Source organism: Lissotriton vulgaris, chromosome 10, assembly GCF_964263255.1.
Source record: "Lissotriton vulgaris chromosome 10, aLisVul1.2, whole genome shotgun sequence".
Lineage (NCBI taxonomy): Eukaryota > Metazoa > Chordata > Amphibia > Caudata > Salamandridae > Lissotriton > Lissotriton vulgaris.
Genome location: NC_141698.1, coordinates 310,937,168 through 311,081,346, shown reverse-complemented (window position 1 = coordinate 311,081,346; position 144,179 = coordinate 310,937,168).

Genomic DNA, 144,179 nt, shown 5'->3' with positions numbered 1-144,179 from the left:
TCACATGCCTTGCGCGTAATCGGCAGCCATTCTAAGCACCATGGCCTCCCTGCCCTCGCTGATAGCCAGCGCGTCTCTCACTCTCTCCTAACCTCACAGGCATCCCCCGCACGCTGACAATCCCCCTCGCTCTCACATGCCTTGGGTCATAAACCCCTCTTCAGCGCAGATCTGCCTCAGAATCCCATCCTGTTCCCAGCGCGACACCTCCCTTCATTCCTTTCATAGTCTCAGGCCCTTTGATGCAAACCTCCCTTTTCTGTGTGCCCGTCTGTCTTCCTTGTTCCCAAGCCACCACCTGGCCCTGCGGATACTGTTTATTACCCCGTACAGTAGGAAGCCTCCCCTCCCCATCAAAAGACCCTCGAGCCGATCAAAGCCCCCACCCTACGAGATCCGATCAAACTTCACACATTCCGTGAATCGGCGGAATGTCCTGCTGCGCGATAATCATCACCTGTTGCGACCGGGGTGGGGAATTCAACTGTAAATGTGTGTGGGAACGGGCCTGAAGGGGAGATTCCGAGGATGTTCTTTCAAATATCAAAGTGTTGCAAGAATGTGTTACGTGCAATAAAGATCATAAACCCGAGTATAAGAGGCCAGGCCTCAGAGATGTGACTAGAGCACCTCGTGACGATACTTGCTGTCCGAATTGATGTGTTCTCCTCCGGAGAGAATAAAACTTCGTTTCCTGCCTTTCAGTCTCCAGCGCCTGCTTCTTCATTGATTAATATCGGTGGGTCATAGAGGCGACATCGCCGGGCAACAAAAAGGGTCTTTGGTTACTGGTTGTCTTTGCACCCTTTTTTACAGTGGTGGATCATGGTCCATCTAAAGCTGAAGTGGACGCAGCTGTGGTCAGTCCAGTGGAGTCCGGTGGCATGGCTGAAGGCGATGTCCTTGCTGGATGAGAACACGGGGTCGAGTGTGTGTCCGGCGTAGTGGGTGGGGGTGGTCACCAGCTGCTTGAGACCGAGGTTGGCGAGGTTGTCCAGCAGGGTGGTGGTGTTGCGGTTGTTGTTGTTCTCCAGGTGGAAGTTGAGGTCCCCGAGGAGGATGTAGTCAGCGGAGGGGAGGGCGTGCGTGCTGATGAAGTCGGCGATGTCTTCGCAGAATTGTGTGCGTGGTCCCAGGGGTCTGTAGATGAGGGTGCCTCTGAGGGTGGTCTTGGTCTTGGGGTTGATGTGGATCTGGAAGTGCAGGTGTTCAGCGGCTGCGAGGTTGTCGTCGGTGTTGGTCGTGATGCGGATGGAGTTCCTGTGGACGATGGCGATGCCTCCTCCTGTTTGGTTGACGCGGTCCCTCCGGATGATCTTGTAGCCGTCCGGGATGGCGATGGCGATGTCGGGTGCTGAGGAGGTGTTCATCCAGGTTTCCGTGAGGAAGGCGACGTCTGGGGCTGTGGTGTCGAGCAGGTTCCAGAGCTCGACGGCGCGTCTGTGGACGGAGCGGGTGTTGATCAGGATGCACTTGAGGTGGTTGCTGCTGGAGTTCGGCTTGGTCGGTGCTGGTGTGCTGCAGGTCTGGATGCAGGTGAACTTGCAGGAGTGGCAGCAGAAGGGTCCGTGGGTGCGTCTCGGGGTGGCTCGATGGCAGCCCGGGATTCTACCGGCGTTGAGTGCGTAGAGTTCGGTGGCGTCGTAAGTCCGGCGGGTGGGCTGGTGTCTGCGGGAGCCAGGGGTCCTGGCACTGGGCGCGGTCCAGGCGCGGACGGGCGCAGACGGGCTTACCTTTGGCGCACCTTCGGCGCTCAATCGGCGCTCCCGCTGCGCGCGTCCGCTGCGCGGTCGCTCTGGGGGCGTCATAAGAAGGGAGCCGGGAGGGAGGGAGGGTTCGCTGGGAGGCGGGAGCGTGTGAGCCAATCGGCTGGTGGGGGAGCCAGGCAGGCAGCGGCGGGAAAACGAGTGCGGGCTTGGCGGGCGGCCCTGCGGCGGCTGGGGCGCTTGTTGTCGAGGCTGACGGCGTAGGCGAGCAGGCAGGCAGGCACAGCAGCAGGAGGCAGGTAAGGCTGGATGAGGAGACACGGGGAGCGTGGGGGCGACCAGGCCGGTGAAGGCGCAGTGGAAGCTCCCAGTCGAGTCGAGCCATGCATCATGCCTAGACGTGTTTAACTCTTCAAAATCGTTTTTTTCCGCAGAGTATCAAACTGTACCCGTGCCTCTATGTGCCTTGATTGGGCTGTCTGCGCTGTGTCTCGGCTGTGTCTCGGCCACCCTGGAGCTCAGGAAGAGTCGCAGTGCGGCAGCGCATGGCTATCCCCGGATGAGCAGTGGCAGCGTCAGCACATACGCTGTAGCTGCAGGCCTGGGCTGCTTGGAAGTTGTAGCTTCCTCGAGGCAGCCGGCCACCATTGCCGATATCGAGGTGGGAAAGCAACTGGACACTAAAGGTAGGAGATCTACTGCTGAGAGCCTGCTTTGTGGTTCTGGTGGTTTGGGTGACTATGTTGAGGACCCCTTAGTGGAAGGGGGTAGGGAGAAGCAAAGTAGTCAAAACAAGTGTACTGAGCAAAAAGGGGGTCAGCTCTTAGGGTGCGATTCAGCCTACCCAGGTCTCACTACTGTTACCTCTGAGCGCCCACAAAGGGGGTCACCCAAATGTAATTCGAAACGGGATAGCAAAAAAAAGGGGAGAAAACAAGAAAAGAGGGGCGATTGAATAGAGCCTAAAATTAAGATCACACCATCCTTGGGCTCCTTTTATAAAGTCCAGCCTTCAGTACTTGCTTTAAAAAGACCCCCGCAACTTGCATTAGTAGACTCAAACTTAAGTTCAAGTGTATCTGCAGTGACTAAGGCTAATATGGCTACTGATTCTACCATTGCTATGGAAAATGGTATGAAGAGTGGTATCATTTCAAGGCAGGAGAGCGAGGGTCTTGTAAATTCTGTTATATCTGGGCCCCCTGATGAATTATTATACCAAGGGGTAAATAATTCTACTGCCAATCTAGATACAGGTAGCATGGGCCATGTCATTTCTAGAGACCGCGTTGAAAATAGGCCAGACACCAGTTTCTTGAGCATTGCAAGCCCAGACATAAATGCAACAATCAGTGTAGCACCTAGTAGTAAAGACCTAGATACTCAGCTACGCGCACCTCTGGTCAACTCAATAGAGACAATGATGTCAAGTCAAGTCAAGTCATACAATTTGTATAGCGCACTACATACCCAGAGGGTTTCAAGGCGCTTAGGAAGGCGAGGAGGATTATTTGTCAAATATCCACGTTTTAAGCTGCTTTCTGAACGCTAGGTGGTTCTGGGTGAGGCGAAGGTAGGCGGGGAGTGAGTTCCATGTTTTAGCAGCCAGGTATGAAAAGGATCTGCCACCCATGGTGGTCTTGTTGATGCGAGGTACAGTGGCGAGGGCTTGGTTGGAAGAACGTAGTTGGCGGGAGGGGGTGTAGAAGGACAGTCGAGAGTTGAGGCAATCTGGTCCGATGTCGTAGAGTGATTTGTGTGCGTGGGTGAGCAGACGGAAAGTGATCCTCTTATTGACGGGTAGCCAGTGGAGGTCTTTAAGGTGACCAGAGATGTGTTCGTTGCATGGGATGTCTAATATGAGCCTGGCTGAGGCGTTTTGGATTCGTTGGAGTTTCTTTTGGAGTTTAGCGGTGGTACCTGCGTAGAGGGTGTTTCCGTAGTCCAGTCGGCTCGTGACCAGAGCGTGGGTGACTGTTTTCCTTGTTTCGGAGGGGATCCAGCGAAATGTTTTTCTGAGCATGCGAAGAATGTTGAAGCAGGAAGAGGATACGGCGTTGACTTGTCTGTTCATTGAGAGTGAAGAATCCAGGATGACGCCAAGGTTCCGTGCGTGGTCTGTCGGGATGGGTGCTTTTCCGAGGGCTTCCGGCCACCAGGAGTCGTCCCAAGCAGAGGGGGATGTGCCTAGGATGAGGACTTCTGTTTTGTCTGAGTTCAGTTTCAGACGGCTTTGTTTCATCCATTCGGCAACTTCTTTCATTCCTTCGTGTAGGTTAGTTTTGGCGGTGCTGGGGTCATTGGTGAGAGAAAGGATCAGTTGAGTGTCATCCGCGTAAGAGATGATGTTGAGGTTGTGTTGGCGTGCGATGGCCGCGAGGGGGCTCATGTATACGTTGAAGAGGGTGGGACTGAGTGAGGATCCTTGAGGTACGCCGCAGATGACTTCAGAGGTCTCGGACTTGAATGGAGGAAGGCGGACTCTCTGGGTTCTTCCGGTGAGGAACGAGGTGATCCATTCAAGTGCTTTTCCTTGGATTCCGATGTTATTGAGGCGTTGTAGAAGGGTGCTGTGGCAGACTGTATCGAATGCTGCAGAGAGGTCGAGGAGGATGAGGGCGACTGTGTCTCCATTGTCCAATAGAGTTTGAATGTCGTCTGTTGCTGCGATGAGGGCGGTCTCAGTGCTGTGTTTTGCTCGGAAGCCAGATTGTGAGGGGTCGAGGGATTTGTTGGCTTCGAGGAAGGCGGCGAGCTGGTTGTTGACGGCTTTCTCGATGACTTTGGCCGGGAATGGAAGAAGCGAGATGGGGCGGTAATTTTTGAGTTCGGTGGGGTCCGCTGTTGGTTTTTTCAGAAGGGCGGTGAGTTCAGCGTGTTTCCAGTCTTCTGGGAAGGTAGCGGAGTTGAAGGAGCAGTTGATGACGTCTCGGAGGTGCGGTGCTATGAAGGAGTCTGCTTTGTTGAAGATGTGGTGAGGGCATGGGTCTGTGGGGGATCCTGAGTGGATGGAATTCATCAGGCGGATGGTGTCTTCAGTGGAGATTGGGTTCCAGGCGTTAAGGGTGTTTACAGGGGAAAGATGGTCAGCGGATGTTAGGGTGGGTTGGTTTACGGGTTGGTTGTCAAAGCTGTTGTGGATGTCTGCAATCTTGTTGTGGAAAAAAGAGGCTAGGGAGTCGCAGAGGGTTTGAGAGGGGGTGATGTCGTTGGAGTTGGCTGAGGGATTGGAAAATTCCTTGACGATGTTGAAAAGTTCCTTGCTGTTGTGGGCGTTGTTGTCAAGTCGATCCTTGAATGCTGTTTTTTTGGCTTTTCGGATCAGTTGGTGGTGAGTGCGGGTGGCGCTTTTGAAGGCGTCCTTGGTGCTGGTGGTTGGGTCTTTTTTCCAGGCCTTTTCAAGGGAGCGGCAGAGTTTCTTGGACTTCTTGAGATCATCGTTGAACCATGAGGCTTTCTTGCTGCCAGGTTTGCTTTGACGTTTTTTCAGTGGAGCTAAGGTGTCGGCGGTGTTGGATAACCATAGGGTGAGGTTGGCGGCGGCTTCGTTGGCGTTAGAAGAGAGGGCTGGGGAGTTCCGAAGGAGCGATGCGGAGATTTGGTCCGTGGTGATTTTGTTCCAGTTTCTTTGCAGGGTAGGTTGGGAGTGGTTGATGGTTTTCGGCTTGTTGTAGGTGAAGTGAACGCAGCTGTGGTCGGTCCATATGAGATCCGTAGTGTGGCTGAAGGAGACATGATTACTGGAGGTGAAGATGGGGTCGAGTGTGTGACCTGCGATGTGGGTGGGGGAAGTGACTAGTTGTTTAAGTCCGAGGTTGGCGAGGTTGTCCAGGAGGGTGGCGGTGTTGCGGTCGTTGTTATTTTCAAGGTGAAAGTTGAGGTCTCCCAGCAGGATGTAATCTTTGGAGGGGAGCGCGTGTGGAGAGATGAAGTCCGTGATGTCTTCACTGAATTTTGCGCGGGGTCCTGGTGGCCTGTAGAGGAGGGTGCCTCTGAGTGTTGTTTTGGGGTCGATGTGGATCTGGAAGTGAAGGTGTTCGGAGTTGGCGAGGTTGGTGTCAGAGCTGGTTGAGATGCGGATAGATTTCTTATGGACGATAGCGATTCCTCCTCCTGTGTGGCTGGTACGGTCTTTGCGAGTGATCTTATATTCTTCAGGGATGGCAATGGTGATGTCTGGTGCGGAGGAAGCATTCATCCATGTTTCCGTAAGGAAGGCGACGTCTGGGGATATGGTGTCTAGTAGGTTCCATAGGTCAATGGCGTGCCTGTGCACCGATCGGGTGTTGAGAAGGATGCATTGTAGGTGGTTGGGGTCGGGAATCTGTGGAGTGGTCGTAGAGGAGATGTTGTCGGTGCAGCTGAATTTGCAGGAGTAGCAGGAGATAGGGCCATGGGTGTGTCCAGGAGCGGCTTTGACGCAGTTGGGGGCGCGATCCGGGTTGAGGGCTAGGAGGGTGGTGGCATCGTAGGTAATGCGGGAGGATTGGGCAGCGCGAGAGGCAGGGGGTCTGGCGCTGGGCGCGGTCCAGGCGCGGACGGGCGTAGACGGGCTTACCTTTGGCGCACCTTCGGCGCGGCCGGAGCGCGTGGACGCTGCGCGTGGGACCATTGGCCATAAGTGGATGGTGGAGGGGGCGGAGCGTGGGAGGGTCAGCTGGGAGGCGGGGTCTGGGAGGAGACACGGGGAAAATACAAACAATCTTAAATGGCCGCCCGGGGATAAAACGAAACTGGGGCACAGCCGGAATTACACTCACTCAATACAGATACTAAGTTCCCAAAAAGACGCTTCTGCCACAGTTACATCAGCCGCTATGAGCAGTGAAATATAATTAAACAATGCGAGGATAGACGATGGCAGGCGCTCAACCTTAAAGCGTTAATTAATACAAGCAGTGCGCACGCAAAACGATACCAATTGTTGTTCAATCAGCTATGCGCTGTGACAGGGCGGCAGGCAGCAGGTATCAGGGCAGACAATGCAGGCAGCGAGGAGGAGGCTTTCGATTTTGCGAGAGGAACGCTGTGGGAGCGACCGTAATGGAGGGAATCCAGACGGTCACGGGGAAAGAGAGGACGGGCGAGTGTAGTGGAACAGTGTGTGGGAGGGTCAGCTGGGAGGCGGGGTCTGGGAGGAGACACGGGGAAAATACAAACAATCTTAAATGGCCGCCCGGGGATAAAACGAAACTGGGGCACAGCCGGAATTACACTCACTCAATACAGATACTAAGTTCCCAAAAAGACGCTTCTGCCACAGTTACATCAGCCGCTATGAGCAGTGAAATATAATTAAACAATGCGAGGATAGACGATGGCAGGCGCTCAACCTTAAAGCGTTAATTAATACAAGCAGTGCGCACGCAAAACAATACCAATTGTTGTTCAATCAGCTATGCGCTGTGACAGGGCGGCAGGCAGCAGGTATCAGGGCAGACAATGCAGGCAGCGAGGAGGAGGCTTTCGATTTTGCGAGAGGAACGCTGTGGGAGCGACCGTAATGGAGGGAATCCAGACGGTCACAGGGAAAGAGAGGACGGGCGAGTGTAGTGGAACAGTGTGTGGGAGGGTCAGCTGGGAGGCGGGTCTGGGAGGAGACACGGGGAAAATACAAACAATCTTAAATGGCCGCCCGGGGATAAAACGAAACTGGGGCACAGCCGGAATTACACTCACTCAATACAGATACTAAGTTCCCAAAAAGACGCTTCTGCCACAGTTACATCAGCCGCTATGAGCAGTGAAATATAATTAAACAATGCGAGGATAGACGATGGCAGGCGCTCAACCTTAAAGCGTTAATTAATACAAGCAGTGCGCACGCAAAACGATACCAATTGTTGTTCAATCAGCTATGCGCTGTGACAGGGCGGCAGGCAGCAGGTATCAGGGCAGACAATGCAGGCAGCGAGGAGGAGGCTTTCGATTTTGCGAGAGGAACGGGTTCGTGAAATCTGAAGCAAACCAGAGTGAAATTTGCGGATTTTATGATACCCTGGAAAAGAAACTAGATACGCTAGCAGATAGGACAGAGATCCTGGAAGTCACAGTGGAAGAGATAAGAAAGGACCTTGTCAACAATAAAATGGAACTTCAAACACTGCATAAAGAGGAACAGGGGCTCCTGAAAAAAGTTGAGCAGTTGGAGAATAACTCCCAAAAAAATAATCTAAGAATACTTAACATTCCAGAAGGAAAAGAGAGGGAGGACCTAAAAACATATGTAGTAGCTCTCATAAAAGCAGCAGTTCAGGTGGGGGAGAGTGAGATGGAGCTTGCCAAAGACATTCAAAGAATACATATGGACCCTTTTAAAAGAGCGCCGGGAAGAACAAAGGCAAGGAAGATCCTGATTAGTTTCCATACTTATGCTCTTAAAAAAAAAATATTGATAGCTGCATTAAAACTTAAAACCCTAAAGGGTCCTGACTTTTCTTTTGAAATACGATCAGATCTATCACGAGCCACCCTAGATAGACAGAGGGAACTTGGGAGGTGCATGGATGATTTCAAGAAAGTGGGGGCAACAGTCAATCAATCAATCAATCAAGACATTTATAGAGCGCACTACTTACCCGTAGGGTCTCAAGGCGCTTAGGGGGGGGGGTGCCGTTACTGCTCGAACAGCCAGGTCTTGAGCTTCTTCCTGAAGGAGAGGTGGTCTTGGGTCAGGCGCAGGTCGGTCGGGAGGGAGTTCCAGGTCTTGGCGGCCAGGTAGGAGAAGGACCTTCCTCCTGTTGTCGCTCTCCGGATGCGGGGGACGGCGGCGAGGGCATGGCTGGCTGATCGGAGGTGGCGTTTGGGAGCGTAGAAGTTGATTCGGTTGTTGAGGTAGCTCGGGCCTTGATCGTGTAGGGCTTTGTGTGCGTGGGTGAGGAGACGGAAGGTGATTCTTTTGTTGACGGGGAGCCAATGCAGGTCTCTCAGGTGTCCGGAGATGTGGCTGTTTCGTGGGATGTCGAGGATGAGTCTGGCTGAGGCGTTCTGGATCCGCTGAAGTCTCTTCTGGAGCTTGGCGGTGGTTCCGGTGTAGAGGGCGTTGCCGTAGTCCAGTCGGCTGGTGACGAGGGCCTGGGTGACGGTCTTCCTGGTCTCCATGGGGATCCACCAGAAGATCTTCCGTAGCATGCGCAGGATGTTGAAACACGCCGAGGAGACGGCGTTGACTTGTCTGGTCATGGAGAGGGAGGAGTCCAGGATGAAGCCCAAGTTGCGTGCGTGGTTCGTCGGTTTGGGTGCGGTGCCCAGGGCGGGGGGCCACCAGGAGTCGTCCCAGGCGGTGGGCGTGGAGCCCAGGATGAGGACCTCCGTCTTGTCTGAGTTCAGTTTCAGGCGGCTGGTCGTCATCCCCTCGGCTACCTCCTTCATCCCTTCGTGCAGGTTGGCTCTGGCGGCGGCGGGGTCGTTGGTCAGGGAGAGGATCAGCTGGGTGTCGTCGGCGTAGGAGATTATGTTGAGGTTGTGTTGGCGTGCGATGGCCGCGAGGGGGCTCATGTAGACGTTGAAGAGGGTGGGGCTCAGCGAGGATCCTTGAGGGACGCCGCAGATGACTTCGGTGGCCTCTGACTTGTACGGCGGTAGGCGGACTCTCTGTGTTCTTCCGTCGAGGAAGGAGACGATCCATTCCAGTGCCTTCTCCTGGATTCCGACGTTGCTGAGGCGTTGCACAAGGGTGCGGTGGCAGACAGTGTCGAAGGCCGCGGAGAGGTCTAGGAGGATGAGGGCCGCTGTTTCTCCGTTGTCCATCAGGGCTCGGATGTCGTCGGTGGCGGCGATGAGGGCGGTCTCGGTGCTGTGGTTGGCTCGGAAGCCGGACTGCGAGGGGTCGAGGGATCCGTTCGACTCGAGGAAGGCGGCCAGCTGCTTGTTGACGGTCTTCTCGATGACTTTGGCTGGAAACGGGAGGAGCGAGATAGGGCGGTAGTTCTTGAGTTCGGTGGGGTCTGCTGTAGGTTTCTTGAGAAGAGCGCTGAGTTCGGCGTGCTTCCAGCTCTCGGGGAAGGTGGCGGTGTCGAAGGAGGTGTTGATAATGTCCCGCAGGTGGGGTGCGATGACAGCGTCGGCCTTGTTGAAGACGTGGTGAGGGCAGGGGTCGGTCGGAGATCCGGAGTGGACGGAGTTCATCATGCGGACGGTGTCTTCGGTGCTGATCGGAGTCCAGGCTCGGAGGGTGGTGGTGGGCGGTGTTGCTGTGGTTGTGGCGTGCGTTGGTTGGGTGCTGAAGCTGTTGTGTATGTCCGCGATCTTGTTGTGGAAGTAGGAGGCGAGGGAGTTGCAGAGGTCTTGCGAAGGGGTGATGTCGTTGTTTCCGGCGTTGGGGTTGGAGAGCTCTTTCACGATTTTGAAGAGTTCCTTGCAGTTGTGTGCGTTGTTGTCCAGCCGGTCCTTGAATGCAGTTTTCTTGGCGGCGCGGATGAGTTGGTGGTGCTTCCGGGTGGCGAGTTTGAGGGCGGTCATGTTGTCTGGTGTAGGTTCCTTTCTCCAGACTTTCTCGAGGGCTCGGCAGTTCTTCTTGGAGCTCTTGAGTTCGTCGGTGAACCATGGGGCTTTCTTGCTGCCGGGTCTGCTGGGCGGGGTCCTCAGGGGGGCGAGTTCGTCCGCGCAGTTGCTGATCCACTTCGAGAGGTTGTCGGCAGCCTGGCTGAGGTTCGCTGAGCTGGCAGGAGGGTGCTGGCTCAGGGAAGCGGCGAGTTGGTCGGCTGTGATCTTGTTCCAGCTTCTGCGGGCAACCTGTTGTTGGTGGTGGTGGATCGTCGTTCTTTTGAAGGTGAAGTGTACGCAACTGTGGTCCGTCCAGTGGAGTTCCGTGGCGTGGCGTGGCTGAAGGCGATGTCTTTGCTGGATGAGAAGACTGCGTCTTCTCATCTCAAGTTCCCAGCCTCCCTACGAGTTATGTTTAATAACAAAATGCATATGGTTAGGAGCATAAGAGAGGCAGATGACTTACTAGAAAGCATTAAGGGGGAAGTGGAGATGGAGGGAAAAGAGGAGGAGCTAGTTAAAAATTTTTTTTTAAAAAAATAATGTGATGAGTTCTTATGTTCTTAAGTACCTATATTGAATTTGTACTATAGGCACACATAAAGGACGCCATTTTCTTTCTTTTCTCTAATAAGAGTTAGGCACTTTCTTACACTTTATTACACTTATCAAAGATTTATTGAGACTTGGCGAGACGGGGGCCAATGGAGCAAAAGTCTAACTTGGACTAACACCATGCCCAAGAGGAAGAAGCAGGGGTGGGTTCTTCAGGGGAGTGTGGGGGAGGGAAGGGTGGGGAGCATATGGGAAAAAATTAAAATACAAAATCCTCAAACACCTCAGTATTAGTCCTTACATTTAGAATTACAATAGCAAAAATATGTAAATACAGATATTAACCTGGAATATTAATGGGTTACGGGTGAAGGGTCGAAGGGCCAGGCTACTTCAATACCTAAAAGACTCCCCTGTGCAAATATTGATCCTACAAGAAACACACTATTGAAAAAGGAATGTCTCGATATCTTTTAAAAATTAGGATGGGTACAACAAGTTTTCTGTACAGATCAGAGTGGGAATACCAGGGTAGAGGCCATAATAGTAAAAATATAGACAAAAGTTTTGGTAACACGAACAATAACAGACAGAGGGGCAGATGAAATATTGCAGAAGCCTAAAATTGATGATATATCATTGACGCTAGTAGGCTATTACGGCCCGAATCATGAGAATGGTGAACCATTGACAAACCTATCCTCTAATCTCTTGGATTTCGCTGGTCCGATAATTATGGGAGGTGATTTTAATGTAGTATTAGATTTAAAATTGGATAAATCAAGTAAAACTAGAACCATACCAACCCCAAATTCACGTGCACTTTTAAAAAACTTGATGACTCAACATACACTATGTGATCTTTTGAGAGAAAGATTAGGGACCTTACAGGGAATATCTTTCCATAATAAAAATATGGCAGAAGGTCAAGAATTGATTATTTCCTTGTTGATTGGGGTCTTAGAGAAGATATTTTAGACATCGAATATAAGGTGGCCCATCTATCAGATCACTCAGCGGTATTTTTAACTCTAAAAATCAGCAGTGAGTTTGATGAGATTAGGTGGACACTGGATCGAACCATACTAATAGACAACGAAGCAATGGAAAAGCTTAAAACTGACGTTAGAGATTTCATAAAGATTAATATAGGCTCGGCATCAAACGGAATAGTGTGGGACAGTTAAAGGCCTTTATTAGGGGCAAAATCTCCAGTATAACGAGCCATAGAAATAGGATATACAGAAGAGAAGTTTCACAACTAGAGGAAGAGATGAAAAACATAGAATTAAAAATAAAAAGATGTGAATTAGAGGAGAATAGAGAGATGCTTGAAATGCAGCTACTACTTAAGAAGAACAATTTATCAGAGATTCTCCAATTAAGAGTTCAAAAAAGATGGGAGATCAGCAAGCTGGCACATTTTGAGTATGGTGACGGAGCGTGAAAACTTTCAGCCTGGAAAGTCAAGACAGAACGGAACAGGAAAAGGATTAAGGAGATCAAAGAAGAACAGTCTGGAGTCAAACTAAGTAGGGAGACGGAGATAAGAGAGCCTTTTAAAGACTTCTTTAGTAACTTATACACAGAAGAAAAAGTGGATAGTGTAGAAACTGAGGTAGAGGATTGGCTTAACAAATCCATTAGGCCTATAGATAATAGTCAACAGAATATTCTAAATCAAGTAGTTAGTAAGGAGGAAGTAATTAAAGTAATCCAATCCAGTAAAGGGGGAAGAGCGGCAGGGCCAGATGGCATGCCAACAGAGATGTACAAGATCTTAGTTGATGAGATATCCCCACTCTTAACATCTGTGATAAATGAGATATTAGATCAGGGAATACAATTACCAAAATCTTGTAACGAGGCAACAATTACCATTATTTTAAGACCAGTTGAAAATCCTGTATCCTGTGAATCTTAGAGACCAATATCACTTTTAAACACAGATTATAACATTTTTAGTAAAATTCTATCTGATAGGTTAGCTAAAATTGCAGGCTATATAATACATGAAGACCAGAGAAGTTTCGTAAAATGGAGATACCTACATGAGCTCTCCTATGGGCTTTTCGGGGCTATAGATTTTACAACCTGCTCCAGTACACCGTTAGCTATAACAACATTGGACGCCTCCAAGGCATTCGACAAGGTCCAATGGTCTTACCTGTTCTCTGTATTAAAAAAGTATAATATGGGTGATAACTTTTGCCAGGCTATAAGGCTTATATACAAAGACCCAGTTGCAAGAGTATTGGTCAATGGCAGATTATCTTCTTCCTCAGGATCCTTAGAGGCACAAGACAGGGTTGCCCCATTTCCCCTCTTCTGTTTAATTTATATATGGAACCCTTGGCCTTCAGAATTTGACATTCAATTGACATTCCACCATTTTGTCAGGGTAACTGGGTTAAAAAAGTTGCATTATATGCGGATGACCTCATGGTATATTCTTCCAATCTAGATGCTGCTTTACCCATTATTTTTCATATAGCGACAGAATTTGGAAGAATATCGGGGTATTCTGTAAACGAACTCAAGACCGAAGCTATGATATGGAACCAAGTCAGTTGCAATCCATTAGTTAAAAAGGAGATACGATATCTCGGTCTTAGGATAATCCAGGACATTAATCAAATTGCTGAAACAAATTTAAGACGAGTGTTCGAAGAGATAGCTCAATTAATGAAAAATTGGATGCATCTCCCATTAACTATTCTAGGGAGAGTCAGTCTGGTAAAAATGAGTATTCTGCCAAAAATTACTTTTATATTTAATTCACTACCGTTACATTTTAATAAAGATACCATTCACAGTATCCGACAAGCAATCAATTCTTTTATTTGGGCTAACAAAGGAATTAGGATTTCTTGGAAGAAGCTACGTAGAAGAAGGGAGAAGGGGGGTCTATCATTACCCGACATACAGCTGTATGCGTGGGCCTTCCAATTAAAAAACTCTAGAGTGCTTATAAAGACCCCTGATGGATCCATAATAGGCTCAATGTTCTCAGCCATGCTAAAAGAGCAAAAAATAAAACCAGACAGCTTTCTTTTTAAAATTGGAGATGCTAAATTCTTCAAAAAGGTTAAATTGAAGGTACTGCACTCGATGGCATCAATGTGGTACCACATACGACGCTTGCTGAAATTATATTATTATTCTCATTTTGCTCCGATTTGGGATTCACCAGGGACCCGAGTGTGTTAATGATAAATTGGTATTACCAATCAGAGAAACCAATCTAAACATCTGGGGAGATCTGTCTACAGATGGACATTTGTTACCCTGGTACGATCTTAATAGTTTGATGATGGGCTCCCCCTCAAAATGTAAGTACCTTCAATTAAAAAGTTGGGCGCAAAGCAAGGCATCGTCATTGGGGATTAGCAACATCTTGGAAGACCAACTGATAAGCAAGCCACAGGGAAGTAAATAAGTATCGCTTTGGTATTGGCACCTTCAAGACAGCATGGATGGAGAATATACTTTGGCGGAGGAGCTGTGGGAAAAGTACTTGCCAGTTGCAGAATATCTGGCAAGTATCAAAGCGCACTCTTTACAATACAGTTAAACTCACTTTCTTAAGAAAGAACTACCTTTTCTCACTTCATAGGGCTTACATATCACCTGAGAAACTATCTAAGATGGGGAAAGGAAGCCGAACCAGTTGTGCGAAATGTGGGTTGGAAAAGGCAACAGATGTCCACATGTTCTGCCTATGTCCAGAAATCAGCGAGTTCTGGAGCAAAGTAGAAACAACTATGACAGGTATTTTGAGTCAGATAATAAAGGTAAACCTTTCTCTAGTTTTCTTTGGGGTGGACAATGAGCTAACAGGAATCCCTAGAGATTTGTTGTTTTACGCTGTATTACTGGCCAGAAGGTAAATTTGTCATAAATGGGTAAGCAACATAACCCCACAGCACTCGGATTGGTTGGAATCCCTTATGTATATGTCTAAAATGGATCTTTCAGAGAAGATGTCCAAAATGAAAGCTTTATGGAAACCATTAACTGCTTTGCTGGAAAGTCTATGAAGTAACGGTTGAGGTTATATTTGTGATATTAGTATTAGCTCACGTCCAGTGATTACACCGGCTAACACTCCAGCTCTGCTTCAGGGCCTCCATAGTCTTCTCGAAAAGTAAAGCAGTGCTGGTATAATACCGGGTGTGAGACAAAGCCCCAGAAAGGTTGGTGTTTATTGGAGTATGCCCGTTGGCGGTTGGTAACCCTCATAAACGATAAGGGCAGAACAAATTTACATTTTTCTCTTTTTCTGAGGTGAATGAGGACAAAATTAAGAAAAAAAACAGAGATAGCTGGTAGCATATTATGTTGAATATGGGGATTGATAAAAATAGTGTTCTTTTCTATCATGATCTGACCCTTAATTTGAGTACTTCTGTTACACATGTCCGGAATGGAGAATGCACTGAGCACCTTACACTTAACATAGGAGTCAGACCATGTTGCATTTTGGCCCCTTTTTACTTATTCTCTACTTGAACAAACTAGAGCAGATTCTTGTAGTTGGGGGCCGTGATTTCCATATATTAGTTGGCCACCCTGTTCCAGCACTTTTATATGCAGAAGATACTGTTTTGGCTTCTAGGACAGCGCAGGGTCTCCAAATTTTATTGGACCATTCAGTAATAACTAGGGAACAATGCAAGGCTCCATCAATGCTCGTTTGTGAGTGGGTGTGAGATTTGCTACCCCTTGGTGTAATTTCTAGTCACCACAGAACCTTTCAATCATGAGCATTCAGATCTGCTTCTCAAGTAGATTTTCTATTCGAGAAGCAGACAAATCAACTTTAAGAAATACCTTTTTGAGTATATATTCTTCTCAAATGTATGGTTCAGGTAGTTTATTTAGTGCTAAAAACATTTTTTTAACTTTTGTTTCCAACAAGAAGGAAATCCCGCAGGGACTCAAACCTCCTCTTCCTATCCAGAATTTTCCTCCCAGTGTTTTGCCCATCTCCTGGACAATCCTCATTTGGATTCTGATGTGAAAGGATCACTCTCTTTGTCTGCAATTCCTAATGAATATATACCATTGGATTTTAAGGACTTATTTCTGTGACATCACAACAAGTAAGTTAAAAAACATTTGCATAAAATAATCATTCAAGATTTTAATAGGGCGGCTGCTTCACCCGTGAGGGTCTCGAGGTGCTCTGGGGTCCTGCTGTGGGATCACACTGCCTGCTCCTATTGGTTATACATTCAGGTCTTGAGGTCCTTCCTGAACTGTTGGAGTGACAGTGATGCTCTGAGGTGCAGGAGGAGGGTGTTCCAGGTCTTGGCCGCTACTTGGGAAAGGAGAAGCCTCTGCTATTAGCTCAGCAGATTCACTGGACAGCTGCTAGGAGGGTGATCTGGTATGGAGCTCCATATCATATCCATAACCCTAACTCATTTGTTGAGGTACGCCAATCCTTCATTAGGTAGTACCTTGTAAGTATGGGTGAGCAGCTTGAACTGGCATCTCTTCACAACTGGTAGGCAATGGAGTTTCTACAGGTGAGGGAAGATGTGTATCTGTCTAGGGAGGTCGAGGATGAGTCTGACTGCTGTGTCCTGGATAGTCTGGAGTTTGTTCAGGAGTTGGGTGGTGAATCTTACATAGAGGGAGTTGCCGATGTTGAGTTTGCTTGTGACAAGAGCTTATGTGACTGTTTGCCTTTTTTAGGACGGGAGCCATCTGAAGACCTTCCTTACCATTTTGGGGGTGAGGAAGCGAGCGGAGGAAACAGACCTGACCTTCTTATTTCTGGATAGCTGGATGTCGAGGATGCTGCAGAGTTTGCAGGCATGAACAGTGGGCTTGGGATAGGGCCCAGCTCAGGCAGCAACAATTCATTGTTCCATAGTGTGCCCCTGCCTTTCCTGAAGATGAGAGCTTCCGTCTTGTCTGTGTTGAGTTTAAGACAATTGTTATTCATCCAGATGGCCATATCCTTCATGCTTCTTTGGAGGCTGTCTTTCATGGTCCTAGGGTTAGATGTCCGGGAGAGAATGAGTTGGGTGTAGGATATGATGTTGATCCTGCAGCTTCTGATGATGAGGTGGATAAGGGTGTGGTTAGCTAGAGGGAATGCACTAATATATATTTGTACCTTTTATTCCATTTTTAAATGTTATTGTGCTTGTGGTGGGTGGCCTGGATTTGCAGTAGAGGCCTATTTTCTTACAATAAATGTTTTAGTTTTTTTAATCAAATCTGTTTTTATTAATATTTGTAGAGTTACACTTTACATTACAAGCATCACTTATAAAAGCTCATTGGCTGAAGTAAGGCATTCATAAATGCATTAGCACATTGTCATATCATGTTACAAGTATTCAAGCTTTGTAATGAACAAGACAAAAGATGCTCACCCCGGGTTGTCTGAACTGTAGTTTGCCTGCCCTAATACAGACACCAAGGCTATCCATGAGAACAGGAGTGCTGACCTCTCAACGGGCCGTGTAGTTCAGAGCTGACCATCCATCTTGGGCTTGCAAACAAATGTTGTATGTATGAAACAAAAAACATTAACTGTGGCAGCAGAAACCTCATGTATATTCCGACTCTCTTTATTTCTCCCCCCCTTCTCTTACCCGGCCCGACCTTCAACCCCCTCTTTACTAGTGCGTGCTCTCCTCATCTGTGGCTGCGCTGGCGTGGTTGTCTTTGTCTCCTAGTGGAGCAGGAGTTAATCATATCAGACTATCATGGCAGGAGAACGGCCTGTGGCCTGCACCCACCATCATGTGAGCTACCCATCCCCTCCGTGCCACCAGTGCCTTCCTCCCTATCCGCCTATTGTAATGCACCAAGCATTCGTTCCCAGTGCGCCGCTATAGGTTCCTTCCAGAGCCCCATTGTTTCCTCCCTGCGTATGGCAGTCCACTCTGCCCTGGCCCATGCCTGAAATGAGGAATTCAATGCTGTGCACTTGGCGGGTCATGCGCTTTCCACCTCCTTGTGAGGAGGTGCTTTGCTACCACCAGCCCCAGGTCCAGAAAACGGGATGTCACCTTATCTTTGGGGGATCTCTTGAAATGGTGTAGGATGTACTCAGGCCAGTCAAAGGGTATGGTTCGATCTGTGCAAATCCGCAGCAGTTTGCAAATTGTTCGCCAGTAAGTGCCCAGCCAGGACAGCTCCACAGCATGTGTAGGAATCCCGCCCCTAACTCATTACACCTGGGGCAGAGCTCATCATCACAACAGAAGTACTTGTTAATCAATTCGGGCGTGAGGTAAGCCCTGTGGACAATAAAAAGCGGTATCTGGTGAAATCGCATGTTTCTGGGGATTCGTACAGGACTTTTAAGTACCTTTTCCCATTCCTTGTCTGTTAGTGGCCGCCCCAGGTCCAGCTCCTATTTGCCTCTAAGGGGATCCAAACTAATTGCCATGTGCTCCCGTAATGATGCCGCAAACCAGCGAACCAAGTGTCTGCCCCTCCCCATGACGTGGGGAGGGGCAGACACTGCATGGTTAAATGCTGCCTGGGCTCCATGGCTACATCTCCCCATCTGGCAGTCAGTGTCGCTATCAGTGAGCAGTGCATTAAGAACCCCCCAGGAGGAAGCCCCTCCTCTGTTACCAGTGTCTCATATGCTGTGTGCTCCCCTTTCCTATATAGATCACCGAGTGTATCGATGTCGGCCTTCTGCCACTCAGTGAGCATGGAGGACGTGAGCACCCCTCCACCACTAGGCGAGCCCTCTAGGGGTATAGCAGGCACATAAGGAACCGTGCTACGGGTAAGGCATAAGGCTCTCTGGTAGCACTTATATGCCACCACCAGGAGAAGCGGGGTTGGGCCCTTGGTCATAGTCATGAGGTGGAAAAGTTTGGTTATATGCTCTAGAGAGTATGGCGGCATTACCAAGGCTGTATAATCTCTACCTCTATCCACCAGCCAGCAAGCGACCCATTGTAGCTGCGCGGCTAGGTAGTAGTGTTCAAAACAAGGAGCAGCCAGGCCCCCCGGTCCGTTGGCAGGATTAGCTTTGCCAGCACCAGCTTATGCCTAGAGGTGCCCCAGATAATGTCCCACAGTATCTTATTGAGCATAGTAAAAAAGGAAGCCGGCATGAATAACGGTGAGTTGACAAAGTAGTACAGGAGGCGGGGAAACATGACCATTTTAGCAAGTGCTACTCTGCCCGTAGTTGTCAGCGGAAGCGTGTTCCAGAAGCGTATCTGCGACCTAAGCGCTGTACCCGCCCTCCCAAGATTCCCATCAAACAAGTCAGCTGCGTGACAATATATCTGTATCCCCAGGTACCTGAAGGTGTCCTCTTTCCATTGGACTCGTGTATCCCAGAGGAGGTATCCCGGGTCTCCTGTCCCTTCACTGAAAGCATAAAGGCAAGATTTACCCACATTCACTCGGAGCCCCGAGATGGCAGCAAATGTGGGCAGCAGCTGGGCCAGCTGCTCGGGTATGAGTCCAACATCCCTCACGAACACCAGCAGGTCGTCAGCATAGAGCGATACCTGATAGACTGAGTCTCCCATCGGGATACCATCACCAAGAGTCTTGTGTATAGCTACGGCCAGGGGCTCGGTTGATAGCGCGACACTAGTGAGGACAGAGGGCACCCCTGCTGGGTGCATCGGCCCACCGCCACAGCTTCTGAAATGTAAGGGCCCAATCGCACCCGGACTACGGGGTTCCTGTATAATAAGTCAACCATGTGGATGAATCGCATGTGCAACCCGTAGCACAGCAACACCGCCGATAAATAGCCCCATTCTAGGCAATCGAACACCTTCTCCAGATCTAATATTAGGCACCCTGCACTGGGCCACTCCCGCTTGGCCTTAGCTGTCACCCTGAATTATCTCCTGAGATTTAATGACGTAGATCGCTGGGGCAAACTAGTTCAGATCAGTGTGAATTAAGTGGGGGACCACCGGTGCCAGCCTTTCCGCTAGCTAGCACCTTAGCAAAGACCTTATAGTCCACGTTGAGCATTGCCAGGGCCGTGTGGTCTCTGTCCGGTTTAGGCAGGGAAACCAAGAACGCCTCCAGTATAGAGGGGGGCAGTGATCCTTCCCCCACCGCTGAAGTATATAACTTATGAAGTAATGGCGTCAGGGTTTCTCTATATGCTTTATAGTATTCGGCGGGCAAGCCGTCCGGCCCTGGAGTCTTCCCGGATGCCATGGACTGGATTGACTCCCCGACTTCCTCCAATGAGAGGGGTGCATTGAGCATCTCCTTCTGCTCCTCAGAGGACTTTGGCAGTTGGACAGTCCAAGAACTCCTCCAAAATGTGCCTGGGGTAAACGCCCTGGGCTCTGTATAGTTGCGCGTAGTGATCTGTTAGGGCGCAGTGGATTTCATGTTGTGTATAGACCATCCCTCCCCCTGCTGTATGGAGAGCTCCTATTAGGGCACCGTGGCCCTCTTGCTTTATCAACCAGGCCAGCAGTCGGCCTGCTCTGTCTGCCTTGGCATGCGTTCTGGCCGTGTGTGCTGCATAGTTGTGGCACCTCAACTTCTCCAAAAGCTCTGCGTGGCGAGTGCAAAGGTCCCTCAATTTGTGTGAGTGCCTGCCCCCTCCTTCACCTTCCTGCTCATAGTGAAAGGGCTCAGCCTCCAGGCACACCAGGGAGGCAGAGAGCTTCCTACGTATGTTCCATGTGGCCCCCATGCAGGGCCCCCGGGTGGCCACTTTGTGTGCATCCCATTCTACCATGGCATTGCTCACTGTCCCTTCATTGACATCAAAATACTCGAGGATGGCTGTGCCCAGATATGAGCGAAACTCTGAATCCTCCAGCGCAGTAGGCTGTAACCTCCACGTAGGGATAGGTGGGAGGCTTGCCTCCCAACTGATCTGAAACAACAGGGGATTGTGATCAGAGTGTGTTCTCCCCAAGTACTCCGATTGTGCAATAAGTGGGAGCAGGGACTGGGAGCCCACTATCTTATCCAACCAGATCATTGACTGCTGAATAGTAAGAATAAATTCTGTCATCTGGGTGCAGTGCGCACCACAGGTCCTGTAACGCCCAGTGGGAAAGCCAGTTCTTGAACGCCTGTGCATTGGACGCTACCGCTGCAGCTCGGAGCGGGGGGAAGGACCTGTCCAGGTTTACATCTAGTACCATGTTGAAATCCCCACCAAGCAGCCAAGGGAGCCCAACATAAGAATGGAGGACCTGGGTCAGCTGCGCTAGGAAGGATGGCTGATCTACGTTTGAGGCATATAGTGATCCTAATAATACCTCCTGACCATTCAGTTTTCCCCGCACTAGGGAATACCTGCCTCTCGGTCTATCTTTGTTTCCTCACATATAAAGGGAATGTCCGCCCTAAACCCAGATCAGGGTTCCACGCGCATGCGCTGAGAAGACCGTATGCTAGATTTGCCCTCTCCAGCACATGCAGAGTTTGTCAAGCTCTGTCTGGGTCATATGGGTCTTCTGCAGGAGGGCAATCCCTACAGTGTGCCATTGCAGGTAGGAAAAGACGGAGTAGCATTTCGACGGTGTGTGCATACCACGTATGTTCCAAGTCACGATGTTAGTGTGTGTCATGTGTCTGGGTAAGTCATCTCAGCGCGAGGCAAAGGGGTTGCTTCGGAGGGGCCGGAGTCGTGATCCAACAGGAGCTAATCAGTGTGCTGCAACTTAAACAGAATAACAACCACAAACAATGCAACTAGTGGGGATAATCCCCGAAAGGGCATACGTCCAAAACTCAAGTTAAAACACTTATGGTGAAGAGCTAGTCCACTGTAGTAGCTGGTGAGGGTGTGTAATGTCAGCAACTAGTCTGCACTATGCCCCTGTCTCAAGCCTCCCGTGCTCACAAGAGGTGCAAAATGAGCCATAGGCTGGTCAATCTCGCAGGGTCGGTGTGGGCCACAGCGTTATGAGCCTGCGACTGTAACATCTGTGCAGCGCATCCCGCCCCTGACTAGCAAGGCATCTCTCGGTCGTGCACATACATCACATTGAGTGACAAAAGCGCCGCTAGCGTATAGCACATTTCAACAGTGTGTGTGTGGACATATGAGAGAGTGTACAGTGTACATATGCGTGAAAGTCATGGAGGGATGCAGCATAGCACTGCTCAATCACATGATCTAGTCAGCCGTCTGAGGCGTCACCACTGGCAGGTTCAAATCTTCGGAGAACACGGTGGATGGGGATGACGATCCACTGGTTCCCGGGTCGCTGTGTGCGTCAGTCTCCATGCGGCTATTGTTGTTCATGGTACCAAGAGTCGCCACTGCCTCAAGAGCTTCCTGGCGTTCCAGTCTTATCTTCTCTGGACTGGGTGCAACTGGGCCATGTCTCAGTGAGCCTGGGGGTCTTGCTACTTTCCATTGCCCTGTCTCCTCCAGCCACTACCAAACGTCGGACAGGGCATCAAAGAAGCGGGTACCCTCCTTTGAGACCACTCTGAGGCGAGACGGGAACTACAGGGTGTAAAGCAACTCCAGCTCCCTTAGTTGACGCTTTACTGCCATGTAGGTGCCCCTCCGTCTCTGAACCGCTGCTGTATAGTCTGGGAAGAACATTACCTGACCGTTTCCTACAGTGAGGTCACCCAGTTTCCTGGTTTCGTGGAGCACCACATCTCTGTCCCGGTAATTAAGGAGTTTGAAGAGGAACGGACGAGGTCGAGCTCCCGGCCTGGCTTTCTGCGTTTGCACTCTGTGCGCCCTGTCCACCACAAACAGTGGCGGTAGCACCCCCCGGGGTAGGAGATCGTGCAACCAGTTCTCAACGTACTGCTCCGAGTTTCTGCCCTCCTCACCCTTCGGACGGCCACCACACGGACATTGTTGCACCGAGAGCGCCCTTCCGCATCCTCTATGCGGTCTTCGAGTGCGTCAACCACAGGTTGGACCTCCTGAAGTGCCTGACTTTGTAAGGCAACCGACTCCGCTAGCTTTAGATGATGGCGATGGAGAAGGGTGAAATCCGACGTGACTTGGTCAATCCATGTCTCAATTGACTCCTTCATTTGCTCCAGGGTGGTGCTGATCTGTTCCACCGCTGCTAGCACAGTGTCCATTTTGGCTACGAGGGCCGCCGCTTGGGGCTCCATGTTTCCACACTGGTGCCCCAATGAAGGGCCCAGACTGTCAGCCCTCAGCTGTCCATTTTGCGATTTGTCCCTCAGCTGGTCCATCACAAGTTGTTGCGTCGTTGGCATCCGCAGACAGTCGGTAATTCGGACGAGCGCGATCAACTACAGGCCACCCGAACCTAGGTCCCTTCCTGCTGTCAAAAGACAAATCTGCCATGTCGATCCTGTGGCAACGTTGTCAGCAAAGGGGGGCCCCCCCTGGGTAGTCGCCGTTGTTGTCAGGGGACCGGCCACGCTGTATTAGCTACGGGCCCTGGCGATTGTTTAGCTTGCAGTGCACCTTCCCCTTGCAGCACAGGAGTTATGCCTCTGTCGTCTGCACCAGACACCACACAGCTGCTCTCACCTCTCCGTCAAACGCAGCCCGGCCCCACTTGGAGCACGCGGCCGGCAATCGCAGTGATTCTGTGGGAGAGTGGGTACCGCCCACCTATGACACCTCTGACCGCTCAGGACTTCCCCTATGCTTGTTGCAACTCTCACGCTAGGGGCACACCACTCCAACTGCAGTCCTGTCCAAAATGGCGCTACCCTCAAAATGGCGACCAAGTCTCGGTGTTGCAGGCCACAGTCTCTCAGGCCTTTCCAGCGGGCTTTCCCCCGGCGCCTCTGGGCACTTCAGGCACAACAAATTCGTGCTTCCCCTGCACTGGAGGGCTGCACTTCAATTATCTCACCAGGCGGAGTGCGGCACATCACTTACTTGTCAGCCGGAGGATGCCACCGCCTGTATTGTGCTCTGTGGCGTGTAAGCCTTCACTTTGTGGGAATGTCCGCCGTTGCCATCCAAGATTGCCAGTCGGGCCTCTCAAAGCAGACTTTTCTGCACCACCCACCAACCACGCCAGCCCTCACAATCTCCAAAGCAGCACCAACTTCGGGGAATCACCCCCTTACACAGTCTCTCCGCACCGCATCACCACTTTGAGCCGTCTCAGGGCCTGGACCCGGGCCCTCCTTAAACTTGCTTGCGTTGTGGCCTCAGGCCGCAGGACTAGCTACTACCTCAAGGGACCCCAGGCTCACTTCCTCGACCCGCACCTCTTGTTGCACCCAGGTCACAACACCCCGCCAGCAGGCAGGCCACAGCTATCCCCCGGGTTGCAGATGGCCTCCTCTGTCCGTAGCTTCCGTGACAGGCTTTGCAGGCCGCAGACTTCGACGCCTCCCTCGGTGCCTCAGTGCCGTCACGAGCATTCCTTCCACCCCAGGCCTCGCTCCTCACCTTGGAATGCAAACGCTGCGGCAGGTAGGATGGGCCCACGGTTCTTATAAGGCCTTGGCACTTGGGTGATATCGGGCCCGGCCCTCAGCCCCCCGCTTGGATCTCGGGGGCAGCCGGCTCCTCCACAAGCACCAGGTGCACTCTCCCGGCTCAGGCCCCGCTGCACCACTCGCTGATGTTCTGCTGCTCGCCGGTTCCCGGACCTTTCAGCAGCATCCGTAGCAGTCTGCACAGGCCACAGACCAGGGCATCTCCACTGGTGTCTTGCTGCCTTCGCGCGTCTGCCTCCTACCCCGGGTCGTGCTCCTCCTTGCAGCACCCGATAGCAGCCGTGGGTAGCCGGGGACTGCGGGGTCTGCCAATCCTCCGCAATACACCACCCGGTCAGCCTTGTGAGGATGTCATGCACTGCCGGGACAGCACAGAGGTAGTTCTCACCAGGCCCGATTCACAGAACTAACTTAAGACAAAATCCTAAACGTACTACTTTTGGTATTCACAGAAGTTAGGATTTGGTCTTAAGTTTGTCTTAAGACAGACTTAAGACAAAATCCTAACTTAAGTCTGTCTTAAGTCTGTCTTAAGACAAACTTAAGACAAAATCCTAACTTCTGTGAATACCAAAAGTAGTAAGTTTAGGATTTTGTCTTAAGTTAGTTCTGTGAATCGGGCCCAGTGTCCTTAACTGTGTCCCAACATCGCCTCAGGCCCCACAGGCAGCCGTTGGGTACCGGAGCACTTTTCGCGCCTTCGTCTCTGGAGCCGCACTTCGTCAGCCGGACTGCAGCTCCCTCTCCTGAGCCTTCCGATCGGCAACCACGGGGCCCCACAGGCTCCCCACAGTGTCTCCACACCTTCCCTGCTTGGTACAATCACGGGAACCACCTCAAGAGGATAAACGACAGGAGAATTAGGGGTTGTATGTCGGAGCGTTAGCAGTTTGCGTCCGCCATGTTAGCTGGCTGACCACGCCCCCCAGTGTTTTAGCTTTTCAAAGGTAAAAAAATGGTTGCATAGTTAAGTACATTTTCTACTTTGTTTCATTTGTAATGTACATGAAACAACTGTTCCTGTAGTGTATGTTGTTTTAAAATATCTATGACTTAGACCAGTGATGGCATTAGTTTAAATGCAAAATTTATTTTAGGTGTTTTCTTCTGCAAAAAGTGTATTTGGTGGTAGATTACGTTGATGCTCTCTTGGGAGGAGGGAGGATGCATGTTGTTAGAAATTGTTTATAGATGACTACATTTTTGTTTTTGGCATTGCGTAATTAATGGTAGTGTTTTCTTCTTTGTTTACCATGCCTCCTTCGTTTGTTGGCAAAGTGGCCATTTTTTTTGGCTGGGCAGTGTGTGTTTGCCATAGGCCACCATTTTGTAAATGTTCTCCATGCCATGTGGTTAGCAGCCATTTTGTGTAGTCAGTGTCCATAGGTCTGCATTTTTGGCTGTCCATGCTTCCTTAGTTGTCACTGTATGAACTTGTGAGCGAGCTGCAGCCATTTTGAGTAGTAGGCAGTGTGCTTTTGCCATAGGCTTGCATGTTTTCTTTCTTGTCCATGCATTCTTGCTTGATGTTGTTTGAACATGTGGCCAGCGGCCACTTTGTGCACCCAGCTAATGTATTTTTGCAAGAGGCGTGCATGTGTTCTTTGTTGTCCATGCATACTTGCTTGTTGTTGTTTGAGCATGTAGCCGGCAGCCATTTTGTGTAGTCAGCCAATGTGCTTTTGCCCTAGGCCTACAAGTGTTCCTTATTTTCCATTCCTTCTTACTTGTTGTTGTTTGAACTTGTGTCCACCTGTCATTTTGTGTAACCAGCCGGCATACTTTTGCATAGGCCTACTTAGGTTCTTTCATTGACCATGTTTTCTTGCTTGCTGTCGTTTGCACAATGTGGCTGGAGGTCATTTTGTGTAACCAGCCAGTGTGTTAAATTATTTTTTCCAGTTTTCAAAACCATTTTCTAAGAACATTGATAGACGAAGGCTATGCCTTTTTGTTTTTTATTCATTTTCTTACTTATTCCCTGCTATAAAATAATGTGCTTGAGGATCAATGTAGTATGTATGTACATTGTTTACATAATATCATACAAATGTTTTCTATTTCCCCCTGCACCTCCTTGCCTCCCAAAGGATTTCTCATAGACCTAGTGAGACACCAGCAATTACTTTATTTTACATCATTTGATTTTTTCCTGCACCCCCTGCCTGTCATACGTCTTTTAGGCCATAGGTGCACACCATAATTTATTGTTTGAACGATGATTCACTTTTTCCCTGACCGCCTACATGAAATAAGTCTCGGTAAGGTGGTGCTGTGGTGGTGCAGGAATGGACTGTACAGTCAATGCTGTGCAGGAATGGGGTGCATGCACACAGGGGAAGTGCAACATGTGCCCCACTGCATGCACCCCTGTGCATAGGGCCAAGAAGGGGCCCTGTAGTGCTCCCTTTCTTTCCTCACCCCCAGCAGTTTCATGGAGTAAGAACCTCCATGATACTGCTGTATGTGAGGAAAGTCCTACTATTCAATTCAAAGAATCTTTATTCGGTGATTAAAAAACACCATAAAAGCACACTCATATATACATAGTAAAAAATCATTAAACATTTCAAGATTCTTTGTACAGTGAATTTACAACATAAATATAACAATATGGTCATATTTAATACTAAAAGAATTAGAATAAAACCATTTCAGTCTTCTCCTCTAGTAAGCCTTAAACGAAGTGCAACCTTAATAAAATTCATAATGCTACACAGTATTAAGGGTTCCGCAGCTTTCTGTAAAAATACTAGCGCCTCCCTAGCGTGGACCAAGTTAGCTTTTTTCAAGAGGTTTACAAGGTATCTGCGTCTGGGCATTGAGTAAAAGGGGCAGAGTAAAACAAAGTGAAGGGAGTCCTGCGGAGACCTGTTGTCGCAGCCGCAGGGCCCCTTCTCTTCTATTGATGTAGCAAATCCCGCTGGTGATGCCAACATAAATGGGAGTAGGTTCAATCTGAAACGGCACATCAAGAACCTATCTTGTGCATTATACATGAGGTACAAGTATGGCTCCATACCTTCCACACTCTTCACTAAGCAATGGGCCCTCACTGTCTTTTTGCACCCTTCAGCCTCATCTCTGCGTAGGTTTTTCCTCTCAAGAAAAATTCTCGCAACATGCAGTTTGTTCTGGGCTACAATGGTTGTAGGATGATCAAAAAGGTTCCCAAAGCCTAGCTCCTCGAGGCTTTTCTTCACATAAAGGAGCCAGGGGATGCGCATACACTTGTCCCTCTCTAGACAGTCCGATAAGATTTCTCTACTCAGTGCCGCATCAGGATTGACCCAAATTTTTAACCAAGCGATAATGGCCCTCAATTTTATCAGATCTTCTATATGTGGTCTCCCTAACTCCCTGTGGGCAATTAAACCAGCAGTACTTTGTGGTGCCCACAAGAGTGATTTCAAATATTTGTTTTCTTCTCGTTGGATACTAGTGGTATTGACAAAGCCCCATACTTCTGCCCCATAGATTACCTTAGAGCATGATACAGAGCTGTACAAGTTTAGCACCTGTTCCGGGGACCATCTCCCTAGCCTCCTGCCATAGCTAGCAATTGCCCCGTTAGATGCAATCATTTTACCACATCGTTCCTCCACCAAGGTATCAAACCGCAGGGCACCACCGAATGTTACACCAAGATAGGGAAACGTTTTAACCTCTTCCACGATGTGGCTCCCTATTGTGTATGTATATTTAGAGGTGGTTTTTTTCCCCGCCAGGAGCACATAAGATTTACTCAAATTAACAGAAAGGTCCAGGGCACCCATGAACTTGACAAATCCGTCAATCAAGATTTGCAAGCTCCTTGGTGTGCGTGCGATCAGTACCGCGTCATCTGCATAAAGCAGGACAGGAATATGACGCGACCCAACCCTTGGGCAGTCTGCCTTCAGACCTAACAAAAACTGCTCCAGATTATTAATGTAAAGGGAAAACAAAAAGGGAGCAAGAATGCAGCCTTGTCTAACTCCACTCATACAAGGAAAAGAGCTAGTCAGTCCCCCCTCCCTATTAAAACGGACCTTAGCGGTGGTATTGCTATGCAGTTCCCTCAATATATTAATTAGACCCCTCTCTATCCCCATACTAAGGATCATGCCCCACAATTTTTCCCTATTGACGTGATCGAATGCTGCAGCCAGGTCCATGAAACCCATGTAAATGGATTCATCACTAGCCATGGTATACTTGGCAGTCAGCATATAGAGGTTCAGGCACTGGTCGCTAGTGGACCTCCCTGCCCTGAATCCGTATTGAGTGTCCGAGAAGATGTTTTTTTCCTCGGTCCACTCGGACAGTCTGTTAAGGATTGCCCTCCCCAAAAGTTTTGCTGACACATCAATCAGGGAAATCGGGCGGTAGCACTTTGGGTCATCCCTGTTGCCCTTTTTGAAGATCGGCACAATTACTGCCGTTGACCAAGAAGGAGGCAGGCCATAAATAATAGCAGTATTAATAACCCTTGTCATTAGGGGGGCCCAGAGTTCAATGTTACTCAGGAACAAGTCTGGGGGGATTCCATCAGGCCCCGGAGCTTTATTTTTGGTCAGGCCCTCAATCCCTGCAGTGATCTCCTTAATGGAGAATTCTACCAATGAAGCCTCAGTTGGATTGGCCGGTAGCTCTACAGTAGAACCAGGCTCATGATTATACAGGCTCCTATAATGGGTGACCCACTGCTCTGGGAGAATGTTGGCCCCTAAATCCGGGGTATCTTTTTCCTGGAAAGTTGGATTATTAATTATTTTCCAGAAACCTGCTAGATCTTTTCTTTCCCCTGCTTCTCGTAAATCTGTCCATGCTTCCGCCTGCAAGGCGAGTTTCCTCCTCTTAATCTCCTTTTTATAGCTATCTCTACACTCCTTAACTTTATGGGGAACCCTTGGTTTAGTTTTAAGGCAGCTTTTCTGCTCCCTTAAAGCTTTGGAGCAGTCTTTATCGAACCATCGGGGATTCCCGTGATTCTTGAGTGGCGTACTGGTCTTTAGTAAACCATCGACCAGATTAGCAATCTGGTCGAAAGCTTCCATTATCCTTGATCCTTGGACTTCTATGTCCAGACAATCATTAATTGCGAGTTTACCTGCGTCCACCAGGCCCCTGTAAAACTTTTCCCCATCTATTTTAGCCCATTTTATTCTCCTGCCCTGGTCAGTTGCTCTCTCAGTAAAGGTGCATTGAACTCTATTACTTAGACCCACCCTGTACCACAGCTCCAAAACAAGAGGGTTATGGTCACTAAAACCGCTCCATTCAATCCCTGCACTGGTTGTCTTATTAATTAGTGACCTTGAAACCAGAATGTAATCTATGAAGGAGGAGCAACCTCTACCCTTGAATGTAGGTGGCAATATGCCATCCTCCTGCGTTCCTACCATGTTAATGGTGTGTTCAAGGTCATACTTAAGCCGTAACGTTCTAAAAGCTAAGCCTAACGGCGTGTGAGAAAAGTGCGGCCCCTTCTCTATGGGGCATCAGGACCAATCTGTATTTATTTGGACCAGTGCCGGGCACAAGTGGCAATTATAATCTCCCATCACCACCAACCCATATGACTGCCCCTTTTTTTGGCCTGTTATAACCTGGCCCAACCTATTGTCTAATTCAGTGACAAGGGGGGTGTTAAATCCCGCCGTCTCATTGTTGTAAAGATTTACTGCAACAAATCTAAGACCTTTCCCAGAGAACCTGACTGCCTGAATCCTGTGGGAGTTCCACTCAAGACAAGTAAAAGTTCCCGGAAGGGCCAGATCTATATAAATAGCTAACCCTCCCATGGCTCTCCCTGGCCTTGTTTTTTGGGCGGGAACAAAGAAACACTTGTACCCTTGCAAATGAAAATTATTCTCCTGGGCCCAGGTCTCCTGCAGGCAAATTACGTGGAATTTTCTGATATAGTCTAGCCACTCTTTGTTGTTAAATTTTCCAGCCAGGCCAGCTATATTCCATGAAATGATTTTTATTGCCTCACTCCCCTGACACCCTCCTCCCTGGGGCCCTCCTAGTGTTTCACACCCTTGATTTTCCCTTTCCAGTCCCTGTGTGTCTTCTATACATGCAATTTCTACAACCCTAGGTTCATCCAGCACATGCATCCGGCCACAACTTGATGGCATTTGCTTTGCCACATGGTTGTGCTTCTTCGGCTCATCATTCAGAACCCCTATACCCCCTGCTTCCTGTATACTGTTATCTGTATGTCAATCTACCCCCTCGAGACCATCCAGGCAATGAAACCGATTAAATGTGTGGAGAGGTGGCACTGGACGGTTAAATGATGGCCTGGGGTTGAACTCGTGATGAACACACCTCCGACCCACCCTTTCCCAATTGTCATGATCGGGTCGCTTGTACAGGGGCAGGGGTAGGAGGGAAGAAGAAGGCCACATGGAGTGTTTGAATTGTTGACACTTGAGATCTGTTCTTTCCCTGGCATATGTGAGGGACAGTTCCAGCATCCCTGAAGCACACCAATATGCAATCCCCTATGATGGATTTACGTGTTCTCCCCACCCAAGGCACCCTTCTAACCATTATAATTTCATTGCTTAAGTGTACTGGTAGGGGTCTATTCAGATTTAACCACTTAATCACCCTGCTTTTTAGGGCACAGAAATCCTCAGCTTCACCTACCTCTAGCGGTGGGACACCCGCCATGACTACTGTGAAGTCATTCGCCTCTGGTGGTAAATTAGGTCTACGTGGCCTGGGGGGAAGCTTCATTAGTGGAGTTAATGCATCCCTATGTATGGGTTGTGCTAGAGAAGCAGAGTTTACAGGGGGGATAGGTCCTATGGGGTTAGCTGGCTTATTTGGTGCAGGGTTATTCCTCTGAGTTTGCAATGGGGTGACCACAGTTGCAACCTGTGAGGGGGCGAGATGCGTAACACTTTTTGGGGGCTGTTTCGTATCTATTCGGGTGGCAGTGGGTTTAGGAGCCCTTTCATGAGAGTTGGCTGGGATTTTCATACTACTTAGTGTAGCCTCAAGAATGGTTAACCTAATTCCCATTTTTTTGATGCTTTCACTAATTGGTAGCAAAAGTGACCTGAGCAGGAATTCCACATTACCCAATGGGGTAACAGAGAGGGGGGCATTAATAATGTTGTTAGCAGTTTCTTTGGTCGAGGCGGGAACCACACCTTCCTGTGCAGCAGGTTTAGGATGTGAGACATCCACTGTTGTCACCGTCGGTATGGGAGGTTTAAGTACCTTCCCAAAGTCAGAATGGGTAATCTTGGGTTTCTTTTTTCCCTAAACACACCTCAACTTCCTCCTACGTTTATTTGGGGGGGGGGGCCCGAATACCTCTTGTGCTGCAGCTAATTTTGATTTAGCTTTCCTGGTCTTCGATGCTAGTGGAGGTTGAGAGATTAGGTCAATCGTCCCCCTGCTTGGGCTACTCACTGGAGTTGAACTCATAGGTAACACTGGGGGCGTTTGTGTAAGATCCCTAAGCAGGATCGGAACATCATCAGTTAAGGGTAGATCTTCACTGGGTGTGGGAGGATGTTCTCCTAATGGTCTACCTTTCAAGTTATCTATAGAGCGTCTCCGCTCAGCTCTGAGCCGGTTTAGTGTGCTCTCCTTATCCACATCTACCCCAGCCCGAGGAAAGTAGTTCTCTAGAGTCATGTTTTTTGCTCCTCCCTGCCTTATGGGGGTACTTTCCCTTGCCGGGGATGGCATGTTGTCTTAAGGTGTAATAATAACTGTGGGACAATTTGTCAGCTTGTTGCACTAAGGACTTAATGGCACACAACAAAACCAAGAGAGTCGGCCCAGCCCGGCCTCCTTCGGCCTCGGACGGCCACAGACGGTCCCGCCCTTGTCCCGGGCTTCTCCCGGCGCGCTCCCGCGCAGCGGTATCAAAGTGCAATAGTAAAGAGGAAGAGGTGGGGCAGGGGGCGGGGCAGTCAGGGAGAGCGACCCAGGTGTTGTGGGTTGACCTCGCGCAGGGACTTCTGGATGTTAGAGTCCCTGCGGGTCCGCTCGCAGCCCTGAGCTTGACTGTCTTTGCGCCCCAGTCCAAAATCCAGAGTCAGGAAACAAAGCCCCTCGATTCACAAGGCGCCTCACTCCACAGAACGAAGCGGGACCCGCGAAGCGGGTCCGGCGAGGAGCTAGCGCTGTAGGAGAAAATCCGGCTCCAGGGAAGAGACCACGGCAACAACTGGTCAATCAGGGAATTCCACGGCGTTTGAGGTCGGTGCTGCTTTCAATGCTGGGGCGGAGCAGTCAGGGAGAGCGACCCAGGTGTTGTGGGTTGACCTCGCGCAGGGACTCCTGGATGTTAGAGTCCCTGCGGGTCCGCTCGCAGCCCTGAGCTTGCCTGTCTTTGCGCCCCAGTCCAAAATCCAGAGTCAGGAAACAAAGCCCCTCGATTCACAAGGCGCCTCACTCCACAGAACGAAGCGGGACCCGCGAAGCGGGTCCGGCGAGGAGCTAGCGCTGTAGGAGAAAATCCGGCTCCAGGGAAGAGACCACGGCAACAACTGGTCAATCAGGGAATCCCACGGCGTTTCAGGTCGGTGCTGCTTTCAATGCTGGGGCGGGGGGCGGGGCAGTCAGGGAGAGCGACCCAGGTGTTGTGGGTTGACCTCGCACAGGGTCTCCTGGATGTTAGAGTCCCTGCGGGTCCGCTCGCAGCCCTGAGCTTGCCTGTCTTTGCGCCCCAGTCCAAAATCCAGAGTCAGGAAACAAAGCCCCTCGATTCACAAGGCGCCTCACTCCACAGAACGAAGCGGGACCCGCGAAGCGGGTCCGGCGAGGAGCTAGCGCTGTAGGAGAAAATCCGGCTCCAGGGAAGAGACCACGGCAATAACTGGTCAATCAGGGAATCCCGGTAAGGTGGTGCTGTGGTGGTGCAGGAATGGACTGTACAGTCAATGCTGTGCAGGAATGGGGTGCATGCACACAGGGGAAGTGCAACATGTGCCCCACTGCATGCACCCCTGTGCATAGGGCCAAGAAGGGGCCCTGTAGTGCTCCCTTTCTTTCCTCACCCCCAGCAGTTTCATGGAGTAAGAACCTCCATGATACTGCTGTATGTGAGGAAAGTCGTACTATGTTTGGGGGTGCTGCAGGGCACCACCAAGCAAATTTCGACCCTCAGACTGCCTAACCACTGGAAGGTATCAGTGCCATGGTGGTCCGACCGACCAAGTTGTAATCCAGTGGTCGGACTTCCACTGCAGGGGTGGCCGGACTGCCACTGTTGTGCCACCATGAGTTAGGCAGTCCTTGGAGCATCAAACTAATAATTGCGCCCTATGTCATTTTCACCTACACCCCCTGCCTGCCATAGGCGCACACCAGTATTAATATATTAAGAATTATTCCATTTTCCTCTGCATATCTTACCTGCAATAGATCTCTTAGGCCATAGTCAGACACCAGCATTCATTTTATAAGGATTATGTAATTTTCCCCTGTCTGCCATAGGTTCACACCAGAATTCGTTTCTTAAGTGTTATTCCATTTTCCCTTGCTTGTCATAAGTCTCTGAGGCTACTTGCACACCCCAGCATTACATTTTTAAGGATTATTCAATTTTTCCCTGTGCCTCCCTGCCTGCCACAGGTGCCTCACCTTAAAGGCACATAAAACAGGCATTTAAATTACGATGTTGTAATCCTAATTGAAACATCATGTTATGGTTTTGATAGGAATGGGCATACTATTGTTCATTATTTGGGATACCCTCACAAAATTATACTTTCTGTATGAAGATTCAAACTGCAAAAATGCCACGTTTCATAGAATGTTTTTCTTGTTTGTTTGCGTTTAGAGTGCCCAAGAGATCTACCCCAATACTGCCAGAGAGAAGTCAGGCACAAAGTGATACCACATTACAACTCAACACCTCAGACCTCCTCTGCTTCCTCTTGTGCAGCTAAGTGTCAACTGGCAGAGCTTGAAGATTACCCCAAAGAAAGGTGTTGCTGCCTAGAAAGTGGCCAGTGAGGAGGAGAAGAAGAAGCAGATTGACACCACTGGCCTGCCGCCCTCCACCTTTTTCACAAAACAAGGTGTAACTTCTAGACTGTCCTGTAGTGTACTTCCTATGTTCCCAATAGGCTCTGCGCATTGGAATAATATATCCTATAGATCAGATGTAGGACTGAGGTGGACTAGGTCTCTATCGAATATACTAGACTTAATTGTGTGTGCCAGCTAACTAAGAGGTCCCTCGAAACTTTCTCGAATTCTCAAGAAGGGATTAGTCTCTGACAACCGCATAAACATGACACCTTTGTTTCCCCAAGATAAAACGTATCTTTAGAGTCGTGGAAACAATAGATAGATATTTCACTCAGTCAATTGTGCATGCTTCGTTTCACTAGAGGTGCAGAGAAAGTAGAAAGACGGGCGTTTTCAATAAAAGGATTTATTGAACAGTATTCTTTCTCAAGCATAAGAAATTAACTGCTACAATCGTAAAACTGGTTGTAAATTTAATGCATACAGTAGAAATAGTACAATGAAATAATACTGTAAAAGCATTGTATGATTCCTAAACCATAGATAAATACATACATAAATAACAGAGGCTAAAAATACTCAACTGGTGCTTCTAAAATACACCTACCCCGGTGTACCTAATCTAAGCTTAGTACGAGGTAAGAAGTAAGTGAGGTGTAGCATTAATGTAGTATTCTTTTGCCAAGAATCTGCCCAAGATTTCTCTAAGGGTCTAATCAGCTCCGTACCTTAGTTTAGAATGAAGAAGGTTAGTCACGGGACTCGATTTCCCAACAACCCGCAAGGGTAGCTTGGAAACACTGGAGCTGGATTTCTCTCTCAGTCCGTCTGCTGGAGGGTCGGCTTCCTTCTGCACTTGCTGTAGCAGGGCACGCCAGGCAAGTAGATAGTCAAACTGCTCCAAACCACTGTGTGTTTGCTTGGGCGAGTGTGGGCATATTTATACCGTGAAGGTGCCGAGTTTGACGTACAGTTGAACATAATAACATCATCAAAGAGTCTCAGTTGTTTGAAAACTCCATGAGTTCTTGGACAAATCAATATTCAAGCAAGGGGAAGTCCCTAACTGCTGAAGCTGAGTATTTCAAGAAATCTTGTCGATTTTCGGAACTAGTGGAAGTAGCCCTGCCATATTTGGACTGCATGAGCTATGCCTAAATGTGGTTATGATTTCTATGCCTATATAAGGATATGGTGATTTATACCTATATAAGGGCATTAATCGGGAAATTTACAATAGGGTCCTAAAATAATACATAACAGTCCTATGGACAACAAGCTGGGAGTAGCACTTCCACATCAACAGCACAAATCCAGCCTAAGCCCATCTCTCTCAGTGAGGCAACCACTGCAATCAAAGCGATGAGCAGTGAGTCTGAACAGGATTTGTCTCAGTAAAGTACCCAATTGTTGCAGGAAACTGAGCAAAGTGGACAATAGGAGACACAGTCAGCAACAGTTCTTCCTGAAGTAGGAGCAGAACAGAAGGTTGAGCTTAGTAGAATGTGCCTTAGCACCTTCAGATTGTGGTTATTTTGAGTAAATAGTGTTTTTTGACAAGTGTTGCATTGAGTGTACACTGATCTTACCAGATTTTTAAAAAATACTCTGTGGTGCCTTTCTCATGAGATTTTCACTGTCTGCAAACCGTGTGATACAGAATAACTCCTCTTAAGTGTCACAAAACTGTTTACAGTACCTTCTTTTTGGTTCATTTCAACTTAATTTCTCAATATAGGTTTGTTCAGTGTCACGGGTTTGATAGAATTAAAAGCTGTCCATAGCAGGGCATTTATTTTTCAACTCGCACTAACATTTTTGACTTTCTGTAAACAATTGTATCAATTTTGAGCACTGAAGTCAATAAGTGTTTCTCATATATCTATGATCAATTTTTAATTTGATCTATGCTACCTGTACAGTGCATGCAATGTGATCAATGTTGCATATACTGGTTGATTTGAACATCCAAGTCAGTTGGTTGTGTGGAGGCAGTAGTAATGGGTCATTTTCTCCAGAGCTAATTTGTACTTACTTATCAGGCCTCTATTGTCATGATATTTTATGGAGCAATATGTGTAAAAGTGAAGTTTGGATGATGTCATCATTGATGTCATAAGTGATATAATCAATATTATCATTTGAGATTGTTATATTCCAAATAGGTACCCTATATAGGCGCAGGTAACACTGTAGCCTTTTACCTATATCCTTCCATATATTACATACATAACGGTTCATAGAGACTGACCTTTTACCTAACCCTGGGCTTAGGACTACGCTACGCTTGCAGAGCATGCATAGTTTGCGCTACTACGCGCTACGCGAATTGAACGTAGCACTGTGCAAAAACGCGTAGCTTAGGGTATAGGGTATTTTTTGCTTGCTTGCGGTCCTCAACGTCAAGTTGGCGACCGCGAGCGGGAAAAATCACCATCCCGGCGAGACTTTTTCTTCGTTCGCGATCAGCAACATCAAGTTGCCGAACGTGAGCATGGGAAATATACCTCCCGAGTCGTCGCGTATGCTCGCGAGCACCAGCAATGAGAAAATACCAGACCGAGTTGAGAAAGCTGCCGCTTGAGTACAAATATAATAGAGCGGTAAAAAATGACCGCTTGCACTGTGCAAGATGCCGTTTGCAATGATTGCACAGTGCAGGCAAGCATCCAGCACTGTGCAATCAGTGTGAACAGCATTTTTCCTACACCACTACGTAGTTCGCGTATGACCAGGGTTACTTTTACCTAGATACGACACTGCAGTTAGAACGCAGGATTTTTAAAACTCATACATTATGCACAAGGCTTCTTGAAAGCACAGCAGGAGTGACAGTAGGACGAACATCTCCTGTATAATATCTATGTATAAAGTTCAAGCCCGATGTCCTCCTTTACTCCAACACAGTAACACAGCAAGGGAGGACCCCGGGGGAGACCTGTGGGTATAGATACATCATGTCTTGCTTAGACAGGCAGAGGAGACCGTGAATTTCCGGCTGACACACTGACCCGAGACGCTGAGGTTCCTGCTTGCAAATACTCCAGCTCACAGTAGTCTAACATCCCTCTCTGGGTGTCAAACTCGAGACCAGGACGGGGTCCCTTATTCTCTCCTTATTCAGGTAATGGGATTGACTAGACCTTAGAGGGATTCTTGGCATAACACCTACACTGATGCTAGGTTAATTTAAGTGCATCTAGTTAGGGAGACATCGTAGGAGTATGCACTTTCTAATCATGTGTTTTGTGTACTTGTATATATTAATGATTACTGCAAAATGGTTCAACTGTACCATCCCTTTACTTTCGTAGTGCTGCTAATCATATATCTTTGCTACTTTCTAATGGTTGTTACAGCAAATCTATTTTACATTAGAATAGCAACTGTTCAGTAAATCCTTATTGAAACACCCGGACTGTTCATTCTGTGTATCTCTGAAACAAACTAAGTGAGCACGAGTGACTGAGCGTAAAGTAGTATATTGTTTCCTCCATCCTGAGGGATAAGGGTTGTCATGTTCTGAGGTTGCCAGAAACTATTCTTTCCCCGATAAGAGGAGATTCTAGTGATATTGTGAGCTAGCTAATACAAACAGGTTAACATATCCGGTGGGGGTGTTAGGAACCAGTCTACCACCAAACTCTCAGTTTATGTTATCCAAACCTGCAGATCCACAACATGGTGCTGCTAATGTTGGTTGGGTACCTATTAAACAGTAGAATCTGAGCAGTTCAGTCATTCTATTCTCAGAGACTCTTACTCACAAAACACCAGAGACGTCAGGAGTGGGGGCGCAAAAACTCCCCCACCTCTGATAGATGAAAAATCCTATTTATTAGCTGTTGGTTAATTAAGATTGAAGGACACAGTGCACCTAAAATTGTGCATTAAAACCTTATCTTAGTTCCCTTGAACAAACTTCTTCTTTACAAAAATGACTGAGACCGAGGATAACCCTGTAGTAAATCTACACCTCTCAGCTGGAGAAGAAGATGCAGACGCAATTCCGACTGCAGAAAAATTCAGACATACAGTCACCCTAAAACTGTTAGAAAATGGATTTTCAATCATGGGTGGCTTAGTAGTTTTCATGATTGAGGCACACAAATCTAACAAAACAGAGGTATTTTATTTGTGGGTCACATTCCAAGCCACAGATGCAAGAACACAGCCATTTCACTCTTACACAGACAGAGATGCACCAGCAGAATATTGTCCGTTCGAGGACATAGAGGTTCTGTTCATGTACCAGAAAGACTTATACTGGTTTAAAGGTGCCCTACCCCACATAAGAAGAAAAACAATTGAAACTGCGTATGCAGGATTAGGCAGAGACAGTTTGGGTGGGAAAGCACTAAAACCACAACTAATGGGCAGTTCTGAAAAGGACACTACCAAACAGACACCTACTTCTTCTAAAAATAAGTGGGACAATAAAAAACAACAAACATTTGAATTAAAGAGATCTCAATCTCACGGTGGATCTCCTCCACAGGAGCCCTCCGAAAAGAGGTATAACCTCAGGAGTTGTGATAATATTAGGAAACCTGACAGGTATCAGGATACTGATACACATTCCTCTCGTAACTTTCAGGGTTCATCGAAAAACTCTAAGAGGGAAGGACGGCAAGAAAGCCCAGAAGAGCGTACAAAGTCCAGACTCAAGCAGCACGCTCAAGAGTACAATTCCAAAAAAGAAGAGAAGCCGAAGCAAAAGCAAAAGCCACATTTCAAAAAGAAGAAGTAGGCTGCAAGTCTAAAGATCAGACATGCCCAGAATTCTAAGGACTCGACTACTGAACGGGGAATTGGCTCTGATGATGCTAGACAGTGTGGCAGAAGAAACAATAGCTCACCAGAATCTGATGGAATTTCAGGTGATAGCAGAATTGAATGATTATATCATGGTTGAAATACCTGATACTTGAGTTAGTGTCCCACATAAAGTATATGAAATAACGCTCCAGATGGAGGGGTACAAATCTAGAAAAGTTAGAGGTCTCTTTTGAGAGAACCATACATTTAGCTATGACATGTTGTTAGTTGAACGTGAGTTGCAGTCAGAATTCGTCATGGATTACCCTAAAGGAGAAACAGTAACTCTACCGGCATTCTCAGACCATATTTCCAGGCATTTGCAACACACATATGCACGGAAGTGGGTGGTAGCCCAAGCTCCAGCTTTATACAAGATCCATTTTGGATGGGATAAGGATTCAACCCACCACGTAATTCTTTTGAAAAATAGCCCAACTGCACAGAGGCAGAATCCAATAAAGCAAAAGCTAAAAAAAACAAGAAGTGAAACATGCATCTCTCAAAGGAACAATCTTTTGTGTCCTGTCTTGAAACCCGACAATTCATATCATCTAGTATTATATTACAGACATTTAAACAATTGCACTGAGATATTTGCTGTCCAGAATGCATATGGTGCCACATTAATGTATAAAATTGTGTCGAAAAAATACAAAACAACACTTGATATCCCAAATGGATTTTTTCTGCCAAAATATAGCACCTGAAAGCAGGTATTTAACAGCATTCTCAGTGCTAGGGGTTGTTTTCGGCCAGAGTAACTGAGTTACTTCAGAAATTAGATAAAGAGGCATTGTTCTCTGTGAATGATATTTATCTGATGGACGATGACCTAGATGAACACTTGAACAGAGCGAATACCATAATTTGGGGATTTGCTTCTGAGGGCTACAAATTTAACTTTAAGAAATCAAAAATTGCCCACCTCAGTGTTCTATTTTTAGGATATGAGCTTTCAAGTAAAGGAGATTCCTAAATTGTGGTTGAACATACATTTTGGATTACGCATAGAGAGGAAAACCTTCCTACCACTTAATTAAACCTGATTTCTCAGCAAGAAATTGGATACAGGAACACACAGATACACTATGTTCCTTACAAGCTAACATGATAGCTTCCAAACACTTAGATATGTATAAAAGTACGCAACCTGGTGATCTGTATAATTGCGGATTAATTTGGGTACACTTATATGACATATAATGAAGGTGAAACAGTACCAATTGCATACAAATCACATTTGTACACAAATGCTGAGATGCACTTCACATCTACTGAATAGATATGACAGTGGTACAGACTGCTCTAGTGAGAAAAATGGCACTGGCTCTGGGGAAACGAATAATAGTTGTGATTCCAGTTCCAGCCTTAAAGGCTGCAACAAAGGCGAGCGTTCCTAACACTAAAGTCTTACATCCAACATGGATACAATGGGCTAATTCTCTATCACTGCAAAAGATGTAGAATACAGGTACGACCCAAATTTAAAGACACAAGCATTCCTGCAATGCGAACAAGAATATCCTCTATCTAATAAAATAATGCCTCTGGATCAGTATGAATATATAATTTACACTGATGCATCTGCTGAACCAGCCATAGGAAGTAAGTAACAATATAGCACAGCATGTGCAATCGTTAAGTTTGCAGGCAGAATGGAAAGTTCCATCCAAGTTGCACTAAAACACAATCTCTAGGATGTGGTAAATAAAATTACCGGGACTATTTTTCTATACATTAAATGACAATAAGGATAGCTCAATAAATGAGAGGCAGAGTCCGTGGTATCTGAGTCATACGGGCTTTAATTAAGTGGCTCGAGTCACTGGACATCGGGTTCCATGACCACTAAGGTTCAGGAAGGGATATTCAACGTTTTATTAACATCACACATTATATATAGTAAAACTGAACAGTTGCATTGAATACAGTAGGCGTAACAAGTGAAAAAGAGAAAGATAAGAACACATGGGCGTAAAAGAAGGCGTGTACAGGGGCGTACACGGAGGTGTGTGCTGGAAGCGTCACAGCAGTGTCATAGGTGGGTGGATGCATAGAGAAATTCTACAGGGTCAGCAGAAACCTTTACCACATATGCGTGCGCAACTGAGCATGACGTGGTATTGACGTGTAACTGGGGAGAGCTGGGGGGCTTGACTTTAGCACTAGTAGAGGAGTCTGGTGTCTGGGATGTCAGAACGACCTGCACCTATAGCATATCTGGTATCTTGTGTTTGGAGGATGTATTGTCTGAAGTAAAAGGTCTCTCGGGCAGAGGCCGTACATCACTGGATGCTAGTGGGTGCATACGTGTCTTCGTGCAATGCGCGGGGCCATGGGCCTACTATGGCAACGGGTGCAGTAAATTACTTGTAAGGAGACAGGAAGGCCGGGCCCCTTGCTCTGCAGGCTGGAATATGTTTACCTATTTCACTAGCCTGGAATGTGTTTTTGCGGAGGCTGAGCAGATAACTGTAGGCAAAATACCGTCTTGACAGGCAGGCCAGGCCGAGCCGGGCACCGCTTCGCTGGGCAGGAAGTAAGATAGAGGTCAGGGATGCATACCTAAACTGCTGCTTTCAGAGACAGAAGAGGCTCAGAGCCTCAATTAAGGGCCTGGCTTGACTGAGCCAGAAAAACGTGGAAAAGGTGTGCTTTGCAATATTTAAAAGTGCACCATGTAAATGCATTGGAAACATAGGCCCTAATTCGGAAGAGGCATTATCATGGCGGGCACGGGAAGGAAATTACATGACATACATGGGGCACGGGTGCATGGATAGTGTGCGAGGGGGGGACACACTTAATACCTGAAAATTTCTATTTCCTCAAGGATATTGCATGGCACAGTTGGCAGAATTAAAAGCACTGATACTGGCACTTGTAAATTCAGATTGAGAATGAGACAGTGTGTAGTCATATCATGAATACTTGCAATACTGGGTTAAAAATGGGTTCAAAGACACAAACGGGGGCACAATTAAGCAAATAAATGCTATGGGAACAGTTAGTGGAGTTGAAATCCGACCTACCAAGGACTCGCGTGATACAGACACTGAGTCATCAGCGTGCCGGCGTTCACGTTGAAGGGAATTCATTGTCTGATGAAGACGCAAAGGGGGCTGTATGTACGGCTTCCGTAGCTGCAATCATTCATTCTAAAATGAGAATAGACAGTTAGATTAGGGTGGCTGTTATTGCTTCACCCAAAAACAGCGGTGTAGTACCAAAACGATTTCCACTCAAGTAGTCCTACAAGTTAGATGCCAATCACATTCCATTTGCTTAGATTCCTGGAGTGGGGAAAAGAGTAATTCCAAACATGGATCGTAGGTTAGGTTTAATTCTAGCACCACATAAAGGGATAGGTTCTGCTCATGCAGGAGTTATGGTGACTGTTTCCCTATTGAAACAATGCTATTGGTGGCCTGGTTTAACAAAGCAGACTAAAGACTAAGTCTTGAAATGTGACATCTTCCAGCAAATGAAAGGTTCTACCGTAACACGTCCAGTGCAGACATCATTGTTAATAGCTGAAAAACCACTAGTGTGTTTCTACCTATACCACTGAGGCCTCCTGCTTGAGATTCCTATGGGTGTGGCCCCAGTGCTCGGCTGACGCTCGAACTGTTATTAAAGATTTGCGAGTCTTCATAGGGACATACGCAATTGGCACATTACATTCTTACCAGGGCACTGTGCTTAGCTCTATGGCTTACAAGGAGGCCATGGGAGGTTTGGGTGTAGCATTGCAGTACTCATCTCCGCACCATCCCGAGGGAAATTTGGTAGTGGGCAGAAAAAACAACACTTAAGGCAATATTTAACAGCTAGAGTATTAGGCATGGGCAAAAGTCGGGTAAAACATCTTTATGGAGTCCAGGGGGCTCTCAATAATATGCCAAGAAGTTCTCTAGGGGGGCCCTCTATATGAGGTCCTATTTGGTACAAGAATTTTGGTACCTAATCTTGATTGTGAAGGTGCAGTGGCGGATGAAAAACCTTTTAACATCCATGATTTTTTGGCTGTTTCCCGGATCTAAATGAATCCAGGACACAACTAAGTAATGTCCACCTGAAGCAGACCGCCACTGGGAAAGTCAATTCAGTCACAGCAAAACCTGTATGGATCCTAAAAGTCAGGGATTTGGTCAGAGAGAAAATAGCGGACAAAAAAGAATTTGGGCCATCCTACAGAAAACCTGTACCGGTCCTAGCCATTGAAGGAACAAGAACCGCTCTTCTACCGCCACTTGCCGGAAAAAAGGAGAAAAGATTTGTCTCGATTGACCTAAACAAACCACACTATGTGGCCGTTATTAAGCAGTAGGCCAAGTGGACTCCAAAGTGGCAGACGCCATCCTCTCTCTACTATTCAAGAAGGTCAAACTGAATCACGTTCGAAGAGTCACCTATACGTAATGATGGACTATGCAATGATGCCATGGAACTCGTTCCTCTTGAACCTGAAGTTTGACTTAAAAATGAAACTCAAAATAACAACCAAGTTGCTATTAGACCAAATACAGATGTCTACGTCAACATGCCTCGACATGAGCAAAGTACAATTTCCAAACATTTTTTGATGATTGGGATTTTGAAACTGTTAATAACGTTGTCTGATTTAGAAAAATCTGCTGTATTTTCTAATAGTGAACTATTGGAGAGCGTAGCAGATTACGAATTGTCATACTTTTTTTGCATAAATCTGCTAATCCTAGACATGTGTTCAAATACCATCAGTGGGAACATTGTCCAACACCGCCAAAGAGCAGTTAAAAAAATTTTGCACAAAAGTTTCCATATTTTTCAGCGTTGAATACGTCTGACCCAGCCTCATATTATTATGAGGTTGCACCACCATCAGCACAGAAATATATCCTAGCAAACACCAGAGTTACTCTGCATCCTTTATTGCCCAGTTTTCTGAACAAGGTTACGACTTATTGAAAGACACCATAGACTTAAAATCGGTCTGGGGTACTAGAGAATGGCAAGTACTGGGAACATAATCTTAATTTAGAGCATGCCTTATCCCTCAACCGATCATGTTTTTGAATGAGACAGTGCAACAGACGTCTTGCCTTGAACTAGCCAAGAACAAAGGCTTGAACACACCTCAGCTGCAAACACCATCACTGACCGAGGGCAATGACACATTATAGAAGGGGTTACATTAGATGACATCATACAATGCAACAGGTAAGACCCAGATTGGAAGAAATGGTTGCTTTGGCCCACAGACACCAATAGCTGTCAATCTAGATTCTTGGGTAAAACCGAAGGGTTTAGTATCCATAGGCCAGATCCACGCTATGTACAGAGAGAACATCTGGGGTAGTGACATCATACAGAGTTGGGAAGTTGTGCCTAGATTGGCTAAAAACCTCAACACTCACAGAGGTGAAACAGCACTCATACTTACTCACACAAGACATGGATCCTAGGGAATTTTTACTAGGGCCCAGGAAGCCACATCAGAAACGTTTCATATATGCAGGCATTTACGCTGCCCGCAATGAAATTTGGAAAATATCCCAACAAGAGGCCACTGAGAGAATATGGGAAATAGACCGTATTAATTCAGAGAAATCTCTAGCAGTGGTAGACAATTGGTTAACAACATTGACCTCCAGGATATATTCCTTAGGCAACATTGTATCTTCTGCAATAGACATACTGGGGCGAGATCGGGCCATATTACAACACGATCAATCTCATTTACGTTCTATTATGTTATTGAGTTGGACGCTGCAATTTTTGTGTACAGGCTATGTGCCTTGGCATTTATGAACAGTACATCTCTGCTTTCTCAATACAACCTAACAGATAAACAGGTAGGAATGACACAAAAGGGAGGAAAATATACAATGCTGTGTATCGAAAAACTGGATAGATTACCATTTACAGTGGCAGAGTCACCGTCCACAGAATGGTTAATCCATGGTCACATAACTCTACCCGTCAGTACTTTTGAGTTTCAATATTGTCTTGAACAAAAGCAGGCAGGCAAATATGAAAAATGGGTAAGGAATACAAGGGTAATGAATACATTGCGAATTACCATGCAGATTTCGATGCGAGAGTGCGGATCGAAAAGTGTTTCTCAGTGGTACAAACTGTGAGAGCACTTTGAGTGGATCGCTCAAATGTCAGGATATTACGCTGCTCGTGGCTTGCAATGATTCTGTAGCTAACGTGTCCTGTCATCTGAGGGGTGCCCCAGCTGCCGTGATTACTCCAGCATTCGGCTACTTTTGAATTGGAGTTCCTTGATGCTGAACAGACAAGGCTGCTGCAGAATGCTCCTGGGCATTGCATATCTGGTAACCGTGAGTTCCAGTGTTACTTGTTGGATGTAAGTATTGTTTCCACTGACACATATAGTCAGGGAGGCACCATTTTGGCCTTCACTGAATGTTTCTTTAATACGGTTTGATACTCTAGGTAGAATGAAAGTCATGCTTTTACAAAAATCTGTGCCCTTAACCTCCGCTCAAGAGACTTTTGATCTCGAGATCGCAAGGTCTTCAGCTGAGATACTGGTGCTTATTGATACAAACTGCCCATTCCATTTTGTCTAAATGGTAAATCGTATCTTTAACATGTCTGATACGACTGCCATTGTCCACCTATTGAAGACCATACATTCTGGACTTCTTAGCACCTTTCAGACGGTACTTGGAGTTATAAAAAACTTCATACACTCCTTATTCGGAAGCATCTTTAGAGGAATTCTGCTAATCCTTCTTCTAATAGCAGGTAGCCTGAATGTCTTCTAACTGCTACACAATGGATGTTCCAGTCAACAAGGAGATGGAAAAAGTGCTCATGGAGCGAAAATACCATGACCGACATCTAGGCATGCCTCGCCTGAGGAAACTAAGTGCATCTTGATTCCTGTCATTTTTACTACTCTGGATGGACTGCATCTTACCTGTCCGCTGATGACTGTTTTGCAGAGAAGACTGCGTGTTAGACCTTAGTTTGACAATCCAATCATGTGCGCAACTGGAAGTTAATGCTCTACTGGACCCGATAACAGCCCATGTTCTGCAGTGTCCTCAGTGCATCCCAATGTTGTTGGCGGCATTCCTTGAGCCACCACAGGTTGCAACTGCACCTGTTGGTATGAACACAGGCTCCTCAACTGGCACCCAGGCTTTGGATGGTGCTCAGGTTGCTCCACACCAGCTGCGGACAGCGCGGAAGATCATCTGTGCTCAATTGACATACTGTGCGAGGTGTTACAGGGGCTGTCTACTGCGGAAGCAAGCAATGAAAATGTTGCGTCTACTAGCCAGGACACATAAAGAATTGACTCATTTTGGATTGTTGTGTGCTGAAAGAAATTCGCCCTTTTTTAATAACAAGCTCAATTTGGAACTCAGATCCAAATTTGACATTCCTTTTCATTTATTGCGCATAAATGGCTTTCTAAGGCTTATAGTGGTTTGGACTATAACAACGGAAACTTTTAGAGCTAAGGCCTGAAAAATGTTTCCTTTTACATTTTTGGATCTTTTTATAAATTTGAAGACGTTTTAAAAAATTTTAACTAAAAGAAATGTTTTTAACACCTTTGTGTGTACCAATGTCTTGTTAGAATGGTAGTACACTTATAGGTTACATATGTTGTCCACTCACAAGAGGAGTGGGTGTTATATTCCATATAGGTACCCTAGATAGTTGCAGTTAACACTGCAACCTTTCACCTATATCCTTCCCAACATTACATACATAACGGTTCATAGGGACTGACTTTTTACCTAAATACAAAACTGCAGTCAGAAGGTTGTTTTTTTCCTAGTTCCAAACTCATACATTATGCATGAGGCTTCTCGAAATCACAACAGGACTGACAGCAGGATGAACATCTCCTGTATATTATCGTTGTATAATGTTCAAGCCCCACATCGTCCTTTAGACCGACACAGTAACACAGCAAGGTAGGACCCCTGGGGAGACCTGTGGGTATATATTCATCATATCTTGCTTAGACAGACAGAGGAGACTGTGACTTCTCGGCTGACACACTGACCAGAGATGCTGAGGTTCCTGCATGCAGATACTCCAGCTTATAGTGGTCTAACATCCTTCGTGGGGTCTCCAACTCAAGACCAGGACAGGGTAGCATATTCTCCCCTTACTCAGGTAATGGGGTTGGCTAGACCTTAGAGAAATTCTTGCCATAACACCTACGCCGATGCTAGGTACATTTAGGTACATCTAGTTAGGGAGACATCGTAGGAGTATGTACTTTCTTATCATGTATTTTATGTACTTGTATATATTCATGATTAATGTAAAATGCTAGAACTGTACCGACCCTTTACTTTTGTAGTACTGCTAATCATATATCTCTGCTACTGTCTAATGGTTGTTACAGCAAATCTATTTTACACTAGAATAACAATGGTTCAATAAATCCTTATTGAAAGGCCCAGACAGTTTATTCTGTGTATCTCTGAGACAAACTAAGTGAGCACAAGTGACTGAGCGAAAAGTAGTATATTGTTTCCACGAGCCTGTGGGATCAGGGTTGTCGTGTTCTGAGGTTGCCAGAAACTATTTTCTCCCCGATCAGAGGAGATCCTAGTGGCACTGTGAGCTAACTGATACAAACTGATACAAACAGATTAACATATTCAGTGGGGGTGCTCGGAACCAGTCTGCCACCAAGCCCACAGTTTATGTTATCCGAACGTGCATATCTCGTATAGGATATATAGGAACTACACAACAAAATGTCATCAGTGGTGTCATAAATGATGTCACAGAACATGTCATTAGTGATGTTGTATGTAAGGTCATAAACAGCACACAGTGGGGGCACCAGTTATAGTTAGTGCTGCTAAATATAATTGCTGAAAATCTTTCATGTTGTCTCTACGAAATTAACCTAACTATAATGTTACTTTAACCTTAATTTTTTTAAGTACATTTCTAAGGTTATTTAAAAATCAAAACAGTATCTTGTTTTTACTCCTCACCATAACATAACTTTAACCTCTGATTTTGCAGTAAATTTCTAGGTTTTCTAAAAGTAAAGTCTTTATTTTCTTAAGTGTCTGTGAGGTAGAATCAATGAATACTATATCCTGTGTGTAGACATTATTCTGAAAGGAAGTTGCTTTTGTATTGTAACTTAACAGAAAAGGGGACGCACTTTGTAAATTGTTTCTAACAAATGATGTTTGAGTATAAAACAGATTAATACAACAAAATTTGTGTTGAGAATGTCTATCTCATCAGTTCTTTTTACTGTCATATTGAGACATGTTTCCATGAAGTTCCTTAATATTGTTATAACATACTTTTCAAATCCTTTGTTTTTTTTACATTAAGTTAGTGATACTTCAGAAAGAGAGTAATCGTGTGTAGCATTAAGTTTAATTGTATAATTCTTTTTTTTAAGTGTGTGATTACTCACTAGAGCTCTATTTATTGTTTTAATGAACTTTTCAGGGGTATTTTTCATACGTTAGGTTATTATTTAATATTAATCTGTAAAATGAGCATCATTAAAACATGGTTGGTTCCTATATATAAATATATTATATTAAGTACTGCAAATCTAGATACCACTTTTTATACCACTTAGGTGACAGATATTATCACCCCATACTACGTACTTTCTCTACGTTTATATCTACATAGACGGGTTTGTTGCAATAACTGTCTTGTTTTTCTCTTACAGGAGAATGTGGCGCAGTTTACTCCGCAACTCACACCCATGATAGAGATATGAGCACTGGAGCACACAACGTTCGCATGAACTCCAAGTCACTTCAGATTATGAGCACACTCAGGTACTAGACCTGCACTTTGAGGACCTTAAAATAACACCCTTGCAATTTCGCAGTGACCATGGGAAATCTTACACAATGGATTTTCCATTTTTGTATTTTCCATTCTATGTATACTGTTGTGATCACTGTGTACTATCATGTTGACAATTATTAGAAATACCTGTCTAAAAAGCATCAACTTGTGACCTATATAGCCATGCTGGTTTCCAAAACTAAGGTACTTTGAAACATCAGAGTCACGCTGGTATCTTACAACAATGTACTCTAAACATTCTATATATTAGCTACAACCCTGTAATTGAATTGCAGTACCTTATGTTTAAATCTATGCACAATCATAATTTTTTGCACTTAAATTTACGTTAAAATGTGACATCAACATGTGCTAAGAACCTTTACTTTTTTTCAATGTCTATGACAGACAAATTTTAATTGTGTCTTTAAAATGGCTGCATTGTGGAGACGTGGGTCATGTGACCAAGACCGTGGATGTGGTCGAAATGCGTTGTTTTTTCTGCCAGGAATAAACTTACCTGCCCTATCTATCGTGTGGGCTCTCATGATTTTCTGTTCCCTGGATCTCTGCTCTGCAATATAACATAGGTTTTAGGGACATTATAGATAGTTGGACATTTCACTCATATAAAACGATAGAAATTCTGCTGCTATAGTTAGTTGAGCTAACTATAACTCACGCCCCTGCAATGCACTTCTGATAACGAAACATATTACATCATTCATGACATGGTCAGTGACATCACGGATGAGATCACTTGTGACATCTCAAATGATATCACTGATGACAAAACTGATGACATCATACAGTGACTGTGTGTTTCTATAAAATGTAAATATGTTTTATGTATATATGCCAAAGTGTATTGAACAATGAATGTGTGTATAAAGAGTCAGGATGGATAATTAAGTAGGTGTTTGATTGACTGTATAACTGAGTGATTAATTATGTCTTACTTAATGCATGGGCTAGCGACTAATACAGACATTCACACAGTTTAGGTTGTCAGTGTGTGTGTAAGCAGTTGCATAGGTTGGTTAGCAACTAAATGAAGATCTATATGGGCTATTGATTGGTTGTCTGAGTATCTGTATGGGTGCCTGAGTGTTTGTGTGGATGAAGGTTGACTCTGTGTATAGATGTGTAAGTGGATAATTCACTGGGTATATGTGTTCAGGTCTGTATCTGTGAAGGGTTGTATGGCTGAGAGAGTGTGTGTTTGGGTGTGTTGGTGAGTAAATGGATGCCTCAGTGGTACATGTGTGAGTAACTGCATATGTGAAAGGCAGTATATGTGACTGTTGGACTGTATAAATGACTATATGTGAGAGTGACTGATTGTGAGAGTGCCTCTATGGATCAGTGTATGCTTGTATTAGTTATTGTATTAGAGTGTAAGTAAGTGTTAGTATATGTTTAAATAAGTGAGGTGGCATGTGCATAACTGTACAGGTGAGTACATGAAAGTGTGATTGAATATTTCCATTACTGACTAGGTGTGTGAATAACTCTATGAATGAGAGGCAGTGTCTGAGTGTCTGTATAGATATGTGACTGGATATGATAATGCTGAATTGATGGCTTACTATATATGAGTGACTGTATGGGTCAATGAATAGATTTGTGTGTAGACCTAGGAATTACTGAGTGGATATGTAATAACTGGTATTGGTGTGTTCATGGTTTCAAAAAACATACTCTGTATTTTAGAGTGGATGTATCAAGTTTTATATTAGGGTCTGATGAGGTGCATCAGATTTTCACATGGATGATGTCATCAGTGATGTCATTTGAGATGTCATCAGTGATGTCACTGACCATGTCAAGAATGATGCAATATGTGAAGTCATCAGCAGTGCATTGCAGGGGCGCGAGTTATAGTTAGCTCAACTAACTATAACAGTGGAAGTTCTATCGTTTTGTATGAGTGAAATGTCCAACTAACTATAACGCCCCTAAAACCTATGTTTTTTTCCTGTGAATTTCAAAGGTTTTTATAATGCTAATTCCTAACTATAAAGTCCCTAAAACCTATGTTTTTTCAGTGAATTTCAAAGGTTTTTTAAATGCTAATTTGTAACTATAACGTACCTGAAACCTATATTTTTTCAGTGAATTTCAAAGGTTTTTTAAATACTAATTTCTAATTATAATGTTCAGTAAACATATCTTTTTTCTGTGTTTTTTAATTATCATCCCATTCTCAACCTGGTGAAAACTGCAAATCTCACCACTCTTCCATCAATACCTTCCGCCAACAAAATCGCCACAAACGAGAGCCACTACTAACACTAATGATATGCAAAGTAGGCGTTCCCGTGCAAAAAAATCACAAAAACACCACTTCCCCATATTTTCAACAACCAGCCAAATCTGCAATGTGTTCCAAAAACCGGCGATAGGCAGACTTACCAGTAACAAATTAACATCAACCATTAACTAGTATAAGGAGGTTGACTATCTACTGCATGAATTAGACCCAACTCACAGCCACATCTAAATACCAACACATGATAGAGGTACTGATCATGCAGCTTCGACACCCAACAAGTCCACAACACCCAGCGCTACCACCACCAGAACAACCCTCCCCGGACCACCGCCCCCGCTACTACCACTGAGGCAGTGCAAAACAGGACAACAGACCTTCCCAAAATACCATGTTCCCTCAGCCACACAAAAGCTGAATGTTGGGAGATGTGGCAACCAAGTATGTGTGGAGGAGGCAAGTCACACATCAATAATAATGCACACAATGCCAAGTGTAATGCTGATGTGCTGCGCAGACCTCACTATGCAAAGCACAAACCTCTCCAGGTGGAGATATACTATTGTAGTGTAGTGCACAGTGGACACAACCATGTTACCTCAGGCACTGGGGATGTTATCGGTCATGTAGCTGTGTTGTCCCCCCCTGGAAGTGGAAGCAGAGTGGGCTGGTCCAACGTACCCCACTCCAGCGTAGGAGTATGAATAAATAGGCCAGGCCTTGGGCATGGTTCACTTGTTGGAAGACCAACGAGTTTGCAGAGCGGCGGCCCTCACCCTGGCACGTGGTTCCAGCAACACGTGGTGCCACTGAACCTGTACTACGCAGGCCGGTGGGGCCACCAACGTATGCACATGTCTATGGGCCCTTGCTCACCGCTACCTCTGACCGACACTGTGGAAGACCGTCGACACATGGTGCCACTAACCGTCTTCAACAAAAGCCGATCCCACATGTGTGACTGTGTCCTGAGTCATGAATAGCAGTGACCCCAAGTCTGTGAGTCAACCACAGCACCGGACTCCCTTCGATCATGGAGACATTTTGCCATATGGAAGGCTGGCGACACGTGCTGCCACTAACTCTGTTCAACACAAGCTGATCCCACATGTGTAACTGTGTCCTGAGTCTTGAATGGCAGCAGCCCCAACTTCTTTGCAGCGACCACAGCAACACACTCCCTTCGATCAGTGAGGGATATTTGAATATGCGACGGTGGTAATGCGTAGGGCCACTAACCCTCCTTAACAAAAGCCGATCTCACATGTGTAACTGTGTCCTGATTCCTGAATAGCAGCAACCCCAACTTCATGGCAGTGACCACAGCACCTCATTCCCTTCGATTAGTGATGAGTATTTATAGATCGAAGTCTGCCGACAAGTGGTGCCACTGAACCTGCACTACGCAAGCCGGTGGGGCCAACAACGTATGGTCTATGTTGTGGGGTCAGTGGGTCACTGGTCCCATCCTTGTATGCACACAATGGTTCCTCTGTGAGTTACAAAGGTTTCTGTAGATTGTTTCAAGCAGTGTTTGCAATCATCATTTTATTCATAATTTTCTTTTTTATAGGTTATTGACATTTTGCTTTGTTCATTATTGATTTGCATAATATGATACCATCCTTATATACATCCAATGCATTTCGGGGTTGTCATACACCCCTTCATCAGGGAAAGGACTCTGTAAACACAAAGTATAAAAATCACAAATAATGTAAAAACGGAACGTAAGTACAGTGTGCGCATGCACCATAGTGGGACCTAGATCGTGGGTAACTTTGGTAGCGGAGTGTTAAAAAGTGGGGGTAGTTTATAGAGTACACCGTTCTGTGACCCGTTTATTCCCGAGTGAGGCAAGCGTGGTGTGCAGGTTCAGCGCAAAAATGCTTACTTGTATCATTCAGAAAATTAGCGCATATTCCTGCAAAGGAAGACGTGAGGAAGCGTATTAGTTGTCCGTGAGCGGTATAGCGGGTTTAAGCAATGTTAATGAGGTTCCTAAGTGCAAACTAACCTTAGTGATTATGAGTAGGGTCCTCCTTTCTTAGACGCTGGTTCTGGCGGAACGCCATTGACCGCGTTTCGTTTCATTAGAGAGGCGTGGTCACGTGGGTTAGTAGGAAGGAGGTGGGAGTATTTCTGGCCAGTTAAAGAGACAGTGTAGTGCTATGGCGCATTCAGATGAGGTTAAAAACGCCGTGCATTCTGGGCCTGGTAGTTGTGTTACGTCGAGCGGGTGGGTTAGGTGGTGTGGTTTGAAAGGGGTAGGGCAGTGGGTTAAACGGGGGATGTGCAATGGCATACAAGAGGGCCGTGTGGTAGTACATAGGTGTGGTTCTTAGGTCAAATTAAATCTAGATCAATCAATGTACAATGTTACAGACTAAATAATGTTGAAGAAAAAACGTAATAAGAATCCTTAAATAGATCAGGAGTCACTGGCTCGGTCCGTGAGCAACTTTTACAGGTAACAAGAGAGTTCGATTCTTTCATTAAGCCCCAGTGGCTTCTGTGTGGAAAGTCTGTAGATCCAGAAATTTTCTCTTTGGAGTAGGAATTTGGTGTTGTCTCTACCCTCTTGTTTGGCAATGGTTTCCAGTATCATGAATTTTAACTGAGCGATGTTGTGTTTCTCTTCGTGGAAGTGTACTGCTAGTGCTGATTTGGTGCTTTTTAGACGAATATTGGATTTATGTTCTGTGAGCCTGGTTTTGATTTTGCGTTCTGTCTTTCCGATGTATAGTTTTCCACATGGGCATTTAAGGGCATAAATGACATTACTAGTGTCACATGTGGCGTTGACTTGGAGTTTGATCTTGTTACCTTTCATCGGGTGGTTGATCGTGTTGCCTCGAATAATGGAGTTACAGTTCCCACAATTGCAGCATGGTTTCGTCCCTGTATAGCTAGTTTGTTTTCTTGGTTTCTGTCGCACAAGTTCACCTAGGTTGCGTGATCTAGTATATGCAAATAGTGGAGGTTCCTGAAAAATCTGATTAAAGTCTGGTGGGCTAGATTTAATTTGACCTAAGAACCACACCTATGTACTACCACACGGCCCTCTTGTATGCCATTGCACATCCCCCGTTTAACCCACTGCCCTACCCCTTTCAAACCACACCACCTAACCCACCCGCTCGACGTAACACAACTACCAGGCCCAGAATGCACGGCGTTTTTAACCTCATCTGAATGCGCCATAGCACTACACTGTCTCTTTAACTGGCCAGAAATACTCCCACCTCCTTCCTACTAACCCACGTGACCACGCCTCTCTAATGAAACGAAACGCGGTCAATGGCGTTCCGCCAGAACCAGCGTCTAAGAAAGGAGGACCCTACTCATAATCACTAAGGTTAGTTTGCACTTAGGAACCTCATTAACATTGCTTAAACCCGCTATACCGCTCACAGACAACTAATACGCTTCCTCACGTCTTCCTTTGCAGGAATATGCGCTAATTTTCTGAATGATACAAGTAAGCATTTTTGCGCTGAACCTGCACACCACGCTTGCCTCACTCGGGAATAAACGGGTCACAGAACGGTGTACTCTATAAACTACCCCCACTTTTTAACACTCCGCTACCAAAGTTACCCACGATCTAGGTCCCACTATGGTGCATGCGCACACTGTACTTACGTTCCGTTTTTACATTATTTGTGATTTTTATACTTTGTGTTTACAGAGTCCTTTCCCTGATGAAGGGGTGTATGACATCCCCGAAATGCATTGGATGTATATAAGGATGGTATCATATTATGCAAATCAATAATGAACAAAGCAAAATGTCAATAACCTATAAAAAAGAAAATTATGAATAAAATGATGATTGCAAACACTGCTTGAAACAATCTACAGAAACCTTTGTAACTCACAGAGGAACCATTGTGTGCATACAAGGATGGGACCAGTGACCCACTGACCCCACAACATAGACTGTTATATTTGATGTCGAGGGACGCCTGACATCACTTGCATAGCACCTTAAAACTAAGGATTAATTTCTCACAAAAATCGCTGTGCGCCAGCCCTACCCACACTGCCAACAACGTATGCACATGGCTGTGGGCCCTTACTCATTGCTACCTCTGGCCTACACTATGGTCAGCCGGCCTCACAATTCAGACACATCCCATATTCCACATGACGCAGTCCATTAGGCAAGACACATTGCTCCCAGTACAACCCGTCCACATCACGCATCATCATAGCCTCATACAGTCTCAAGGCTTCTGGTACCACTAACCCTATTTAACACAAACCAATCCCACATGTGTAACTGTGTCCTGAGTCCTGACGGCAGTGAACCCAGCTTTGTGGCAGCGACCACAGCACCAGACTCGCTTCAGTCTTATTTGTTGTTCTTTTATTTAAATATTTTTTTTATATGTAAATCTATACATGACTAAGATTCTTCTTTGTCCAACTGCACAGGGATACTTCTGGGCCCAAGAAGGTTGTTGGGGGTATGTTGGTAATGTGGGAAGAGGGTATGTTACCTGCTAATGTGGGGAGAGGGAACGTTAAAGGGGTATCACTCACAGAAAGAGCTCCGATATGTTTTCACAAATGCCTCGAACAGATGCCAGCTGACAGACTGAATCATAAAATGTTTTTTCAATACCTATGTAGTGTGAGTTATGAACAGTTCAGACACAGGCTCACAGAGGGACAGCTGTGGCCCGTTCACTCGACTCCCAGACACAGTACTATGAGCCATCCACCTCATTGTGTCTATCCCTTCCCTGTTCCAAAGTACGCCGCGCCATGCCACGCTATGCCACACCGATTACGTTCCAACGTTGGCCCCACATAGCTACCTGTCGCAGGCATACTCACTGTTGGTGTGCAGATCAGTGGTCTAGTTCTCAACATCTCATGGCCACTCCCTGAGGAGAGGTTTGCACACACACCACACCCATCCAGCACATGCGGCACAGACTATGTGACCACGCAAATATATTAGATCAACAACGTCAAATCCTCTATTGCCGGTGCTGACTAGCTGGCGAACGCTCCACGGGTCTCAACCATAAAGCGTCCATGAAAATTTGCGTAGAAAATTAGTCGCACCCTCAGCTATATGGCCGTCAACTTTCTACCATCCCCTTGGTGTAGACTTTGTGTGTATAGGGTTAGTGCCACCCCAAACTCATGTGGCCATCAGGAGCCTACCACCACGTGGCACGAACTTGAGTTCCACAGGCTTAGCAGCGCCAAACCCTGAGGTGGTCTCTACCAGTGACGACACAGAATTCAGCGACATGTGTGAGATCTGCTGGGCCGTGGAGAAGCTGAAGTGGTCCCCACCATTCAGGACTCAGCGACATCTGTCAGATCCGCAAAGCAGCTGATGTGGTCTCCGTCATACAGGACTCAGCAACATCTGTAAGATCCGAGCAGAATCTGATGTGGTCTCCGCCATTTAAGACGCAGGACTCAGAAACACATCTGAGATCGGCGGGGTTCTGATGGACACGTCAAGACCGCCCACTGCTGCACACTCCGCTAGCACCAGGTAATTATTTGCTCATGGATGTGCAGAGCTGACAGTCTCTCTCTCTCTCTCTCTCTCTCTCTCTCTCTCTCTCTCTCTCTCTCTCTCTCTCTCTCTCTCTCTCTCTCTCTCTCTCTCTCTCTCCCTCACACTTCCCTCTCGTCTCTCTCTCTCTCACACTCTTCATTCCTTTCCTTCTATCTCTCTCTTCTCCCTTTCTCACTCCCTTTCTCTCCTCCCTCTCTTTTCTCTCTGGCTTGTTTTTCCTTTTCTGTTTCTCTCTCTTAGTCCTTTGATATGCGCATTACGTACGTCCTTATATTGTGCTTAATTTTACAGGCTCTGTCGTCGACATCCATGGTCCCCATAGGAGTCTTCTACCTTGTTGTTTTCTATTATATTTGTTACATTTTGTTTATTGTTTTATTTATATATATATATATTCACTGAAAAAACCATAGGTTATAGACCATATATAGTTAGGGATTAGCATTTAAAAAACCTTATTTTATTTGCACAAAACCATTGAAATTCCATATATAGTTAGTTGCACTAACTATATATCGCGGACCCGCAATCCACTGCTAATGATGTCACATATTACATCATTCATGACATGGTCAGTGACATCACTGATGACATCACTGATGACATCTCAAATGACATCACTGATGACATCACTGATGACATCTCAAATGACATCACTGATGACATCACTGACATCTCATTTGACATTACTGATTACATCACTGATGATATCATTTATGTGATAATACATCTTCAGACTCTAATATAACCTTTGATACACTCAGTGTAAACAGGCACTCACAGACTGTCACACATCCATGGAGTTACTCACACACCTATTCAGTCATGCAAAGAATCAATCACATCTCCATTTCCTTAACTATACAGTTATACACACCTTACTTATTCAAACATATACTAACACATATTTACTCTCTTATACAATCCTTGATACAAGTTCACAATGATTCATACAGCCACTCTCACATTCACTGACTCTTATGTTCAGTTATTTATATATGTCAACTCTCACATGGAGTGTGCTTTACATATGTACTTACTTTGACATGTAGAACTGAGATATCCATTCACTCACCAATATACTCATGCACACAGTCAACTGTCCATACAGCTGTTTCTACATGCACTTTTGAACCCATACACCTAGGGAATCAACCGCTCACACATCTATGCACAGAGTTATACACCTCCCAGCCACCCACACACACACTCAGTCTCCCATACAAATACTTGGGCAACCATTCAATAACCCATATAGTTACTGATATAGCTACTGATTTAAACATGCAGCAGTTTACAGAAGAACATAAATATTGATTGCCAAATTAAGACACTTTAATCACTAACCCATGCACTCAGTGAGACACATTTAATCATTCTCTCATACAGTCAGTCATGCACCTACTAAATCCTTCATCCAGACACTTATACATCCACTCATTCTTCAATATGTAAGACATATTTTAACTTTACAGAAACATACAGTCACTGGGTGTTGTCATCAGTGATGTCATCAGTGATGTCATTTGAGATGTCATCAGTGATGTCATCAGTGATGTCACTGACCATGTCATGAATGATGTAATATGTGACATCATTAGCAGTGGATTGCGGGTCCGCGATATATAGTTAGTGCAACTAACTATATATGGAATTTCAATGGTTTTGTGCAAATAAAATAAGGTTTTTTAAATGCTAATCCCTAACTATATATGGTCTATAACCTATGGTTTTTTCAGTGAATTTTCAAGGTTTTGTAAATGCAAATTCCTAACTATATATGGTCTATAACCTATGGTTTTTTCTGTGAATTTCATTGGTTTTTTAAAAGCTAATATCTATAGCTGTAAAATATATTCTTTATTAAGTGACGTATCACGTAGCCCGTGAGACGCCTCATGATGCATCGCATAACGTGACGTATCGTCTCTGCAGCGCAAACCAAACCCAAAACGTAAGCGCGCCAGAACACGCTTAAAGATATATATATATTTTTTAACCTTAATTAGACAAAATCCACACGTGCACATATCACAAACGTTCAAAAAACACAATATGTCGGACTCCCGTTACGCTGCCGGTTAGCTGCCCGGTTAACGTACCAGGAAGCACCTTTACCGCGAAAATCGCAAATTTTTTTTTTTCACCCCCCAGGGAACTTTAATAGCCCCCTCATCAATCCTAGGGGTTCAGGAGGGGTCTGCCTTACCCCTTTCATTCATTTACACCTTTTTTTTTTCCACCTCTTGTCTCTCGATCCCACAGAGAGACAAGATGGCGGCCGCTCCAGACTGTTTACAATGATAACAGCCAATCAGCTTCTCCTCAGACTCCCGTTACACTGCCGATTAGCTTCCCGGTAGCTGCCCGGTTAGCTGCCCAGTTCGCGTACCAAGACGCGTCTCTACGGCGAAAAAATCGGATTTTTTTGTTTGTTTTTTTTTGGCCCCACGTGGTTTTATAATATCCCCCTCATAAATCCTAGGGGGTCAGAAGGGGTCTACCTTGCCCTCTTTCCTTCATTTCCCCCTTTGTTTTGGCCTCCTCTTGTCTCTCGATCCTACCGAGAGACAAGATGGCGGCCGCTCCGGACTGTTTACAATATTGACAGCCAATCAGCTACTCCTCAGACTCCCGTTACACTGCCGGTTAGCTTCCCGGTTAGCTGCCCGGTTAGCTGCCCGGTTCGCGTACCAAGACGCGTCTCTACGGCGAAAAAATCGGATTTTTTTTTTGGGTTACACTGCCGGTTAGCTTCCCGGTTAGCTGCCCGGTTCGCGAACCAAGACGCGTCTCTACGGCGAAAAAATCGGATTTTTTTTTTTTTTTGGGTTACACTGACGGTTAGCTTCCCGGTTAGCTGCCCGGTTAGCTGCCCGGTTCGCGAACCAAGACGCGTCTCTACGGCGAAAAAATCGGATTTTTTTTTTTTTTTTTTGGGCCCGGCGTGGCTCTATAATATCCCCCTCATCAATCCCAGGGGGTCAGGAGGGGTCTACCTTGCCCCCTTTCCTTCATTTCCCCCTTTGTTTTGGCCTCCTCTTGTCTCTCGATCCTACCGAGAGACAAGATGGCGGCCGCACCGGACTGTTTAGAATGTTGACAGACACCGGAGAGCCAATCAGCTTCGCTTTGCAAAGTTCCGATACGCGAAAAGTTCGCTAACCGGAGCGCTGCCCGGAGCGCTGTTACAGATATATATCTTGATTTAAACGTTAATTTCTCAAAATCCACTGAAGCACATATATTGAGACCTAGCAAAGGCACATCGGGCTAACAGTCCCTACAATTTTGCCAAGTTTCGTGGAAATCCATTCAGCCGTTCGGGCTAAAAGTGAGTCCAACCGCCCTATGGAAATTAACATGGGAAAAACGCGTTTTGGGACCCCCCTTTTTTCTCGGCCCCCCCTTGACGAACCCCCCCCAAATTTTCAGGAGCTGCTCAGAAACAAAATGTGCCATTTTCCTGAAAATTTCAGCCGATTCCGTCCACAAACGCCAAAGTTATTAGACATAGAATTTTCAAAAGTCCCATAGGAAAAAAATCCTAACTATATATACCTACTGGCTATCGCCAGTAGGTAATATATATATATATATATATATATATATATATATATATATTCACTGAAAAAACCATAGGTTTTAGGCCATATATAGTTAGGGATTAGCATTTACAAAACCTTAATTTACTCGCACAAAACCATTGAAATTTGCATATATAGTTAGATGCAATAACTATATATCGCGCACCCGCAATCCACTGCTGATGATGTCACATATTACATCATTCATGACATGGTCAGTGACATCACTGATGACATCACTGATGACAACTCAAAAGACATCACTGATGACAACTCAAATGACATCACTGACAACATCACTGATGACATCAATCATGTGATAATACGATCAACCTCTTCAGACTCTATTATAACCTTAGATACACTCAGAGTAATCAGACACTCACAGACTGTCACTCATCCATGGAGTTACTCACACACCTAGTCAGTCATGCACTGAATCAATCACACCTCCATTTCATCAACTATACAGTTATACACACCTTACTTATTCAAACATATACTAACACATATTTACTCTCTTATACAATTCCTGATACAAGTTTTCAATGATCCATTCAGCCACTCACACATTCACTGGCTCTTATACACAGTAATTTATATATGTGAACTCTCACATGTACTGTGTTTTATATATGTACTTACTTTGACATGTAGCACTGAGATATCCATTCACTCACCAATACACTCGTACACAGTCAACCACCCATACAGCTGTTTCCACATGCAGTTTTGAACCCATAGATCCAGTGAATCAACTGTTCACACATGTATGCACAGAGTCACACACCTCCCAGCCACCCCCACACACACTCACTCTCCCATACAAATACTTGGGCAACCAATCAATAACCCATATAGTTACTCATATAGCTACTGATCAACACATGCAGCAGTTCATAGAACAACAGATATAATGATGCACAAATTAAGACAGTTTAGTCACTAACCCATGCACTCAGTGAGACACATTTAATCACTCTCTCATACAGTCAGTCATGCACCTACTAAATCCTTCATCCAGACACTTATACATCCACTCATTCTTTAATATGTAAGACATATTTTAAATTTACAGAAACATACAGTCACTGGATGATGTCATCAGTGATGTCACTGACCATGTCATGAATGATGTAATATGTGACATCATCAGCAGTGGATTGCGGGTGCGCGATATATAGTTATTGCATCTAACTATATATGCGAATTTCAATGGTTTTGTGCAAGTAAATTAAGGTTTTGTAAATGCTAATCCCTAACTATATATGGCCTAAAACCTATGGTTTTTTCAGTGAATTTCAATGGTTTTTTAATATCAAATATCTATAGCTGTAACATATATTTTTATTCTAATTCACAAATATATATATATATATTTTTTTTTTAAGCAAAGGACCCAGATGCATTTACAGTTTATCACTAACAATGTTCCAGGCTAATGTATTTTCACGGGAAATTAACAACTGTCCTGCAAGTAAAATATTCCTATTTCGTGAAAAAGGGCGTTTCTTCGTCCCATGAGGGAGCCGTTGAGCAAAAGAGACTCGACCTGCTGTCTTAGTCGCTGATAGGCCTGGTTATCGGATTTTTATCGATCACTTTATGTTGCAACAGTGGAAAACAAAACAGCCCTTGCCCATTTATTTTTACAGCATTCCTGCGTATTATACCCTACCCCCAAACAGTATTTTGCCTGTTACCATAGTAGTAGTTTATGGAACACTTACGTCAGCACATAGGTTAAAAATGTCACCACAATATGTTGCTAATGAGTGAGCTTCAGCATTATACTTCAAATTATAAATATAATTTCTATTGATGACTGCTACCCCCACAAAAAAACATACGTATGCACTTTTTTAATTAACTTTTATTAAAACAATAACTGGAACTATAACTAAAATATAACACTACAATAAATAACTAGAACTATAAGTAACAAAACAATATAATAAACAACATATAATATGGAGTCCAAAATAAGTATTGTAGTTAATCTGCAAAACAAAAAGAAAATTAGTGTTTAAATTTAGATTGAAGTGACTAAATGAGATCAAACATCACAAGTCAAAGTAAAACTTGACAATATTTATATTTTTTTAAATCTTCGCAGTGTGCCTGAAACGCTTCCACTGGCATTGTACATGCAGACTTTGGTCCACCCTCTTTATCAATTTTTGCAGTTTGAGATATAACGTCCTACATGTGTTATTCATCTCCTACTTTCTCCTTTCAAATTCTCTTGTAAAGACCTTAACAACAAATAAAGGGAACATTTTCTGCATATTTTTAATAAAGCATATGACACAATGCATAGTAACACCGTATTTATTGAATGTTTTGAAATTAATTTTCACAAGTCTTAAAAAAGGTGAATGCAAGAAAAGTTACTTGCCGCATATGCAAGACTGCTTTCAAGAGGAGACCCCAATAAAAAGGACTTGTGTGGAACTGCAAGTATGCTGAAGCAGTTGCAGACTAAGAATCCGGTCAACTTTGCAAGGGAAGAGTTAAGGAGATTGAGGGCGGCTCCTTCTGCTTCATGAGAAGGCCCGAGTACCAGTGGAGCAACACCGTCAACCTCTAGAGCACAGCATAATATTTGTCCCCAATTTGAAACCCTTTAAGAGAAAAAGTAAGAAGGTTGGGAGCTTTGTATGCCATCCTAATATCTAATTATCCATAGTTATACAGAGATCCGCCCTGTATCAGACTCATATGTACAAGTGTATATTGTAGATTATCTGCCACCGAAAACCTCTCAAGTACCTATATCCGTTACTTTTTAACTTCGTTGAGTAGTCATATTGTGAGTATTTACCTTAAAGTTGTTAATTTTTTATTGATTATTGCTTTTTGAGATATTCCCTGTCTACAAACAGAGAAGAATAGGAATATTCTGTCTCCCTTTGCAGATAGTGAAGGATAGGTAATACCGACTTTTGTCCCCCGTTGTAATCCGTCATACCTGTTTTTCTCCCCACTGATTGATTGATTGGCTGGACATTTATTGTTCAAGGAATAGTTCTCTCGAGGTATTCTTTGTTTGTAAATAACGTGGAATACAAATATTCTGTCTAGTCTTTGCAAGTAGTGAAGGGTGGGTAATGCGGACCTTTGTCCCCCGTTGTAATCTGTCATACCCATCTTCTCCCCACTGATTGAGAAAGTAGTTCCACCCGGACCATTTATTAGAGATACATCATCTGGCTCAACCGGAGAGTACCCCTAATAAAGAAGACATATGTAAAAAATGAAGTAATCACTATATCCTGTTAAACAGAAACTTTAGCATGAAATACACTTGAAAAGAAAGGGAAAGAAATCAAACAAAATCAGTAGGCCACTGATGAGTTTTTGACTTCGCTAGAAATAAGAAACATGGAAGTGGTGAAAAAAGCCAAGCTTGACGTTACGGCAGCTACGAGGTAGCTAGGCTCCGCCACCCCCCCACTGCTCCAAGCATGTCTGTCCCACCGCCCACCATGCCCATTAACGGTAACATGAAATAGATACAAATCAGCAGATACCTACCCCCATTCCGGAAACTCCCGAAGTGCAACAGGGCCACGGTTACGCCCATCCGGAAGATGAGGCCTCGACACTTGCAGGGCGGGGCCCAGCTAACCGCCATCAGCCGTGGCGTGGATGGGCCGAAATGTACTGGTCTCCCGATTCCCTTCTTCTTCCGCCTTGCAGGACCTTCTTATCGCCTGGTCCGGACATCACGGATATCAATGCCAGGTGTCGGCATGGGGTGCGCTGGGAGGGAGAGGCGGCGCGAACGAGCCTCTCCCACCCCCCAAGGTGGGGGCCCCTCAGCTGCACCCCCAACGCTCCACTCACCCATCAAAAGGGTCGTCGCGTAAGGTGCACCAGGAGAGGAGCCGAGGACGACGGGAACTCTAGCTGCGACAACACTGGAGAGGAATGTCTTGCACATGCCACCGACCCTCCCCTCGTATCTCCTGGTCCGGCCCCGGCTTGGTATGAGCTCCCCGTTCGGTCCTGAAGCGGCGCCCTGCAGGCCACGGGGGGGGGATGTCTTGCCTCTGCCTCCGACCCCCCCCCTCTTATCGCCTAGTCCGGACATCACGGATATCAACGCCAGGTGTCGGCGTAGGGTGCGCTGGGAGGGAGAGGCGGCGCGAACGAGCTGCACCCCCAACGCTCCACTCACCCAACAAAAGGGTTCCTACACTCTTGCGATGCAGCGGCGCTGCACTCACCCGACAAAAGGTCTCGTCCAATATTGCGAGGCAATGATGCTCCGCTCACCCAGCGGGGGTCTCGTCCACTGTTGCGGTGCAACGGCGCTTTTGAGTTCAGCTAGAAAATGAGTCCTGCGTCCAGAAACGTTCTCCTCAACTTTGAAGATTCTATAAGAGCCACGGGGGCCCCCGACCCCCGATGGGGAATGACTGCCATGATCACCCACGGAACGACCACGACGTAGCGGCGGGACGTCGGCGAGCTCATGCCGGCGCCGGCCTCAGTCTTGAAATGACCAAAATCCTGCAAGACTACCAACTTGATCAGTTCCGGTGGGACACCAGTATGACCCGGTAGGAGAGATTGTTGCCTCCCACCCCACTTTGACTGATGGTTCATGTCGGCAGTCCCCTCTGCTATCCTTCAACGAAAACTTTCGGACTGCCGAAAGAGGTCCCGGTCCAAACACGAGTTGGTGGAGACATTTTGACTAAGCATGGGCGAATTTTGCGAATCTCGCGTTCGCGAATTTTGCGGATTTGCGAACTCGCAATCCGCAAAATCCGCGAATTCTCGCGAATTTGCGGATTTTTTTTTTTGTGTTTGCGCGGGTTTCTGCCAGTTCGCGAGGGTTTTGTACACTTTCGCAAATTGCGAACTTACCTGTCGGGTCGCAAGTTTCGCGAACTTGTTGTTTCTACGTGTCCAGCCTGTTTGGGACACTCTTCTTCATCACTGCCACTCTCTGTCACCACTGCCACTCTCTGACTACTCATGCCACCCTCTGGCCCACCCATGCCACCCTCTGTTTCATCACAGCACCCTCTGGTTGTCCAGTCAGTGTACATTATTGTGGCAACGCAAGCACACCTTCCCTGCCTCAAGTGACCTGAATTAATTTGGGGCTGATTAATGTGTCACAGAATTTTTTTTAGCTGGCACCTGCTTCCTTAGTGCTTCCTGATTAGTGATCTTTTGTACTTGCTAAGTGCTTTCATTGTTGCAAAATTAGTTACAACACCTGCCCTGCCCCAACTGACAATAATGAATTAGGGGCTGATTAATGGATTTGAACTTCCAGCCTGGCTCCTGCTTGTCTCCCTTAGCTGTAATTCAGGACCTTTGTGGCATATGTGTAACTATTCTGAGGTTCAGAGCAGGGTCACATAATAGTTGCAACTGGCAACTGAACTCTGGAGGGGCCCCTCAGGAAGCACTACAGGAAATGGCTACTAATGATGAGCCTGAACTTTTGAACCTGGTAAGTAGTTTCAGTTTTGCTAAAATCGTATTTCTGCTATTTTGCACTTATTCGCGGGGCGCGAAGTTGTACTGGGAAGCCGCGAACTCACGCGAACAGTGCGAGCAGTGCGAGCAAAATCCGCTGCTCGCGGATTTGCGGATTTTGCGGGAGATTCGCGAATCTCGCGGATTGCGAATTTACCGAAAATCCGCAAAATCCGCGAGCGAAACGGATTTTCCGCCCATGCTTAATTTTGACTATACTTGGACCTTCCTGACCTCTCCCAAAATGGCGCCGGTACAAATGAAACTCTCAACTCCTTGTTGTGCCCCGATTGCTCAGCTTTGATATCATGAGATATGTATGCAGTTTTTAGCACATGAATTGATAAGGGATAAGACTGATTACACGTTCGAACAATGAATTGATATTAAGTTCTAATGCATCATTGATTACTGTATTTATTATTGAAGGTTGGAATTGTCGACACTAATGGTACTTGCTCACAATGAATTATCGATATGATTTTGTTGCACTTGTCGCACTTTTTACTATGAAATCAACGACCACAGACTCTGTTATGTTTTCCACAAATAAATACCCCCCCCCCATTTACAGTTCCAGCCTGCTCCGTGGCCGGCCCACGGGGTTGTAGGCCCGTATTTGGGCACCAACATTTTTATTAAAGGTTTTTGAAAAAGCAAACGTAGTTGTAACGCGTAGATTGGTAAGTTTAGAAGAAATAGCCACTGTTTCTGGTTTTTTTTTTTTTTTTTTAAAAAGCAGGTGAAATCAAGCAGCTCAATTAGTTAAGGGTTAAAAAGTATAGTACGCAGAAACATTGAAAATATGAATGGTCCAGGTTTGTTGTATGTGTTTTTCATTTTTGTACAGCATAAAGCAATCGATAAAGATCCTGGTATTTACCCTCTACTTAATATGCTACCTGTATCAGGGAAGTTGTTTTAAATGCCCCTAAGCCACCCCGAAGGAATGTCACCTGGCCCCCCTAGTTCGAACAAAAACGACCCCGTACCACTAAAGGTTATCTCTCTTCCTCAAAAATGACAAAAATTACTTTCTAGGACGTTTTGGACATTGATGATTTTCATATGATCTATTTATTAAAGTAATACTCATCTCTCCGCATGAAATAAATTTTCAACATGCTACACAAGTCAATCTCATCTGCCCAAAGTTCTTTTGCAGATTTGGGACCGTTTCCCTTGCCTCTAAATCACTTATTGCTAAGTCATTGATGGATGTTTTTGCCGAAAGGGGATTATCCACCAAATCTCGAAGTTGTGCTTTAGAATAATTAAGAGGGTGCCACCTCTCCATGTGCCGATGCATGGTATGATTACCATAGCTATATTTTTTTTCGGTCCCTCTCGAGAGTTTTTTTTTTGCAGATGAGGCAGGTAACGAACCTGGCATTAACTTTCTTTTCATGAGAAGGAAAAGAAAAAAATTGCCAGATAAAATTCCCTTTCACATGGGACGTTCTTGGCATTTCTTTCAGAAACTTTTACATCACTGTGTCATTTCTTTGTCTATCCTGGTTAAAGCAATGTCATATAAATAGTTGTTTAAAAAGTTTTTTTTTAACGTGTTTACTTTGTTGGAGCGTTGTATATATTTATAAGTTATTAAAGTGTTAAAATCCTACTACTTTGTTGGAGTGCTATATATTTTTAATGTGACACATAATTGTGAAGACTTTGATGTACAAAAAGGCATCCCTGGAATCTTCCGCTTCAGGCTAGGTCCCACACACCCTTACAGTGAGAATCCCCTCCCCAATCACAATACAGGATCGTTATCAGATAGTAGGAACGCGTGTGGTGTGACGGATCTCATGAGGTGGCGACCTTGATCTACTGTAACTCCTTTGAACAGGGGTGATTCTTTACAGTTGGGGCCATAAACTACATCCGCAGGGCTAGGTGATAGCCTGGGACCGGCCTGGACAATCAGACACAGATGAAGAGGAGTGTCAGAGGGTGCGGTAGTGAATAGGGTGAAAGGGAGGTGTCGGGCGGGCACAGGGTGTGATACTCAGGGAAGAGCAGCGCAGATGGGGGGAAGTTTATGGCCCATGCATGAGAGAGAGAGCAGGGGTGACCAGTGCGTGGGGGAGATGCTTGCGAGGGTGGGGAGCCATGCTGAGGATCTGCGGCGTACAGAGAGTGGGTCTGGTCAAGGCATCTAAAATGGCTGCCGTGCACGACAAAAGTGTGGCATTGGAAAAAAAGCAAGATGGAGCACACAATGTTTATCAATACGGATTAATTTATAACAATTATTTTTAACAATATATTTACTCGCAGTGTCAAAATGGCGATCAACACTTCCTAATTTCCTTCGAATCGAACGTTAACAGAAGTCAAGCGGCAAAAAAAAAAAAAAAACGCTCACGCGCAACCGCTGGAAGACAAGTATCAACATATATATAAGCCTCTTCAACCACCCTCAGAAAACATAGGGGGTCAGGATACGTCTCCCATACCCCCTTATACCCAATACTCACATTGCTTTTCCTCCATCTAGTAATTTAATTAAATCGAAACGCAAAATGGCGAATTCACGTTTCGCTACCAGTTTGCGACCCGGTTCGCGAACCGAGAAGCGCTTCTACCGCGAAAAAGCAATTTTTTTTTATTTGCCCCACGGGACCCTTTAATAACCCCAACATCATTCCTAGGGGGTCAAGAGGGGTCTACCTTGCCCCCTTTCATTAAATTCCCCCTTCGTTTTTCTCCTCCTCTTGTCTCTCGATCCTACCGAGAGACAAGATGGCGGCCGCACCGGACTGTTTAGAATGTTGACAGACACCGGAGAGCCAATCAGCTTTGCTTTGCAAAGCTCCGTTATGCGAAAAGTACGCGATCTGGAGCGCTATCTGGGACGCTGTCACAGATATATCTGTTTTTTTAAACGTTAATTTCTCTAAATCTACTGGAGCACATATATTGAGACCCAGCAAAGGCACATCGGGCTAACAGTCCCTACAATTTTGCAAAGTTTCGTGTAAATCCATTCAGCCGTTCGAGCTAAAAGTGAGGCCAAAGGCCCTATGGAAAAATGAATGGGAAAAACGCGTTTTGGGACCCCCCTTTTTTCTCAGCCCCCCCTTGATTGAACCCCCCCAAATTTTCAGGGGCTGCTCAGAAACACAATGTGCCATTTTCCTGAAAATTTCAGCCGATTCCGTCCACAAACGCCAAAGTTATTAGACATAGAATTTTCAAAAGTTCCATAGAGAAAAAATCCTAACTATATATACCTACTGGCGACCGCCAGTAGGTAATATATATATATATATATATATATATATATATATATATATATATATATATATATATATATATATATATATATATTCACTGAAAAAACCATAGGTTATAGACCATATATAGTTAGGGATTAGCATTTACAAAACCTTATTTTACTCGCATAAAACCATTGAAATTTCATATATAGTTAGTTGCGCTAACTATATATCGCGCACCCGCAATCCACTGCTGATGATGTCACATATTACATCATTCATGACATGGTCAGTGACATCACTGATGACATCACTGATGACATCTCAAATGACATCACTGATGACATCACTGATTACAACATCCAGTGACGGTATGTTTCTGTAAAGTTAAAATATGTCTTACATATTGAAGAATGAGTGGATGTATAAGTGTCTGGATGAAGGATTTAGTAGGTGCACGACTGACTGTATGAGTGAGTGATTAAATGTGTCTCACTGAGTGCATGGGTTAGTGACTAAACTGTCTTAATTTGTGCATCATTATGTCTGTTGTTCTGTAAACTGTTGCATGTGTTGATAAGTAGCTATATGAGTAACTATATGGGTTATTGATTGGTTGCCCAAGTATTTGTATGGGAGACTGAGTGTGTGTGTGGGTGGCTGGGAGGTGTATGACTCTGTGCATTGATGTGTGAGCAGTTGATTCACTAGATGTATAGGTTCAAAAGTGCATGTGGAAACAGCTGTATGGGCGGTTGACTGTGTGCATGGGTGTATTGGTGAGTGAATGGATATCTCAGTGCAAAGTAAGTACATATGTAAAACACTTTACATGTGAGAGTTGACATATATAAATAACTGTGCATTAGAGCCAGTGAATTTGTGAGTGGCTGTATGGATCATTGTGAACTTGTATCAGGGATTGTATAAATGTGTGTTAGTATATGTTTGAATAAGTAAGGTGTGTATAACTGTATAGTTGAGGAAATGGAGGTGTGATTGATTCTTTGCATGACTGACTAGGTGTGTGAGTAACTCCATGGATGAGTGACAGTCTGTGAGTGTCTGTTTACACTGATTGTATCTAAGGTTATATTAGAGTCTGAACAGGTTCATCGTATTATCACATGAATGATATCATCAGTGATGTGATCAGTAATATCAAATGAGATGTCATCAGTGATGTCATTTGAGATGTCATCAGTGATGTCATCAGTGATGTCATTTGAGATGTCATCAGTGATGTCATCAGTGATGTCACTGACCATGTCATGAATGATGTAATATGTGACATCATCAGCAGTGGATTGCGGGTGCGCGATATATAGTTAGCGCAACTAACTATATATGAAATTTCAATGGTTTTATGCGAGTAAAATAAGGTTTTGTAAATGCTAATCCCTAACTATATATGGTCTATAACCTATGGTTTTTTCTGTGAATTTCATTGGTTTTTTAAAAGCTAACATCTGTAGCTGTAAAATGTATTCTTCTTTAAATCCCAAAATATATTTTAGATGTTTATTGATAATTTTTTTTTTAATATTTTTTTTCTTCGCTTCCGGTAAGCGAACCGGGAAGCTTTCCGTTAGCTCATCTTGATGCCGCGACCTAGTCCGCGAACCAGTAAACGTTTCGTTAGCGCAACTGTGACGCGTCGCGGTAGCGCAATGTATCATTGTCGCGTAATGCGTCTTATGACGCGCCGCGTTAGCGCTCCCGGAAGTGCTCCGGACCGCGAACCGGAAACGATCCAGGACGCGGCGCGCACCGCGTAACGTAAGCGGAACAGGTCATGTGACTTGTTTATCAAACTTTTCATTGGTTCATTTCCCTTTTGGTTTCCAAATGATGTATGACTAGGTCATGTGACCTAAAAATAACACTTTTCATTGGTTCAGAACTTTTGCTTTTCCCAAATCATGAAAACCCCTCCTTCTTTCCTCACTCTGACTTTCATCTTGGTGAGAGAAAGACCATTTTCCAGTAGTTCAGCAATGGCTTCTATCCTTGCTTCAGCTGGTGGACCCCCACCACCACCTCAACCTCCTCATGAGAAGAGAGGACCACCATCTCAATTCATCTCCAACAGAGAGGAGGAAGAGGAGGACCTAGAAGAAGAGGACACAGATGAACCACAGTTTATACAGGAGTTGCCCCGTGTTTCCCGAAGGAAAACAAGTTTCATATGGCAGTTTTTTTCAATCCCTTGAGGGGAGAAGAAGGTCAATGCGAAGTATGCCACCTGCCTCATTTGCAAATACAGATTATCTAGAGGCACTGATAAAAAGTATAGTATGGGCAACTATACTATGCATCGCCATATGGCCAGGTGGCATCCATTAAACTACAGCCGGGCAGAGTTAAGGGACCTGCAAGATAATCCCCCGACAACTCCTGTGGCCAGGTCAACGTCAACTATCTCTTTGACAGGAAGAGAGGCACAGGAAACTGTGCCAAACATACAGCAAAACTTCAAACACATGAAGTTTACCTGCATATATTGTGGTGCTCTGCTCTCATGTGGGAACATGAGCGTGAAATTAATCAACATTGCGTACGAAAACCACAATTGCCGTAACCCACCCAAACAGTAATTTTTTTTTTGCTCCTGTTGAGCCCTTTTCAATGCCTGTTTTTTGTTGTTTCCCCTCCATGAAAAACACAAAAAAAACATAAAACTGTTCTAAAAATACAAAAAAAACAAAAAATGTTCAGAAAAAAAAAAAATAAATAAAACAACAAAAACATTAAAAAAAAGTTCTTTTCAGAACTACCTCCCCTTTCAAATAAAATTGCTAGAATGTTTAGCACTCTGGCAAGCTCTATTTCTTTTGGTTCGCTTTCCGGTTCGCTGCCCGGTTCGCGAACTTGAAGCGAACCGAAACATTTTTTTTTAAAAAAAAGAAGAGTTAGTATAAGGGAAGTAAACAGAGAGTAATGTTAAAAGAAAGACAGCTATAGGGAGTAAACCAGAGATACTGTTTAATAGATCTATTTATTAATTCAGGATGACGATAAGGTGTGATCTCTCCTGAGGTTTGTTTAAGGTGAGACTTACTCAGGGTTACAGATCAATTTTACACTTGTTGAAGAATACAGAGCAGATAATGCATGTGAAGGCCTACCAATGAAGTAAGTCATGTCCTCTTATTACATCATTCATGACATGGTCAGTGACATCATCAGCAGTGCATTGCGGGTAAAAAGAGTAGAAAACATTTACCTTATAATTCTTGTTAACTTTTTAAAATATTTTTTCATACTTTCAATCTGTAAAAGAGAGAACAAACATTTCCAAAAATATTAAAACATGTATTTAAAAATTAGAAAAGAAAAGGGAAAAGGTTCAAGAAGAAACAGTTTTTCAACAACTTTGACATTTACAGAAGCCTCTGCTTCTCTACGTCCCCTACACAATCCTAAAGATATATATTTTAAACAAACAGTATCTTCATGCTGATGAACTGAGGTCTATTTTGGAACATGGTGCTTCTTTTGCACTGCTGATGTCTCACAATAGTGATGCAATAGCAGCGCAAAAAAGATGTAAAGCCATCATAAAATTGTGTCTAACATTTTAAATGATTGTTTCAGGATGCAAATAAGATGTGTGCTTTCAAGAGCTTTCTTTGAGGTGAGGCCTATTCCTTTTTTTAAAAAAAAACAGTACCCAGAAGTACAGCACTGTAAGCATTAAAATTGACACTTACAGAAGACTCAGTTTCTCCATATCTACCTCACATTTCTAAATGTATATCATAAGTACAAAAAGTAGAACATTAATTATACATGTTAAATGGTTTATTTTTGCTGTTCTCGGAATGTATCAAATTTCACTTAAATCAGTGACTTGAAGGTATTCATCATGTAACAGCGGGGAAAAAAAACACAATCAAAATGATTGTGTTTAAAAAACCCATACAACCTAAGAAATCTGAATTCAAAACTCCTTAAAATTAACTTACTTTCAATGACGTCGAAGGATGTCCTATGAACAGCGTCCACTCTGTTGTGCTATAAATATTTTCAGCCCGCCACTTTCTGAAAGAAAACCTCCATCGTTTTGAAAAATATGTTACATACAAGAAAAGACTTCTCACATTCTACCACATGTTTCCACTAGGCCAAATCATGTTGCAGCGATTCACAACTCTTGTAATTCTTCCAATCAAATCCCGTCATTTTCTATTTTCGCAACTTTCAAAAAGAAAACATTTAAGATTATTTTCACAATCCTGGACTACTAATATCGTACCCTTCTTTGTCACTCATGTTCTCCTTTTCCTATGACACTGATACTGCTTACTATGAAGCAGACTTACTTGCATCAGGTTTATATAGTTGGATTTTTAAATTGACATTATAATTAAAAGTTTTGGACCAATAATCTAGACAGCGTTGCAGACTTACATTCCCTTTACTTCATGAACCTTTTGCAATTCCTCACAGGAAATCCCGAGATTCTTTCTTTAAAATTTTGGTTTTAAAAACACCAGATAAGAATTTTTAAGGTCAAACGGCAATTTTTTTTTGAAAGTTACAACGGAATCATTGCAGAATGACCAGCCGTTTCGAGACTTTAAATAAGCTGTATAATGTCCTGATGTTGTTGAAGGACCATCGTGATAGATAATTGCTACAGTTACAAAAGTCCTTCCTGATATTGACAGCTGAGAAGCCACAATTTTTTTTATTAAAGTTGACAATTTTGATCCATCAGGCCTACATCGTTGGATCATTAAAATGACATACTGGCCATATCTACGTATAAATAATGTTGACATCATTTCAGATTTACATTGGCTACACTCCATGTTGTGATCCGCTGCATTTACTAGCTTATTAAAGGAGACTGATTTACTGTCTGGCAAAGTTAAATATATAAATCTTTCTGAGTCTACACTAGTAGTACTTGATACCATACAGTTCTCGCAGTCATGCTGCCATTGATAAGAAAGCCCAAACAGGTGATCTACATCTACACCCTCATCTTGCAATACATCAAGCATATACATTAAAAACTCTTGACAATCTTGCTGATTATTTTCAGAGAAGTCTGTTTGACCTGAACATTCATCTAACAGATAACGAACTTCAGACACACTTTCTACTTTTGTTCGATCAGTGCTACATTTCTCAAAAACAGAATTCAACAAACAGCATAAAATTTGTTCTGAATTCAACAGAATCTGTTCTTTTAAACTCTCTAGTGAAAAGAGAACATTAACCACTACATTTGCATAGCAGTTGACACCAGAACTGTTTTCAAATTGAAAACCGACAACATCTTCAACAGAATCCACTTTCTTTCTGCTAACAATTTTCGGTTCATTGACTTTTGGTCTTTTTGCTACAACCTCCCTACTATTACTGATATTTCTACGTTTCCGGCCTACCACACGTTTCTCAAACAAAGGATATTGAGGCAAATGTGGCGCATACTCTCTTCTTAACCTATTGTATTCCTTAACACAATCTAGATCCGCACAAATGTTTGTGACATCACAGTCAATCAAGTACAATCCCGATAAAGTTCTAACTCGTGACAATGCCACATATGCCATACCCTCCTTGAACACAGAACTGCCAATATTCACCAATGCACTGTCTACACTTAAACCTTGCGATTTATGGATTGTCACCGCATATGCCAAGCAAACAGGAAACTGTTTACGGCGAACATATAAGTCTTTAACAAGCAAAAACCTAGCAGAACAACGACCAATTAGCTGTACTTCCTCAATGCCATCAAATTTAATTTTTAAAAATTCTATTCCATCTCTATTTCTGTATTTCTCAAAATCAACAACATTACCCATTGATCCATTTACCAGACCTCTTTCAACATGTAAATTCCTTCTCAAAATGATTCGGCAATTTAAACACACATTCAAAGTCTTTTCAAAACCCGCTGTTTTAGATATAGTCTTCTCTAATGAATCCAATTTTGATTTCAAATTCTCTGACAAAATAATTGTTGATCCCATATGCTCTATTTTGTCAATAGCTTCAAGTTTCACAATCTCTTGCTTTTCTAAATTCAACATTTTGTTGTTGAAGATGGCACATTCTGCAAGAGTTGGCATCAAACATATTCCGGATTTCTTCTCAGTAATTTTCTGAAAAATATTCTCAGGCACAATCTCTTGTTCGGGATATAAATTTGAAAGTAATCGTGCATTTAAAGCTTCTTTTCCATGCTCGGTCACTTTTCCAATTCTAATATCTTGTAGAATATTCTTGTAATCTTCATCCTTCGCCTGACGCATATTTTCATGCAGTTCAGCATAATTGAAGTTTAACCATATATTGACGTTGCCAATGCTCCCTAGGCACTTCCTGGTATCTTCATGCGTGAGTATTTTGAACACAGGTTGACCTTTTACTGGTGTCAGCTGCAGAAGATCTCCGAAAACAATGATGTGTTTGCCACCAAATAACACATCATATTCAGTTTTAAGTACTTCTTGCATTCTCAAATGCACAAAGGCAAGCATGACATTGGAAACCATGCTTACTTCGTCAATGATAAGTAGATTCATTTTCCTCAAGACTCTTGAAACTTCACAGCAAGCATCCGCAGATAACTTGTGGTATTGTAATTTGCTGTCATGCTCCACTGGCAGCATCAGTAGACGATGCAAAGTAATACCTTTAATGTTATGTGCTGCCAGTCCAGTAGGAGCGGTGACAACACAAGACAGCGATGACTCAGTCCTTTCCTGCAAATAACAAGAAATTGCTTTAATGAGGAAACTTTTTCCAGTTCCCGCTTCTCCACTCACGTACAGTCGGACAGGCTTCAACGATGTACATGAGCACTCTTTCTTCTCATGACTTAATCCGTGCTCAATTTGCTTGGTAACTTCATCATATATTTTCCTCTGCTCAACGTTGAGTTGTTTTTCCAAGTCTTCTAAGTTAACTGAATCCTCCTGAGCATGTGCCATGGCTCTTTCCACTTCATTCATAGCAGTGGCAGCTTCATTTTCGATAATAGGTCCTCCAAGTGGATCTTGACTCAATGAAACAGAACTCTGACTGTCCTGAGAACTGTCTCTGGCAATCTCGGCTGCAATCGTTGCTTCCTGCTCAATTTCCAAAGTTAGCATTTCTTGATATTTGGGAAAAGCAGGACATTCTATGGTCTCCTTAGCAGCAGTGAAAGAGTCTTCGTAACAGAGGAAATCTCCAAGCAGTTCCTCTTCTGCACGCCAAGGCTTGAAAAGTTGCAAAAGTGCTAAATAGAAAAACTCCTTTTTTTCTGGAGATTCGCCACTCAATTTTCGATGGTTTACTAATTGGCATTTTCTTTGCTTGACCAGGCATCCCTCACTTCCAATTACAGCATACACTCCTTTCTCAATATCTTCTTTGATGTTCCTCTTGAATATATAATTTTGTAGAACCTCATATAGACAAACATTCTCAAGGTGACTGCTTCGATTTGGATAATATGTATCCAACACGTTGGTCTTCAAAATGTCGGTACTGTTTGGTTCCTTTTCTGCCAAATACTCAATTTCCCGGACAGGTTTTAGAACTCGATTTCGCGTTGCAGCAAGACCAAGACTCGCCCAAACGATACTCCTGGATTTGGCATAGAGACTTGCTGAAGACAATCGATCAGAACATTCGTAAGCTCCGATTTCTCGATGCGACAACATCTTCAGACTGAAACTGTACAACTTCTTGCTGAGGCTCTTTTCATGGGAAATGTCCTCCCACATATCCTTCAGTTCTGTCTTTTCTTTTTTGGTGATGTAAGATGTCACATACCGAGCCACAGCCATACAGTTGTCAGCCACAAACTGTATATCCATGTTAGCATTCCACATGGACAAAATCACTGGGTTGTAGTCGTTGATGTACTTGGACTCTTCGTTCCTTTTCAAATTGTATGTATTTTTGGGTGATTTCCTCGTCACATTATGTCGCAGTGAAGACATCAAACTGTTCACTCTTCCTTTAGAAATCACCGGTCGTGGAAAGTTGAAACGACATTTGGTGTAGAACTTGTCCTTGTTTCTGAATTTACGACGACAGTACTTTCCACAACAATGGCTTTGGAAACGTAGAACTTGTTCTCTTAGGCTTTTCTTCTCCGTTGCGTTTGGAACAGTACACGTAGAATACTGTTCTATGAAATTCATCACTAAGTCATCCGGATCTGTTCCAAATTTAGGTGCATCCTTGATCCACAACAACATATGTATATGAGGAGCACCTCTTGCTTGGTACTCCTTTCTCCAGAAGAAATCCAACACCTCTCCAAGAGGTGGATTCTTCTTATTTGTAATGAAAGACATCATAGCTTCAAATCTATGATTGAAGTACCTGCATACATTCACTGGATCCAAAGAACACAGTTCTCCAGGTGTCTTGAATTCAATGTTTTCAATATTTCCATTTGCCTCTCGTAGAAATTCAAGTAAGTCTTCCCAGCCATACTCGGCACAGCTCAGAGTGAGGAACCATGTCGGAGTTCCTAAGTTCCTCAGCATACATTTTAAATCACCATGACGACGGTACCAGTACTCATTAGTACCACGCTGACACGCCATGAGATTAATTAAGTGAGAATCCAAAATACTGTCTTGGACATTGACTTTATGCATAAAATCACTTGCCGAGATGTTTCGCATCTGTATACCACTTTTTAAGATGTGGTTCACTGCATATGACAGTCCAGACAGATCGCTTTCAAACAGGAGATGAAACAAATAGGGAATGCATTGACGAAACCTAGGATCTTCTGCATACAATCGTAAAGTCCGGTATTCAGATGCAGGAATTTGATGAGGTCGCTCATCATATCTTCCTCCTCGACCTGTGGGAAATAGCTGTGGGAAACACCGAGCTTACAAACTTTCCTCCCAAACACTAATGGGACTCCCTTTGGCTTGTTTCATTTGAAACAACTCAATAGCATTCCCCATGACTTCCTTGGAATGCAAAGGATGAACACTATAATGTTCATATATTTCTTCCCTTTTAGAGGCCTCTACTTTCTCAATTTGGCCAGCACACAAATCGCTATCCTCTTCATCACTTACTTCCTCTTCTGCAACATATACATTCTTATAGTACTTATTATTTTTCTTCAAATACAATGTTGCCTTTTTGACTTTCCTAACATCCACTAAATCTTGCCATATTTTCTTATTCTTTGTCGGAACCCCATTAACCAAGATAACCAGAGGTTCCTCTTCCACTTTTTCTACTCCAATTGTGTTAATGTTTTTGTTCAAATCTAGAGGCAAATAAACAACTCTTCCCTTTAATCCTCTCTGTAAATCTGCTGGAGGCAACTTCCCTGTCTTTGGCTCCATTCTTACAATAGCCTGAAAGGGATGGATACTTTGAATCAAAATAGATTCATAAGTATTTAAATCCTTCAATTCAGAAGGAATCTCAACCAATTCCAGATTATTATGAACTGCCCTAGCAGGCATCTGGTTTTGGTTTAATTTATTACAACAATAAGTACACACACGTTGATCCGATCCCAAATCAAAATAATTTTCTACCATCAAGTATGTGGCAAAATCCTTCCATTCACTATTATTTTCCCTTTCATTTTTTGCATATAAATCCACTAACTTAGTCTGATTCTTATAATAAGTGCGTCGACAACATACACAAGTGAAATTAGGCCTCTCACTTGATTTCATCTGAAACGTGGCAATTTCCTTCTGAAAATTATCTGTACTGGAAACCTGTACATTATCTTCAACATTACCCTCTACTTCTGGGTCAATTTGAACATTCTCATCTTTACTACCAAAGTAACAAAACTCAATTTCTTCACAAATATTCTTCACATCTATTTCAGAACCATGCAAAAGAGCAGCACATAATTGTTTAAGCATAATTGCTGGACTCTTAGCATAATACAACATTCTCACTAATTTTCTCACTTTATTATGATGCACTGCTAGCATCCTGAAATGATGAAAAACACTCTGGCATACTCTCCTGGAAAGACAAGCCAGTGAATGACCACGCAAACCTGTCATTTGTCTCACTCTGCAAGGATCTAAATCTTGCAACAACTTCATTTTCTGCTTCAAACTTTTCTTATTAAATGTCCGTATAAAATCACAAAGCAAATTGATGGAAACCTGTCGCACACTGCAAATAGAACTACACTTCCAAATGTACACAGGACCCTTAGGACGTCTTCCTAAAACCTCATCACTTAGCGCCTCTTCTGTCTCTGTTGTCACAAGTTTTTCTTTTTCAACTGGACAACCATCCTTCACTTCATAAGCTCGACCACTGGTGTCAACTGCAAACACCAAATCATTATCCTGAAAATAACTCTCCTCATTAAAAAATGTCTCACAACTTGAACTATGCATCCATTCTCCGGAAAAAACTTCACAAAAGTTACTACGATTTACTACTCTCTTCCATCTACTTTTTGTTTTGAAATCAGAAATTACCTTGCTTAGTTTCCTAATTCTATTGATTACCAAAATAAACAACTTTCGCTTAATTTCAAAAGCATGATCAATAATTTCCTCTACATTTTTCTTCTTCTTATAAAATGCCACTTTCTGTTGGCCTTTCTTAATATTTTTTAATAAATTAACTATTATCCTGTTACGGAACATTCGTTTTCGAATGTCCCTAAACTGTTGTTTCCTTCTACTATCATGCACAGAGTTATCTCTTCCTCTACCAGTAACATTTTTGATGGGTCTTTCCTTTCCATTTAAATTGCTTTTCTTTTTCTGAACTGAAACATTTTTTGGATAAATACTTTTTTTACTAAAAATATTTCTTAAGAATGATTTTGTGCTCTTACCCGGAGCTTTCTTGGTGTTTTGAAAAGTATTTGGGGAAGAGGACTGCTGCAATAAAAGATCATCCTGCTGTCTTTGACGTTTTCTAGCCTTTCTAATTCGATTTTTCGTTGGCATTTTTCAAATTAAGAAAAGATCTGCAGTTGAATCTGTGGAAAAATATAATAAAAAATGTTATTAACCACTATTACCAAACAGTAAATGAATAACAGTCATCAAAAACTTAATGCCCTACTTATTATTTAACATAGCAAATCTTTTGCACCAGCACTGCATCACAAAAATGACACACAGTGGTACAAAACAGGCATACAACAATCATAAATCTCTCCCTAATATTTTAAATGATTAATTCAGGATGAAGATAAGGTGTGGCCTATCTAAAGGTTTGTTTAGGCCCAGATCTTTGGACTGGGGTGAATGTGTGTCATTGATCCACATTCGGTCCATCACCTGTTTTGTTTGTTTGAGGTGAGGCCAACACATGGTTGCAGATAAGATTTTCACTGAAGAAAACAAAGGAGATAATACATGTGAAGGCCTACCAATGAAGTAAGTCATTATTTGAAATCAATTACATTTCTGGATATGTACTGCTAGAGCTTCATAGGTTGTTTTGGGTCATATTTATAAGGCATATGAGTGTCTATGATGTTATTTTTCCTTTTTAAATGGAAAGCGTTCTTCATGGTGCAAGTTTCTTGTAAATACGCTCCCACTTGCGCTTGGCAAATTTAGATTTTGATTATGGGAGTTACATAGCCATGTTAATAATGTCCAAACAATGGTGCTAGGGCATTCCAGAAAACGCTTTCATGTGTCTCAAGGACATTTTCAGTCATTTCCTCTTGAATGCAGGTATACAATTGATTTATATGCTGTGTTTAAAAACGATTTTTTGAAATCAATTACATTTCTGGATATGTACTGCTAGAGCTTCATAGGTTGTTTTGGGTCATATTTATAAGGCATATGAGTGTCTATGATGTTATTTTTCCTTTTTAAATGGAAAGCGTTCTTCATGGTGCAAGTTTCTTGTAAATACGCTCCCACTTGCGTTTGGCAAATTTAGATTTTGATTATGGGAGTTACATAGCCATGTTAATAATGTCCAAACAATGGTGTTAGGGCATTCCAAAAAACGCTTTCATGTGTCTCAAGGACATTTTCAGTCATTTCCTCTTGAATGCAGGTATAGAATTGATTTATATGCTGTGTTTAAAAACGATTTTTTGAAATCAATTACATTTCTGGATATGTACTGCTAGAGCTTCATAGGTTGTTTTGGGTCATATTTATAAGGCATATTAGTGTCTATGATGTTATTTTTCCTTTTTAAATGGAAAGCGTACCTCATGGGGCAAGTTTCTTGTAAATACGCTCCCACCTGCGGTTGGCAAATTTAGATTTTGATTATGCCCTTACACCATTTTTGGGACATTATTAACATGCCTATGTAACTCCCATAATCAAAATCTAAATTTGCCAACCGCAAGTGGGAGCCTATTTACAAGAAACTTGCACCATGAAGAACGCTTTCCGATGTGGCTTTGCTATGTCTCAAGATATGTGCTCCAGTGGATTTTGAGTAATTTAGGTTCAAAAAAATATATATATCTATAGGCGCGCTCCGGTACGCGCACCGGGGAGCGCACCGGGCGCGCCATGCGACTTGCGCGCAGAAAGCTGATTGGCTCTCGGGTGTCTGTAAACATTCTAAACAGTCCGGAGCGGCCGCCATCTTGTGTCTCGGTAAAATCGAGACACAAGAGGTGGCAAAAACAAAGGGGGGAATTAACCATAAGGGGGCAGGGTAGACCCCCCTTGACCCCCTAGGTTTGATATGGGGGCCATTAAAGGGCCCCACGGGGTCTCAATTTTTTTTTTCTCCGATTTTTGCGGGGGGAGCGCCCGGTACGCGCACCTGGGAGCGCTCCTGGGAGCGCTCCTGAGAGCGTACTATTGGAAAAAAAAGAATCACTTTTAAAAATTGTATGTTTATTAATTGTTCTTTTTGTTGTTTTTTTTTTTTTATTTAAGTACCAACATGTAGGTATCAATGCAGAGTCTATATTTTAATATACACAGTTTCCTTTGTAGATATCTTGCATGTTGTTACAGAAGTTATTGTGGTATATGGAATTCATAACATAGTCTGTCAGGAAAGCAGTAACAACATGGAGGCAGGAGATGATAAAGAGATGTTAAATACACATCTATAAGTCTCACTTTATATTTTAAACATTTTTGATCTACTTGATGAATTACATATAAAAATGAATAATGGCTCGAACAATTTTTGATTATTAAATATAAATTTATTCTTCTGATTCTTTTTCATAATTTAATAAAACTTCTAATAAAATGTTGTCTGGAAGCTCTTCATTTACATTCTGTGTTTCCATTGATTCCACACACTCAAGTAATTCAAGGTCCAGAGACTCATCCATAAAGTCAATGTTATCATTTTCAGCATTTTTTCCATCATGGTTGTTGTCCAAAACAATTTCAAAAGAAATATTCTTTTCTCCTTCCATTTTGTTGCTGTAAATTGCATAAGAAATAATTATATCAGTAGAGATAGGGCACTGTTGGGTTTAAGTTCAGACATGTAGTTTGGATTTTTTAACAGTGAAGTTATCTTTGGGCAGTGTATGGTATCAGGCTGGAATTTGAAATATAACAAAGAGTATATGATGAAGCCTAAGTAAATTTATAATAATACAAGGGAAGCCTAACTCAATCCATAACTATAACAGAGAAGCCTATCTCAATCTATAACTATTACAGAGGGATAGTATATAACTAACAGAATATTTTTTCTCAAATTAACTTAAAGTGCACAACATACTTCACTTTCCAAAATAACAACTTACCTTTGAGAAAGCAGTTGAAGTTGTCAGTGTTATTTCTTTTCAAATGTACTTCAGGAAGCAGTAGTCAAAATGGCTGTGTTTCCTTCTCTTTTTTTTTATTTATTCATGTACATAACCAATCAAATGTCAGGAAAATGAAAGAAACTTTTTAATTGGTTGTAAATTCTCACACTTCATATGTGTTTTGGTCATGTAATTTACCTCAGGATATTTAGTCAGGCCTGTAGCCTAAATGTCTCAATGGAATTCCACCAAATTTGGGCAAATGGTAGGGACTGCTATGTAGTAGGGCCTATTCTATATTTGATGAAAGTGTCTCCAGTGGTTTTTCTATAAATTACTTTCCCACCTTTTTTTATGGAGCGCTTACCGGTGCGCGCTCCGGTACACGCACCGGCAGCGTTACGGGAGTCCTCCATTTTGTGTTTCGGTACAATCGAAACACAAGATGGAGGACAAACAATGCTCGGAATGGGTAGAAGGGGGCACGGTAGACGCTTCCTGACCCTCTAGGTTTTCTGAGGGGGGCTAGGGAGGCTCATAAAGGCTAAAAAAAAAAAAATCTTGAATTTTCCGCGGGGGAAGCGCCCGGTACGCGTACCGGGAAGCGTACTTTGGTGAAAAATAGTGAAAAAAGTTAGAAAAAGATAAACGTTTTGAATGATCAGAGGTAGGGTAGCTCTGAAAAGAGCTTTTGGGTTCTGTGATTGATTTAGGTACCTACAAGTAGGTTCCAATGCACAGTCTTAAATTCAAGAGGAAAATTCTATTTCCCTCATCTGAGAAGTGCACACCATCTCCTCTGTAGATGTCTTGCATGTTGTAACGCAAGTTATTATTGTATATTGAACCCATTCCACAGTCTCTCATGTAAGCAGAAACAGATTTATTCACATGTTTCCGTGCTTTTTCAAATTGTGGACAAAATTGGTTGGACCAGTTCCATTTCTGTCTTTGGCATATATTCAATCAATCAATCAATCAATCAATCTTGGAATATACCAAGGCAGTTTGTGGAAAAAGTGTCATCAATTGATCAAAGGTGGCCTTCAAAAGCATTTCCAGACCAACCCCAGTCATAGTGCCCAAATCATTTCCACCACAGTGCACTTTTAAGAGGTCAGGGTTTGGCAGATGCAAAAAGGTTTTCACCAATGGTATCAATTGATGACATCTCAATCCTCTCTGGCCAATCCACTTGATTTCCAGATTTGATAAATCAAGGTTGTGATCATTTCTGCTAGCTGCATACCTTTGAGCCCAGTGGATGTAGCTATGTCCAATAATCCACACAGAATACATGATGTGAGAAGGTTCTGCTGCAGTCAGATGAAGTGTGGGAATGAAATGGAAGTTGGAACAGTAGGAGTTTCCCAAAAAATAATTGTGGAATTTCTCTGCTCTTGAATCACAAGCAATGATTGGTGGATTCAGATAGTTGAAAACTAAAAGTTAGGGTGCATGGTTGTGTTGTGTGAAAGAAGCAATTTGAATGGTTAAGAAAAAGTCACTAAAAGCAATAATGCCCTGGATATGCTGGTGTATTGAGAGGTCAAACATCCTTGCTGACTTAATTTGCAACATTGTAGAATAAACTTTTGAACCTGAGAGTTCAGTTAGGAGGGAGTTGCTATGGTAACAGATAGAAAGATCTGAGAGGGGGAAGGGTGTTGGTTTGAAAATAGTGAGGGAAGACTTTTGATTGGTTGAAATAAGGCATATGTGTGCAAAGTTAGAGATTTTCTATGCCAGTCTTGGTTTCAGTGTATTGAGTGCACACCTTTTGCTCTGCTAAAGAAAAATTGGTGTGTGTGTCTGACACTGTTTTCAATCTCCCAAAGCATTTGTAAAGGTAAGTAATGATTTATTTAATTTAGATAGAGACTTGTTTGCTGTATGGAGAATATTTGGAAGCAGATCGTTAAGTTTTAGTAGTGAAATTGAATGCCTGTACATAGGTTCTGCGCAGTGTTTCTTAAATGTTATTCAAATAACGATTTTGGGTGCAAATGAATGGTATTTTCATTTGGCCCTTATTTATGATTGTCTTGTGCAACCGGTGCATCACTTTATACATGGGAAATAAGTGACGCTCTTCTGGCGCAAGGTCTTCATAAATAAGGCTTTGAGTTTCTTTGCTCTTGGTTTGTATTCTGCTTTTTGATAATGCTTGATATCAACATTTGCAAGGTAGAGGATTTGTATTTTGGGAAACAGTGATGTTTCAAAAGTGAAATGTTGTGCTTGTACATAGGTTCTGCCCTGTGTTTTTTAAATGTTAATCAAAAAACGATTTTGGGGGCAAATCAATGGAATTCATATTTGGCTCTTATTTATGATTGTCTTGTGGCGCCAGTATGTCACTTTTAACATGGGAAGAAAGTGACGCACTGGTGGCGCAAGGCTTTCATAAATAAGGCCCTGAGTTTCTTTGCTCTTGGTTTGTGTTCTGCTTTTTGATAATGCTTGCTATCAACATTTGCAAGGTAGAGGATTTGTATTTTGGGAAACAGTGATATTTCAAAAGTGAAATTTAGTGCTTGTACATAGGTTCTGCCCTGTGTTTTTTAAATGTTAATCAAAAAACGATTTTGGGGGCAAATCAATGGTATTTTCATTTGGCCCTTATTTATGATTGCCTTGTGCAACCGCTGCATCACTTTATACATGGGAAATAAGTGACGCTCTTCTGGCACAAGGTCTTCATAAATAAGGTCTTGAGTTTCTTTGCTTTTAGTTTATGTTCTGCTTTTTGATAATGCTTGATATCAACATTTGCAAGGTAGAGGATTTGTATTTTGGGAAACAGTGACGTTTCAAAAGTGAAATTCAGTGCTTGTACATAGGTTCTGGGCAGTGTTTTTTAAATGTTATTCAAAAAACGATTTTGGGTGCAAATGAATGGTATTTTCATTTGGCCCTTATTTATGATTGCCTTGTGCAACCGGTGCATCACTTTATACATGGGAAATAAGTTACGCTCTTCTGTCGCAAGGTCTTCATAAATAAGGCTTTGAGTTTCTTTGCTCTTGGTTTGTGTTCTGCTTTTTGATAATGCTTGCTATCAACATTTTCAAGGTAGAGGATTTGTATTTTGGGAAACAGTGACATTTCAAAAGTGATATTGAGTGCTTATACATAGGTTCTGCGCAGTGTTTTTTAAATGTTATTCAAAAAAGATTTGGGGGCAAATCAATGGTATTTTCATTTGACCCTTATTTATGATTGCCTTGTGCAACCGGTGCATCACTTTATACATGGGAAATAAGTGACGCTCTTCTGGTGCAAGGTCTTCATAAATAAGGTCTTGAGTTTCTTTGCTTTTAGTTTGTGTTCTGCTTTTTGATAATGCTTGATATCAACATTTGCAAGGTAGAGGATTTGTATTTTGGGAAACAGTGACGTTTCAAAAGTGAAATTCAGTGCTTGTACATAGGTTCTGGGCAGTGTTTTTTAAATGTTATTCAAAAAACGATTTTGGGTGCAAATGAATGGTATTTTCATTTGGCCCTTATTTATGATTGCCTTGTGCAACCGGTGCATCACTTTATACATGGGAAATAAGTGACGCTCTTCTGGCGCAAGGTCTTCATAAATAAGGCTTTGAGTTTCTTTGCTCTTGGTTTGTGTTCTGCTTTTTGATAATGCTTGATATCAACATTTGCAAGGTAGAGGATTTGTATTTTGGGAAACAGTGATGTTTAAAAGTGAAATTCTGTGCTTGTACATAGGTTCTGCCCTGTGTTTTTTTAAATGTTAATCAAAAAACGATTTTGGGGGCAAATCAATGGGATTTATATTTGGCTGTTATTTATGATTGTCTTGTGGCGTAGGTATGTCACTTTATACATGGGAAATAAGTGACGCTCTTCTGGCGCAAGGCTTTCATAAATAAGGCCTTGAGTTTCTTTGCTCTTGGTTTGTGTTCTGTTTTTTGATAATGCTTGATATCAACATTTGCAAGGTAGAGGATTTGTATTTTTGGAATGCAACATGTGTTGCACTGGTGGTGCAAGGCCTTCATAAATAAGGCCCTGAGTTGATGTTGTATAAACTTAAATATGTTGCAATTTATTGTTTATATTCTTTGCTTTTTGTCATCACTTTGTTGTTTGCTAATAGTGGTCTTTCATGTGTTTTTTTTTCAGAACAACAGATTCAAATCAAATTCTGAAAAGCAAGCAAAAATGCCTTCAAGGCAAAGAAGTATCAAAAATACCATACGTAAAAGGAGAACATCAGCAACAGAATTTATAGAATCCTCTACAACAACTACTTCAAAAAACACCAGAAAAGCTCCTGGTAAGCCAATTAAGTCTTTTCTTAGCAACATATGTCGTACAAAAAAAATAATATTGGTAATGTGAATATTCAGAAGGAGACAGCAAATCTAAAAAGGAAGGAGAGGCCCACAAAAAATGTCTCGATTGGAACAGGAGAGAAGAGAATGGATAGCAATAGAAGGGTAAATCAAGTGAGGTACATTCGTAGGCGAATGTTTCGCAATAGGGTAGTTTTAAATTTGCTAAAAAATGATAAGAAAGGTAAACAGAGAACTGCTTTTTACAAGAAAAAGAAAAGTGTAGAGAAGATTGTTGATCAGGCTTTTGATGTTAAGAAAAAAATGTTTATTTTAGTAATCAATAGAATTAGGATACTTAATAAGGCAATTGATGTTTTCAAATCGAACAGTAGAAGGAAAAGAATTATTAATCAGACAAATTTTTGTGAAGTATTTTCTGGCGAATGGATGCATAGTTCAAGTTCTGAGCCATTTTTCAATGAGAAGAGTTACTTTCAGGAAAATGATTTGGTTCATGCAGTTGACACCAGTGGTCGAGCATATGAGGTGAAAGATGGTTGTGTGATGGAAAAAGAGAAACTTGTGTCTAGAGATGCAGAAGAGGTGTTAGCTCATGAAGTTTTAGGGAGATGTACTAAGGGTCCAGTGTACACATGGAAGTGCAGTAGTATTTGTAGTGTGCAACAGGATTCAATCGATTTGCTTCGAAATTTCTTACGTACATATAGTAAGAAAAGTCTCAAACAAAAAATGAAGATCTTGCAAGAGTTAGATCCTTGCAGAGTGAGAGAAAGCACAGGTTTGCATGGGCATTCACTGGCCTGTCTTTCTAGAAAAGTATGTCAGAGTGTTTTTCATCATTTTAGGATGTTAGCAGTGCATCATAATAAGGTGAGGAAATTAGTGAGAAAGTTGTATTATGCAAAAAGTCCAGCACTTAAGCTTACACAGTTAAACAGTGCTCTTTTGCATGGATCTGAAGTGGATGTGAAGACTATTTGTGAAGAAATTGAGTTTTGTTATTTTGGGAACAAAGAGGACAGTGTAGAAATGGGTATAGTAATGGATGGTAATGTGGAAGATAATGGACAGATTTCAAGTACAGAAAAGTTTGACGAGGAAATTACCAAGTTTAAGGTGAAATCAAGTGAAAGGCCTAATTTAACTTGTGTGTGTTGTCGACTGACTCATTATAAGATTCAGACTAGGTTAGTTGATTTATATGCGAAATGTGAATTTGAAAATAATAGTGAATGGACGGATTTTGTAAGTTATTTGTTGGTGGAGAATTCTTTTGATTTGAGTTTTGATCAGCGTATTTGTAATTATTGTTTGAAAAAATTAAATGAAAATAGAATGCCTGCTAGAGCAGTTTATAATAATCTTCAGTTGATAGATACTCCTTATGAATTGATGGATTTAAATACTTATGAATCAATTTTGATTCAATGTGTCCATCCTTTTCAAGCTATTGTTCGCATGGAGCCTAAGATAGGAAAATTACCTCCTACAGATTTACAAAGAGGATTAAAGGGAAGAGTTCTTTATTTGCCTCTAGATGTGAAGAAAAATATTGATACAATTGGTGTAGAAAGAGTAGAAGAGGATCCTCTAGTTATTCTAATTAATGGGGTTCCGACAAAGAGTAAGAAAATCTGGCAAGATTTAGTGGATGTTAGGAAAGTCAAAAAGGCAACGTTGTATTTGGCCAAAAACAATGAGTACTATAAAGATGTAAGTGTTGGAGCAGAGGAAACAGCTACAGAAGAAGACAGTGATTGTTCAGTTGCCAAATTGAAAAAGTTGATGTGTCTAGAAATGAAGAAATATATGAACATTATACTGTTCATCCTTTGCATTCCAAAGAAGTAATGGGGAATGCAATTGACTTGTTTCAAATGAAAGCAGCAAAAGGAAGTCCTATTAGTGTATGGGAAGAAAGTTTGGAAGCTCGTTGTTTTCCACAGATTTTTTCCAACAGGTCGTGGTGGACGATATGACAATCGACCAGTTCAAATTCCTGCAGTTGAATACCGGACTTTAAGATTATATGCTGAAGATCCAAGATTTCGTCAATGTATTCCGTATTTGTTTCATCTACTGTATGAAAGTGATTTGTCTGGTCTTTCTTATGCAGTTAATCATATACTGAAAAGTGGAGCTCATCTGCAAAATGTTTCTGCAAGGGACTTTATGGAGAAAGTCAATCTGCAAGATAGTATTTTGGAATCTCAGCTAATCAATCTCATGGCATGTCAACGTTGAACCAATGAGTATTGGTTCCGTCGTCATGGAGAATTGAAATGTATGCTAAGAAACTTAGGAACTCCTACATGGTTCCTCACTCTTAGCTGTGCTGAGTATGCATGGGACGACTTACTTCAATTTCTACGAGAGGCAAATGGAAACATACAAAATATAGAATTGAAAACACCTGGAGAACTGTGTTCTTTGGATCCAGTGAATGTTTGCAGATATTTTAATCATAGATTTGAAGCTATGATGTCTTTTATTACCAACAAAAAAATCCTCCCCTTGGAGAGGTTTTGGATTTCTTTTGGAGGAAGGAATATCAAGCGAGAGGTGCTCCTCATATACATATGTTGTTATGAATTAAAGATGCACCCAAATTTGGATCAGATTTGGATGAAACAGTGATGAATTTCATTGAAGAGTATTCAACATGTGCTATTCCAAAATCTACTGAAGAAAACAGTTTAAGGCAACAAGTTTTACGTTTTCAATCTCATCGTTGTGGAAAGTACTGTCGTCGAAAATTTAAAAACAAGGAAAAGTACTACACGAAATGTCGTTTTGCGTTTCCACGACCAGTGATTTCTAAGGGAAGAGTAAATAATTTGATGTCATCTCTACGACATACTGTGACGAGGAAATCTCCCAAAAATATATACAATTTGAAAAAAAATGAAGAATCTAAGTACATCAACGATTACAACCCAGTGATTTTGTCCATGTGGAATGCTAACATGGATATTCAGTTCGTTGCTGACAATTCTATTGCTGTGGCTCGATATGTGACATCTTACATCACTAAAAAAGAAAAGACAGAACTGAAGGAAATGTGGGAGGACATTTCACATGAAAAGAGTCTAAGCAAGAAATGATATAGTTTCAGTCTGAAGATGTTGTCGCATCGAGAAATTGGAGCATATGAATGTTCTGATCGGTTATCATCAGCAAGTCTCTATGCCAAATCAAGAACAATCATTTGGGTGAGTCTAGGTCTCGCTGCAACACGAAACCGAGTTTTGAAATCTGTACAAGAAATTGAATATTTGGCGGAAAAAAGAACCAAACAGTACAGATATTTTGAAGACAAATATGTTGGATACACACTATCCAAATAGAAGTACTCACCTTGAGAACACTTGTTTGTATGAAGTTCTGCAAAACTACAGTTATAAGAGGAACATCACAGAAGATATCAATAATGGAAAATATGCAGTTATTGGCTATGAAGGATGTCTAGTGAAGCAGAAAAAGGCCATTTGATTAATCATCAAAAATTGAGTTGTGAAGCTCCAGACAAAAGAGAATTTTACTATTTAGCTCTTTTGCAACTCTTTAAGCACAGAAGAGGAACTACTTGGAGATTTTCTCTGTTATGAAGACTCTTTTAATGCAACTAAGGATACCATAGAATGTCCTATTTTTCTAAATTATCTGCAAATGTTGAACGAAGAAATAGAGCAAGAAACTACAATTGCTGAAGAGATAGCTAGAGACAGTTCTCAAGACAGTCAGAGTTCTACTTCATTGAGTCAGGATCCACTAGGAGGACCTATTATCCAAAATGAAGCTGCCACTGCCATGGATGAGGTGGAAAGAGCTATGGAACAAGCTCAAGAGGATGGAGTTAACTTAGAAGATTTGGTAAAGCAACTAAACGTTGAGCAGAAAAAGATATATGATGAAGTCACAGAGCAGATTGAACATGGATTCAGACATGAGAAAAAAGAGTGCTCATGTACATCATTTGACCCTGTCCGACTGTATGTAAGTGGAGAAGCGGGGACAGGAAAAAGTTTTCTAATTAAAGCCATTGCAAGTTATCTGCAGAAAAGGACTGATTCACCGCTGTCTTGTGTTGTAACTGCTCCAACTGGTCTGGCAGCACATAACATTAAAGGGATTACTCTACATCGTTTACTGATGCTGCCAGTTGAGCATGATAATAAATTGCATTACAACAAGTTATCTGGAGATGCGTGTTCTGAAGTTTCAAGAGTCTTGAAGAAAATGAAACTTCTTATTATTGATGAAGTAAGCATGGTCTCAAATCTAATGCTTGCCTTTGTGCATTTGAGAATGCAAGAAATTCTTAGAACAGAGTATGATGTGTTATTTGGAGGAAAAACCATTATTGTTTTTGGAGATCTATTGCAGTTGACTCCAGTAAAAGGACAACCAGTGTTTAAAATGCTCACACATGAAGATACTAGGAAGTCCCTTGGAAGCATTGGAAACGTTAATATATGGTTAAATTTTAAATATGCTGAACTGCTTCAAAATATGCGAAAGGCAAAGGATGAAGATTATAAAAATATTCTACAAGATGTAAGAATTGGAAAAGTAAGCGAGCTTGGGAAAGAAGCTTTACATGGTCGATTTTTAAAAAAATGACTGAGAAGAAATCTGGGATATGTTTGATGCCAACTCTGCAAGAATGTTCCATCTTCAACAACAAAATGTTAGAGTTAGAAAATGAAGAGATTGTGAAACTGGAAGCAATAGATAAAATAGAGCATATGGGTGCAACAATTGTTTTGTCTGAAAATTTGAAAACTAAATTGGATTCATTAGAGAAAAGTATTTCTAAAACAGCTGGTTTTGAAAAGACTCTGAATGTGTGTTTAAATTGTCGTATCATTTTGAGAAGGAATTTAAATGTTGAAAGAGGTCTGGTAAATGGAGCAATGGGTTATGTTGTTGATTTTGTGAATTATAGAAATAGAGATGGAATTGAATTTTTAAAAATAAAATTTGATGGCATTGAGCAAGTACAACAAATCAGTCGATGTTCTGCTAGATTTTTACTTGTAAAAGACTTATATGTTCGCCGAAAACAGTTTCCTGTTTGTTTGGCATATGCAGTAACAATTCATAAATCTCAAGGTTTAAGTATAGATAATGCTTTAGTGAACATTGGAAGATCTGTGTTTAAAGAGGGTATGGCATATGTGGCATTATCCCGAGTCAGAACTTTATCAGGATTGCACTTGATTGAGCGTGATGAGAGAAAAATTTGTGCAGATCTAGATTGTGTTAAAGAATACAATAGGTTAAGAAGAGAGTATGCTCCACATTTGCCTCATTATCCTCTGTTTGAAAAACCTGTGTTAGGCCGAAAAAGAAGAAATGAGGATAATTGCAGTGAGGTAGTAGCAAAAAGACAAAAAGTAGACAAAACTGTAATTGAAAACAGGAAGAAAAAGAATTGTGAAGAAAATGTTGTTGGATTTCAGTTTGAAAATAGTTCTGGTGTCAACTGCTATGCTAATGTAGAGGTTAATGTTGTTTTTTTTCTTAAAATTTTACAAGAACAGATTGTTGAAAATCGGGATCAAAGATTGTGTGGTTTATTGAATTCTGTGTTTGAGAAATGTAGCAGTGATAGAGCAAAAATAGAAAGTGTAACAGAAATTCGAAATATTTTAGATATGTGTTCTGGTCAAGATACATTTTCACAGAACATTCAGCAGGATTGTCAGGAATTTTTAATGTATATGTTTGGTGTTTTGGAAGATGAAGATGTAGATATAAATAATCTTTTCAGCCTTTCTTATCAATGGCAGCATGACTGCCACAATCGTAGTTCATCAAGTACTACTAGAATAGACACTGAAAGATTTATATATTTGACTTTACCTGATTGTAATTCAGTGTCATTTAAAAATCTAGTTAAAGCAGCAGATCATAATATGGTGTGTACTCAATGTAACTATCCAATGCTATCCACATTATTTATACAAACTTATGGGCAGTATATCATTTTAGTTTTCCAACGATGTAGACCTGATGGAACTAAATTGACAACTTCTATCAAAAATTTTGTGGCTTTTCAGTCATCAATTTCAGGAAGAACCTTTTTAACTGAAGCTATTATTTATCATGACGGTTCTTCGACAACCTCAGGACATTATACATGCTACTTAAAATGTGAAAAAGGATGGAGTTACTGCAATGATTCTCATTTAACTTATAAACAACGTTTGCCTTATGACTCTACAAATTCTTATCTAGTGTTTTTAAAACCAAAGTTTTAGTAAAGGGAATTGGCCTTTGAAGACGGGAATAGATAATAAAAGTTAGTTAGTTAGTTAGTTAATCTAATGTTTTAAATTATTTATCTCATATAGATACTTTAAGTGGATCTCAATGTAAAAAATACTGATATATCTGACACAAATTGGCCGTGAGGAAAGTGTAAGGTATGATGTTCTTAGATCTTTATTCATAAGAAGTCGATGAAATGGAATTTATAGAGCACAGCAGACTTTTTTTCCACCAAAAGGACCTTCACTATCTTCTATTTGGCCTCACGGAAAAGTAAGTGAATCAAAGATTAGTGTACATATATGAGATGTATGTTTGAATGTTTTTTTTTAAACACAATCTTTTAGATTGTGTTTTTTTTTTCCCGCTGTTATATGATGAAGACTTTGAACTCACTAATTTAAGTGAAATTCAATATATTCTGAGAACAGCAAAAATCAACAATGTAACATATTGTAGAAGTTATTGTATAGTTTGCATTGTGTAATTTATATTGTATTCACATTGTCTCACACTTATTTTCCTTGTTCACCCTTATTTACCTCTCTTTACTCATTTACACTGCTTTTTTAACTTTGTTTCATCGCTGTTCCTTTACTGCACTTCATTCACAACTTCTCAATCCAATTTGAACTGTCTGCATTTCCTCTCTTCCTTCCACCACTTTTAATCTTTTTAACATTCTCTCAGTACCACTGCTTTAGTTTTCTTCCCCTCTCTTTCTTTCTTTTTCTCCATTTGTTTTCTTTCGCACTCATTGTACTGTAGTTCACTTGGTCCTTCACTTTGTTTTTCTGTGTACTTACTCTCTCACTCCTGTTTCATCCATCGTTCTATATTAACCTCATTCCCTTCATCCCTTCACTCTGTGACTCCCCTTCACTCACTCTCAGTCATCTTCTATTCCTCTTTTTTATTAATAGTTCCTCATTCAGACTCCTCTCCTTTTCACTCATTTTCCTTTTACTATCTTATCTTTCCTGATTTCGTTTTGGTATCTCACATTCTTTTAGTATCTTACTTACCTTCAGTAATTTGTTCTCTTTCTATTTCTTTTTCCTTCTCTTTTTCTCTTTCTACATTACTTTATTTCTGTGTTTGTATCCTTCACTATTGCTTTATTTCTTAGTAAACCTTTTTAGATTTTTAAACCTCTTAAACTGTTTCTTCTATTTTAATATATATTTTTAACTAATTATAACGTGTTTTTTCTTTTGTCTTTCACAGATACAAGTTTTCATTAATTATATGGTAAGTGTGTTTCCAAAATGTACTTTCTTATCACCCTTTGCTTTAACCTCACTACTTTTCTCTCACTCTACCTCACCCCTGTTTCCTTACTTTGCTTCCCACACTTATTCTTATCCTCCATGTTTACTTCCTACCACATTCAACTTCTTTCATTACCTCTGCTTATCCACACTCCTTCACTTACCTTTTTTAATGGTTTACTTAGTCCCTTTGTGACACTCCTTCCTTTACTCACTCTCTTCTTTCTCTCTGTCACTCCCCATGTCTTACCCTTATTCACTTATATCCACCCTCTTTAACTTACACTCACTGCTATTTTCTTTCCCTCCGTCACTACTGTTTTTTTCCCTGGTTCCGTCACTATCTGTCATTCCCCATACTTAAGTCTCCTTCCTTTTACTTTCATCACCCATTCACATTTTCCCAGAACCTCTGCTTTAGTCTTCTTCCTCTTTCTTCTCTTCTTTTGCTCCCTTATTCATTTTCGTTTTCTCAGTTACTTCCTCTTACACCTTTTCTCTGTCTTACTATCTATTACACAATCCCTCTGTGTTCCTACCTCTAGCTCTCTTTCTCTTAACACCACTCTCTCTGTCCCCATTTCTCATGCTCACTCCTTTATTATTATTTTTTTCTTTTTTTTTTGTTGGTGCGCTGACGGGACGCGCACCGGTACGCGCACCGGGGCGTTCACTGGTACGCGCACCGGGAGCGCTCCAGAGTCAAATATAAAAAAAAAGTAAAATACTATTTTAAAACAAAAATGTTATCTTAATATACAATATAGGGTTCATTTATAGAAAAACATACCTTTCTCAGCTATAGACATTTGCGAAAAAATAAGCTTAGAAATTCACTAAAAAGTACATAGGTATGAAGCCCTATAAAAAGTAAAAAATTAGCAGTTAAAAAACCTATGAAATTCACAGAAAAAAACAAAGGTTTCACACCAGTTATAGTTAGAAATTAGCATTAAAATAACCTATGAAATTCACTGAAAAAAACAGAGGTTTCACACCAGTTATAGTTAGAAATTAGCATTAAAAAACCTATGAAATTCACTGAAAAAAACAGAGGTTTCACACCAGTTATAGTTAGGAATTAGCATTAAAAAAACCTATGAAATTCACTGAAAAAAACAGAGGTTTCGCACCAGTTATAGTTAGGAATTAGCATTTAAAAAACCTTTGAAATTCACTGAAAAAAACAGAGGTTTCACACCAGTTATAGTTAGGAATTAGCATTTAAAAAACCTATTAAATTCACTGAAAAAAACGGAGGTTTCACACCAGTTATAGTTAGCTGGAAATTTTACTGACATAAAACCATTGAAATTCCCACGTTATAGTTAGTCGGACTCACTATAACTTGCGCGTGCAATGCACTGCTGATGACATCACATATTACATCACTCATGACATGGTCAGTGACATCACTCATGACGGCTCAACTGGAGCAAAAAAAAAACAGGAAAAAATTAAGGCTTCTTTGTGCATTTGTGGTTATCACCAGCAAGCATGATGAGTGTAATGCTCTGCTCACCATGAGTGATTAATTTCCCACAATGTACACAAACAATTTTGTATCCCCCAAACTTTGGTTGGATACTTGAAATCAACTGACTTGCTTCTGGACCCGATGGAGTGGGTTCTTTGGTTGTTGAGGTTGTGCCAGATGATTGGGGTAGGTTTTCGCAGAGTTCTCTCATCTCTGCTGCTGAAAAGTTAATAGGGTGCAAACGCTGCATATACCGAATCATTGTATGATTCCCAAAGGAATATTTTTTTGTATGGTTCCCCCTGGATAGCACAGCACCACAGATGAGACAGGTCACCTTTGCAGCGTTTACTTTTTTTAAACCAGTTGGGATTTTAAAAAACTCCCATATGAAGTGCTCCTTAGGTTTGTATGGTGGAGTGTTTTCTTGCAGGAACTGCCTTGTCCCTTCCTCCTCTTCCTCCTCCTCCTCCTCTTCTTCTTGACCACCAATGAGATGTTCTGGTGGTCCTTGTGGTGGTGGTGGTGGGGCAGATGATCCAGCTGCTGCTGCTACTGTAGCCATTTCTGAGTAGAAATAGGTAGTAATAGCTCTGGAAACAGGTCTTCCTCACTCAAAGTACAAAGTGAGAATGAGGAAAAAAGGTGGGGGCTTTAATCATTTGGAGAAAAAAACTGTTCTGAACCAATGAAAAGTGTTATTTTCAGGTCACAAGACCAGGGGTTTCATCATTATGAAACCAAAACTGTTATGAACCAATGAAAAGTGTTATTTTCAGGTCACATGACCCGACGCGCTTACGCTTCGCGCCCCGGGACGCGCCCTTGAGCGAAAAATTGCGCTGACCGGGGCGCTCCCCGGTACGCGCCCCGGGAGCGCACCAGGGCAAAAAAAATAAACAAAAATAATAAAATAGTAATATATAAATATACAATATAGGATTCATTATAAAACATATTACATTTCATAGGTTTGAGGTCCTATATATAGTTAGGAATTAGCATTTAAAAAACCTATGAAATTCACTGAAAAAACCATAGGTTTCACACCAGTTATGGTTAGGAATTAGCATTTAAACAACCTATTAAATTCACTGAAAAAACCATAGGTTTCACACCAGTTATAATTAATTTTACTGACATAAAACCATTGAAATTCCCACGTTATAGTTAGTTGGACTCACTATAACTTGCGCGCCTGCAATGCACTGCTGATGACGTCACATATTACATCACTCATGACATGGTCAGTGACATCCTCCTCTCCTCTCTCCTGACGTGAGCACGCACGTCGTGGCCGGCGCTACTTCGGAGGGACTACTTTTTTTTTACTGTAAATTTTTTAAATAACGTTTTTTTAAAATTTATATAGCCTATAACCATCTACACACCCTGACGATTCCAACGGTGTATCGGGTGTGTGGATTGGCGCTGTGGTTCCCGAGTTTACCCACCTCAAAGGCTGAAAGTTCTTCCTTTATTATAGTAGTATAGATATATATATATTTTCCAAGGTGGTGACTCTCTCTTGAGATGCTTGTGGGAGTCGAACACACAATCTCTTGCATGGACTCCAGGGGGGATGTACTTGCTGGTTGGAGCTCACGACCCACTCTTAAGATCGAACATTTGGGATTAAGGTAAGAATAGTGTTTTCCTCAAATTCTGGACAAATTCATGGATTACAGACATTGATTATGTCAGTAAAATTGGTTATGATTTGTTCCATTGATAATATAGAGAAATAACATTTTTACGATCTTGACCGAAGATCATGGGAGTTAAAGTCACAATCCCCTGAATGGACTCTGAAGGAGATGTACTATTTGTTCGAATCTCACGATCTACCCATGAGATTGTGCATGTGGAATTAGGTTAATAAAATATTTTCTTGTAATTGTGACTTAAGTAAGACATTAGAGATGTTGATTATCTTGGAAAAATTGATTATGAATTGTTCAATGTACTATATAAAGCAATAATATTTTTTATGATCTAGCGGGATGCTCATGGGTATTTCACCAGAGGTGCGGAGTGGAACCATTAAGGAAGAATTATGATTGGTTCATATGGATATCTTTATTATGAGGAAGAAGATTTAACCCTTTTTTGCTTTATTCCACTATTGGAGTAGACATACTTGGCTTGTTCTCCTTTCCTGTTGGCCTCCCTTCACAAATGTGTCTTCATCAGATTTAGATGAAAATGCAGGAGCTTCTGCACCAGTTTAGTCATCTGAGCCACCCAAGGCTTGGTGTGGCAATACTTTAAATTGAGACCAGGTAGCATAAAGCTTTCTGTGAAGTACATTACCTCTAAACTATGCAGCAATGAGTTTAGCCAGTGTAGCAGAAATGAACAATATAGGATGAGTACCACAGGGAGGTTGGGAGACCTGAAGACACTGCATCTGCAAAGTTATGCACTGGCAGGGCTGGCTCATGCTGTGAAGCCAGACAACTCTACAGGAGATTTAATATCATTTGATCCAGGAGATACTGTACCTGCGCAGGATTTATGGCCCGTCCAGCATTTCTCAATTTCACGATTCTCTAAATAATCACAAAATCAGCTAAGGAGCATGATGACCGCAATATTTATGTTGTTGGCTACAAAAAAAGGTCTTTGACAGGCTGAAAATTTGTGAGATCTTATTAGCTGATTGGCTGTACACTCACACGTTACTACATGCTGCAGTACAGCCACAATAGCTGCCTGCCTCCTCCTTCAGCATTAGGAGTTACAGAAGTGACTGATTTTAACAGTCCGTGTCTGGAAAGTAAGTCTCTTTCAAGGCACTCAGAGTCCAAGACTATTTTATTGCTTTTCCCAATTCATGCTTTACATCAGAACCAGAAACCATTCATAAGGCTTCCTCGTTTATTCACTACCTCTAACGATTTAGCATGAAACACTGTGTAAGCTCTCTCAGGGGATTAAATGTCAGATCTCACTCTGCTCAGTTTTTGCATTCTCTAGCACGTGGCTCCAGAGCTGTGCATGCCTCTCAAAACAAAGGGAAAATAATGCTTTTGAAAGAAAGATGACAAAATGAAAGTAGCGGCAAAGTCTGTAAAGCGGCCACTTTAATTGTTTTATTTATTTATTTTAAGCCTTTTTTCCTTCCATTTTTTCTCTGTCGAGGCTGCTCTTTGGAAGGGAAAATGTATGTATAAAGAAGACATTTTCAGCAGTGTTTTTTTCTTGTTATATTTTGGATCCATTTCACAGGGGAACGAATGAAGGAGAGCACAGGAAAAAGAGGGTAAGAGCCATTTATTGAAGTCAAAGTTTTCAGCAGGTGAGGAGAAGTGAGATAGAGATAGGTTAAGGGGACAGAGAGAGAGAGAGAGAGCTATCAGTAGTCCTAGTGCCAAAAGCAAAATATGAGTACAATTTTTTGTCCCAAAAGTTGTGCCTACAATCTTTAAAAAAAATTTTGGGGGAAGAGGTTTGTACACAAACTCTACATGAAATCCTGCCTACAGCATAGACCAGTCACATTTACATGCACGGAAGAGCCTGCCAACGTACCAGGGCCCTTATTTCAGATAAGGCACACTTTCCATGTCTACGCTACGATGCACCTTAAAGCAGGTACTCCAGGTGCAAAGGTGGAAGGTGTGCTCTATGGGGAAGAATATACTGCCATCGGGGCAGCCACGTGCTAGAGCTGCCCCCTGGGTAGTCCATTCAAGATAAACTCAGAACAGCTTTAAAAATATTCTTTGAATTTTTCTGTGTAGGCTGCATCCTTCCTGCTCTTTTTAAAGGCATTAAGATCACCTTGCAGGTGGGTGCAGTGAGTGACTGCACCCACCTACACAGGGATGTCTGGAGGGTCCATGAAATCCCCTTATATTCCTTTAGAAGGCTGCATTTAGAAGGTGCACTGAAAGTGCATCAACATTTTATGGGGCACTTTCAGTGCACCTTCTAAAGGGACGTTTGCCTCTGCGTATACATTGGTAATAAAGTGCAGGCGCAAAGGCAAAGTGATTCCTTTATTTGCACCGGTCCAATAAAGTGCTGCAAAATGTTGCAAAATTTCAATTTTTTGCACAGAATTTTCAAATCTATGCCACAATATCCTGGGGGGTCTGGTTTCAAGTGCACAAGCAGACAATAACCTTGTGTTTTTTAAATTAAGTGCTATTTTGCTGCTTGTGTAAGTAGATAGTTTTTTTTATCAAAGACAAGCAGGTCTGCCCAGGAGAAACTTGTCCAAGAACACAAGTACTCCTGTAGGCAACAGTTTTTTAAACAGTTTTTTAAATGTTTTCTCTTTTTTGTTTTTAAGGGAATGTTGTTGTTGTTTGTTTAATACTTCAAGTTGTATGTTTTGTCATACCCTTTAAGAAAAATGGATATACCAAACAAATGTTTGCAAGCACCCAAAAATTATAGTTGTTGAAAACTGTTATCAAAAATGGCCCTTTTAAGAGTTACTCTATAGTTTCATGATCTATGTTGTTTGTGCTATGTTATGCTCTTTTGTCTTCTCCAAAGCTCTTGCAAGACTCTTACAAGAGCCAGGGAACCAATTCTTCATATGTAGTTCAAGGTGGCAGTGCTTCCTGATTTGCTCTTGCTAGACTCTTGTGAGATTGTACTTTTCATACTGGACGTTGCATTTACATAGAATATGTCCTTATGTAGTATGTATAATTTATGTACATCAGAATAGTAACAGTGTGTTTAGTTTAATTAAATGCAATTTATTATATAATTGTGGAAAAAATAAATCACTTCCATTTATGAAAAAACCTAGGTTATTATCTGCATGAGACAAACATTGGTAAATAGCACATTTTGATGCTAGTTTATTTTCTGTAGGTCCATTTATTATTATTTAAAAAAGTTCAATCTCTTCTTTTATTATGATCTCATGAGTGTCTTGTGAGATAGTACATTTTTTTAGAGGAAGAATTTACAATTTCCTTTATTAGAGTACTTATGCCATTACAGACCCTCTTAGTAGGGTGTGGGGAGAAAGTAGACTCTCAAATTAGACTGTTTCACAGTATAAGTACAGTGCACAGTAGGATGTAAGGAAACACTGGGGTCTCACAGCCACCTTTCCATAGCTCTACAACGTTGTTTAGGAGACTATGGGGAGAGACGGACTTCTACAGTGAGACCTTGCATTAAGGGAACCAGTATGTAGAGTAGTGTGTAAACAGACGCTGCCTCTCGACTCACACCTTTTTCCAGGCTTATCAGTATGCATAGCAGGTTGGGGAATGTACATAACTGACAGGTAGGACATTACTATTCTGTAGTAAGTATAACAATTACTGATCTCTCCACTGAGACCTCTTCCCAGAGAAATAACCATATGCATTTGGTTGTGGGAATGGATTTGACTGTCCATTCACAGCTCTCCCCAACATGACAGACATATACAGTAGTGTGTAGGGAAACCTATCCCTAGGACAACATGGATCATCAGTACAATGTAGGCAAGCAGTGGTCTCCCTACTGTCACCTCTACCTAGAGAAACAGGATACGTGGTGGTGTCTGAGAAGGGAGTGACATTTTACCAGGGTGAGAGGTGTCTGTAATAGGCTTTCAGAAAAAGTTATCTCTTTGCTCCTTCTTCTTCTCATGCTAACAGGTATGTCAACAACTATTAAACAAAGAAGTACAAAATAAATAAAATTAAAATATGCTCATGAGCAGACACCAAACTGTTCCCCTTTTCTGCTTAATTTGCCTACTGGATGTTGCTTTTTGTAGCCCTTTTATACAGTCTGTTAGCCACCTTAACTTGTCAAAGAGTATTCAGCACATTGGTATATCATAGCAGGATAGGTGGCAAGAAAGTTTCAGCAAAGCAGCATGTCTATAAATGACAGCACACAAATCCTAGCTCCTGCAGAGTTAGCTTATGCTGCTGAAATGTACAACTGTTTAGACACTTCGACATCATTCCAACCTGAATACACTATGCCTGAAGAGGTTGTTATTGCTGAACAACAAAATAATCCTGCCCATGTTAACAAGGCTCTTTCTTGCTGCTCATGTAAGCAGATAACTATTTCCTCAGAGACAGGTTTCCATTTTACTCCAAAAAAAGACTAAATAATCACAAAAGATAAAAGTTACATACTAGTCAATAATTGATAACAGTGATACATCACTATAGGGTCTAAACTTTACTAAATGTTAAACCCCAATCACATATTTATATTTATATCTAGTACACCAGTTACTTTTTATTCCTTTTTCCTGAAACAATTCCACACCCTCAACTACTTTCTTTTCATATTTTATCAATTAAATTACAACACACCATGAATCTGCTTCCATAACAGTTTATAAAGTTACACATTTATCTTGACAAACGTTTGCTAACACTCCACAAAGTGTTTCTCACTAGAAACAGCAATATCACCACTCAAACACCTCTTTGAGCTAAAGTATTTCTACAGTCAGGTTTACAAAATACTAGGGATTGTATTAACACATTCCACAATCTTTCTTTTATAATTAGAGAAACATTGCTCCCTTTATTATCAGGTACATAGAATTGAAACAGTTAATTTTTCTAAACAATCTGCAAACCTTGCTGAGCTTATCTCTCTGTAAATATGAAATAGAATAAGTTTACCAATATTACTACACTTACAGACACTTTACAACAAATGTTAATAAATGTATTAAAATGTATTATCAAATGCCTGAACTTGAAGTTCTGTTATGAGCCCCAAGGTACCCCAATATAGGCCTAGATAGCTGCACAACGTTTACCTACATTCGTCCTACCTTACTATACATAATGGTTCTGGTGCTGACATTTTACCTAGTTATGTGCCAAATAAATATTGTGTGGGTTTCTTCGAAAACCAGCCTAATTTCTTATGCATAAGGGCTCTTAGTATCATACCTTAATCCCCTGCCTAGGACAGGCAAAGCAGGATAACCATCTTATCTATAATAACTCTGTATGAAAGTCACCACTATCGTCATCCTTGAACGACAGACCCACGGTACAATTTCCTGTCTAGGTAGAACACTTGAGAGTACGTTTTGGGTATAAAAAAAACACATCTTCACTGGGCAACCAGAGGAGAAGCTTTCAGGCTGACACTAGATGCTGAGGTCCGGTCCTGTAGAAGCTTCAGAGCACAATGGTCTGACATACCTTGCAGGGTGTCCAACTCAAGACAAAGATGGAGTCCTTCATTCTCTACAACCAGGCAATGGGGTTGGTGCGTTCCTTGGGGATTCTTGACTTTATACCCACACACATGCTAGGTACATGTAGGTAAACTTAGATAGGGTTTGCATTGTAGGAGTACATGCAATTATTGCCATGTATCTATGTGCCTGCATATATTCACTGTTTTAGCACCATGGTAGAATTCTACTTCTTATTTATTCTGTCAGTACTTGCAGTTGTATATATTTATTTCTGTCTAATGGTTGTTTCTGCACCAGTATTTTATACTAGAATGGCGTTGGTTTAAGAACATGTTTTTTGAAAATATCCCTATCTTTTATTCTGTGTACTTCTCTGAGACCAAGGGCCAGATGTAGGTAATCCTATTTTACTGATTCTAAAATACCAAATTTTACTGATTCGTTATTTCAGAATTGGTAAATGGGATGTAGCTAATTATTCGGTAAATTTTACAGTGCATTCAAAGATACCTACTCCTGTCTACTTTTCATGATGGCGTGAGATTGTAACCGTTTTAAAAAATAAAAATTAACTATTTACTCATCACAGTACTTATCTCTTACAAACGTTCTCTCAAAAACAAGGACCATAATATGCATTCCTACTATTAGAGAATATTGAGAACTCATCTAGTCATTTTTTACTATTAACCCCTCCCCTGCTGATGACGGAACCGCTCCGTCATCAGCTACGGTTGGGCTGTGCTGATGACGGAGCGGTTCCGTCATGGCCCGGCCGCCGCGCGGCGCTGATTTCGCGCCTACGCGGCCGTTCTATTGAGTGGGGCGGGTCATGACGGAACAGCTCCGTCACCAGCACAGCTCAACGGCGGCTGGTGACGGAGCGGTTCTGTCACCAGCATGCGGCCGCCGCGCGGATGCCCTGCCCCGTTAGCGCTGCGGCGGCTATTCCGGGTTAAAGATCCCTTGAGAGTCCTGCAAGATTGTTAAAAACAATATACATTTATTTTCTTCACAGTACTTATCCCTTAGACACCTCCTCTGTAAATCTAGGGGGACAGCATGCCTTTTTGCTGCCCCTTATGTAGATTTTTTACGTACTTCTTTTCCACAACACCTTCAATTTTTCACAATAAACAGTCATGGTGCAATTTGATTTCTAACATTCCAATACCCAATTGATCAGAACATTCGCTCTTGAGGGTCTTGTGGGAGCCTCTTGCCTCCACAAGAACATGAAGGTGCTTGGGAAAAATTAGGCTCTTGACAAATCACAGGGTTTCATTTTTGATTTTGCTCTCTGGCGGGACATCCACTGGACTCTTATAAGCTCAATTGCCAAAACATACAATTATTTTTATCCTTAATATCTGAAAAATTACTAAATGGATATACACCAAATCTCCCAAACACAATCTGTGGACCATGATCTAGCTCCCTGCCAACTTTGGTGTAATTCTTGTGCATGGGCTGAAAATTCGTTCCGCTTGCGAAATTTGTGGATTTTCCGCGATTTCGCGATCCGCTAATCTCGCGAAATCGCGGTAAAATCCACGAATCAGCAGGGACACATTTCAGCCAAGCACCTACAGGGTTACAACAGCAAGTGCAAAAGTTGAAGATAATTTTTTGTAACCTTTTACAAAAGGGTTACAAAGAAATTAACTTCAACTTGGGCACCTGCTGCTGTAAGCCTGTAAGTGCTTCCTGACTCCTCGTTGCCTACTTGCAACTATTCTCTGACCCTGCTCTGACCCTTGAAGCAGGGTCAGAGAATAGTTCCAAGTAGGCAATGAGGCGCCTGTCACGAAAATTAAACCTCAACAGGAAGCACTGACAGATATAAAAACAAACATTTGCAATGCAATAGGTCTCGCATTAGGAAAGTTTGAGCTATTGGTCTTGTAAATGACAATTTTTTTTATTTATGTGTTGGTTTTGAAAATAGCTAAATTAATAGGTTTGTCATTTACAATGCCAATAGTTATAACATTCACAAATGTGACACCTATAGCATTTGTAATGCAACATGTTTTGTATTTACGTGACTTAGCTGTATTAATATTACAAATTACAATGGCTTTTAATTTTTTTAAATAATTAATACTTAAATAAAAGTGATTTTCATTTATAATGGCAATAGCTTAAACTTTTGTAAATAACTTTTGTGAAGATTATGTTCAGTGTATTTTATTGTGACGAAAATCCAAGAACAGAAGTGAAATATTAACATCTTTTTGTGACATTTGTAATAAAGTTTGAAACATTGTGAGAACGAATTTGAACCAGTTGTTGTTGAATGGTTGCGCAGATTGATGCTGGGGTGATGCTGAGTGGTGCTGTGGTGGTGCTGAGTGGTGCTGTGGTCATGCTGAGTGGTGCTGTGGTGGTGCTGAGTGATACTGGATGGTGCTGAGTGATGTTGGGGTGGTGCTGAGTGGTGCTGTGGTGGTGCTGAGTGATGCTGTGGTGGTGCTGAGTGATGCTGTGGTGGTGCCTGGTGGTGCTGTGGTGGTGCTGAGTGATAATGTGGTGGTGCTGAGTGATGCTGTGGTGGTGCTGAGTGATGCTGTGGTGGCACGGAGTGGTGCTGTGGTGGTGCTGATTGGTGCTGTGGTGGTGCTGAGTGATGCTGTGGTGGTGCTGAGTGGTGCTGTGGTGGTGCTGAGTGATAATGTGGTGGCACTGAGTGATGCTGTGGTGGCGCTGAGTGATGCTGTGGTGGCGCTGAGTGGTGCTGTGGTGGTGCTGAGTGATGATGTGGTGGTGCTGAGTGATAATGTGGTGGTGCTGAGTGATGCTGGGTTAGCGCTGAGTGATGATGTGGTGATGCAGAGGGCAGAAAGGCACAAAAAGCAGTCTAACAAAGGGCAGAAGGACAGAAAAATAAGGGAAAAACGAGTCTAACAGATGGCAGAAGGGCACAAAAAACCAGTTTAACAGAGGACAGAAGGGCAGAAAAACAAGGGAAAAACGAGTCTAACAGAGGGGATAAAGGGCACAAAAAACTAGTCTAATGGGGCAGAAAGGCACAAAAATGAGTCTAACAGAGGGCAGAAGGGCACAAAAAACGAGTCTAACAGAGGGCAGAAGGGCACAAAAACAAGGGAATAACAGAGGACAGAAGGGCACAAAAAAAGAGTCTAACAGAGGGCAGAAGGGCAGAAAAACAAGGGAAAAATGAGTCTAACAGAGGGCAGAAGGGCACAAAAAATGAGTCTAACAGGGGGCAGAAGAGCAGAAAAACAAGGGGAAAACGAGTCTAACAGAGGGCAGAAGGGCAGAAAAACAAGGGAAAAATGAGTCTAACAGAGGGCAGAAGGGCACAAAAACCGAGTCTAACAGGGGGCAGAATGAATCCCGCCCTGCGTGTTTGTCCACGAAGATGCCACCTTTTTGTGCAATACCTCTACTCAACTGGAGTACTTTCTACTGTCTAATCAGTAAGTGCTCCCTCGTTGGCTAAATGTATAGGGGCAGATTTACAATAACTGGCGCATCCCCAGGGATGCGCCAGTTATTGTGCGCCGCAGCTCCGCCACCCATGGTGCGCCGCATTTACAATGCGGCGCACCATGTGGCAAAAACGGCACAGATGTGTCACGCATCTGTGCCGTAAAAGCAGCGCATTGCTGGAGTTGTGTCGTGCTTGCGACGCAGCTCCAGCAATGCTCTGGGAGAGCCCTATCTCCCCAATGCTGCATCAAGCCTTGCGCCTGCTTCAAGCAGGCGCAGGGTTTTGACTCAGCATTGGCCTAAAAGTGACTGAGTGAATTCCTGTAGATTTCACTCAGCCACTTTTAGGAGGCTTTCCTGCGCAGGAACGCCGTTCCCTGCGCTTGAACGCCTCCTGATGGCGCAGGGCTTTACAACGTGACGCATCTCTCAGATGCATCACATTGTTAATACCTAGCACCATGGCACATATTTTGTGCTGCCGCTGCGTCACAAAAGGTCTCGGTAGAGGGTGGGAGTGGTGAACCAGAGGGTGGCAGTGATGAACCAGAGGGTGACAGTGATGAACCAGAGGGTGGCAGGGGTGAACCAGAGGGTGTTTGTGCTGAACCAGAGGGTGTTTGTGCTGAACCAGAGGGTGGCAGGGGTGAACCAGAGGGTGGCAGTGATGAACAAGATGGTGGCAGGGGTGAACCAGAGGGTGGCAGTGGTGAACCAGAGGGACGCATGGGTGAACCAGAGGGTGGCAGTGGTGAACCAGAGAGTCGTAGTGGTGAACCAGAGGGTGGCAGTGCTGAACCAGAGGGTGGCAGTGGTTAACAAGAAGGTGGCAGTTGTGAACCAGAGGTGCTGTGATGAACCAGAGGGTGGCAGTTGTGAACCAGAGGGTGGCAGTGGTGAACCAGAGTGTGACAGTGCTGTACCTGAGGGTGGCAGGGGTGAACCAGAGGGTGCTGTGATGAACCAGAGGGTGGCAGTGGTGAGCCAGAGGGTGTCAGGGGTGAACCAGAGGGTGGCAGTGGTGAACCAGAGGGATGCATGGGTGAACCAGAGGGTGGAAGTGGTGAACCAGAGAGTCGCAGTGGTGAACCAGAGGGTGGCAGTGCTGAACCAGAGGGTGACAGTGGTTAACCAGAGGGTGGCAGTTGTGAACCAGAGGTGCTGTGATGAACCAGAGGGTGGTAGTTGTGAACCAGAGGGTGGCAGTGGTGAACCAGAGGGTGACAGTGCTGTACCTGAGGGTGGCAGGGGTGAACCAGAGGGTGCTGTGATGAACCAGAGGGTGGCAGTGGTGAGCCAGAGGGTGTAAGGGGTGAACCAGAGGGTTGCAGTGGTGAAACAGAGGTGCTGTGATGAACCAGAGGATGGCAGTCGTGAACCAGAGGGTAGCAGTGGTGAACCAGAGGGTGACAGTGCTGAACCAGAAGGTGGCAGGGGTGAACCAGAGAGTGGCAGTGCTGAACCAGAGGGTGGCAGTGGTGAACCAGAGGGTGGCAGGGGTGAACCAGAGGGTATCAGGGGTGAACCAGAGGGTGGCAGTGGTGAACCAGATGGTGGCAGTGATGAACCAGAGGGTGGCAGTGGTGAACCAGAGGGTGCTGTGCCCATACACGACCGCATGGGTAACCTCGCCATGCAAGCATCCCGCGAACACACAAAAAGTCCAGCGAACATGCAAAAAACCCCGCGAACACGCAAAAAAACAAAAATCCGCAAATTCACACGAATTCGCAGATTTTGCGGATGGCGATTTCGATTTCGCGCGAATTCACAAAACGCAAATTCACAAATTTCGCCCATACTTAATAATTCCGTGTAACAATTTCTGCTGTAGCCTTGTCGAAAGAAGTCTATGGAAAATGCAGGGGTATTATGTGTGTTGGGACTCCCTTTTACCTTGGCCTGTGCAGGACGGATCACCCCAAAATCTTCCAGAAAATAGCAGAGGTGGATTAACTTTTTATAAGAAAAGATTCATGAAGATTTATCAAACGGGCCCAAAGTCATTAGCGAACCAAAAAACACTCAGTAATATTACATTACCTACTGGCAATCACCAGTAGTTAATTATAGTTAGAACCTAGTTTTCGTAGGAGAAATATTTTTTGACTTGGCTATAACTTTGGCGTCATGTGACCACTCTGCATGAAATGTTGACAAAAAAGTGTCATGGTGGGTACTATTGATTGGGAAAGTTTGGGGTGATCCATGCAGTGGTGACCCAGTGGGGGAATTTGGGGCACGAAATATTTGTGTTTATAATTTTGATTCCCATAGGAAGCTTTAGCTACCTTTATGACCCGAACTGCTGAACGGACTTACACCAAATTTGGCAGGGATGTAGATATCAGTTCAAGGAAGTGCCTTTTGTTTATTTAGTGTAAATTCATTCAGTAGTTTTTGAGAAATGTAAGTTTAAAATTATAGTGATATCTCTGGCTGTGGATATTTTGTGGTGGTTTCGCGATGAAACGTGAATGCACACGCCAACGGGAATGCTCTGATTGGCTGGACGCAACCCTCTATATATACCTTTGCAGCTACCATTTTATCTATAGTGAATGATTCCCAGGGCTGACAATCTGTGTGAAAGCCAGCATAAGGGGTCAGGGTGGAGATACTTTGATCCCATGGTTTAGAAATGGAGTTGTTAGTGACAGAAGTTAAATGTCCAATATAGATTTTTGTAATAGCGCACAATATTCACGACAGCACTGTGACCACCAGCTTGTCATGCTGTGTCCCATCGCGGGGATATCGCAAATATAAACGTCATCGCTAATATTGGTGAAAATATAAAAAAACATATCAATCAATCATTAGTATGCATTGGTAAAGAGATATTGATTCATGTTTTTATAGTTATTTACATAGTGAGTTATCTACTGTGATTGTTAGAATTAATTGTATAGCAATCTTTTTTTATGCGGTGGTGTCTATTGAATTCCTGCTTTTTCTTTCTCTATTCACAATGTCACCGGGGGGATCGTGATGACCAACGTCATTGCGATCTCTGGTCACACCACGATAATGGAAAATAGGTTTTAGAGATGGTTGTTCTAGAAACACACTAGAAAAACATGAGTTTGAAGTATACAGTAATACACCTCTATTGTGTAAAATACTGTAATGTGTGTGCATATAAGTGTTTTCACTTTGTGGAAAAGGCGCAATCATCGCAGTCAACAAAATCATCAAACCATCCCGAATAACCACAAAAACAGAAAATAGTTCTGAAAGATGGTTTTTAAAGAAACTTAGTAGAAAAATATAAGTTAAAACGTGCTTTGAAAGAAGTACGTATATAGTAATATGTGTAGAGCAATGTTCAGAATGGATTTGTTTACATATTATTTTGGATGTGTTGGTGGTCATTTAATATCTGCTTTTCTTTTCCATTTTCATGACGTGCATGCCGGGATAGCAACCTCATTGCGAATATAAAACATTAAAATAAAAAAAGCAATGCTTATTAATCCATTTAAAAAATACAAGCTTCTAAAAATACCCCTTATAGAGAAATTTTAAATAGAAAATACAATTTAAAAAGCTTAAAAATTCAATGAAAATAATTATAGGTTACATGGACGTTATAGTTGGGAAATAGAATTTGAAAATCCTTAGAAATTCACTGAAAAAAACAAAGGTTATAAGGATGTTATAGTGAGGAAGTAGCATTTAAAAAAACCTTAGCAATTCACTGAAAAAAGCCAAAGGTTACAGGGGCATTACAGTTAGGATATTGAATAAAAGGAGTTAGACTGACATTTCACTCATAAAAAAACAGGGAAATTGAGCCGTTATATTTAACTGAGCTAAGTTTACTCATGCCCCCTCAATACACTGTTGATGACATCACATATTACATCACTCATGACATGCTCATTGAAATCAACGAGGACATCACCACACGCGTGAAAAATTAGTCTAACTATAATATCCTTGTAACCCTTGGTCTTTTCACGGAATTCCTAAGGTTTTTTAAATTGTATTTCCTAACTATACCCACTAACCTTTAACAGTGAGTGTGTGAGTCAGCTCATGGGTGTCTCGGTAGGTCTGCAATGGGAGTGGGAGTGTCTGAGTGGGTCAGTCTGTGAGTGTGTGACTGTCTGAGCAGGTCTGTCATTGGGTGCATGAGTCTCTGAGTTGATCCATGACTGGGTTTGTGAGTGTCTGAGTGGGTCTGTGACTGGGTGTAAGAGTGTGTGAGTAGGTCTGTGAGTGGATGTGTGAGTACCTGTGTGGGCCTGAGATTGGATGTGGGAACACCTGTGTGGGTCTGTGAGTGCCTGTGTGAGTCTCTGGGTTGTTGTGAGTGTGCCTTTGTGGGTTTGTGAGTGGGGCTGTGAGAAATGCTATGGTTATGTGAGTGGGCATGTGAGTGGCTCTATGTATTTGTGAGTGGGTGTTTGAGTGCCTGTGTGTCTCTGAGTGGGTGTGTGAGTGGTGCTATGGATTTTGAGCATTACTTAAGGCAGAAAAAGAAAGAATGCATATGTTGTTCCTATGTTCGATGGGGGAAAAAAAAGGGAGGTCAAAGGGGATATAATAGTTGGAACCAGGTGCCTATTAGGAGAGTATGTGATTAGAATGGAATAGCTCCAATAAGGAGCAGGGTCCCTCACACACCCTGAAGGGTGTCTTGCTGCAACATAGGGCAGCTCCTCATTGGGCTGGCACTGCAATGCCCAACAGGCCCGACAATGGGCTCTTTGCCGGAGGTCTTCTCTGGTTGCCAACGTGAAGCTAAAAGCAAATTTGGGGGCATGTGTGTGGTGAGTAGGAATGGGATAGTGTAAGTGTGGTTAAAAAATAGTTACAGTATTCTCCGAAAATAGTTTATTCGCTGGATTCTTGTGCCATAAGTAAAAACACTAACTATAAAGTCGTAGACTTTAGAGGGGGATTATACCCACTCCAGTTCAGAAAGACGTGTAAGGTGTGCATGGGGTCGACATGTTTCATGCCCTATATAGTCCAAACGGATATGAGAATTTCATCAGGACCAAGGTATCCTCATCTACTCTAAAGAGATGGCATAAATATGTGTGAAAGAGGTCATGTCCCCTGAAGTCTGGACTCGAGATGTAGTCCTGTTTGGTGGTGAAAATAAGAGGTAAAAAACTATACTCTCTGGAAAAGGCACCTGGAGGGGATAAAGCGCAAGTACAGAATGACCACTTTCACAATTATTTGGGAAAGAGAAGTGCCCGGGAAGGGTAGAAGACAAAGAGAGGGCTCCTGCACAGGACAAAGTATAAAACATTGTTGGTATAGGTTAAAAAATGGACAGCAGGTCCAAGTGCATATAGTTCCATGTAAGAAATCATCATGCATATTATCAATGTTCTGGTGGAGGTGCCTCGTAGTAGTATGTCCGGAGTTAGTGGGCTGTCCTGCGGAGGAGGGTGGGGGTGCTCCCCCACAGGAGTATAACACAGCATGTGTCCCTTACAAACCACCTCATTGAGTTACTCACCTAGAAGGGGTGGTGATTAACCCCAGCTGTAACATGCCAGGGAACTCACTGAAATGATGAGAAAGACTAGCCTGCAAAATAAAGGAAAAAATGATAAAGGGGTCGAGAGGTCGAGTGAATCTGACAAAGTGTCCAGCCAGGGTGCATAATGATACAACACTCATTGATCGGTGACTGGCAGCATCCCCTACAAGGATTGACATACTCGGCACTAGGAGCATGTGCTGCAATGATGCAGAAAACCAGGATGCCGCATATGGTCGCTAAGAGCTAGCTAGTAACGGGGCTGACCCATGGAGGTCACCCAGAGTGGTCTGCCGAAACCCAGGAGTGTTAATCCAGCCGGGAGCAGCTAGTCGCTGGCTGGAGACAAGGTATTGAAGGTAGGCAGGTGGTGTAAATGATACATAAACCCAAGCAGCAGCATGTAATTGTGTTGGAGTTGCCTGGTAACAAGGGTAGCCCATGGGGATCACCCACAGTGGTTTTCTAAAACCCCGGAGTACATGTCCAGCGGGAGCGGCTTAGCCACTGGGACACAACCACAGGTTGAACATATGGTTCAAATGGGAAGGGGGGATTCATCCACAGGGATTTGCCGGAACCCGGGAGAGCATATCCAGCGGGAGCAACGAGCCACCAGAACACCGCCGGCGGTTGACCATATGCTCCAAAAGTGGAAGCGGGGGAGAAAACAGATAAAAAAGTAACCCAGAATAACTTGGCATTATATATTCATGTGTATGAAATGCCAAGGAGCTTTCGCGATGTAGAGCACACATCTGTGTTCACAGGCAGTGTAAACTGATTAGGTAGAGCAAGGGCTGGCAGAGGTATAGTTCACACATGTGTGTGCAGGCAGTATAAACCAATGAGGTAGATCAAGGGGTGGCAGAGGTACAGTTCCTCACCTGAGAGCATGAATACATCATGGGAGGTAGCCACAATTAGTCTGCTGGAGACATGACAATGAGGGGGATGCAGGGACACATGACCAAGCTGTCAATGGTAAGGAAGGGTATTCAACATTGGGAGGGGGAGGTGGTAAGTGTGTCATCAGGCCACCTCTTCCCAAGAGATGTTGTCATTTAGTCCATTCTGGTGTGTAGCAAGTTGGAAAACCCACAGTTGCTCCCTAATCAGGAGGGCTTGTGGGGTTATATTGGTGCAGGGTTCAAGGATTGTCCAGTCAATCTCATTTGGTGTGTGACCTATCTCGGTGTAATGGGTCAGCCATTTGGTCATTGTCTTATATTGCTGCGGTGCTCTGTGAGTCTTATTTTCACTGCCTATGTGGTAATTCCAATTTAGCAATTCTCACGGGGACATATGATCATGTACACCCATTTCCTGGTGTTACAATTAGTGTGCAACCTCTGGCTCCAAATATTTGTAGGACCTAGAACAACTTGTTTGGAAGGTCGTGTGAATGGGCACATGCTACATGAGCCACATAGGTAGAGGATCATAACCGGTGGAAGGCCCCAGAGTGGCAGTTGTTGAATAGTTGGCTGAGGCGGTCGTCTGGTGTGTATGACTATGTTTTTGATGTTAGCAGTTCATTTGAATATGAGCCAGGGGGTAGCCAGTGACATTCTCCCAGTGTGTAAAATGGGCCAGTGATTCTTAATTATCTTTTTTATGTGTTTTGACTGGGCGAAAGATATAACCCAGGTGATGACATCAGTGGTTGCCCATACTCGTGGTTCCAAGAGACCCTCCCTGTTGTTGTTTCTTGCCCTTTTGTATGCCTTCTGAACCACATCCTTGGAATAGTTTCTAGCCAGGAGGTCAGAGCTCAGGGATTGGGCCTGTTGTTTGATGTCAACAAACAACCCTCTTGCCGTAGTAACTACATGAGACTTGCGATTGAAAAAAGAAAGAATACAAAAACCTCCATCACAGATTACAGATAACTTTTCACAGTGAAAATGAAGTGAAAACACATTTGCTTTGCCTTGGCCTTGCAGACAAAGATATAATTATTAGTACTTTTCAGAAGTGGAGCTTCAACTCGGGCACCTGCTTTGTTTATATCTGTAAGTACTTCCCTTTGAGGTTTCATTTCCGTGGAATGAGCTTCGTGAAGAATCAATCCTGCTCTGCGTATTCATCCAACAAGATCTTACCATTTTGTTCAATACCTCTACTCAAGTGGAGTAATTTCTACTGGATAATTAGTAAGTTCTACCTTATTGGGTACATGTATAGTGCATCTCCTACACTACAACTGTGTAAAGGACAGTGAGAAAATGTCTCCAGTGACCTTGTGTGTCTCTAACCTTGCCAGTGTTATTTTTCCTCGAAAGTCTTCACAAGATATCTTTACAATTGTGGAAATGTTGAGAAAACACACTTGGATAATTGTACTTTGCAGAAATTAGTGCTTCTTTGCTTCTTGGAGATGAGATCGTATACCTAGGAATAAGGAATGCATCTCCTAAATGGGTTGGAAATGCGCTGGATGGTTCTTTTAGTAAGCTGTACATCATCCTGGGACAAGGGCTAGAAGACCTTGCAGACCACTGCTGGATATGGGGCGGGCCCGTGGCAAGTTTATACACTTCTAGTTTGTAAAAGTTTAGAACATGATCTCTGGTCTCAGCAGTAGATGACAAGAAAGAACTCCCTCGGGGTAGGAGGGCTGCAGAGTCCCCCTCCTGGACCGATTTTGGCCCCGGGGATCCTATCCCCTTGGCCCAGCCATTATCAAATGGGGGAGGGGGCCGTGCAGCCTCCCTCCACAGGCCAATTTTGACCCGGGGACTTCATCCCCTGGGACCCAGTTATTTAGAACTGGCCCCATGGACCCCCTCCTCTTTGGCCCAGCCATGGTTTCCTGGGTACCCTCATGGCACCCAGTCTGCACTGGGACCACTGGGGGGAGCCTGAAGGCGCCCTCAATCTCTGCCGGCTACCCACCTTCTGCTGCAGAGGGCATTGCTTTCACACACAGGGAGCTGCGAAACATGCAGGTCCCTCTGTCTGAAAGCAATTTGTCTATTTCCCTGCTCGCTTGACAGCGAGCAGGGAAACAGACGATTGCTACACTTCCAGCAAGCAAGAACATTTTGTCAGCTATCGTTTGCTGGAAACGGAGCATTTGCTGTGACTTGGCGGGAACAGTTAAAGCTTCCACCAATCCAAAGAAAACAGCTATGTCCCGTGGGTGGGCACCCGGGACAAAGAAGCTGGCCTGGGTGTTGGCGGTCCCTGAGGTCATTATTGGCTCCAGAAGGGGGATCATGATGGCCCCCTCCTTTCATTTTCACAGGCCAGACCAGGAAGGTGGTGAACTCTTGGGACGTAAATTACCAGGAGGGAGACCACTGGACCCCCTTCCACATCTATTTAAAATATTGGCCCCAGGAAAGTGATGGTTCCCGGGGTCCAAGTGGTCTGTGTGGTCCCTGCTAATTATAGTTTTTAACCCCAGGGGAGTTGGTGGTCCCAGGGGCACTATAGAGATCACAGAGGGGGGTCTGCAATGCCCCCTCCATATTACATTACAAGTCACAGGGAAGTGTTGGTCCCTGGTGTTCAAAAAGCCCATGGAGGGAGGTCTACAAGGCCCCGTTCAATATATTAAGTAATTCACCGCAAGGTGGTGACCCCCAGGGAAGAGGGCTACGTGCGCCCCCTCCTTTTTTTTAATATACTCCCAGATTTCACTGGAACCTGGTCCACCCAGGGGCTATATTGGCAACAAGAATGGGATACAGCGCTTGTTTAAAAAAAAAATGTTGCCACAGATTACTGACCCAGCACCAAGGCTAGTGGGTCAGGGTATTCCTACCCTGCCCACTTTCTATTTTTGCACCTTTTTGTTTGGGACTCAACTGAGGCTAAGTCCCTAGATGGCTACCAACACTTCCTGGTTGAGGTGTTGGCAACCAATCAGATCTCTGCACGAGATCAGGAGGGTTTGAGTCCCGAGATATGCAAATGTGGATTTCTTTTAATAACACTGAAACTACTGAATGAATTTACACCAAAAAAGAAAAAGCGTGCTTTCTAGACCAAGAGCTACCTTTCCGCCAAATTTGCTGTAATTCCGTCCAGCGGTTCGGGCTGTATCAGTGCTAAAAATCCCTATGGAAATTAACATTGGAAACACACTTTTTGACCTCTCCTTTTTCTGGAACCCTGTTTGACGGATCACCCCAAAACTTTCCATACACAACTAGAATCACCAGCACCGTTTTTTGGGAACATTTTGTAAAGATTTGTTAAATGGCATTAAAGATATAGGCAAGGCGAAAAACACTTTTTCTATAGAAACTAGGGGCCAGATGTAGGTAAGTAACATTTACCGAATCTTAATTACCGAAAATTACCGAATTTTACCAATTCGGTAATTAAGATTCGGTAAATGTGAGGGGTTGGTATGTAGGGAATCCAGATGTTCCCTTTTACCGAATCGGTAAAATTCGGTATTTACCGATTCGGTAAATACCGAATCGGTAAAGCCTATTGATTCCTATGGGCTTCAAAGCCCATAGAAATCAATAGGCTTTACCGATTCGGTATTTACCGAATCGGTAAATACCGAATTTCACAAGGGTGCAGGGGGTGTCACTTTGACACCCCCTGGCACCCCCTAAACAGGATTGGGTGCCATGTGGCAGGCATACAAGCCCTAGGGGCAGGTCTGCCTGTCATATGGCACAGGTGTGCATGCACACATGTGCATGCACACCAGAATCGGTATTTTACCATCAAATAGTATTTGATGGTAAAATACCGATTCTGTAATGCTTGTGGGACTCAGAAGAGTCCCACCTACATATCAATTTTACCGAATCGGAAAAAATACCGATTCGGTATTTTACAGAATCGGTAAATTTACCGATCGGTAAATTTACTGATTCTGTAAAATACAGGGCCCTACATCTCAAATTGCATTTACCGGTCGGTAATGGCCGAATTCGGCCGTTACCGACCGGTAAATGCCTACCTACATCTGGCCCTAGGTCCCAACTATAACTACTTATTGCCGAGCTCCAGTAGGTAATGTATAGATATATATTACCTACCATATATATTTGGATAGATTCGTTTTTATTTTAGTACATCAATGATGGAGTATACGTTTACTGCAGACTAGGTTTTCCATGTACCATTGTGCCTCATCGAATTAAGTAGCCCTGCGCAAGTTTTAAATTACTTTTAACATACTTTTTTAAAAATATATTTTAATATGTATTCACCCTTCAAAATGGATGCAAGGATGCATTTTGTTCTAAAATATAGCACTAAGAATCAGATTCACATTTCAAATAATTACATGTAATTTTTCATAATTTTCCTAAAATGTCATGTATTTTATTCAAATTACTCGAATTTTACACTACCAAAAAGCAACCACGAAAATGTTCTTGGCTCTTTCATACGAAACTCTTGCCTGCATGTCAGCTGTGAAAGCATCATGGACTGGCATCGGATAGGAGCCCCCACCAGAGCAAAAAATGGAAAGCAGACCCGAGCTCGCGGTAAGAGCCACCACATTACACGAACTGCAGAGCATTTTACTTTAATAACAGGCTGAGCTTGATAAAAGGCTGCCGAGCACAAACATTGATGAGATGCCAGTTCCTGAAAAAGTGACAGTTTAAGTTATATTTACTGAAAAGCAGGCTCTTTAATTTATTTAAAGTAATCATTTATTAGTGAAAGCGGCATGAATCTGCCAACTGCCAAGCAATTACAAGCAAATGTTCCAGGACACGGTGAGCGAACTCGTTCCTTTCATCCACTCATCCTATTTTTCTAACTCTGGAAACTGCGCGGATTCTCCTTAAAGTTTATAATATTGTGAGAAACCCACTGCTATGCTGGCCTTGAACCTATGAGTGGATGGAAAAGTTCCATCGCATTCATTTAAAAAAAAAAAAAACAGCATTTCAACCATTTACTGCTCCCCTTTGCATGAAATAAACAATACTAGGGGCCTCATTTATGAAAAGTGACGCATCGCTGCGTGAAAGCAGCGATGCGTCACTTCTCAGTGCGCACTCCTTGCGACATACCTGATGCATTATATTTAATGTATGACGCATCATGTCGCAAGGAGTTACAGATACGTCAGTATTTCTGTCGTATCTGTAAGCGCAAAAGTGACGCATTGCTGGAGTGCGTCAGAAAAGTGACGCACCTCCAGCAATGCATCCTTTCACATGGGGCAAGCCCCATGTGAAAGGGCCTGCGTCAGTCTTACGCCTGCTGTGAGGCAGGCACAAGATTTTGACGCAACGGCGTCCTCGAAGTGACGCAGGGAAATCTCATAGATTTCACTGTGTCATTTCTACAAAGCTTTATGCGGGGGAACGCCCCCCTGCATACATTATACCTGACGCAGGTATAATGTAGCGCAGGGGTTTACAAAGTGACGCATCTGCTCAGATGCGCCACTTTGTAAATAGTGCGCAACAGGAGGCATGTTTTACGCCACTGGTGCATCACAAAAAGTGACGCATCGGAAGCGCAAAACTGACGCATGGCCTCATAAATGAGGCCCTAGATTTTCAAGATATCAACATGAGATACACGTAGACAGAATTGCCTTGATTATGAGTGCCTAGTATTCTCATGATCACGGTGCAAATCCTATTTGGGCATACCCAGGGTCGGCTTTAGGGCAGTGCAACAGGTGCAGCTGCACTGGGCGCTGACCTGTGGAGGGGGAGCTGACCTCAGGAGAGGGGCGCTGTGTTTAGCAATGACTTATGATTGGAGAGATGAGGTGCACTTTTGAAAGTGGTAGTGAGAGAATCCAAGGAGGCAGTCATGGGGTGTTGGGTGCCAAAAATGATTGTCACACCAGGGACCACCAGAGCTAAAGTCGGCCCTGGGCATACCATAGATTGTACAAAATATACGTCCTGCATACTATAAAACAGCATAAGAAAAAGTCTTTACCCCCCAGCATTTCCCTAAAGTACGGGGAAAAAATCCTGGTAAATAATTGGACACTGAGATTCTTGTTCGGAGAGCTCCAAACTCTGCTTCTTGTCCCCATATTTGTCGGCAAACTCGAAATAAGCTCTATTTGTGACAGCTCATACAGGCCAAACTCTGAGGTGTTGATATTATTTTCGGGTTCCATAAATATTGCATTCCATAGTGAGGACGTCATAGTCAAGTCCAATTTATCTAAATGCCAACCATGTACACTGGTATGTGGTTATCACGAAAATCTGGCATGGACCTGACTCTTCTAGACCAACCTAAAACTCTCAACAATATATTGAAAGGTCTCGTTCCTGCAAAGTTCTACTGGACAAGTTGTTGTGCGCTGCAGGGAGGAAGTTTAGTTCTTGTTCAACCATTATGATCTCTCCAGCTCCCTACTGCAGATATAGCAACTTGGAAAGACTATGGGGCATATGTACAAGGAAGTGGCGGAGTGAGGTGTTAGCCATCATGGCTTAACACCTCACTCCACCACTTCAGAAACTCAAGGCTGCACCATATTTACAAGGATATGGTGCAGCCTTGCTTTTCCCCCTGTGCTGGCGCTAAACTTAGCAGTCTTGTGCCAATGCAGGCAACCTTTCACCATAGTGCAACCATGTCTGCATGAGGGGAGGATTGTTTATGTGTAGGAATCTCAAATGGAAGTTACAAAATGTCATTTTTTTAAAGGATTGTTTATGTGCAGGAAGAGTTACCTTCCTACACATAAACAACCCAAGGTGTTTTTCTTTTTCCATGTGTGCTGCACAAGGCAGCACACATGGAAAAAGCAAAAACTAGAAGAAATAAACTGTTTCTCCTCACTTCGCCTTGTTAAGACAAGGTTTTCACTGGTCTTAATTTTGGTGCTGTCTCCTATGTAAGCCTCCCTTGTAAATAGGGAGAAGCATCAAAATAAATGGGTGTTGAGGTGAACCGCCCACTTCAACACCCACTGTCCTCCACTTTCATGCTAACCAAAGCATGAAAATGGGCCTTATTTATAAGGTGGCTTTAAGCCATGTTAACTGGCTTAAAGCTGCCTTGTAACTAAGGCAAAGCCCCTATCGCCACAGAAAAGTCACAGAAAGAGATGTTCCCGTGGCGATAGGGGATTTTACATATGCCCCTCAGTATTCCAAAATGAGAAACGGACAAGTGTGAAAGGGTGAGGGCAACGGAGAGAACTTAGATTTTCAAAGTAAATAACCCGAAATCTTTTCACTTAAAACTGAATTCAGATTCGCACAGAGCAGTTTCTCACAGTACATAGTTGAGATTCGTACATTCTAGATAGAAGGAAGTTAATTGAAGATGTTTGACCAGTACTGACGGAGAATCAGGTTAAAGTCACCATTGTGAAAAGAGGCTTGAGGCATTATCATAAACGTGGGAGTTCCCGCAGGGCACAGCTTGCATTTTTAATGTTTTCATGCAATTACCCTCTCAAAAGTGCATACAGTTAAATCGGAATTTCTCTGAGTTTAATTTATACTCTGTAGACATCATAGCTCAGAAACAGAGCAGCTCTTGTGAGAGTACTAGCAATGAACTATTTATACTAACTGTGCATGCTTAATATTCCTATGCACTTTGAGACAATTTTACATTATTTACTGGCAGTTACCTTCATAGAGACGTTTCTACAGCAGATATCAATAGAAAAATTAAAATTAGTGTTAAAGATAAAAAATGTCTTTCCCTTTTCTACCTCAATAATCAATCAATCAGGATTTATAAAGAGTGGCTAATCACCTGATAGGGTATCCAGGCACTTGCAGGCAGCGGAGGCTTATTCGAACAGCCAGGTCTTGAGTGCCATTCAGCATTCCAGAGGTGTGTGGGGAGGCTGTCCAAAGTCTTTGCTGCGATGTGGGAGAAGGAGGGTCTTCCACTCCTTCTCTTTAGATGTGGGGAATTTGGGCAAGTCAAAGGGAAGCAGAGCATAGTCTTCTTGATGGTTGGTGGAAGTTCAGGCGGTGGTTAATGTAGGCATGTCCTGGGTTGTCTAGAGGCTTCTGTGCGTGGGTCAACAGCTTGAATTGACATCTCATCTGTAAGGCGAGCCAGTGGATTTTCCTGAGCTGGGGTTTGGGGTGGATTCATCAGGGAAGGCTGAGGATGAGCTGGGCTGTGGCATTCTGCATGGTCCGAAATCCCTGTAGAAGGTGTAATGCGATTCCTACATAGAGGGCATTACCGTAGTCCAGTAAGCTGGTGATGGGGCCTTGTGTCATGGTGTCTCAAGTGTAGGGGTAGCCACTTGAAAATCTTACATAGCTGAGTGAGGAAACAGGCGGAGAAGACAGTGTTGAACTGTGATCTCATGGTGAGCTTATTTTCAATGATGATTCTGAGGTTTCTGGAATGGTTGGAGAGAGTAGGTGCTACTCCAAGGTCTAATGGCCACCAGGAGTTGTTCTATGTGTTGCTGCTGTTGCTAAATATCAATACTTCCATCTTGTCTGTGTTCAGCTGCAGGCAGTTGTTATTCAACATGTCGATGATGTTTGTCATGCATCTGTGGAACTTGGTTCTGGAGGTGGTGGGGTCATCGGTGAGTGAGAGGATGAGTTGGGTGTTGTCTGCATAGAAAATTATGTTGACCCCATTTGATCTGACCATGGTGGGCAGCGGGGTCATATATACATTAAGGAGAGTGGGGCTGAGTAATGAGAACAGAGGGACATCACTTTCTTCCAACAAAGAAGCAGGTGATCCATCTGAGTGGTCCCATTGGATGCTGATGTGGTGAAGTATTTCGATCAGTGTATGGTGGGATACGGTGTCAAAGGCTGCTGAGAGTTCAGAACTGCTGTTTCTCCTTGGTTGATGAGGATTTGGATGTCATCAGTGGCTGCGATCAGGGCAGTTTTGGTGCTGTGATTGCTGCAGAAGTGAGATTGGGAGGTGTGAGTACCTGGTTCTGCTCCAGGTTTGTTGATAGACTTTTCTACAACATTAACTGGGAATGGGAGCAAGGAGATTATATGGTATTTTTCAAGTTTTCTCGGGTCGGGGGAGGGTTTTTGAGTAGAGGTCTGACTTTGGCGTGTTTCCAGGCATCTGGAAATGTTGCTGTAGTGATTGAGATGTTGAGCAGGGTGGTGAGTTCCTTGCCAATTCTTTGGTTTCTGAGATTGAAGATGTGTTTGGGCATGGATCTGTGGGTGCTCCCAAGAGGATGGATTTTGTGATGGAGGTGGTGTCCTGGGTGGAGAGATGGTTTCAGGTGGCCAATCCGTGGTTCTTGTCAGCTGCATTAGAGACAGATCCGTTGCGCAAGTTTGTAGATGCATTTGTATGTTGGGGATTGAAGTTTCTGTATATGGTTGCGATCTCATCTTAGAAGAAGTTCCCCAGGTTTACAACTCTTATGAGTTTGTGGTGTGGGTGTAGCTGAGAGCCGGGTTGGGGAATCCCTTAATGATGTCGAAATGTTCCTTGCTGTTATTGGCGCTGATTTCGATGCATGCAGCAATGGCTGTCTTCTTTGTTGCCTTCAGCAGGTGGCAGTAAAGGTTAAAGGCGGTCTAGAAGGCTGCCAGGTCAGAGGTGTCTTTCCTGGCACACCATATCCTTTCCAGCTGTTTTCTGTCATGTTACGTGGAACTTTGTTTTTGGGTACCAGCTGGTTATTCTGGAGGATCTTTTCTGATTGTTGCTCTTTATGGAGGCTATGCTGTCAGCGCAGTTAAGGATCTAGGCTGTGATGTTCTTAATTCACTGTTCCTGGGTGGTGGCCATAGCTGGGTTGGAGGTATTAAGGGCCTCTATCCAGTAGGTCTCCTAAATTGTGCTCCTGCTGCAGTGTGCTGCGCTGCCCATCTTGTCCGTGGTGGTGTGGGGGATGGAGATGCTAAAAGAGGATGATGGAGTAATCGGTTCATATGAGTTCTGTAATGCATTTGACGTGGATGCTGGAGGTGAAGATGGGGTCCAGTGTGCGTCCTGCTGAGAGTTTGGGGTCGGTATGATTTGGGTCAGTCTGAGGCTGCTTATATTGTGGTGGGGGTGTGCAGTGTTCTTGTTGCGAAAGTTGTTTTCACTGAGGAATATGTAGTCCTTGGAGCCCAGTGCTAAGGGTGCAATGAAGTCTGCTATGGTGTTGAAGAAGCTGGAGAGTGTGGCAGAGGGTTGGTAGCCAAGGGTGCCTCTGATGGCTTTCTTGTCGGCAGTGTAAAGCTTGAAGCTGAGGTGCTGGAAAGTTGTGGGTATAGCAAGGTGGGAGAACGGCAGCAGCGATCAGAAGGTGGGAGGCAGAAAAAAAGGCTGCTACAAGCACAAACATTAAGCAGCAGAGATGGCACTAGAAATAGGCAAAGGAATTAGCCAAAGAGAAAGAGAAAATCAAGCACAAGAAAAGGGGAAAGGAATTAAGCAAAGAGAAAGAGAAGGGCACAAGAAATAGGCAAAGGAGTAAAGCAAAGAGAAAGAGAAAAGTACAAGAAAAAGGCAAAGGAGTTAAGCAAAGAGAAAGAGAAACGTGCAGTCATACAAGAGTTGAGCAGGTAGCGAGGCAGCAGTGGGAGCTGCCAGCACTATAGAGAGGTGAGTCTGGGACCTGTTGGCATTTTCTTCTCCTAGCCATTAGCAGCCTATTCCTGGGCCACTTTACTAGGTGTCGTTGGTAGTTGGCCTTTGTGTATTCTTCGCAGAAAACAACACAGTAGAGGGACCGGGTGTTGGTAGCATGGGCCATCCAAGCAGCATGGGGGAGTGGAGCTGTGCACAGTCTCACTTACTCTTCAAAGAGACTAAGGGACAGACTTGCAAGCCCCTTGCAACACTTTTGCACCTCCATTGCATCACTCGTTGTGACACAGGTGCAGCGTAACCAAAGCATCAAATTGAGGCCCATTTACAATGTGACGCATCTAGTGAAACGCGTCACATTGTAAAGCCCTGCGCCACATCATACCTGCGTCTGGTGTAATGCATGCAGGGTGGGCATTCCCCCACAAAAAGCCATGTATAGCTGATGCAGGGAAATTTACAACATTTCACTACGTAACTTCATCAAAATCCATACGCCTGCTAAGACGAGGCGTAAGGAATGACACAGGGCTTTCTGAATGGGACTTAGTTATCTGTTGTTGCGCAGTGCTGGAGTTGCGACAATTCAATGAGCAACTCCAGCAATGCGTCACTTTTTTTTCCAACAGATGCATCAGAATTTCTGACGCATATGTTAATCCTTGTACCATGGAGCACTGTATTGTAAATACAGAGCATCCATGCTGGCGCAAGGACATTTGGCGCTGGTGCAAGGAAACTGACACATCTATGCAGATGCATCAGTTCTTTGTAAATTAGGTCCCAAGTACACAAAAAAAGAACTTCACACTAGCTTTTTATCTGCAGGCATCCTGGGACCAGGGCAGGGAGTTAGGAAATAACAGACACTTCTGTGGTGGGAAAACTCCTGATATTTCTTCCACTTCAAGGTAGGCATCTACAAAATTAGAATCCTCAGATCCACTCTCCAGGTCTCTGCTGGATCTATCAGAGGTACAAAGGGAAGGGGTCCCAGACAAAAAACAAAATATTGCAAACTTATATCTTAATACACGAATAATTCAAGGAGCAAAGCTAGTGAATGCAAAAATGTTTTATTCAGATTTGCATGATTTCCTTTCACTGGTTAGAGTTCATCATACATTTGATTATATACATGAAAAATTTGTGATAAATGTACGTGCCCACATTCACAACGGGGAGGGGGGAAGTGAAGGAAGTGTCAAGGACAGAGTGGGGTCAAGGAATAGTCAGATTCATTCAGTGGCAAGTATAATTCTCAATTTGGAGACTAAGTATCATGTGGTCCCTTTAGCCAAAAGGCCACAACATAAGGCTCTTAGAGAGTCCAACATATACCTGATGCACAAAACCAAACTCCGCTTCAGCCGTTAAGGTCTTGCTTGGGGTAGGAGATTGGTCGTGGTTGTGTAGTCAACGTTTCGACCTGGATTATAGGTAGGGAAGTAGTCCTTACAAGGCGGGTCTTCTTCAGGACAAAGGAGTTGTGGGTGGGCAACCTCCTATAGGTTCTGAAGTTCCTTAGAGCTTCTTGTCAGTGGAGACCAAGATCCTTAGCGGTTGTTCATTCCGTCACCACTATTATTAAATTCTGTTGCAGACAGAGTGGATCAATTTTATACGGCACTCATGCGAGTACTCCGATAACTGGTGCTATTCAGTTCAAATTTATTAAGAACAAATGAGATACGCCACAAATATTCAATTCTTTGGCAGACAGGGTGGATCTATTTCATACAAGACTCATTAGGGTGCTTCGCTATCTATTACTGCCCAATTCCAAGTATAAGCAACAGTTGTATTATGCCTCTGATCAGTGAAGGATTCTTGAGGCATCTACCGCTAGGGTTTCATGGGTGATTCTTTACATTTTATAGCGCCAGTATTTCAAAGATATCAGGAGGGAGAGTCGATCGTGTGTGTTAGACAGAGGCCCCTTAGACGAGTTCAGAAGATACCCGGAAAAAATCCCAAGTGTTAAGGTACACCACGCTCAGCACTGCCCTCTGCACCAAGGAGACTGCCCTGATGCCCGAAGCCTGCCTTCTATCCTCAGGGGACTGTACTGCTGTTTGAGACCTGCTTCTCTGCCTAAACCCAAGACTTCCAGAGGCTAGTTGGCTGATCTTCTGATCAGAGCCATCAGGGACAGAAAAGGTTCCAGCATCTACAACATGCACCTGGAGCCAGCCTCAATGAGTCGCGGCCCTCTACATGGTGTCCATCTAGTCCTGAAGCCTTGGAAGTGGTGTGAAAGGCGCCCAGATAGCTTGTATTCAACACTTGGGACTTAAAATATCTTGAGCCAAAAGGTTCCCTGAGAACCAAGAGGAGACTGGGATCTCCCTGCTCGGCGATTTACCCAAGTTGCATTGCTGGTCAGCCTAACTTTGAGGGTAGCTCCCATTCTTTCCTCTCCAAAGGATCAAATCCTGTTCAGCAGCCCCTCGCAGAAAGGGTATCCAGCATCGTGCAGCCCTTGTTTGAGATTTTCAGCTTCCATGAAAGAGACCAAATGTAAAAAAACATCACAGCGACACCACCCATCGGCTTCCCAATGATGATGCCTTCTATTCAGACATTGCCGGCTGCCTTGCCTTGCTGACCTTTACCTTCGCACACATTTTTGCAAAAAATTTCTTCTAAGCCCGAAGGTAAGCAGAGATCAGGCCCAAACCACTTAGTGTATCCAAACTGCGCTCCATCGTGGTCGACCATAACCTTTGAATTTGCCCTGGTCTTGCATGACTTAATGTTTATGGTTGGCTCGTTTATTTTTAGATACAAATTTTCCCTTTAAAAATTCATAATTTTGGTTCAACTGACTGGATTTTTTATGTTTTTGTGTCACATATTTTATTAAAATGTACCCTATTTTGCTATATTGGTGTGGGATTTGTCCTGTGTTGTGATTTCACTTTATTACTGTTTAGGTGCTTCAAAAATCTTTTACCCATTGACTGACTGATTTTGTGCCCAGTAACTAGAGGGTTAAGCACAGGTTAATTAAGTGACTTTTTGTGGTTCACCCCGAAAAGGATTGTGGCTGTTCCTTGAGTAGGGTTTCACTCAACTCAACCAACAATTTAATTTCTAACAATTTAGAACAAGTATCAAGAGGGTCTTATGATTAACATGCCTCAAAGTGACTTGAACAACAGTAAAGTGTATTTGTATGAGTTCTTGTGTGGTACTTTGGCTGCATCACGATGTAACACGAGAATTGCCAGCAACGTCTTGAAATGGCAGAGTAGGAATGTGGCCTCGATTGTCACAGCTAACTTAGACAGATCTTTGCACCTCAATGTAAATACAATGTTCTTTGAGAAAGTAGGCCCTTCGGCTTTTCATGGTGTAAGATTAGATCTTGAATGGTCTTCAAAGTGAGTGGGCGTTGGAGCTTGAACACCAAGAAGGTTGGTGGATCTTAATTCCCCAAGCCAGAGCTAGGTAAGTCCATGTCCTCATTACATTCAACTGAAATGATATGTAAATGTTTTCTAAACGATGCGCCGAATGAATCTGCTCCTGCCATCTGACTCGGGCATCTGACTTCAGACCATTCAAGATTTAACTTAAACATGTAACAAGCCTAAGGGCCTACCTTCTCTAATTTACCAGCCTGACTCAGCTTGCTGCTGCTAATTGGTGTCTCCCCCCCCCCCTATTGTGTCCTGATGAAGACCCCAGGCTAAGGAACAAATAACCTTTATCTCACATAGGGGTCAAAACATCGACGGTCCTTCACGCACAGACAACATAAATTAACTATCTGTGTCAAAATAATGTTATGTTTATTTTGTATTAGTTTGCCTTTTACTAGGCTGGATAGGATTCAGCGATCTTTGATATATATATATATATATATATATTGCACATTGCCTTTCTTTTTCTATAACCCTCACAAGCACACACTCCTTCCTGAGCACACTCTCCCCTCTCTTCGAGTACGATTTTTAGAAATGTACAGAGAATCATGCTGTCCTCTATAATCATGCGATGATTAGATAATAAATTGCATTTATTTGATTTGTCATGTGATGCTTTAATTTCTTTGCATGCAAAATATATCCCCACTGTGACCATTTTTTGCTCTACTGTTGTATAGTTGGAGGGCAGGCCACATGGGTTTGGTGTATGAGGCTTTGTACTCTTTATGGATTACTCCCGTTATTTGCTTGAGTTATAAGGTGGCTTTTGTCAGGTGGGGCTTCCAAGACATCTTACTACTAAATGTAATCCCCAAGTATGTAAAATTAGAAATGGTTTAAAGAGGTTCCCGACTGATTGATAGGCCCTTTTTAAAAGATTTGTGGGGATTCAACATTATTACCTTTATTTTATCTGTGTTAATCTCCAAGCTTTACGTTGTTAATTTCCATTCCAGAAGGAAAATGAGTCTCCCTCGCCTATTTATTTTATGCGCCACCAATACCTATACTCAAATGAAGGACAAAGGAAGAGTACATCAAAGGGCGCAAGGTAATCCCTGAGTGCAAGTAGAAGTTTACTTAATGCATAGGAAATAGATGAGTGGCCCACTTGTCTGCTTAATATCAGAGGCGGTGGGACCATGGCCTTAACTTTTATAAGTTATTTTCTGCCTGAAGAGGCAGCAAAGTGATCAAGTCGAGGGGGCTGTCCAAGCAGAGCTGTACTAACGAAATGCATTATTTGCTGAAAGAATGTCAGCATAGCTACTGGGGCAAAAGTCTGCTCGATGGAGCCCCCCATGCACAGCACGCAAATGCCCCACTAGGAGTCATCTTGTGCACTTGCATGGTGGTCCAATGAGTGGGTCTTAGAGGATGGATGCGTAGTTATGCTAGCAAAGGAGGGACCGAAAGAACTAGCAATAGAGGCATCAATGCATTGTCTCTTGGTTCGAATGTCACCCAGACATTGTGAGTGGCTAATAAATGATTCAGTGCACATTAATCCAATGGTTTTGATGGTGCTGACCTGTTGTACATTATTGTTAATTTGAGTCAACAAAGGCAGGCACAGTTTTTTTTTTACCCAACAGTTTTTTTTTTACCCACCCCTATGCTGGAGTTCATGTTGCAGTTTCATGTTCCTATATGGTTGCCATTCTTACAGTTGCCTTACGCACATCTAAGCAACTGCACATGTTACTGTGTATTTGCTTTTTGGTAGCCCCCTGGCATTCTTTAGAGAATCTATTGGTATGTCTGCCTTTCCTTGCAGCACACCTCACCACTGGAGGTGACACTTGTATGTCCGGGCACTCATGGATTGGGCATAATTCGTCCATGAATGCCATGACTCGCAGTGTTGCAGGGACACGTGGTCTCAGAGCGTTGGTTTTTGTGACTGAGTTCCTAGGAGGTCTAGAGCTACTTGCTAGTCACTTCGCTTTTGAACCGATGCTTGGATGTGGGAATGATCAACTTTGAGATCCACGCCACGTAAGCTCCTGGGATCATGGATGAAATAAAATGCACTGATTTGGTGTATCTCGAATGGATATATATTCAAAATGTCAGTGTGAAAACAAATTACTTTCCAGAATTTAACATGAGTGTTGCTTTATACTTTACACAACGCTGGCTTGGTAATCATAGTAGCTATGGGTACAGCTACTGGGTCATGAAATGCTGATCACTGTTTGATTCAGAAGCCTGTGCATCTTTAGCATCTTAACAGTTTCTTGTGAGATAAGTAACAGTTTTGTTGTAAACGTTCTCTGATTCCTCATAGATACTTAACCGGAAGTAAGGCATTTTTGCTTAAAAGAAACATGTATTTTAACTTCAGTTCGTGTAAACAATTTGTACAAATTAGTAAAGTATTTCGTTTTATGATATGAAGCAAGTCTCAACATTTTTCTGGTAAGGATTAGTTTCTTCTAGTGGTCTCATATTCCGGTATCATGTAATTTTTCCATAAAGATGTCGGTTTCTGTGCATAGCAATCAGTAAACGTTTAGTAACTATAATGCTGCAATAGGCCGAATTTATTTGCTTATGTACGCCGTCATATTGCATGAGTCTAGCTTGGCTTCAGTTTTAGCTGTGGGGCATGTATTGCTTTTCAATAATTCAGTGTCTTGCTTTCTGTGGATTCTTTTGTGTTGCATGTGGTTTTCTTTTTTAGCTAGTGTTGGAATCTGTACATGATTCTGCTATATAGGTGTTCGTGTGTGTGCTGCCTCTGCATGTAAAGATAGTTCTAACCGGCTACAGTGGTCTAGTATCAGCTGAGTAATCTGTCGATACAAGCAGGTACAACTGCGAGGAGAACTGAAGGGTAGTTAGTCAATGTGCCTCTGTCGATTGTTTTGGGGTGTTCAAAATGATGGCTCCATACAGGTCAGCTGCAACATAGATTGATCTTGCACCGGTACTTATTTTTGTTTTATTGTTACTTGTGAGATGAGCCTGTAGGCCATCTGTAGCGTGGGGGGGGGGGGGGACTGTCAGGCTTTGCTAATTGTTCAGTGTATGAGGGTGTGTTTGCTTCTTTGGTGAGGCTGGGCTTTTGTTTTATTAGTGGCATGTGTGCCTCTGTGTTCGATGACTCGTTTCAATTAATTATTGCACCAGGTTAAAAAACGGGCTGCAAATTGGCGCTGGAGCAGAGAAGACTGAGCGAGAGAGAACCCTCAGATCTTGGGAAGAGTCGGGCAAGTAGAGATTACCACAGAGGGGAGCGAGGAAATGGAGAAGGAAAACTTACAGGCTGCAAAGGAGGAAGAGATACATTCACTGCTAGAGGAAGCCTCTGCTTGTGCCATCCAGGGCTAGGAGATGTGTATCAACCCGAAGCGTGTCCCCTTTTGACTGAGAGGCTCTAAGTTTTGACTGTGAGGGAAAGGAAGTTCTTGGCCTGGAGGAGAAAAATGGTCTCTTGAGCAGAAAATATGAAGTCCTTGTTCTTCAGGAGAAAAGGGCTGCTGGTTCACGAGGAGACGAGTAATCAGGTCCCTTTACTCAGTATGAGTAGTGGAAGCACATTGATCGATGAAGAGAAGCACATGGAGTGGGAGGAGAGCATTGTCCTCAGGGCCCTGTACTTAGTGTGTATGGTGGCAGCAAAGGACTGGAGAGTGAAGTACCAGGTGTGAGGAAACCTAAATTCCACTCACCAAAAGGTATGGTACCTTTATATGTGATTGGTGGTAACAGAGAGAAATAGCTCACTTCTTTTGAATTAGTGTTAGGTATACATGAGTTAAAGAAGATACATTGGGGAATTCTACTGTTGGGGAGGTTAGTCATTGAAGCGCGGGATTCAGTTCTCATCCTAGACAAGGCACAACGCAGGCAATGTACTATTGTGAATTGTACTTTATTGAGGAGTCCTAGGCTAACCCCTTGGAATTAGCTCAAGAGATTTAGAAGTATCTCCAAAGCATTCTGGCATTAATGAAAGAATGTTTTGCATGTCCTATTATAGTCGCTGTAGGGCTGGGTAAAGGGTAAAAAACTAACAACATTCAACAGACTATGTAATACATTGGCTTCTGTAATCTCTGTATAAATGGTCAGTCTCTAATTTCTTTATTAGCACTGATTTATGACTCACCCAGTCTCCGATTATAAAGGAAAAATATAAGAACTTGACTGTTATAAGTGATTGCAGTCGAGTTCTGACATCACAATGTCAGCAGAGGTGAGAGCAGGTCAGTTGATGGAGCAAAACTAAAGCGGCTGCATAAAGCATGCAAAATAGAACATTGCTTTTCTTTCTTCTGCTTTATCTTTTAGTTTACAATGACAAGCAGAGAGAACATGTTTATTTTTTGCACTCCTTAGTTAGAGAAAAGTTAGAATCTTTCCTCATGTTTCTACACATTGCGAGTAAGTGCAGCTGTTTGTTTTTCCAAAAAGTGACTTGCACAGAAAGGTTTCTAATATTTGTTTGAAACAAACACCTAACAGCTTTTTTATGTGTTTTATTTTGCACTAGAGGTTTTATTTTTATTCTTCATGTTTGCAAAATATGCTCACTCTTTCATTTGATGGAGCTATGCACCAAGGTTTTAAGTGGTTAGTGGGAAAGGTCAAGGCATGAATAGATATACACGACCTCCCACTCGACCAACACCTATACTACGATGGCTATATTAGGCTCAAACGGGCTCTCCCTTTGCTGTAAAAATCAATAGGTACAACAAAAATGCATTTATTCATATCTTTTTTTATTCTCCATCATTATGAATGAATCTCAAAAATAGTAGAACATATTTTTAATCATGTACATTTTTTGAGATGATATAAACCATAATTCTTTTGTGTTCATACATACAGAGCAATTCATAAATAGTTCAACATTATTCAATTCTCTTAGATGTGCAAAAAGAGCATAATTGGGCAGTTTGTACATTCAAAATGGCATATTTATACATATCCCCATGCTGTGATACTGACCTTTATCACATCTCAACTAACCTCACATACAGTCATGTCCTTGCATACCAAACACACACATACACACATCACATTCACTGCTTTTCCAAGTTGTAGTGGCTTGCAAAAAAAACTCATGGCGAGAGTCCTTCAATATTATCCATGGTTATTCCACCAGCTGGAAGATAAACAGGCTACCGCACGTTTCAGTGGATAAAAAATACTTGAATACACCTTCCTCAGGACAGCTTGCTTTCTATAATTTTAAGCAGCGGAGGTTGGATTGGGAATCTAGAAGCTAACGGGATCAAAATCATTGATGGCACCCTTAAACATTTCTTTAAGTATTGATGGCAACTACTGCTCTGTGAGAAGAACTTGTGAATATAGGTAAAGACAAAACCAAGCTAAACATACCACACCGTGTACTCACAAAAGTGAGTTAGATAGAGATAAAGAAGAAAAAAGAGGAAAGAGGTTCCCTTAGAGTTAGTAAAACCAAGTGCTAATCAGAGACCTCTCAACTTCTTAGCGCCCAAAATTCCAGAAGCACAAACAAATGTGTTGGTACCTTATAGCCCTCCTTCTCATTAACTCTGTTAATGCAAGTAATTATAGCTGTCTGACTAACCGATCAATCAGGGCAATTTGAACTACTCAATGGCTGGCATGTGTACAAGATGAGAATGCGTCTGCTTTGTTTCCAAATGATGGAAATATTTCCATAAAAAGCGTTTGCTCCAGCTTTAATATTCACTGCAACAATATAAGAACCTTGTATCTAGTTTCTTATAAGTAATAGGGGTTGAAACCCTGGAGCACCATACTGATAGTTTTTACATTCTGGGTTACTGGTGCACCTTCCATATTGGTAACTCATTGGTGGTATGGATAAAACCCCCATTGCACTGAAAATGCCAATGTGATTTGAGGCGGCTATATCTTTTTGCTATTGATAAAATAAGGAAACATAAAAAACAATACAAAACAGAATTGTCTTATATCTTAATATTTTAAAAGAGTGCTATTACATACGCTTACAACACGCTGGAACCTTACTATGGAGTGCTGGCTCTCAAATCCAGCAAACTTACAATGATACAAAACACGTTTGTTTAGGCAGCGGAAATAAACCAATGTTATACTGCATGGATTAGGTAGGTGCTTTAGATAGAATGCTCATAGTCTATTTTTTCCTGATTTTTCTCGAAAAGGGAGTGTCCCTAATAATTTGAATTGTAACCATCGTGTTTCATTGCAGCAGGTTAGTGGCAGCAAACGCCTCGAAATAAGGACCTACTCCCATGTCTATGAGAGATTTTTCGATATGTAGGTTAAGTTATTACTTGGTGATTGAATTCCTGTTTATGGCTACTCCGTTAGTTTACGGAGACCCAGGTAGGAGAAAACCTCCAACCCATAGCCTTTTCCCGCCGTGACACTAAGTTTTTTATCTAAATTAGATTGTTTTTTTGGTGAAGCATAAAAGTTACCACATACACGTTTCACTATGTCATGCTTGTGTAAAACTATCAAAGAGTCCCTCAATGTCGTCAGCTTTCGATCTTCTTACCTGTAATGAATTTTCCTTTTCCTAGCTAAACGCCCGGACTGCCGCTGTCCCGCTGGCGGGAAAAGGGAACAAGATGCCATTACAACCCTACCTGATATACGTGAAGTGGACACGTGATCTATTACGTCGTTCTACGCTGCTGGAAAGCTAGCACAACACGGGCACCATCTTAGTATGGTTTTAAAAGCCTATTGGGATATTGTTGTATGTCGATGTTATAGTAATTTGGCTGTCCCATAATGTCGTGTTTTACTTTTGTTTACTGATAAAGGTACTCATGGTGGTCTATGTATGGGAAACTAATTGAAATGCTACTAAAAAGATCAGAAAAGGATTCCTTTGTAGTGTAGTTCCTATATTCCCAATAGGGTCTGCGCATTGGATTAATATATCCTGTAGTTTAGACGTAGGACTGAGGTCGACTAGGTCTCTACTGAATCTATTAGACTTAATTGTGAGTGCCAGCTAGCTCAGAGGTCACTAGAAACTTTTTCGAATTTACAAGAAGGGATTAGTTTCTGACAACCGCATAAATATGACAACTTTGTTTCCCAAGAATAAGAAATCAATCTCTAGAGTCGCGGAAACAATAGATAGATATTTTACTCAGTCAATCGTGCATGCTTCGTTTCACCAGAGGTGCTGAGAAAATAGAGAGACGGGCGTTTTCAAAAAAAGGTATTTATTGAACAGTCTTCTTTCTCAAGCATAAGAAATGTACTGCTACAATCGTAATACTGGTTATAAAGTACAAGGCATATAATACGAAGAGTAATATAAAATAGTACTGTAAGAGCATGATTTGGTTTCTAAGCCATAAAAATGCCTAAAACATATAAAATACATACAGTGATAAAATACTGACTAAAAGTACTCAACTGGTGCTTCTAAAATACGCCGGTGTACCTAACTAAAGTCTAGTACAAGGGAAGAAGTAAGTGAGGTGTAGTTTAAGTTTAATATTTTTTCTGCCAAGAATCTATCTAAGAATTCTCTGAGGGTCTAATCAGCTCTGTACCTTGGTTTTAGAATGAAGGAGGTCTTGTATCTGTCTCTCAGGACTTGATTTCCCAGCAACCCGCAAGGGTAGCCTGGAAACACTGGAGCTGGATTTCTCTGCAGGAGAAAAGACAGCGTCTCTCAGTGCGTCAGCTGGAGGGTCGGCTTCCTTCGGCACTTGCAGCAGGGCTCTTCGGGCAAGTGGATAGTCCATCTGCTCCAAACCACTGTGTGTTTGTCTGGGCAAATGTAGGCATATTTATACCTTGAAGGTGCCGAGTTTGACGTATGATTGGACATAATAACGTCATCAAAGACTCAGCTAATTTTCTATTATTATTATCTCATTCAGTCCCTACTTTACAGTATTGAGGGTGAAAATCCAGTACGTCTCACTTAGTTTGCATGTATCTGTCTCTTTTTTGCCTGGTTTGGTTTTCAAGGATCAACCAACGTAGATCTTTCTCTGTGGGATAGTGGTCATGGATACAGAGGAATATACCCGAAAAATTCAAGCCATGTTAGCAGTACCAGATCACTACAGATTTGCAAATCGTTCTAAACTAAAAACCCTCAACTCTCAGATTGGTATTATCACTAAAAAAGGCCTTGGAGGATGGAGATATCTGTAGTAAGGAATATGAATTTTTTAACAAAGTCAACCCAGTGATCCTAGCCCTTTATTTATGTGGTACCCAAGACACACAAAAACAGTCAGGACCCTCCACTTCGTCCCATAATTTCTTCCATAAGTTCTAATTACTGAACCCATTTCTAAATATGTGGATTCTTTCTTTTCTCCACTTACATTTACCTACCCCTCATATATCAAGGTTACATGGGATCTTATAAATAAGATAGAAAACATGCCTTTTAAACTAGACCGAGAGATCCTCCTAACATTAGATATTGAGGCAATCTACACAAACATACCCCAAAGGAGAGCTGTAGAGTCAGTAGCATCACTACTCAGCAGAACAGCAGGAGACAGGTCAGATAGGTTTATTTTAGAGTGCCTCTAGAAACCATTTTGAGTTTAAAAATGTCCTATATCAACAAATTAAGGGGACCAGTATGGGAGCTTTGTGTGCTCCCAGTGTGGCAAATATCTTTATTGGAGAGTTTGAGCGGAAGCACATTTTTAAGGAAGTGGCACCATATTTTGAAAATGTAAAAATATGGCGTTGCTTCATAGACAATATCTTTTTTGTCTGGGAGGGAGATGAACAAACTCTCCTAAAATGTATCTCATGGCTAAACCTGAGTGATGTGAACCTTAATTTCACAGCTAACTACAGCAACCAACAAGTAGAATTCTTAGAGATAGTTATCTTGGGTCGCTAGAAGTTAGTTTCTACAGGAAACATACAACCAAAAATACAATCCTGAAACATGACAGCATCCGTCCAAACAGCCAAATAGACTCAATCCCCTTTGGAGAATTTCTCAGAGTAAGGTGTAACTGCTCTAATATTGCAGAATATGATGATAAGCATGGAGAGCAACTTAAACAAAGACTACTAGATAGGGGGTATCCAAAGCGTTTGGTCAGGACTTCGTTCAAAAGACTCAGATTTTACAATCGCGAATCCCTTCTGACACGGTCACAATGTAAAAAAAACAGCCAAATTAGTTTGTGTCATTAATCACTCTCCATTGAATTTTAAAATAAAAAAGATCCTGGATTGAAACTGGAATATTCTTATTGCTAATGAAGATCATGACGCCCTGGAGAGGCCCATTTTAGAATACCGTGGGAATGCCAACTTAAAAGATAAATTAGTACATTCCAGGGACATCCCCCACAGGACTGTCACAGACAGGTCGATCACGGGCCTACCTGTGATCAGAGGTAATCACAGATGTGGTACCTGTGTGGCTTGTGACACAGCCATAGTCACTGACCAGTGGTCTTACCAAGGCCGCTCAGGTAAATTGCTAGATCGGAATACCTACAGGAGCTATTGTTATCTACCTCATGTTGTGTCCCTGCAACCAGGGATATGTTGGGGAAACAGGAAGAGAGTTCCACACATGTTACTCCAAGCATAAGTCAGCAATTAAGACAAAGAAATTGTCGTCTTCCTCAGTACAGCACTGCATTGAGAATGCACACACACAGAGCGATCTACGTTGGTTGATCCTAAAAAAGGTCAAAAGCAAACAAGGCAAGAATGGGACAGATACAAGCAAACTAAGACAGACGTACTGGATTTTCAGCCTCAATACTGTAAAGGAGGGACTAAATGAGGAAATAATATGGAAAATTAGCTGAATACTGATTAAAAGATAGCAGCACATAAATGTAAAAATGTAAATGTAAATTGATACTTGTATAGCACACTACTCACCCGCAAGGGTTTCAAGGCACTTGTACGATTACCGCTGTGGAACAAATCCTGCCTTTCCCTGTGAGGCCTCCACTCCTGGCATCCTTAGCGTGGTGAGGATTAAGCAAGCTATTGCCCAGAGTTGCAGAGTGGGACTCCATGATTGGAATAGGCACCGAGGCAAGAATTATCAGGTCTGTGGAATTTTGAGCCCAAGACCCGCCGAGGCAGGGAATTGAACCCTGGTCCCAGGTTGGAACTCTGCATCAGGGTCTGCCGCTCTAATCATTGAGCCACATGTTAGACGGGGACCCAGAGGGTCGGCCGAGCAAGGGGGAGAGGCCTCCTGGCGAGGGCCCTCTCCTTCAATCGTACGGACGAGCAACCACTCCCCCCACAGATGGACGCCACACAAAGATAGGTTCTGTACACTTTTATCGGTAATCGTGGGCAGGTTAACTTGACGATACAGCAGGACCAGGATACGATGATCCCGTCAATTCTAGTCTCTTGGGAAAGGGGGTAGCGGGACAGTCTCAGTACCGGTCCGGTACAGGGGTAGCGGGTGTATAGCTCACAATCCTCGAGCTGGAGGGTTCGCAAGTAGGGGCCGCTGCAGCGCCAGCAGGCCTTCAAAGATAGTTCACGATGAGGATGAGCCGCGGCAGCGCCAGCAGGCCTTCAAAGATAGTTCACGATGAGGATGAGCCGCGGCAGCGCCAGCAGGCCTTCACAATGGTTCACGAAGAGGATGAGCCGCGTCAGCGCCAGCAGGCCTTCAAAGATGGTTCTCGAAGAGGATGAGCCGCGGCAGCGCCAGCAGGCCTTCAAAGATGGTTCACGAAGAGGATGAGCCGCGGCAGCACCAGCAGGCCTTCAAAGATAGTTCACGAAGAGGAGCCGCGGCAGCGCCAGCAGGCCTCCAAGGATGAGTTCGTCTCGGTGTCTCTCGACTCCAGGATACAACTGGTTTCCTGCTCTGGCGCTACCCCAGTTATAGGTCTGGCGCCCTTTGATGTCCGGACCCTCGCACTTGGAGGTCGGGGGGTCCGGGATGAGGGAGTCCAGACACCCAGCAGGGGGGTGGAGCCATCGCCCAGGGAGGCTGGGGGCGATCGAAACCTGGCGGGGGGAGCCATCGATACTCCTTTTTCCATTGACTCGCCAAGTGGTCTCTTTACCCCCTGGGTGGATGGCGCCTCGATGTCGGGGCCTGGCTGGGCCTGAGGCTGAGGTCGACCCGTGGCCACGAGGCCTGGTCGTGGCGGGTCCAAGATGGCGGCTGGGCTGGGGCCGGTGGTTCGGGAAGGGACCCAGGCCAGCCGAGAATGTTATGGTTATGAGCCGGGGTTCCGTCGGGGAAGAGCTGGGGGTTGACCCGGCGGGTTGCAGGTGTTGTTCTTGTCCGGGGAACAGGGGTAGCAGTAGTCCGCGACCCGCCGTGCGGGGAGGGGTCGGGCCTGCCACGAGGCCTGTCCAACACCACACTTCTCCACATACATCTTAGATTTGCCCCAGGGGGTGACACCATATTGTGTAGGGTATTGTAATCCAACTCTCACCCACATTTAGCCTCTGTGCACAGGAACTATTACTTTGTATAGTAAGGGCCCCTGTCTTGCCCAATAAATGAGTTATTGGGCTACACATTAGAATTGATTTATTGAGAAAACATACACTTAGATAACATATATTTAACTGTTATCAATCCTTTTTCTTGATTTGTTAATAACTATTAAATGAGGACTATTAGGATAGTATGTTCATAGCATCCCTCGTAGAAGAAGCACAAGATGTGCTGTCAAACAAGAAATCCTTTTCTGATCTTTTTTAGTAGCATTTTAATTAGTTTGCCATACATAGACCACCGTGAGTCACTTTCTCAGTAAACAAAAATAAAACATGACATTAAGGGACAGCCGAATTACTATAACATCAACATACTGCTAGCGTTTCCAACAACGATATGTCAATAGGCTTTTAAAGCCATACTAAGATGTTGCCCGTATTGTGCTAGCTTTCCAGCAGCGCAAGAATGACGCAATAGATGATGTGCCCACTCCAGTATATCAGTTAGGCGTGTAATGGCGTCTAGTCCCTTTTCCGCCAGCGGGATAGCAGCAGTATGGGTGTTTAGCTAAGAAAATGAAGATTCATTACAGGTTAGAAGATCGAAAGCTGACGACAATGGGGGATTCTTTCATAGCTTTACACAAGCATGAGATAGTGAGACTTGTATGTGGTAACTTTTATGCTTTATCAAAAAAACAATCTTTTTTAGATTAAAAACGTAGGGGCCTATTAGGATGGCGGGTGGACTTTAGTCCGCCCGCCACCCTACCGGTGCAGGGACAGGCTGCCAGTGGTGCGGCAGTCCCGCACCACCAATTAGGAATCCACCGCCACTGTGGCGGTGGCATCCTCCATTCCCAGCATTGTGGCGGGGGTGCTCACTGTACAGCCCGCCAAAATGCTGGGACTATATGTTGTGCTTTATCATGCACAAGGTGACAGGCACAGAGCGGTGCTTGCCTCACTGTCCATGACAATGTAGGGGGGTACCATAGGTACCTCCTATGTGCACCCCCACCCCCAATACCCTGGGGGCCCGCAACGTGCCTCATGAGCAAACTCTGCATGGGTTTCCATAGCTGGGCCTGAGCAAGGTATTCTTGCTCAGTGGGCCGAACTGGATCCTTGTAGTTTACCCGCACTCAATAATTGTCAGCCTGAACTTTCGACTTTGTCTGACCTATTGCAACGAGATATCCACAGTTGACGTCATGTGCTCTTTGGCGCTATTTTCACTTACATTTTACAATTGCATATCTCCTGTTTTACTGATTGGATTTTTGTTGTTTTAATCTCGATTTATTTTTGAAAATGTACTCCGTTTTTTTCTAATTTTTGTAGGATTTGTCTTATGTTGTTTTTTCACTTTATTACAGTTGGAAGTACTGCATACATACTTTACACATTGCCTCTGAGTTAAGCCTGACTGCTCTGTGCCAAACTGGCAGAGGGTTGAGCACAGGTTAATTTGGGGTTTGCCTATGCCTCTCCCTGAAAAGGATTGAGGTTCATGTTGAGTAGGGATTTACCTCCCCCTCTTCAACCAGTAACCTAATTTTGAACAGCGCCCAAGGTCTTGTAAGTCCAAAGAGAAGGGCTAGTATTTTCAGTGCTATCACACAAGAAACCCATATGATTGCTCTTCCTTTAGGAAGGCTGTCAAAACCCATCTTTTCCAATAATCTGTCATCTATCTGTGCTACTCTCTCTCTGCATTTTGTCTGCTCGCAGCGCCGGGACGCCCCTTGGCTGGGGCAGCCGTGCGCTATATAAATGTCCATAACATTAACATTAACAAGATGGACCTCTGATGGAAATGCTGATTTCCCTGAGCTATATCCACCTACGGAATGCTACTCCAAATTGTGCAGAGTGGTAATTGTGTTTTTTGTGAGGGAGGGTAGAATTACAAGCTTATGTGGCTTAGATGTTTCTGGACGTGAGAATGCATCAAATAAAACCAAATGATTTTCAGACATATTTTCCACATTCTCAAATTTGGTGGTTGATCTGCAGTGCAGAGTGTTCAGAATAGGGGAGATGGTTCTGGAAATTGACCTATTAATTCAAAGCGCCACATATTATCACATATTCCTGCTTTAACACATACTGGGTGGTAACTGAGGTAGGGACACAGGCTGAAATTAGTAACGCGGGGCCTAACAGTAGCACCTCAAGTTTAGTGGCCATCTTGTAAAGTCGTAATTTATGTATTGTTATTTTTTTTTTCTTCTTATGTCCTGTGTGTGGAAGAAACTGTGGGGCATATTACCGAGGTGTGCGTTGCAAAACGCACATCTCCGTATAGCCGACTATCGCCGGATTTCATCGCCTAATTAGCGCGTAATTATCAATGCGCATCAGGCAGGCGATTAGAAATCCGGCGATAGTCGGCGATATGGCACATTAGCGCATGAAAACAAATGTTGTTTTCATGCGCTAATGTGGGCCTTGATAATATGGGGGGGTGGATTCAGCTTTATGATCCACACCCCCATGTTAACAATTCCTAACGCCTGGTCGGAGCCGGCGTTGGGAGACCTGCGATAAATGAGTTTATCGCAGGTTTTTGTCTCCCAACACCTGCCTTGGTAATAGGGTGTTCCCACCTCCAACCACATTTTACATGTGGTTGGACGTGGGAACGCCCACTTTGCATGTCATTAGCGATGTTTATTGCCGACATGCAAATTGGGCTCGGCCCAGGCTTTAAAGTGCCCTTGGTAATAGGGCTCTAGTTGTATCGCCGCTTTCTCGGCACAATTCGCCGAGAAAGCGGCGATACTAGCTCTTGGTAATATGCCCCTGTATTCCATTCCTCTCACGTGATAGAACTCACGCATATTGTGGTACACTTTAACAAATGGCTCTTGCCGCACCTCTATAGTGAATCTCATGACCCTCTATCAGTGTCTCCTATGATAAGTCTCTCTCCCTCTTCTTTCTTTAGTGTTTCCTTGGAGGGTTTAATTAATGTTCCGATGGCAAAGGAGTAAGAGACGAATGAGTTGAAATGATCCTGAACCATTAATAAATACACATTCCTCTCCAGTTTGGACTTGAAATAATTTGTAGGTACACACACGCGAGTGTGTGTCTGTGTGTAATGTTTTTTTTAATAGTGACTTTTTGGCATGGATTTGTGGGTACATTTTTTGGGCATTGCATTTAGAGGGTGTCTTCTTATGTTTGTACATGTGCATTACGTTTTAGGTTTCGAGCTCTATTTATGGTTTTCAAAGTTGTTTATGTGTTGTTGTTTAATGGTGAATTATGTCACACGGGTGTGCGTGAGCTTGCATTTGTGTGTTTTTGTCGATGTCCATATATGGTGAGAAATATGATGAAATTCTATTGGGAAATGTATTCTGAGAGTTTTGTCTTTGTGTGTGTATTATCGTGTCGTCATCAACTGGAGGTCGCTTTTTTTCGTTTTTTTCCGCATATACTACATATGTACTTTGCCATGAATCTAGCTACATAAATGTTGCAAATGTGCTTTTCTATACCGACGATTATTTGACAAAAATCATCTTCTCAGGTCTGCCTGGTCTTGAAATCGGTGTACTGGCTTTACGGGTTTGGACCAAAAGGGCCCGAGTTACAGTGAATCTGCCATGGGCAGGTGCTGTTTCGCTCTTTCAAAGCTCCTGAATTTAAGAAATAACCCATACATTCTCTTGTTTTACTCCTGAAATTAAGTGGTGAGCCAGGAATATTGCAATATTAAATCACAGCAAAACCTCTGTAATTCAAGCAATGTGTGTTTTACTTCAAGTAAGGTGGTCTCTGCAGCTGGAGTGCATGATCCAGTGTAGGACCTGAGGTTTCCTGATAAAATTCCGATATGTTTTCCTGCCCTTGTAGAAAGAGGCAAAAAAACGAGAAATTGCCCTAATTATACCAAACTCTCCACAAAAAGTGAAATTCCAGAGGGGAGAGGGAAACAAAGGCAACGTTTCAGAAGAAACGTGAATAATATGTAAATTAATAACCCTGATAAAACCGCACCACTCCCTCGACTCAGCGCCAGTTTCCCCCTGCATCTGCGGCCTTTCTTGGATCCTCACTGCGCACATCTGGTGAGATTACACACTCACTGACTTTCAATTTGCTGCTTGAAACAATTATTGACGTTCTGCAATCCGTTTAATGTGGTCTTTCGTCTATGTTTTCTCTTGCAGTTTTTCTGCACACTGTTTAAATTTGAAGACCCTAACAGTGACCCCAGGAATCAATCTGCTTAGGCTTGGATTTTGATGAAGTAATAATGCTTTACTTTCAATATTGAAAAGAACATCTTCTCTAATATGAAATGACAAGATAAAACACATTAGTAGCATTGTAGCCCTTCTTATGTAGTTAGAAAATGTAGTAACTTATTATATTGCCAGGTAACAAGGCAGGGGCCTGTCTGTCACTAATGCATAAGTCCAGTGCTCCAAAGCACCACACAAATGGAAGATTTAATATGGATTTCAGAGATTATTTACTTGTAATAGTATTCTAATCTTTATCAAACACACTATTTTGTTTAGTTAAAAGTGATGTTGGAGGTCTACTTGAAGACACATCACATGTAATAGAATCATGGTGCCCTACTTCACAAGTGTTTTCAATTTCATTGATGTTAAGACAATGATGTAATATACATCAAGAACATAACAGGATTTCATATTGAATTTAAATGGAGGAGGAAGTAAACTATCTTAAGTAGAACACTTACACAGTATTTGTATGTGCAACACTACTTTAACCTGGTGTGACAGTTTAACAGGAGATGGAATACCATACCGGTTTACAATTTAGTTATCTTGAAAGTCTGTGGAGAAGAAGTTCAGATGAGAGGGAACATTGCATAAACTGCCTTAGGCCTGAACGCTTTCACCTCTTGCAATCAAGGCACTGCGGCCTCATTACCACTGGTGTGATGCTGGGGGTGTTAATTCCGAACCTCCAAAGTCAGCACTACCTGGTCTCCCCTTAAATTGAAGAAAGAGGCAGAATTTAAGGGGATTCTGCGCTGAACCCTGGGAAAATAATAAGGAATTCTTGAGGATTTGTTGACCCCATTTCCCCAGTAGTTTTTCATTCTCCCCTCTGAGATTCACCCACACATTTCAGCTGCTGAAAGCCCTATGGTAACAGGTCCACAGCAATTTCCAATGGGGCAAGTGGTAGATTTATCAGGCCCATACGGAACATGTCCGTCAGTACCTATGAATAAGTATCACTGATACAGAAATAAAGAAAAGAAAATGATTACTGCTCTAGGTCTAAGCTCTGCTAAACTTGGAAAGAAAACCATGGTAGCCATCAAAGTTAGGTGGGTCCTACTCCTACTTCACTGAACCCCACTGTGGCTAAGCACGAAAATCTACAGCATTGGCATAGTGTATGCCTCTCTTTAAAATTGCTAACAGAGGCAGCAGGGAGTCAAAGTATTGCACTATTTCAAGTACTTGACACAGCTCCAACCCTGCTTTATCTATCAAATGGTTAATGCAATGAGGGGAGAGAATTGCAAAGTGTTGAGGTAATCCATCTCTCTAAAGGGAATGGACTTCACAGTGGAACATCGTCCTGGAACAGATCACGTCAATGCTGATGGCCTCTCCGGGATCTTTCACCATAGCGAAGAGAACTCTCAAGGGATTGGATATCTCTCCCCACTTTCAGTGGGGGGTAGGGACGTGTGTTAGACCTGGCATCCTTGGTGTGGTTCCCCTGACTTTTTGCCTTCTGACCTCCTTTTATTCTGACTTCATTCTTTCTGACTTGAGGACTCTGGGCACT